At 42.2% G+C, this 144,179-nt stretch overlaps 2 protein-coding genes and 1 pseudogene across 2 annotated transcripts; 2 read left to right on the forward strand and 1 right to left on the reverse strand.

The window, feature by feature from the left end:
* Positions 1 to 25,374: 25,374 nt before the first annotated feature.
* Positions 25,375 to 54,001, reverse strand: LOC145405892 (OTU domain-containing protein 5-B-like). Its single transcript, XM_080277150.1, has 8 exons — positions 53,808 to 54,001; positions 41,887 to 42,000; positions 40,345 to 40,500; positions 39,675 to 39,831; positions 38,351 to 38,562; positions 33,601 to 33,726; positions 32,805 to 33,213; positions 25,375 to 27,103 (listed from the first exon to the last, which is right to left on the reverse strand). The coding sequence occupies exons 1-8, from the start codon at positions 53,925 to 53,927 to the stop codon at positions 26,973 to 26,975; spliced, it is 1,425 nt and encodes a 474-aa protein (XP_080133276.1). The 5' UTR covers positions 53,928 to 54,001; the 3' UTR covers positions 25,375 to 26,972.
* Positions 47,188 to 47,304, forward strand: LOC145409119 (5S ribosomal RNA; annotated as a pseudogene).
* A 10,008-nt stretch (positions 54,002 to 64,009) lies between the features above and the next one.
* Positions 64,010 to 114,808, forward strand: LOC145405903 (mitochondrial ribosome-associated GTPase 2). Its single transcript, XM_080277154.1, has 10 exons — positions 64,010 to 64,145; positions 77,288 to 77,641; positions 86,712 to 86,858; positions 88,912 to 89,028; positions 94,525 to 94,652; positions 98,468 to 98,558; positions 99,969 to 100,107; positions 101,547 to 101,694; positions 105,304 to 105,388; positions 114,609 to 114,808. The coding sequence occupies exons 2-10, from the start codon at positions 77,312 to 77,314 to the stop codon at positions 114,777 to 114,779; spliced, it is 1,356 nt and encodes a 451-aa protein (XP_080133280.1). The 5' UTR covers positions 64,010 to 64,145; positions 77,288 to 77,311; the 3' UTR covers positions 114,780 to 114,808.
* The last annotated feature ends 29,371 nt before the right edge of the window (positions 114,809 to 144,179 follow it).

Genomic DNA, 144,179 nt, shown 5'->3' on the forward strand with positions numbered 1-144,179 from the left:
AGAGCATGTAGCATAGTGTGAAACTCATCAAATGATTGAAGTTAATATAGTTTCTAATTAGTCGTATTGGAAACCTTGATGACCGATGAAACAATTGAATTTCACAAGGTACCTGTACTCAGTTACATAGGTACCGTACTGTACTAGTAGTAACTAAACATAAGGGTACCAAATAAGCGGTTGCTAGGGTGGAAAAGAATCTACTAATTAATTCCATATTTTGTTAAGGACAGGATGCTACCCTCAGCTACTTTGATCCCATGACACCCTTTTTATATTTTATTGTTGCTGTCATCAGGTGATTTTATTCAGCTTCGGACACACCACTAGGAGTGAAGGAGTTAATAAGGGCTGTATTTAACTCTACCAGTTTGACAAGTCTCTCTGAAGCTGAATAAAATCATATGGTGGTAACAGTAAATGAATACAAAGTATGTTATTGGGGTGAAGAGGTTGTAGTGCCCCAATCATTCTTTAGGAGCTACAGGCAGGGTGCTTCCCCAGTGTCCCAGAGTTGTGTTAAAAATTCTGTCCTCCCCAGGAATCCTTTTTAAAGCAGGAGAGAGGATTTAATTTTTCTGGTAAAAATCCAGACATTCATCTACACCATAGCCAAAGAATAAATTCCTCCCTCATGCTTGCAGTTCCCAGGGGAAAAAATATGGGATTTATAGAGGACAGAACATTTGTAAGGACTGTACAGTACTGTCCTGTACAGTATAGCCTCTTTAACATCAGTCTCTGGTTCACCCTGTATTGATGGTTAAGGTAAGTTAAGCAGAGCATAATTGCACCAGAAGTTTCTGATTTCAAGCATTTCAATTGTCATTTTGAACTGAAGTACAGTTTTTTGTCTTGTTTAAGTACAGTAATGTGTATTCTCATAGGACTAGGCTGCCAGTGGCATTAGAATTGGTGAATTTAATTATTGTCAGGATGTGTGTATTTTCACTATAGTTAATTGTGTATTAAGTGTGAAATCATATTTGTTGCATATGTTTTTGTGTGCATCTTGTGTACAGAAGTTTTTGCTTGTATCAGGCATTATTAGATTTAAGATTTCAATAGTTACCTTAGCACATTTGATATAACCTTTTAAGTGTTAGTTAAAAGAAAAAAAATTGAAAACAGAATGTGCATAAAGCTGTATCAGCACCATTACCAGAAAATAAGAAAAAATTCAATGTACTGTACATGTTTAGGAAACCAGCAGTTTGCATTTTCGTATTTAAGTTAAGCACCTGCTAGAAAAGCATTTCATTCACATGATTGTATCTTCTTGGGTAATAAAATAGTGTTAAATTTGATAATGTATGGTATTGTATAGACAAGTTAAATACTCATGCTGGAGAGATTACCTGTCATTTACATTGAACTTTAGGTATTGAAACAATCTTTGTGCTCCCCTTAGTCAATACACTGAACTTAAGGTATTGAAACAATCTTTGTGCTCCTTTTAGTTATAACACCAGATCTTTCTGGGTCATGGAAATATTTAGTTAATGTTTTCAGTCATGAGTCAGCCATATCTTCTGGATTCGCATAGGGACACAGTTTCCACAACAGATTCAACTGTCGAAGTGAAGGGATTTAAATCCTACACTCATGGCACTCACATCATGTTAAGAAAATGTTGAACCTACATTACAAAATAACTCAAAATTCAGAGCTACAGGCACTCAGATTTTACTCTGTGCAGGTGAAGCATGCACACATAAACATGTTTATGTCATGAAGCTGACAACTGAATTTTCAAGTCTGATCCAAAATTGAGCATAATGGTTGTTATGTATCTTGTTAGTTCAGGTTGCCACCCGGAATATTGGAGACATCCCAGCCCCACACCTTTAGCATTCCTCCATCCACATCACCAAAAATATACCAGTATTAATCATTGTATGTTTTTTTTTTTTTTTTTTTTTCTTCCCCCCCACCATGATGTGTACGTGGAAGGAGGTAGTGCTAGTATGGATGATACATGGATACCGGTGATATTGATAGTCATTTCTGTAGCATTTTGTTTTGTATGGATATAGCATATGTAGATGGAAGTGTGTTTACAGTCATCCTCACCCACACCCTTCTGCTCACAGGGTACCTGGATTGATAATTTAAGCTTCCTGAGACTAAGGATACAAATTTTAGTTACATCAGTACCTATATTGTATTTAGTTTGTCCAAAGCGTTCCAGTTTTTGCCAAGGATAATCATCAATTTAGAAATTTGTCAGTATGCTTAATAGCTAGTCTTGCATTTGGCTTGTTCACTGCATATCCTCATAGGCTGTTCATAATCACTACTTAGATTGTTCATTGTTATCCTGTGTTCGTATGTCATAGTGTCAGTCAGATGATCAGCATTTGTCACCATCCAGCATAAATGCTCCTGTTATTTGTTGTCTTGCGATATGAACTTCACAGTAGTAAATTTGCAAACTTAAACTTTGTTTTTTTCCTCTTTCTCATTGAACTCAAGGTTTGAACATCCTTTGTGCACTGTATGCAGTTTTATGCCATACACTCCACTCATTGACTGGCAGAGGCATTGCTCCATCTTGAGGAATTTTGCTGAAATGTGTATTACTTTGCAACTGGATTCCATTCCTGATGTTAACCAATGGCAAGTTGGTGGGAATGAATGCTTAATTCCTTGGATGATGGCATGAGCTCAGACCCACTATACCATGCAGTTACAATACCATACCAAAACATTAGGCTCCTAAGGAACTTATCATATGACTTCTTGTTTCCCAAACTGAATCTTTGTTTCATTATGTTTATAAAGGCTCCAATATGCTTGCTTGCATTAGCCTTGGTCACCTAAGGGTGGCTCTCCATGCTGCTTAATCTGTGGCAGCCTCCCTATTCAGTTCCTTATCCCTGAGGCCACACTCCATGACTGTGTCTCAGATCTTTTTCAGTCTGCCTCTTGCAGCTCTATCCCTAATGTTCATACTTCACACTTTGTGCACCTAATTGCCATCCCCCATCCTCTCCACATGCTTAGACCATTCCAATGTATCCCTTCTCATCACAAGGCACTCCAGTCCCATCCTTCCTCACAACTCTTCCATTGTAAATTTAGCCCCCCCAAGGCCTTGCATTCCAGGACACCTTACACATCCACCTAATCATTATCATTTTTGTATGTTTGAGCTTATGAACATCCTATCCCTTTACTGCCCAGGTCTCACTACCTTACAGCATTACACTTGTAACATATGCCTCATGGAGATGCCTTAGTATGGAGGGAGAGCCCTCCCAGTGTCAGAAGAGGCAACAGCTCCTTGACATCTTCCAACCATTCCTCACTCTAGCCACAGAGCTAGCTCCAGCCCCACCTACAGCACATAACGTGTCTCCCATATAACAAAACTATTCCACACACTCAAGAGACTCGCCAGGAAGATCAGTCCTATCACGCCTACCAGTCTTCACATGCTGTCCCCAACACACTACACACGTGAAGGCAGCATTGTCTCGCAGTCTACCGCTAATACCATTACATGTCTTATGCACCCACTTACCACAAACACTGCACATGCACAATATGGCTTTACTTCCTACAACCTTGTGGCAAACCCCACCTGGCCAGTACCTCCACCAACCCAAGATACCCTCACCTTTGTTGTATGTGCATTTACTCTGAAGCCTTTGTGACCCATACCATCTCTTCACTTCCTAAATCTTTCCTCCACTTCTCTTTCATTCCCCACAATCAGCACCAAATTATTGGCATACAACATCCCCCACAGGAGTCCATTTCTGAAGTCAAGTGAGACGGCTTTGATGCACACCAGCATTCATGGAAAATACATCACTCAAATCTCCATCCACTCACCTGGGTGCGAACATCCACATACATAGCCATAACCACTCTTAACTGACCACTCCTCGATCCCAAACTTTCTTGTTGTCCACTTCATCATCTCCCTAGGGACCCTGTCAAAATCCTTCTCCAAATCAACAACAAAGTATAGATCCTAGTCTTTCATATATATATTTTTCCTGAAGTTGTCAAACAATGAATCTGGCATCAGTGGTCCCTTTGCCTGGCTTAAGCCCAAACTGCATCTCATCAATATTCACTGTTTCTCTAATCATATCTTCTAGAACTCTCTTCATTCCCATCATTATCTGGTCCAGAAGTTTTATGCCCATAATTTCCTCTTTCCAGCACATCACCTTTCACCATGAACACATTTACAATCACACTCTCTAGCCAGCCATCTGGGACAGTACACACATAAAAGTGTATTGATCAGATCGGTAATTAACCCCACTCCTATATCTTGATGCATTCAGCATTTCAGCTGTCAGCCCAGACTCACCTGCTGCCTTCCCCAACTGCATCTTGCCTATTGCCCAGCTCACAGTAGAAACTTCAGTCAAAGGCCGAGGGCCAAACTCTGGATCGGCTGACTTCAAACCTTCTCTGTTCCAATCAAACTCATTCAGCAACTGGTTGTAATGCTCTCTCCAGGTGTCTTTAATACCCTCGCCGTTCACCACTACCTGACTTTCATCATTGTTCACACACTGCTCATCTTTGATTTCCCTGTTTTCCCTCTACATCTGATTTGCCACCTCAAATATCATACTCTTCCATTCAAAACTACGGTATTTAGGTTATCCAGTAAAAGTCTTTGACACCCGGATTTCCCCCTGTACACCCCTTTTTCTAGCCCTACACTTGGCTTTGTTACCAGCTCTTTTACATTCTGGGAAATGCCTTCTTTTCGCTTTAACTGCAGCTGCTACACCCTCATCCATACCCTGTGTCTTGGAAGGGCCCCTCGTCCTTCCGCTCGCTGAATCAGTAACTCTGAGATTGTTCTTGAGAGCTCTGTATTTTTCATTAACACTTCTGTCAACAGCTCTCTATTCAGCCACCATTCTATTCATCTTGCTATAGAAGGCATCCCTTACTGCTTGGTTTTTCAACTTAAATATTATTATTCTTGGTGCATAGGTCCTCTCCACCACCTATTGCTTAAGCACCAATGTCACACAGTAATTGTGTTGCTGCACACACTCTTCACTCCTTATAACTTTAGCATCCTTCACCAACCTCTTATCAGCCCACCTGACCAAGAAATGGTCTATCTGACTACTATTTTCCACAGACTCGTATGTAATCAGCCAATTCTCTCTTTTCCTAAAATGTATGTTGCATACAATCAAGTTCATTGCCTCCCGAAAGTCAAGTATCCTTTCCCTTTCCACATTCCACGTATCATATGTGCATCCCCCATGTCCCTGAGCTGCTTCACCCACATGACCATTTAAGTCCTCTCCCAAAACTACAATGTCCCCCGTACCATGTACTGCATATATCAGTTCGTCCCAGAATTAATCTTCTTCTACATCATTCAAGCCAGCCTGTGGAGCTTATGCCAATAGAAATTAAAATGGGAGCCTACCAAACAAAATTTTCGCTACTATAATCCTTTCATTCACTCTCATTATATTCATGACATATTCCACCCATTTTTCCCTAACCATCACACCCACATAACCTTATCCAACCATATTTCCCTGCCAAAATAGCTTATACTGTACGTACAATCCCTCCCACGAATCATTCTGGCTGATTCTCCCTTGTACCTAACCTCAAAAACACAGCCAACATCCACCGATCTTCTACTCATGGCCTGAACAGACTACAGGCCCCACCCACTTCCACAGTCCCAAGTCCAGGCATGGTGGCTGTGGCAGTGGCCTCAGGGCATCCTGCCAAGACAGCTACAGGGACACCCTCCAAGTGTATCTTGGCACTGAAACTGTCTCGCCATTATGCATCCACTGATAGGGCAGTCTCCTGGGGTGCCACTCCCGGGTTTGGGCCCCTCTCTATTGGGCGAAATCGGCAGCTTGGGAACTACAATGCCCTGTAACCTATAGCACAGATCCGAGTCCCATCCCACCATGGTCCTACAAACTATGCTGGCAGAACTCGCGTCACACCTCCCCTCAATACATCTGCCACCAGGTAGTGCGGGCAAAGTTTTTTGACCGGGTGCCCTTGCCGGCGTTAACCCTTGTGACGTAGTGAGGTATGTTGTATGATATGTAAAGTGCATGTAGAGCAGTGCATCGGATGAGAAAAGTGGTTGGGAAAGTATGCTGGCCTACTGTCTCCATGTTAGTGTCACACTGAGAAGGTCAGCGAAAGGAAATGGTTAGGATATTCTGATGGCTAATGAAACGGGAGCTCCAGCTCTCCCTATCACCAAGCATTCCCATCCCCCCTTGGGAGTACCAACCTCATAGGGTATTGCTACAGCCTACTCCTAATTATTTTTACATAACTGAACATCCAGTCTGAAATGACAAGTGACCTGAAGAACATCAAGAAAGAAGTACATTGATGCTTCCATTAGTGACAATAGCTTTAGAACAACCGTGTGGATTAGGGAGTATAGTAGCTCACTTTGAAGAGGATAAATGAAGTATGTGTTTAAGGTTCACGTTGGAGTTTGTGTGCAGGGGAACTTTTCCCTCCATGTTGAGTTACCGCGCGCGCCATCAACCTGCGCCTGGGGTTTGGGCCTGGCGGACAGTCTGACTCAGGCCGCGCTAGTGGTAGGATGTGCACATGCCTAGATAAATAAATATCAAACTGGCCTCGCTGTTTCTATCTCCTTGGTCCTCACCCCAACATGGGACAGTGGAGTTCTATGGGTGACCCAGGGGCGGTGCCGCCAGTGCCCAAGCAGGCGGACCCAGAGTCAAAAGACTGGTTCCGCCACATGGCGCCGGAAGACCAACATGTACAATGTGCCACTACCCCAGCTACGAGCTCCAGGGATGGGGACAGCCTACCAGCTGGTGTACCCAACCCTGCACCCAGAGGCACTGGTCCAGTGGCTAGTGCCGGCACCGACTGTAACTCCCGGTAAGGCTACTATGGGAATGTTGCCATCCCAGTTTGAGGCGTGGGCCTGCAGCGTCGGGCGCTACAGCAGTGGTTGCAAGTGGGTCCCACCCTTGGCCGTGGGTTACGTGAGATTGCTGTGTGATCCTGAAATGCAGCAATGTGTGGACGCACGGGTGGCCAAGCATAGATTCCAGGCCACGTGCACGGAGGAGGCCGTCGGCGTGGTGAGGAGTGTTGTTGTGGGCCCCAGGTGCACTGCGGGAGTATGGTTGGACTTCTTCACATACATGCAGGAGTCCAGTGATAATGTGTGTTCATTTATGGTAAAATGTAGGGCCAGGGCGGTAGTGTGTGATTTTCAGTGCCCCCAGTGTGCTAAAAATCTTGATTTCATGCTATTGAAAAAGCTTGTGACGGGGCTGCGCAACCTCAGTGTAAAAACAGAAGTGCTGTGGCGACTTCCAGTGTTGCGATCTGTGGAAGAAATCGTAAACGCCTGTGAAGTGTTTGAATGGGCGGAGAAAAAAGGCAGGAACGCGCGGCCATAATGGTGTTGCAGGTGCTTCAGTGACGTAGAGGAAATGGAAGCGGCTGGTGCCCCCACCAGCAAAGGGCTGCCGGAGGTGCGGCGGCAGCAGGTGCAGCGGGGAGCTCCGGTGCCCTGCCGTCAAGGCCACCTGCCGCAGATGTGGGAGGGTCGGCCACTTCCAGCGAGTATGTAGGTCGGTGAAACAGCCCAGCCCCACCAAGACCACCGGCAGCGTCACGATAGCCAGTGCCGAGGCACCAGCGTGCCTCAGGGTGAAAATGAAGTGTGACAACCCACACGCATCATGCAAGGTGACGGCGGTAGCCAATACAGGCGCACAGGTATGCATAGCGGGACACCACCTCATGCAGGGCCTTAGGCTGACTCTGCGAAGTCTACAGAGACCTACTGTGAGTATTAATCACCTCACAGGCGGGAGCATACTCATTGTGGGATGCAAGGAATGCCGCTTCAGTGTGGGCGGAAGGTCTGCTATGGCGAGCCTGTACTTTGCTGACAGGGTGCTGCGACTGTATCTGTCATTGATGGCGTGCAAAGTTCTGGGCGTGGTGCTACATGACTTCCCCAGTGTGCTGGCAACTGCAGAGGTCGTTGAACAGGTGGAAGAGCCCCCAATCCCCAACCAATCTGCAATCCCCCCATACGCCCTGATGGAAGAAAATGTGAACCTGCTAGAAAAGTGGTTCCAGGAGCATTTCGGGCGCATGACATTCACAGTGACCCATGCCCCTCTGCCGGAGATGAAAGGGCAGCCCACCATATCCACCTGTGCCACTGTTCCAAACCCTATGTGGTGCACACGCCAGGGTCTGTCCCCCACCATTATTACGACGAAGTTCATCAACATTTGGAAGAGGACATAAGGAAGGGTATTATCGAGCCTGTTCCAGTTGGAGGACCCACTGGGTGATGTTCCCGTATGGTGGTGGTCCCGAAGAAGGATGGGTGGCTGCGCAGAACTGTGGACCATCAACGACTCAATCAAGCAAGCCAGCGGAAGACTCACCACACCTACCCCCCATTCGATGCAATCACCAGTGTGCCAAAGCACATACGTTCAAAATAGAGTGGAAGCTTATTCGGGGTATCATCAGATCACCCTGGACGAGGAGAGCCCTCCAGAGAATTATTGAAAAAACTGTCAGGGAAAGTGGTGTACTAGGACGGCCAACTCCAGTTCATCTTCAAGACAAAGCTTGCAACGGAGGGCCTTCAGTATTACAACGCTGCACGGCTCACAGCAGTGTTCATCGACTTCAGTAGGCTTGGCATCGGTTTCGTGGTCTTGCAACAGTACTGCCGGTGTGTCTCAAGAGGCCCCCCTGTTCTGCAAGGACGGCTGGAAACTGGCCCTGTGCGGCAGCTGCCATCTAACGTCAGCCGAGAAGAACTACTCAGCGTTGAAGGGGGAAGCCCTTGCCATTGCATGGTGCCTGAAGAAGGCACGCCTGTTCCTGCTGGGGTGTCTGAACCTCACCTTCATCACAGACCGCCGTGTGCTCACCAAGATCTTCAAAGACAACGAGCTGAAAGACATCAGCAACCCCCGCATACTCAACCAGAAGATGAAGACATTGATGTACTCATTTCACATAAAGTACCTGAAGGGGGACGTGAACCACACAGCAGATGCCTTCTCAAGATACTTCCTGCAATGAGGCGGACTGGATGAGACCGACCTGGCCGGAGATGAGGCTACATGTCCCGTGGTCACGGCAGCCATGGCTTGGGCTCTAGAAGACGAAAAAGGTGCCATCATGGACCTCCGCCAAGTGGAGGAGGAAGCACATCAGTCGAGGACTACAGGCTCCTCCATGAGCGCTGAGGACTGGGCCAACCGGAAGGACAAGGAGCCAATAGCACTCCGCCCATACTACAGGATGAAGAGGCACCTGTCCTGCGAGGGGCACATTGTCATGTACGCCAGCGACGAGGAGCACATGCGACTCGTAATTCCCACAGCCTTTCGACACAAGGCCGTCTTGATTTGAACAGGCCCGAGTCTCCCGCCAATATCTGACTGTGACGTCACAATCGGTGGCCAATGTATTTTTCCGCCAGTCACCCGCCACGTTATAAACAGTGAGGCACGCTTACAATTCATCCACTTATTCAAAATTTTCCTCTCTCCCATCTGAATTTCGTTCACGGTAAGCCATACACTTATTATTAAATATGTATAGCCATACTAGAATGGATGAAAAGCATCATTGCTATTACTGAAAGCATTTTAAATGAGAAATTAGAGGTATCAGACTGTCAACAGTGGATATCTTCTAGGTTAGAGTAGTTTTCGTAAATACGTTAGGCAACGAAATTACAACACAGCCTAAGTTTCTCGGTGTTCTTTATTAACTGTGCATAATATATTTTGGTGGATCACAGTCATATTGAGATATTAATTTGGTTACTGATGCCTTCATTCCATGCAAAATAACCTAGGCTACAATGGTGGCTTGATTTATTCTTTTAATTCTATGTATTCAGTGAAATATCTAGGTAACAAGGATATCAGTCGACAAGTATAGGCCTAGCCAAGGAAAAACATTTATGGGCCTTGTCTAGGCAGGAAGAAACATAGGCCTAGCCTGTGCCAAGAAAAATGTGTATAGGCCAAGCACAGGCCAGGAAAAATGTGCATACTGTAGGCCTTGCCTAGGCCAAGAAGAAATGTGTATGGGTCTGCCCAAAGCCAAATGTAATGCCTTTGCCTAAATCTTATGCCTAAATGAAGACAAGAATTGATAGCTAAATATGAATTTCAGCCAGGCCGGGGTCTATTTTATTGATACTCATGTTTCCTATAGTTTGAAGAGAGGGACTTAAAAAGAGATTTGCGCCGGTTAGAGCATAAATAGAAATGAAAATATACAAGAAACCTATTATTTAAATGACAGATATGAGTTTGGTAAAATTGCTGTAGGGCAAGTCTTTAACTAATACCCATTCTTTTGTATAAAATTAATTTTGTCCCCATTACATTTAGGTAAAGTTGTTGCACTGTTTTATGGTAGAAACTATTAGATGGATAATAAACTAATCTGACCATACCTAACAAGGAGAGGAGAAAAAAAAAAAAAATACCGATGATTGGAATATAGTTATATAGCAATATTCTTATACAATTATATAGCTATCTTCACCTATACTTAACCTAAGAAAAAAAGGCACATTATATATGCGATGCAATGCAATGGTAGTCAGAAGCTTAACCTATACAATATTGGTTCCGTACATACATATAGTGCCTATATTTTCTTCCGTTGGTGTACTGTTTCTACTTTCTTCAGCAATTCATTTTTTTACCTGTGTACTGTAGGTTACTTATACCTTATTTTTCAAATTCCCCGGGAATTCATGCAGATTTTAATTGTTATGCGAGGCGTTTTTAGCTCGACTTCTTGCGCCGAAAACGCTCGCGACTGAGCGGGGTCCTCTTTCCGGACCGGAAATAAAACACAAAGGAACAGGGCATAAAAACTAGGCAGTACACCTTAACACATCTATTAGCTTATTTCAATACACTGTGAAAATACAAACAAAGAGTTACAAGATATGATAGGGACAGGGTTACAGAGTTAACTTCACAATAACATATAGCACACGCTGCACACGCAGCGGGTAGAGTTCTGTAATTATATCTCGCTGGTGGATCGTAAGTTCAGTATACCCGTATTGTGTCTATAGGCAAAATGTGTATTTAATAATCTCGACCTGATGCACTATGGGTGGAGTGGGCCAATGTTCGAGAGAGTACTACTATAATGGATTATAGCACGAGCCGCGACACTCGAGGAAGTTACTTAGTCGCGGGGACACTTCACTGTCTTTTGGCTTTTCTCTGTGCTCAGGTTCTATGTCGGAGTTCACTGGTCTTTCTTGTTCTGCCTGGGTATTTTTATTCACTGTGTTACTAATATTATTCTGGCCTTACTCTCACTGTCCCCGGCACGTACAGTGGCCGATACCGCGGTTCTGCCTGCCCCACGGAAAGTAACAGAAGGTACAGTGGCCGATCCTTCCCCCACACGTACAGTGGCCGATGTGGCGGTGTTACTCCCGTAGTAGGAAGAGGTAGTGGATGAGGGGCGTACAGTGGCCGAACCCTCCCCAACACGTACAGTGGCCGATATCGCGGTTCCACTCCTCTTCTCCCTGCTAGTTGGAGTGCGCTCAATAGCTGTCACTCCGTGGTCTTTGCCAATCGGAGTGCGCACAATAGCTGACACTCCGAGGCCCTTGCCAATCGGAGTACGCTCAATAGCTGACACTCTGAGGCTCTCTCTGCTAGTCGGAGTACGCTCAAAAGCTGACACTCCGCTGCTCTTTCTGCCAGTCGGAGTGCGCTCAATAGCTGACACTCCGAGGCCTTCTCCAGAGGTGGCTGTAGCTGAAGGGTGTGCAGTGTCTGAACCTTCCCCCACACGTACAGTGGCCGATGTGGCGGCGCTACAAGGGTAAAACAACTGAGGGGCGTACAGTGGCCGAACCCTCCCCGGTACGCACTGAGGCAATACCGCGGTGATGCATGGGCTTGACTCTAGATCAGTCCCACCCCTTACCTGGTGAGTGCTGTCCCGCCCGCAGGGTCGTGTCTTCCGCCGGCGTAGTTTCCGTCGAGGCGGTTGAGGGTTAGAGAGACTCAGGACAGGGGGGCATTGATGTCCTTCTTGCCCCGGGTTGACCTCCCGGTGACCCGGCCCTCCGTGGTGTCCTCCTGGGGTGGTGATGAGGCGGCGGTTTGGTGGGGGGTGGTGGGGCGGCCGGTCTGGCGGCGGCAGGTATTTCATTAATGTTAATAGATGCATTAAAAACATTAAAGTGGGTTATTCAAGTGGGTTTTATTCAAAATCCAGCCAGGTGGACGTTGTTGCCAACCCGGATTTGAGTATTATTTTACCGTGCAAGTAAAACAGTTATTTTCAGTTTGTACAGTGATAAATAACCCTTACACAGACAGGTATCCTAATATTTTACAAAATTTGCATCTGAACACATCTGTTCATTACAATGTTTTAAGCCATAAATTCGGGAACAGTGTAATTTTAAATGTTTATCATAATAATAAATAATAATAACTAATATTAGTATTAACACTAATAATCATCAATAAATAATAATGGCCATACATAAGTAAGCAAATATTAAATGTGTATGCATGAGAGGCTGTGACGTCATCAGTCTCCTCCTCTCCTGTATATCAAGATGGCCTTGTCCTAGCCAACCACCACGCAGGTCACCAAGGCAGGGATTCCAGGCTCAGGCGTGCCAGGCAATGTATGTACTGGTCTGGCATAGATGCTGAGGTGGAGCAGAAGAGGAGGCACTGTCAAGTATGCGAAATCAACGCCCCATCACAACCTCCAGAAAACTTGCTGCCCACACCCGCACTTGAGTACCCCTTCCAGCAAGCAGTGGCTGATCAGTTCCAACTGCAGGAGTAGTACATCGCTTATGCAAATAGGTTAATTGGCTGGCTGGAGGTGGAGTATCTGCCCAGGGGCATTGTAAGCTCCTGTCTCATAACGGCCTTTTGTATGTGGTTCAGAATCTTCGGTATCCTGGAGGTCCTGTCTTGTGACGGTATGAACCTCATGAGTGGGGAAATGAGGATATTGCTATCCGCGTGGCGTGTTCAGATGAGATTGTTGTCGGCCCATTACCCGCAGTCCAGTGGCCGAGCAGAGGCCGCAGTCAAGGCTGCCAAGAGGCTGCTGAGGAACACCACCAGCCCGGGAGGCTCCCTGGACTCAGACGCAGCCACCAGGGCCATATTTCAGTACTTTAACACCCTGCTTCACGACACCAACGTGTCCCCAGCCCAGCTGCTGATGGGGCACCAGCTGAGAGACTCCATATCCACTGCCAAAGAACACTACAGGATCAGCAGGTGGTGGGTCGGGATGCTGAGAAGCATGGAACAGGCCATGGCCCGCACTGGGGATGCAGCGGCCACGTGCGAGATTCAGCCAGACAGCACACAACCCCGCCCCTCTCAACCCAGGACAGCGGGTGTGCCTACAGAACCAGGAGACGAGGCGGTTGGACCGTGTGAGGGTTATTGTTGACGCACCAGCCCCAAGGCAATACCTGGTGCGGCTGGACGGCAGTGGGCGAGCCTCCCTCAGGAATTGTCGCCACCTCCACCCCTGTGAGGAGACAGGGCAACAGACACCCACCACTCACGTTGACGGTGGTCCCCGGTGGGAGGACGACTGCTTAGGGGAGGACCCCTCAGCCTCTCCTTCCCCTGGAGAGGCCCTAGGCGTGCCCCACGACACCTAGAAAACTATGTACCGTGACATTGCAGTGTTTTGTACCCCTAGGCATGTTGTTTTGTAATGTGTATAACCTTGTTGGGCTTATACTAAAGCAGTGGCTGTTCCAGCGCATGTAATTGATTCCTTATTGTTGTAGCAATTATCCCATTCTTAAATCAGCAAATACGTAAAGTAAATTTTGCCAGCCTAGTCTTGAGTGTTAGTATCTGCCCATTTTGTTATTGCAGTGACTTCCTTCCCCCTCAACCAGTGTGCTTTGTATTAATACTGCAGGAAGTGGGAAATTCACTGCAATGGAGAGGGGGTGTTGGAGTTTGTTTTTGCGCGGGAACTTTTCCCGTCAAACGGAGTTCCCGCGCGCGCCAGGGGCTGGGCGAGCAGTCACGCTAGTGATGATAGGACATGCCCATGCCTCGTTGTTTCATCTCCCCCGTGGTCCTCACCCCAACAGTTCAGTAAACTGAATTTTCCCAACCATTATCAGAACCGTTTTTGATCACATTCCATGTATGGGTATATATCGTAGTACCAGCTTGCACATGCATGAGTTGAGCAGGCAATTCTGGCTTACATGTTCAATGGTTGTTTTACTTGTCAAGAAGGGCAGCTGATCCATATGGCTGAAGAACACCGCTTTGTCACTAAACAAGTGACTTATTCCACCAAAGGATTCAAGCATAGTTGTACAGTAGATGTGGAAGGCTTTTGAACTGTACGCTGAGAAGTGCATTTGAAAAATTGTCGTGTTCGAGTGGCTGTGTTTGTGAATGAATGTAGCCCACTGTATACAACATGTCATCGAGGGAACAGTGAGAGGGTATAATTGTGTGAAAACACAGGAAAGGACACACTATGCTGTATGTACCGTCCCCCTATGATATATCTGCACCCGGATGGGACAGATTAGATCATGAGGATTGGTAGATGTATACATTACCAGTCGTGGTTCCAGAAGACCCGTGACCACAGGAGGAATGAATCTTGCCAAAATGTAAGGGATGAAAAATGCCAGCAAATAAAAAATTGGCCGATGCAAAGCCTGTTTTGAAAAACTGGTGAATGACAAAGATGAGATCAGAGCAGTATATAACATACTGTAGCCTAATGGTTTTGGAGCTGCATACAAAGAATATGGTGCTAAAGAATGTGAAGGCAGTTCTGAAAGCGAATAAACTGCAAGACAACATTATTGTTGAAAGATACAGTATGCTGTCAGAATGGGGAGAGTGTGATGCCCTGTTATTTAGGTAGTAACAAGAGGATCGGTATTTCCACACTATGTCCTCTTTCACAACACATGGAGTCAAGCCCATTCCATTGATATTAAGCATGCCACCACTTCCATTCCATACCGACTTCAGGAAAAAAAAACGAATGATGCCATGCTATCCCATAAGGAACTATCATGTTGAGGTTGGTCGTGATAGGCCACAGCTGATGTTATTTGTGGACTTTAAGCTAACTTGCTGGAAACTGTTGGAAAAAAAGAAATAATGGCGGTGTAATTCAGGTATGATTTGTAAAAATGTCGTAGCTTGGATTTTAACTCTGTAAACTGTTCTAGTAGTTGAGTTTTCTGCCAAAGAGTGATTGTGTGGCGAGTTGCTTTTTAATCTTTGTTATGCAGCGTGTTCTGAGTCCCGACTTCTCTGAGTTCTTTGTTCCCGACCGGGTCAGTACTAGCAAGGAAGGAAAACAAACACCACTGGTCAAAAGGCACACTTATATATTATCAAAAGACAAACACACATCGTTCTGTGAGCAGAACTGAGGAATTTACAATGACTTAACAATCACTTTCCACCTACTTCAGCAAGTCTGACCTGTACACGGAGTTACACCTTCCTGAGGTAGGGTTATGTCCACACAGTGTCACAGACAGCATTTCACAGATATGTCAGGTATATCATATTCAACACACACAGACACAGACGGTATACCCAATATGCCAGGCGCGTGATATGGACGACAAGATACTGTATATTCAAGCCCTGAAACCTAGGTATTCGCGTGACATGACGAGGTCCTAGCTAATACTGTAGTGCTAGGTGTTTTAGGGTCGGCTTCCCGTCCCTCTAACGCCTAGTGTGTAGCTGGGTTCTCTTTCTAGACCGGAACTTAGACAAATAAGAGGCAGGACACAAAAGCTCAAGGCAACAACCTTACATATGCATTACTAAATTCTAGAGTGGAACGGGCAGATGTCACAAATACAGGTTTACTGGACAATTATGATTCTTAGGCTTAGACATGGGGTGTTAGTATCGCGCAGGATACAACTCGGGACAAGATCAGGTAAGGTGAATAGCACTTAAGGCAGAGAGGTTATGCACTATTATTGCAGGAAGTCTATGTTCTGTATATTAGTGGAGTTGGTGGCACTATTTCGCCGCTGGTAATTATTACTTTAACACTGGGGCCTACGTATGATCTTAGTGTGAGGCGGCGCCACTATCTGGTAGCGTGTTCACTGAGAAGATCCGCATTTCACTGCTATGTCGTGCTCACTTTCACTGTTACCGGTACCTTGCTTACTCCATCAGTCTTTTATATAGGTACTGATGCTTTTCTCACTGACTTCCTTTATTCTGTTAACTCACTGATCTGCCCTTACTTCACTATGTCACGGACACTGCTTCACTGTCACTCACTTTCGGGTCTGGGCGTCGTGGCGGTCAGGTACAAGGGCGGCGGAAGTGACTCAGCCTCACTACTGACGGGGCTGAGTTCCGCCAGGGGCCTCTGTATTCAGGGGCCACGTGATCACGCGCAGGGGCGTCCTCTCTCGTCCGGGGCTGCTGGTGGCAAAGGGTCCCGCACTTTCAGGGCTTGGGGCGGGAGTTTGGCCCTCAGGGCTTGGGCCAAACAGCTGCCTGAACCTCTCGCTCAGGCGCCTGATTGAGGACGAAGGTCTCCGGTGTCGGGGTGTAGGGAGGTCCTGCCTGGGAGTCCTGGGGGCGGTCTGGAGGTCCCAAAGGCTGCAGTTCCCAGCGGTCAGGGACGCCGTCAGGAGGGGCCTACGTTGGAGTCCATCAGGCGAGTCCTCTCAGGAACTGACTGCAGGGAGAAGAGCCCGGTGGTAGTCGCAGGGCCTCTCCAGTACTCCTCCAGGCTGGGAGCTCCCTCTGGGTCGTAGGTTGATGGGCAGGAGTCAGCACCTGATGGAGGAGCAGCTACCAGCCTTCTCCTACTGTAGGGCCCGGCTACTGGCCTTGGCCTGGGGAAGGGAGCAGCTACAGGCTGACTCAGGGGCACCTTCAGAGCGGCTACCAGTCATCTCCTGACGAAGGCGGGCACAGCTACCAGCCATCTCCTGGTTACCTCCAGAGCGGCTGCAGGCCGTCTCCTGCAGGAGGGTCAAGTGGCTACAGGCCATCTCTTGAGGGGCACCTTCAGAGTGGCTACCGGCCGTCTCCTGATGAAGGCAGGAGCGGCTACCGGCCGTCTCCTGGTTACCTCCGGAGCAGCTGCTGGCCGTCTTCTGTAGGAGGGTCAAGCGGCTACAGGCCGTCTCTCGGGGGGCACCTTCAGAGCGGTTACCGGCCGTCTCCTAGTTATCTCTGGAGCGGCTGCAGGCCATCTCCTGTAGGAGGGTCGAACGGCTACTGTCCATCTCGTTAAGGGCACCTTCAGAACGGCTTCTGGCCATCTCCTGATGAAGGCAGGAGTGGCTACCAGCCGTCTCTTTGTTACCTCCAGAGCGGCTGCAGGCCGTCTCCTGTAGGAGGGTTGAGCAGCTACCGGCCATCTCAGGGGTGCTGACTGGAGCTGGAGTAACAGCTCCACCCCATGGTTGGTGGTGGTCGGCTCGCCCGGAAGGTAGTCTCGCTTTCCTGCTATGGTGGCGGCGGGCGAGCTTCAGGTCATAGGGGCGCTCGGCCCGGGCGGACTTATGTCCCTGTCGCCCAGAGTCAAGTCGCATTGTATTTGCCCCTCTGTAGGCTCCTTCTGGGATTGTTGGGCTGCCCTCTGTGAGACTGCACTGCATTTTAAGTACAATACATCCACGTGACATGGACAGTGCCCTAGCTAATCTAAGGCTATGTATGCATCACATTGGACGAGAGTATATAATGTTTCACACTTGATTGAGGGGGGGGGGAAGGAGGGGTATTAGTGAGTCTATGGTGGGTTTATTCACGTGGGGATGGGAACTGGGGCCTGGGGAGGAGAGGGAGAGCGCACTAGGGGAAGGTCACACTGACGTACGGTATGTTGTCCTGTGGGGGCAACAGTGGGGGAGGGTTGTTGCTGTCAGGGAACTGACCTGTGGGTGGGGGTTGAACACTCCGCACACGAGATCACAGGTAGTAGAGTTCACTATGGCACACTGGGGGGGGGGGATCACACCGTGGCTGCCGGGAGGGGAAGAGAGGGGGGGATAGAGCACTGGGGAGGGTCGGGCAACACTGGGGAGATGCACCGCAGACACGGGGGAGGAGTCACAGGGGTTGGTTCACTGTGGATTGGGTCCAGCAGCACTGGGGAAATTTACAATCATAGGATTCTATATCATGATTCAGGCGGAGTGGAGAACATGGCCCATGGGGTGGGAGGGCCTACACCGGGAGCTTCCCACGGGGAACAGGAGGGCACAAGGAGTCGGGGGAGGCTCCTCTAGGCACTACAGACCCTGGTGGCGGGGAGAAGGTTCCTGATGGATATGCCTGGCTATTGCCACAGCTCCGACGGAGGCTGCTCTGTGGCCGTAGGGTCTGGGACTCCTGTCCCGGAGTCAGCACTGGGGGACGGTGATGTTTCGTCTCGTGTGGTACCTCTGTTAGAGAGTACCCTAGTGCCCGCCTTCCTCTTTGGGGGCTGCCGACGAGGGTCGTCTGGTGGACGTGCCGACATGGCGGCTCCCGAAGGGGGTTGGCAGAGGGTGGCAAACCGACGGTCCTTCCACCTGCAGTATCCCTGGCGGGCAATACTGTGCCGCTGCTCCTGTGGGGGAATAGCAGCCTTTGAGGTTCCTCCTGAGTCCTTTATCAAAAAGAAGGCCGATCCAGGGGACTCGTCGTCCGAGAGTCTGCTTGGGATCTTGTCACTACAAGTCCCACCCCGATTCTGGCGAGCGTTCCCTCCGCCGGAGTGTAGCGAACTTTTCCTGTACACTGCCGGGTGGTCTGGCTGCGGAGAAGAGGCGTTGGGTCGCGAGGGAGATAAGACGCTCTTGCCTGGAAGGTATGACAAGTGAGCCAGCCTCCCTGTCATCTCCTGGTGGGGTGGGTATCGCCCCCCCCCCGAACCCCTCTTGGATTGTGGTGTCCGGCTTACCTCTCCGCGCGGGTATTTCATTACTGTTTTGTAGTCACACTTCAGTCTTATGGTAAGACCTAGGGTCGATGATAGCGAGCTGTCTTCTACCTTACATACATATTTAACTCATCCACATCTCTGTCGTTATTTCTTTGCCTCTTTATCTTTCATATGTTTCTCATATAAAGCTGTCTTCAGAGTCTTACATTTCTTCTCCACCCCACCCCACTCTCACACTTAACATATATGCTTTTCAAACTAGTGTGGCAGGTGGGGGCGCTCATCATTTACTCAATGCAGTGCTGCTTTGGGTGTCTGCCCTTTTTCCTCTTCCTTCTTCCGCCTTTCCTTCTTCCGCCTTTCCTTCATTCTTTCTTCTTTCTGCCTTTTGCCTACGGGTGACTTTACATTCCCTCTTCTGTCTCTTTTTTTCCTTCATTTTTTCCTCTTCCCTCTGCCTATGGGTGCCTCTACTCTTTGACAACCCAAATGGTTTCCTGTACACCAGGAAACCGTTTACTCTGCTGGGTGGTAACCATATAACCAAATTATGACGCCTGGTGGTTGAGTGGATAATTAAGGCACTCCAATCGGATGGAACTGGTGGGGGTTTATATCCAAGGGGTGGTAGGGGTTTATTGCTCACGTAATGCCACTCAGGGATGAGTGAGGCTGGCCACTCTCATCTTACATATCAATGATATCAGGACCAACTTGCCTGGCCCCGGGCTCCTACGCTCCTCATGGGGAGACGTAGGATTGGATGATGGGTGGATGGATATCCATTGTCTGTATGATTATGCCATTCAAGCACACTGTTCTCCTCTTTGGTCGTCTTCGATACTCCACATCTGCCATCAGTCTATATTTACAGTATCCTACCAACACCACCCATGTATATGAAGCAAGTCCCATTATGACTGTCTCATTTGTTACCTTTATAACTACAGTACAATAAGATCCATACCCATCTGTTATGCAACTTTGTATCTTGATAATCATAGCACTGATCGCTGTATTCTTTTAGCTGCTCTGCTCTTTTTTTTTTTTTTTGCCGTCATTACTTTGTGTTTGCATTACTACTTCATGTTCGAAATCTTCCATAAGTTTGAGTCTGTTTCTATTCATCAAAACATCATACTGCCTCACCCCCTTACTCTGTGGAAGGTGGTGGTCAGGTGGCTTGAGCAGTGATTTGTTGTCTGAAAGGGCAGATCAATCCTAGACAGACAGATTCATTAAGTGTTCATTGAACTTCAGCAAGATGCAAACATACTGTTTACGCTAGTGCTTGCATACATTTGATGTGGAAGGAATGGGGACACAGTGTTTCAAAATGGTGATGTGAAGGTGTGTGGCATATAAGCGAACAGCTGGGCCTCAGGGAGCAGATTGCCCAGAGGGAAGGGGGATACCTTTATTTATATCCACAAAAGCCTTCAGAATTCTGTGATTTCACTATTAGCAAGCACAAGTGAGTGTGTGGGGTACCCACTATCCCCTCGCACAACGTGATGCTACCTTTGGATAACTGTGTGTGTGTGACTCTGGGCATAGGCTTCGCAGCCCATTCCCTAAAGTCCAATAGTCCTGTGTGCTTCACCTCCACGTCACCACTTCAGCACTAATACCCACCATCTATACTGAATATATGCTAGGTGTATTGGTATTAGCGGAGGTGTTTTTACAGCATGTTGGCGGGTCACATGGTAGATCAATAAACTCTGCTTTATCTAAATTCAAACCCTTAAACTGTCCCATGTTCCAGCCAGGATTCGAATCTGAGTCCATTGGGACTTTCAGGTCGCATCTCTGCCAACTCAACCACCACTTTCCCCACTGAGTGACAAGCTAAATGGTTTCCTTTAAATCTGGATGCTATAAACTACACTGGGTGGTAACCATATAACCATTAGAGGATGCATGGATAGTCAGGTTAAGCCACTTCAATTGGATAAGGCCCATTAAGGTTTGTATCCATGGGGTAGTTAAGGTTCACTTCACATAATGTTTCTTAGTTGATAAACTGGGCATCCTTGCCATAAATGATGGGACTGAGTAGTCTATCCCCAGGTCTGTACTGAGGAGGCAAGGAAGGGTTGAATGATAGGCAGAAAGAACACTATCAGCATGCATCACTTTGTTGTGATCCATCCCTCTCCATTATTTGCTTGCATCACTCCTGCTTCCATAATCCTTTTGACCTCTCATAAATCCATTCATATGAGTACACTGAATAACTGAACAACCAGTGGATCATCATATGCCCATTCTGACACTGATCTACTCACACAGTCATTCACTCAATATGCTTCATGCAATCATCCAACAACTCTAAATGAGTTTCACATTGTCTCTGAGCTTAAGTCAGAATATTGTTGAAGTGCTATCCTCATGAACTGTGTTATTCTTTATATTGTAAATTTTAGGTGATTATATATAAAGCATTTGTGGTGGGTGGGGGGTGCCCATCATCCTCTTGCTTTATGTAGTGCTGCCTCTCTATTCTCAGGTGACTCTACGATGAGTGACAAGCTCAGTGGTTTCATGTAACCCAGGAAACCATATATTATGCAGGGTGGTAACCATAAAACCAAACTGAACTGAAATTAATAATGGATTCCTAGTGCCAGGTATCTGACCATATGGCACCATATAACCAACTGATGCCTAGTGATCTTCTGAGTTTAAGGCACTCCAACTGGATGAAGCCTGTACGGGTATTCATCTCAGAGATGGCTGGAATTTCTTGCTCACATAATGCCAATCAAGGACAAATGCAGCTGATCAACCTTGCTTAATGTTGGGACTGGGTGGCCTGGCCTCAGGCCCCTACACTTCTGTTTATATGGGGCAAACAGGGATTAGATGAATGAATGAATAAATTAGGCACTAAAATGAAGAAATTTTCTGGCACTCTGTTTTCATATTTATTATCCAAATATTTGGAATCATGTAGAGTACTTGATATGATTTTGCCTGCATAATACATAGGCTTTAGTCTACAGACAATTTTGGACTGTTAAAAGGTGTAGTATGTAATGGCATATACTATGACAAGTTTTTAAATTTTATATGAACAAAATATTAGTGGTAATGCCAATAAAAACAATCTCCTACTATTAGGTAAGTCGAGCAATTACCCAAAGCTCTCATGGTTTGGTTAATATTCACTGGTGTCAGCAGTAATCCAAATTAAAGAGGTGAATCATAGGTAGACCACACAGTTTAATGATGAACTCATATTCCACATAGCAAGCTAGACATTCTCTTAGCAAAGTACCTCAAAAGTCAACAGAACCAACAGAGTAAACTACAGTATAAATATGCTTCTGAAGAAATATTAACCCAAATTTGGGCAGGTATAGATGAGATGCAGTACTGCATTCATATTAAAGACTGGTTGATCTTGGCTGCTTTGGAAGCACTAGTATAGGATAACTCTTGCTTGTCTTTTTCTGGCTGGGACGACTGCTTCACAAGTTCATTCCTAGATCTGTTCTTGTCATTCACCTTTTCCTCATAGTTCTTGAATACTACCCATGTCGCACTTGGGTACTTTCTTCTTAATGGGATATTTCTCTAACGCTTGCAGCAAAATCAAGGATGGGATGTTATGCTTTGTCCTGTGTAGTGCATTATCCACCTATCTACTACTTCCACTCTTGTTTATCAGTTATTTCTTCCCAGTTCTTAAATAAAGCTTAAGTTCTGTTCTCTCTTACTGATTCTTTCTTCACATTTTTAAATACAGTACAACCTACCTCTAATCAGTTACCATTATTCACTAATATCAGAGGTCAAATACACAGAATATACTGTACACATTTAGAGGCCAGTTAACCCCATCACTACAATGATGTCTTTTATAGTAAATTCGTCATACTTCCAAACAATTAAATTCAGACTATGGGAGGCTTTTAAGGGCTGGAAGGGTTAGATGTAGACTTCAATAACCCCTTCACTGCAGTAAGTCTCCTCTAACCTGCAAGAAATTGTATGTAAGTGGTAATAATTAATGGAAAAATATGTCCATAAATTGAAGGGGTTAGAGCTGTTTGGTCTACTATAGTTCTTTCACCTTAACTTGACCCAGATTTTCCTTCTTTTGCAAATTATTTCACATCACTCAGTGGCACAGAGAATGCTATGAATCTACATCTTTTCCATAGAACTTCTTCATGCCTAGCATCATATTCTGCTGATCTGTCGTTACAAATGATCGTTCAAAATAGAGATAAGCAGATCTATCGTTACAAATGATCGTTCAAAATAGAGATATCAGTTTTAGGACAAGTTAAGTGGAAAGAGTCCAGTACAGTATAGTCTTGGAGGAATGTCATCCTACATTGGTTTTTCTTCAAGCTGATGTACAGTGTAGAGGCAATAAAAGAGCTGCGCTACTTTTCATAGGAAGATTCTGCATGAGACACTTCAAGCACCAGTAGATTTCCACTAAATTGGCTATACTGTCATTTTTTTTTTTTTTTTTTACAGAATACTGAACACACTACACATGTACACTAGAATCTTGTGTCCTGATTCACACATATCCACACAGTCGGAAAATAAAACAATAGGGTACTTGCAATGTTTTTAGATAATGAATGAATGAATAATAATTTATCATGCATTACCAGATTCAACAAGCCTGAAAGTGACCAAAAGTAGCTATTTTTGTCATATTACCATGTAATCTTTACTCTGTGATATCTACTCCTTAGATCTCATATGCCTTTTCTGCTTAATCATTGACTTCAATCAAAAGTTTATATTATGTTTCATAGTTAATTTGAACTAAGGGAAAAAAACTTTTAAAGGGTATGTCATACTGTGGGGCATTCTAAAACTTGCATGTACCCAGTTAAATTTAAACAGCAGAGGATTACCAAGCACACAGTACAGGGTTTTTGTTTCATAAATTTGGTAACCGGAATACACAATAACAGGAGAAACATCTACAAACCCACCTTTTAAATCCCAAGCCTATCTTGAAAACATTCAAATATAATTATTAATACGGTAGCTATACAGTAAAACCTTGATATAATGGACTTCAATAGACCGGAATTTGCTTTTATCAGAATCGAGGAAAACGTCCGATAAAGCCAGAAGCTGTCTGGACTGCCTGACCACTTAAACTGTGTTCACCAGAATAAGGTAAATATGAGACATGTTTAACAGTGTACAGTACAGTATTATTATGTATATTATACCATTTGATTACTGTAGTGAATGTATAATAGTGTACAGTACTGCAATGGTAGTTATAACAGTTTAAAAACTGTTGGTACGATCCAGACTAATGTCTGATATATCAGAAAAAGTCTGGGTTAGCAGGGGAAAGCCCGGATGTTGCTTTTATCGGAATTTCACCTTTTTCGGAATGGCATGAGCCCCAGTTAGTCTGTTATAGTGAGGTTTTACTGTATGCTTAATTTAGCCATAACACAAAGATGCAGGGAAAAAAATATGATGGAATGCTTCCTCTAGTTCCAAACTTAAACAAAAATCCTGTTCATCAAACCATTTATTAATACAACCAATATCTATTCTTAAACTTAACGGTGACTTCCTAAATTAAACGTATGGAATTTGTTTCAACATATAAGTTCGCTGTTATTACAAAACTTGCTGGTAAGACACCATTTGACTTATCACAAGGAGATGCCACTGGCCAACCCAAAGCTCGAGCTGGATCAGTGAGTTTTGCATAATCGTATTTCATTCTTCAAATTACTATTCAGTAGATGCTAACTCTAAACTAGAAAGAGACTAAAGACAAAGCTTTCTTACTAATTACTGAAATTATGAAATAGTTAAGCTAAGGGACACATGCCAATTCAAGGTGACTGAGACATTCTCTATTAAACAAGTTGAAGAGACTGATCTGTACTTTAATTCACATAAGAAGCTTCATAGCACCTCTTGCTGTTTATTTTGCAGATTACACTCTAAAACTCCATCCATCCATCCAATCCTGTGTTGCCTCTTGAGAAGTGTAGGAGCCCAGGATTAGGCAAGTTGGTGCTGACATTTACGATGGGAGTGACCAGCCTCACTCATCCCTAGGTGGCATTATGTGAGCAGTAACTTCCAACCACACCTTGGATATAAACCTACACCGGTTCAATCTGATTGGAGAGCCTTAATTACCCACTACACCACCAGGCACCATAATTTGGTCATATGGTTACCACCCAGTGTTGTAAATGATTTCCTGGTGTACAGGAAACCATTTGGCATGTCACTCAGTGTAGTCACCCATAGGCAGAAGGAAGAGGAATGAAAGACAGAAGAGGAAGGAAGGAAGAGAGGAATGGGCAGACACCCAAAGTAGCACTACATTGAGTGAGCGGATGGCGAGCGCCCACTCTCATGCATATTATTTATCTTCTGTTAATATCAACATTGCTTTAATTAAAAACATACAGGATACTGAGGTGTAGTGTGCAGAATAAATTGCTATGGAAGAGGTGTTATGAAATCCGAAAGTGACTTGGAATACAACCCTAAGATAAAGATGAGCAGCCTTAAGTTATGATGATGAGATGATTTATGTACATATTGCTGAGATTACTGACATCTGGCCCTTTGAACACAAGGGATGTCTTTCATTATTTTCTTGCCATACGACAATTATATTCAACTAAAAATAAACAATTCACACTGGCGATGTTAAAGTACTGATATACCCTTTCAATACGTGAGGCCTTTCGTAAGTCGAATAAAATTGCCTGGTAGCAGCAAGAATAAACTAAACAGGACACCAACTGAATTCAGGGGGTCAAGTGAGGAGTTCTGAGAAGCAACCTCATTATACAGTAGCACTGATAAATGAACACATCATACAAGCTCTACTCCAAGTACTGTTGCAAACAACAATACCATGGATTGATGGAAATGCCCAAAACACAATTTTTTTTAAATAACTAAAGACATTTGGCTTACAGACACAATCTTCACAGTACCAGTAATGAAACTTGTAACTAAAGGATTCTCTAAAAAGAAGTATTACCCAATTTAAAAATAACTACTGACATATGATTTACTCAACCATATTCATAATGCCAGTAATGAAACTGAAAAATAAAGGCTTTAACCAGTTTAAAAATAATGACATCTGGTTTACTCAGACCATATTCAAAGTACCAGCAATGACACACAATAGTAAAGGATTGTGAAAATAGTAAAATAAATAAATAAATAGATTTGGCAATAGCAAATGAGAAATTTCAATGCCATACACACATGGCTTTGCAAGACTTGCTGTATGCTAAAGAAATTAGCCTAAGAAGAACACTGGACACTGAATATAGAAATTTGGTTATGTTTGTGATAGTATGCCACATTCTGTATAGTTACCTTAACAGCAGTTTAATAATAATGAATATATGTATATCATATAATGTACTGCATATGCATATGATATTGCCATATCATGTGAGAGGTAAGCTTGTTCCAGTTATGCACTTGCCAGAAGCTGACATACTGCTTAGCACAAGAACACAAGCATTCAGGAAGAATTTGTGATAGAGCAGCGAGCTGGGTACACAGGAGTGGGCACTGAGTTGGGGAGTGGCAGTAGGATCAGATGCTTGTAGTTGTAAATGATGGCCAAAGAAGTGTTGAAGAGATGTTGTGTAGCTGAGATACAGTGCAAGACAGGGATAAGTGATTGTACGTAAGGATAGTAAATGGTAAAAAGACATGTCAGCAGCTTAAGTGTGCAGCCAAGTGTGACTGAAGTTGGTGACTAAATGCCAAAGAAGTACTGAAGAGACGCAGAGCAGCTGAGATAGCATACAGTACAAGAGGAAGAAAGTTATCGTCCGCAAGGGTACAAGAGAGAGAGAAAAGAGAAATGTCAGTGGCTGAAGGGTGTAAGTGCCAAAGAAGTGTCAAAGAGATGTTGGATAGTTGAGATACAGTGCTAGGAGGAGGTAGGTGATGGTAAGAAGTGCATAAAAGGGGAGGTAATGTTGGCATTGGCTTGAGGGGTGTTATGAGGAAGAGGATGCATCTGAGTTGTCATCCTTGGTTCTGGTCTTAAGGGACTCGAGGTACTCTTGCTGACTAGCTGCGAGCACCTGGGCCAGGATGTCTGCCTCTGCACTCGAGTACTCACTCAGACCTGCAGAAGGAAAAGTATGTTCCTTAGACTTTAAAACATACTACTGTAATACTTACCCTATGGAATGCAACTCACAACTCGGACTATGTTAAACTCATACTTCAAACCTATATGCTTGGAAGGCTCCTTGAGGGGTTAACTGTATTCCACAGGGTAACTCCTTTACAACAATGTGCTTTTCATTTTATTCTTGCTGTCAAAGTCCATTTATTTAACTTGGGAAAACTTTAAACAGGAGTTAGATGTACCCATCAACAATCTTTTCAGTATTATAGGTCCACCAATGATGAATAAAATCAACTGACAGCAGCCTGATTAACTGAGAAATATGTCAGCAGACTCAAGGTTAAAGTACATTAATGTACAGTATCATTACGAAAGCTTCGCAGTCCTATCGAGCCATTCAGAACTTGCTCAAGTGAGAACCAATTCTGGACCGAGTTTTGCTGTGCTTGAAACCACTACAGCAAACACTTACCCACTTGCTCCTGTGAAGATGCAAGAAAATCTATGAAAACTTCCCAAAGTATTTTGCATTATGTAAAACCAAAGGGAACAATTAGGGGCCAAAACACTATCTATCTATCTATATACCTAGGCTGCTTCCCCCAAGGAAAGGGAGGTAACCGAGACAGGACGACACACTCCCCATTTAGAAATCCATTCAAACACATTCATTCGCATCTTAGCCCCAAAGGGGAGAACGGACAGATCCTCACCGCACCACACCGCACAAGAGTCAACTGCGCAATGCAATCAGTGACATCCGCAGCAGGGCCCGACAGCAGAACTGGTTTACCCCTGCCACATCATAACAGACCCATCCCCTTACCCGCACCTGACCTGACTAGCTGATCAGACCAAATGTGGGAGAATATCCCCTCAGGGCTGCGTCATTCACAATTTCTCTCCATTTCTTTCTGTCACGCACAGCCACTCTTCCTTGCTCAACAGACATCCCTCTCACATCCAGTGCTCTCTTCACACTGTTCATCCATCCTATTCATGGTCTTCCTCTCAGCCTTACACCTCTCACATCAGATCTAGTTATCTTTTTCACCAATCCCTCATTATCCATTCTCTCCATATGCCCAAACCATCACAACACCCTCCGCTCAACTCTACCAGCCATCTTCCGAACAACTCCAGTTCTCCTGCGCACTTCATCATTTCGCACTCAATCCGTACGCGTCACTCCACACATACTCCTCAGACACCTCATCTCCATTACATTCAAACTTTTCCTCTCTGCTACACCCATATTCCATGTTTCAGCCCCGTATAACACAGTTGGTACCACAACACCCTCATACAGCCTTCTCTTTACATCCATTCTAAGCGAACGACATCTAAACACTTTTTCATTCCTCTCAGCACCTTTCCTACTTCATTTATTCTAAACTTCACTTCTGCATCTATTCTTCCATCCACAGCAACATGTGACCCTAGATATTTAAAACACTCTACCTCCTCAAGCAACTCGCCATTCAAAACTATACTCATCCCCCTACCATCTACCAACCTCGTACACTTCATCACTTTACTCTTATTCTCATTTACTTTCAATTTCCTCCTTTCACACACCCTTCCAAACTCCTCTACCAACTGTCTCAATCTCTCCTCTGAATCAGCCACCAGTGCAGTATCATCTGCAAACAGCAGCTGCTTCAGATTCCACTCTCCACCATCAACATTCACCAGACTTAGACCTCCACCTAAAACTCTTGCATTCACCTCCCTTACAACACCATCCATGTAAATATTAAACAACCAAGGCGACATCACACATCCCTGTCGCAGCCCCGCTCTCACAGGAAACCAATCACTCACAGCATTTCCCACTCTTACACACGCTCTACTATTTACATAAAAACTTTTCAGCCCTTTTAGTAACCTACCATCAAGACCATACAATCTTAAAACAGTCCACAAAGCCTCCCTATCAATTCTATCATACGCTTTCTCTAAATCCATAAATGCCCAAAACACATCCTTGCCTTTCGCTAAATACTTTTCACACACTTGTCTCACAGCAAACACCTGATCCACGCATCCCCTCCCTCTCCTAAAGCCACACTGCTCATCACCAATCACTCCCTCTGTACCCTCTCTAACTCTCATAATTAACACTCTACCATAAACCTTACCTACAACACTCAACAGACTTATACCCCTGAAGCTAGTACATTCATACTTATCACCCTTGCCTTTATACAACGGGACCACACAAGCACTTGCCCAGTCAATTGGCACCATACCTTTCACAAAGCACACATTCAACAATCTTACTAACCAGTCAACAATAGTCACTCCACCACCCTTCAGGCATTCCACAGCACACCCATCCATACGTGCAGCTTTCCCTGTTTTCATCTCCTTTACTGCCTTCTCCACCTCCTCCTTTGTGATCAAAGAATCATTCAACTCTCCCAACACATTTATTCCTTGCACCCTTCCATCTGCCACAATCTCAGCCACCCTTTCCTCCTCTACATTTAACAATCTTTCAAAATACTCTGCCCATCTCTTCCTTACTGCATCCAACTCAATTAACATCCTTCCATCCTCTGCTTTTACTTGTTCTTCCTTCCCAGACTCTCCCTTTCGCACCCTTTTCACCTCCTTCCAAAACATTTTCTTATTCTGTTGAAAATTCTGTCAGCTGCCTACCCCACCTCTCATCTGCTGCCACTTTAGCATCACACACAGCCCTTCTCGCCCTATTCCTCTTTTCCTTATACCTTTCATGTGACATCTCATCCTTCCTCTGCAGCCACACTTCATATGCACGTCTCTTCTCAGCCACAGCCATACTTACTTCCTCGCACCACCATTCACTTCCTTTTCTCACACCACACACCTCTTCTGCATGCCCCACCACAGCACTCTTAAAAAACTGCCATTCCTCCTCCACACTGTCATTTTCCCGATCTTTCACTGCGTTCCACTCATCTTTCAATTTCTCCTGATACTCTATCTTTTTCTCTCTTTTATCCAACTCACTCACTTTCAAAACCTCCCTGCCACACCTAACCCTCCTAGCTCTCACCCATCTCTTACCTACTCTTAATTTTTCCTCCACCAAGAAGTGGTCAGACATACCTCCACCCTCCCCTCTCAGAACTCTCACATCCAACAATCTTCCTATTACATTCCTAGACACAACCACATAGTCCATCAAAGCTCTATCAACAACCCTTCCACCCTCCTGTCTCACCCATGTATACTTACAAATATCTTTCTTCTCAAACAGCGTATTTCCAATCACCATCTCTCGCTCAACACACATCGCTATCATTTGTTCCCAATTTTCAATTCTTCCAGCCACACCATGCATACCAACCACACCTTCAACTGCTACATTTCCCACTCTAGCATTCAGATCTACCATCATTACCACATTCACATTCGCTCCAAAACTCTGCAGACACTCATCAACATCATTCCAGAAAGACTCCCTCTTTTCTTCATCCCTTTCACTACCAGGCCCATATGTACACACAAACACCAACAACTCACGTTCAAATTTCGCTTTCAACCACATCAGTCTCAATGACACCTCTTTCCATTCAATCACACACTGCTGTACTTCCGGACTCACTAACAAGGCAACACCTTCTCTTGCCCTTCCTCTATCAACACCTGACAATCTTCCATTCACACCTCCAAACACTGACTCACCCTTCCCTTTCATCTTCATTTCACTCAAAGCTAACACATTCAACTTTCTTCTCACAAACATTCTCCCAATCTCCTCCCTTTTAGCCTCAAACGTACTACATCCACGCACATTCATAGACCCAATCTTCAGGATAAGGGGATAACTCAGTCCCCCATCCCTTTTTCTGGCCTGTCTCTTTTTAGGAACTAAAAAACAGAGGAGGGGGTCCCTAGTCCCCTCACCCCGCCCCTTTTAGTCGCCTTTTACGACATGCAGGGAATACGGTGGCAGTATTCTTCCTAACACAACCTGGCCGCAGAGTAGTAGTACCACCCCATAGTGCAGCCAGATTGTGTCCCCTACACCACAGGGGAGGGACACCCGTTTTGAAAATTTTACAAAACATGAAGCTGAAACAGGCCCACTTGTGACCCAGTTGTGACCATCCTAACAAGTATAATCAAAATCCTTTTTCCAGTTTTGGCTGCACTACATGCATGCACACAGAATTGCATTAGATATGACAACTGGTGTACTGCAGAATAATCACACCAATCTACCTATCTGTAGTCTAATGCTGCATTCTGTGAGGGGTAACTTCAACAAACTGACCTCAAATGCTACTGTTAGCTACTCCATCGCACACCCCCAGTCCATGACACACCATCCTTCTCCAAATACAGACTGTCCTTGTTATACATAGACTTACTTTCATTCCCTTTTTCTAGTATGTCCTTAGTAAATTTTGAAAAATTCCCTTCTTTAGTCCCACTGTCATTTATGGGATGAAGTACCAGTTTCCCCCAAATTACAGAAACAAATGCATGTAAAAAGTTGTAATATATATTACATTCATCCATCATCCAATCCTCTGTTGCCCCATGAGGAGCCTAGAAGCCCGGGGCGAGGCAATTTGGTCCTGACATTTAAGATGAGAGTGACCAGCCTCACTCATCCCTGAGTGGCATTACCTGAGTAATAACCCCAACCACCCCTTGGATATAAACCTTCACCGGCTCAATCCGATTGGAGCAATGTAGTTACTCACTAAACCACCAGGCGCCATAATTTGGTTATATGGTTACCACCCAGCGTACTAGTTTCCTGGTGTACAGGAAACCATTAGGCTTGTCAATCAGTGTAGAATCACCCATAGGCAGAAGGAAGAGGAAAGTATGAATGAACGCAAGACAAAAGAGGGAGTGTAAAGTCACCAACAGGCAGAAGGACAAGGAAAGAATGAAGTAAAGAAAGACAGAAAAGGAAGGAAGGAATATAGGGAGGAGAGGAAAGGGCAGACACCCGAAAGCAGCATTTCATCGAGTGAGTGGATGGTGAGCGCCCCCATTGCCTGCACTGTATTCTCATCCATCTCCATCGTTTCTTGGTATTCCTCTTATCTGCCAACCATCCCACTTTCATGAACTACTCTAGCCTCATGGTTTCAACCTCTGCACCAATTTCTTAAATAAATCCAGAAAAAATAAATAAATAAAAGGCTTACTGTAACTCAAAGACCCCTCATCACCACCACCATCATCATCATCAAAGTTAAGTACCGGTATCATCCTCCTCCTGCCTTCCCCCCCCCACCACCACCACCAGCAGGTGGAGTGAGGTAGTGTGCAAGAAGCCAGGAAAAGCTTGACTAATGAAATGGACCACAAATGCATTCATCCACCATACAAGTCCCTGGAATCCTGGCTCCACCAAGGTACACCTGTCCACATGTAACTATCAGATAAGAGTCTATTCTACAACTGCAAAGTTAAGGGGTGCCTAACCCATGTCATAGACTCCTCTGTAAAAAACCTATCATGCCAGCCCGATCCCATCTGTTCTCGAGCCTCAACAGCTTCCATACCTTCTTTCTCATACACACAATATTTATACAGCTTGGTCTACCATGCCTCCTCCCGCTGCCAAACTTGCTCTGATTTACTCTTTTCACCACTCTATTCACATCCATTCTCTTCACAGGACCATAATATCTAAGCAAGTCTATTTAGCCATTATCTGATAAAGAGTTTATATTCTTACCAAATATGTGAGGTGGGAGATGGTTCAAGAAAGAAGCTCTCTCATTGACAGTAAACTCCCCCATGGAAACAGAGTGCCCTGAGGATGAAGGCACTGGGTCTTTTGATGAGCCAGGGACAGCAGGGTCATGGTCGGGTTTGGAGGTGGTGTTGGTGGGTGAGGGGGATGAGGTGGAGGTGTCCTTAGAGCTGGAGGGTGCACGAGGGGAGGCAGACCCGCGGGGGGATGTGGAACCTCTGGGGGATGGTGCAGCTGCACGAGGGGACAGTCGGGCCAGGTCGGTGGATGCACGGGGTGAGCTACGAGCAGCCTCTGATGTGCCTTCTGCTCCAGCACCAACGAGAGGTGACGTGCGGCCTCGCTGGCACCGTTCACTGGGCCCAGAGCTTGAGGGTGATGATGGTGATCGCTGAACAATAAAAGAAATGAAGAATACACTTATGCTTTTTACAAATGGGAAACAATCACAACAGGTACCAGTAATACACTGATCAACACTCCAGTTCATTCACTTTCGCCTAGATTTTTGTCCTATTCCAGCTTATTTCACACTGCTAATTGACAGAAAAAGACAGTACTGAGGCTCTGTATCCTCTCCATAGCACTCTTTTGTGGCTTGTATTATATCCTATTGATTATTCTCCAGTTACAGCTTAAAAAAAAAATAATAATAAAAACAATACTACAGCTCTGGATCCTTTCCACAGCAAGAAACATTGTCTTACTCTATTGTTACAGCTAAACAACAACTCAGATGGCAATTTTTGGCCACGTTATAGTGACAAATGTTACTCACCTGGCCTTTAGAGCGCTGATCATTGTCTCGTAGCCACTGGAGGTAACTTTCATGAGCCACTTGTTCTTCAATAGCTTCTGATGTTGCTTCAAAGTCTGTGGCTCTGATCTTATCTTCCAGCATGGCCTATAATATTGCATGTTGTCAGTTATCATCATCATCAAAACTGTGACCTTTTCCTCATTTAAGTACACTCAACCCTCCATTTCCCAGACCAAAGGGGGGGGGGGGGAACAAGTCTGGGAATGCCAAAAGTCCAGCCCTACCCACCATTTCCCGGACTTTTAGCATACTTTGTCCAAATTCTCCAATATTGTCCAGCAAATATTCCGATATTCTAGAGCATTCTGGAATGCAGGGTACCTATAGCAACATAACTAACATACACAGGACATAAAACAATAACAGTGACACAATAACATAAATATAAATGCAGTACATATTCAAATAACAAAAATATAAATATATATACAGTATAAATGGAAAGTATTAATGGGTAATTATTATGTTCCAGTCGGAAAGCCTGTGAAGGTTTATATCCAAGGGGTGGTTGGGGTTTATTGCTCACATAAGGCCACTCAGGGATGAGTGAGGCTGCTCACTCTCATCTTAAATGTCAGGACCAACTGCCTAGCCCTGGGCTCCTACACTCCTCATGGGGCAACGTAGGATTGGATGATGGATAGATGGATGGATAAATACTGTACTTGCTAAAATGTCGTAGGTGAAACTATGTATGCCATGATGATATAGTGGGACCCCAGAATAACTTGTTATTCGGAGTCGGAGTCAGTAGTGACCTCTGTGGGGGGCTGGGTGACACCACTGGAGTCAGGTTGACATGACTCAGGTACAGGATTGGGGTGAGCAGCATCTGGGTGAGGCAACCGTGGCCTGCCGACCCGCGGTGCAAAGAAGCTCGAGATCTCTGTCTGGCAGCCCACCTGGTGTTATTCTTTTATTATTACACTACGTAGTAGCCGAATCTGGTCGTAGTGTGCTTGAACTTCAGGGTTTTCATGAGTTCCTACATACTGATGAATCTTGTCTATGGCATCCCTGATCACAGACAACTTGGGCTTTGCTGCCATCTCCATGTCTGAGTCCTCACTGCTATTGCTACTCTGGTGGCCGGGCCAAACCAGGGAAATATGAATGCCGGACTTTTGTGAGAATCCTGGACTTGTACGGGAATATGTCGGGCATTTGATAATATTGCCCGGCCTCAGCCCGTGTCCGTGAAATCCGAAATCCGGGAATTCGGGGTACGGGATATGGAGGGTCAAGTGTATAGGGTGATAGGATGATGGGGGAGGCAGTGACTCAATCGGTAGAGAGGTTGCCTGCAGTCCTACTGGACCCAGGTTCAAATCCCAGCTGGGGCAGGGAACAGTTTAAGGATTTGAATTTCATAAAATCAGACTATATTGATTTACCATCCCACCCACATCGTAAAAATACCCCTGCTAATACCAAAAAACCAGCCCTATATGAAACAGCTCTAGCATGCATTCAATATGGACGGTGGGTGTTAAAGCCGAAGGGGTGACATGTAGAGGTGTATAGTATGTAGGAGGACTACTGGGCCTTGGGAGCAAGCTGTAAAGCCTATGCCCAGAGTTGTGGGGGGGGGGGGAGCAAACACAACAAAGGGAGCTAATCAACACACAATACTCAATGAAATGGGCCATACACTCATCACTCACCAATGAAGTTCATATGTCTGTTAAATCCATTTTTCTTAATTAGCTGTATCAAACACAGAATATCTATAACCATGAGGGAAATCTACTGTGTAAGCAAATACTGTACTGAGCTGATCAAGTAGTAAACAAACATGATGTCAGAAAAATAGTGGGAACTATTACTTTAATTATATTGCAAGAAATTATGTACAAAAGTTACTAAGTCTCATAGCCTATTTAACATTTTAAAGAGTCCTGTTAAACTGGAAGGATTGAATACAATCTCTGTTAACTTCTTTATGATGATGATGTGGTGACACCTTCACATGGTGGAACAAACATGACCAAGTGGCTTGTATCTGGATATACAAATGCCCTTCAGCTACTTCCCTATACTTCAAGAAAGAGGACGGTGGACTGCAGAAGGGCAATGTCCACCAGGTTCAGATTTCAGATGAACATGGGGCCAGAACAACAAAAACAATCTGGGAACTCTAAATGCAAGCTTTTATTCGTCATGCTTCTCCAGTTACTGTGCAAAATGTGGATTCGCCTGGACCCGTAAATACATTAGCAGCCTGTTCACTGTACAGATACAACTGCAGACATACATATATGGAGAGAGATGCTTCATTACAATACTAAGGCAGTGAATGATGGACTTTTGAAACACTGTGATGCAATCTTTGAAGCCCAGCACACTTCTTAGAACAATGTGTAAGAGTTTCTTAACTGTCTGACTAAAAAGTGGACCAATATTACTGTCCTAAACTCTACATTACAATTTGGCAGTATAAACATAAAATGATGTTAGAGCGGGATGCTAGTATAAGATAAAAGCTCTGCTGCCTGGTTATGTAAACATCCCTCAACTCCCTCCTGATCCTCCCCAAAGAGAATGGTGGACTGCCCGCTGTTCACTGCGTTTACAACTTCACTATCATCATCATCATCATCATCCGGACCTCCTTTCCCACCCTGAGGTGGGGCGAGGAGTAGCAATGTCCAGACAGCCCAAGTCTGCCCGATCCAATGGTCCATGCTTCCATTCAGTCATCACTCAAGCTCCCAGAATCCTAACTCTATCTGATATGCCAAAAAACTTTCACCACATTCTGTAGCTTCACATAAATGTATCTGATAAGAGTCAATCTGAACACTGTCACATTAAAAAGGGGTGCCAAATCCCTGATCATGCACTTCTTCTCACAACATTCATCCAACCAGCTTGATCTCTTGTCAGTTCCCTAGCCTCACCGACTTCCATACCTCTCTTCCTCTCACACTCAGCCACCATATCCCTCCACCTTCATTCAAATTTGCTCATATATACCTTTTTCACCACTATTGTTATCCATTCTCTCCACATGACCATACCATCTTAGTAAACTATCTTCAATTCTGGTGTCCACAGACTTCCTCACTCCACACCTTCCATGAATCACATTATTTCATATCCTATCCACTCTCTGTACTCCACATACGTTCCTCAGCAGTGCCATCTCCACTACTCTCACTCTTGACTTTTCATTTTCGTGCCACATCATAGTCCCAAACCCATATGCTAAAGCTGACACTAACACTCCTTCATGTAAGCCTCGTGCAGCTGCAACAAGCAAGCCTCTGCTTCTTACCAAAGCCTTCATAGCACCAGCTACTTTCCTTCCTTGTGTCACTCTACTTTCCATTTCTTTTGCTCATTTTCCTCTCTTTTCTATCACTGTACCCGGGTATAAGAAATCTCTAACCAATTCCAGTCTCTCTCCATTCACTGTAACATCACACTGGGAGTCACCTTCTCTCTCAATTACCATCACATTACTCTTTCTACCTATACTCTCAAGGCGATGCTCACAGACATCAGCAAAACTCTGCACTAGTCTACCAAGTTCTTGTTCGGTATTTGCAAGTAACACTGCATCATCAGCATACAACATTCATTCATTCATTCATTCATTGCCTGACGCCGTGTATCCCAAACGGGGTGGCCAAGGGGTTAGAGTTAATTGTTTTACAGGGAGGGGCACTAATCCTCCACCAACCCCACTTGACACGTAGGGAGAACATTATGCCAACAGCATCTGGTGTTCCCAGGCGGTCACCCATCCAAGTACTAACCAGACCCAACAAAATTGAGATATTCAATCCATCACCATTCATTACCAGTGCCATCCCTTTCTGCATTACAAGTGTTTTTACTTGTCTCATCACCTCACCCATATATATATATTGAACAACCATGGAGACATCACACAACCTTGTCACACACCTACACTGATCGTGAACCATTCGCTTAGATGCCCATTTACCTGTACGCATGCCTCACTACCATCATAAAAACTCTTGATGGCACCTAGCAGCTTACCATCTACACCATACATGTGCAAAACCCTCCACATTCATTCTCTGTCTACTCTGTCGTATGTTTTCTCCAGATCCATAAATGCCATAAACACCTTATACTCCTTCTCACAAGCCTTCTCTGCTATCTGTCTTACTGCAAATATTTGATCCACACATCCTCTGCCACTCCTAAAGCCATCATGTTCATCACTCACTAGGACTTCTGATATCTCTCTTACTTTCTCTTATAACAATTCTTCCATGTACCTTCCCTACAACACTCAGTAAAATTGTGCCACAATAATTCTTGCACTCACTTCGCTCACCTTTATTTTTGTACAGGGGTACAATCACAGCCTTTTTTCCGCTCTGCTGGCACAGTTTCATTCATCCAAGCCTTCTTACATATCTCCAACATGCACTTCATGCCGCTCTCTCCACTACACTTAATCATCTCTGCATACACCTCATCAACCCCTGCTGCCTTCCCATTTTTCAGCTGTTTCACAGCATTCTGCACCTAGGCAAGTGTTACATTTCCTGGCATTGCATTCCTTCTCTGCACACACCCCAAATCAATCATGTTTACAGCAGCTCTGCTCTCTCTATTCCCAATCGTCCGGCTTTCAAAATATTCTTTCCATCTGGTCCTTACTTCATCCTCATGGGTTAAGAATCTACCACTTACAAATTCACAATAATAATAACACAAGATAACTGACCTGTTCAAGATGGACATTTTCACTCTGCCTGGTGGCTTCTTTCATAAGATTTTTGTCTGCCAGACCAGGCTGGAAACCTGGCAAGCCAAGACCCACACCAATAGTGGCCTTGTAGGGGTCAACTAAGCTATTATAGTGTGTCCCCATGTGATAGCTCAGTCGAATAGGCTCATTGTCTGTCTGGAGGCTACCTTGGAAGCTGTTGATGGGCTCTGCAAAGGTGGTGAAGAGAGTGAGGGGGACAAATAAAAATGAGATATATGACCACAGAATTTATGAACACACTGATTCCAAAGTGCAAAACAGATATTGGATACCTGTACTTGTTGTCTGTGGTTATGCACAGGATTCTAATATTAAAGCATTTCATCTCAGGTATATTAAAAAAAATGCAACACACTACAGAAAGAAATCTAATGAAATTACGAAGTGCTGTGGCGTTAATGTGGATGTGCTAGAAAGTGTTATGAAAAGTAGCCTACTCTGAGATGGTTTGGCCATGGGGAGAAAATGGAGAATAAAAGATTAACCAGGAGAGTGTATGTGAGTGGGATGGAGGGGGAAAGGAGGAGACCAAAGATAAGGTGGAGGGATGGGGTGGTATATGATTGAAGGTGATAAAAATTGTAGGTGGGGGTATATGAATGAGGGTGATGAAAGCTGGAGGGATGGCAGGGTATATCAATAAAGATAATGAAAGCTGGAAAGATGGTGTGGTATATGAATAAGGGTAATGAAAGCTGGAAAGATGGTGTGGTATATGAACAAGGGTAATGAAAGCTGGAGAGATGGTGTGGTATATGAACAAGGGTAATGAAACCTGGAATGATGGTGTGGTATATGAAGATGGGTAAGGGATTAATCCCCGAGCTAGACCCCATCAGATCATATAGCCCTGCTAGGGTTACAGGAGAGCGCTACCCCTCCCAGCACAGCAGCCACCAGGCGGGGCGCAAACTCGCAACCTCACGATTACAAGCCCGACACCCTACCACAGAGCTACCGCGCTCCCCATGAAGAAGGGTAATGAAAGCTAGAATGATTGTGTGGTATATGAAGAAGGGTAATGAAAGCTGGAAAGATGGTGTGGTATATGAAGAAGGGTAATGAAAGCTGGAGGGATGACATGGTACATGAATGAAAGTTGGAGGGATGACATGGTATATGAGTAAGGGTAATGAAGGCTGGAGGGAGGGCAACCTGATGGAGGGGGGTCAGGGTGATACTGTGACAATATTTTTTGTGCCCACCCCTTCCAGGATTAAGGCTCATACCCATAAAGGTACTACAGATAGATACGATGACCTATTAATTCTGTACTCACCAACACTGTAGCAGTAGACTTCAATAATACGGTTGTACATTTCTGACATAGCTGCTAGTTCGATGTGGTTGCCAAAACAGTCATCCCGCCTTTTTCTTTGGACGTAAGTCTGGAAATTCTCAGATACAAACGGTGCAAATGCATCTTCGTTGAGAGCCTTAAAAAAAAAAAATTTATATTATATATATATATATATATAGTAATATTCTAGCATAAATGGTATACTTTAAGCTGCAAGTGACAACCATACCAAAGTATTATGGTCCCTCTATCTGCACAATGCAGTACAGTATATAAATAGACAAAGAATAGATGGGGGAGTAGAATATAATAAAGACTTATTACAGTAGTCAGTTTTGAGTACTGCTCTGTTACTGGGGTAAGGTGTATGAGACTGGAGGTTCCAGCTTCCTTTTGCACCTGTAGGGCTAGTGGATTAAGATGCTCCAACTAGATGTGACCCATATGGGTTTTCATCTGAAGCATGACGGGGTTTGTTGCTTAAGTTATGTCACTACGAGGCATATGAATGGTTACCTTTATCTTTGACATCAACACTATGAAAGCCTGGCCATAGCCCCTTGTGCTCCTTGTAGGACAATAAAGGATAAGATAAGATAGGTGGACTGACTGAACGATAAGACAGACTGACTTATATAACATAGCTCACAATATAGTCCATGCAGTGCTTGCGGACACAGCTGTGCATGTCCTGGTCCCCATACACCTGGTCAGCTATGGCACGGAAAAGACAGGCCCCATCCTCGCGCATTTTCTTGATCATCAGCCCTTTCTTTTTCATCTTTTTCTCAAATCTTCTCTCCTTCTGTTGATAAATATACAGTGCAAGAATCAGTACCTCTAATGTACTGTATATACTGGAATAATACTGTTCAAGTTTAAATCACATCCTGTAAGGTCTTGTATTTCCGTATGACGTTTGGTTATTTGGTGATTTTCACAGATTTTTACTGTACTGCTGACTAGACAAATGTCAGCTGTGTTTTAGGGGATCAGGTGTGATCTTTTGAGTCATAGTGATATTCATACACTGGACACCCTGAATACTCAACCCATGTCAGGCCATCTTCTAATAGTCCCTACAGTTGGTTTGCTCATGCCTGATAGAAAGCTGCTGCCCTCCATATCAACTTATGTACTACTATAGGATGTGGGGCGCAAAATATGCTTCTAACTATGGAAAATTTTTATGGAAATGATTTACATTTGTATTACAGTATTATCTACATACAGTACTGCCATTATGCAATCTGTTGGGTTCAATTTTCACACTGACTGCAGACAACCACTTCTGCTAAAAAGGGTACAGCTATATTCCTGAATCCCTACAACATAACCTGGTGACTCCACCGCTTGGTTGTACAACTGTCCCTGAACTCAATCTCCATCCTCCAAAACAACGATGGTGGATTGCAGGGGAAGAGAAACTTCAGCTTGCAGTCCACTGGGTTCATATCCAAATAAGCCTGGTGCCATGACAAAAAATACCCACTGCAACCACTCAGGCAGCCACCAACTATGTTGAGAGGTGTATCCCCAAGTCGTGGCACCCCAATTACTGTCCCAACCAGTGCATGCACTACATGAAGTCTTTGCTACATGTTGTTACTCTACATTCTTTTGCTCTTAGCTTCATGGAAAATTAAGCAAAAATTACCAATAAAAGTTCCATCTGTATCAATAACACTGATTTGCCAGTCTCTCACAATACATAACATACAGTACTAGACAAGCTGCATAATAATTTACATTTATGAAACTCTGGAACCAATCCCTATCTTATAAGTAGTACATGGATGGCTAAAATGGATCCTGGTAGGTCCAGTTACAGTTATCCCTCAATTTTTCTTGGTGTTAGGGAAGAAACAATCATGAATGACGAAAATCTGAAAATATTGTAAACCCATGTAAAAGCGTCCCCACATCTATAATTCAACAACAGTATGTTACTGCCTGAAAACCCTTTGTGGTTTGCCAAAGTATCCAATGACAATAGAATGTAGAAGCTGTTTCAAGTGTACTTTCAGACACTTTTACATATTTTAAATCATTCCAAAACACAGCAAAAACTAGTATTTTGTGTTAACTTACCTGCAAATAACCAACACTGGCAAAGTCAAAATTGAAAACCATAGGATACAGTACAATATGTATGAATCCCCATTCTACAATGAGGAATGACTGCACTTACCTCCTCCCACTGTTCAGCGGTCAAATTCCACCCAAACGGCTCGTATTCATCTCCACTGTTGTATCCACTGTGATCATTCTCTTCCTCTTCCTCCTGATGCTGAGAGGGACCCGCCTGTACATACATGGTACATATAATTAGTCTTTGCCACTATATTCTGGTCACATTAAAAATTTGGCTGAGCTGTAACAACAGATTAATACTAGAATATGAAGCTGGTAAAAGAAGTATTATGGAAAGAACATAGTACCACAGCATTACCTTCTTCTGCCACATAGCTACATGACAGAAACTGCAAAGGACAAAAAACTGTGTCAAGTAACAGACAGGCAATTTTATTCAAGCTAGGTGAAGATGTTAATTAAGGTTCTATCTAACCCCTCTAGCTGGTAGTGTCTCCCACAAGCCAGGTAAAATTGTCTACACTCTGTTTGTTTTCACCTGACAGACTAGGCCATTCCAGCAACTTGTCTATTGTCATGGGTGTATGGAATTCAGTGCACCTTAGTTATGAAGCAGGAATGTGTCTCCTAGGCTGTTAGTCAAATCAATCCTCCAATCTGACTACATTTGACTATCAAATGCCCTGAAAAGGGTTAAAGATCTTCATCTGGTTAAAACAAGCACACTAAAATGGGGAAATAAAAAATGTATTCAAGGTATTAACTTTCTACATGGCACTTTCCCCACTCAGTTCCATGATCAGAATGAGTTACTCCCTAATACTGAAACTTAAACTGTGTACTTTCAGCTTACTCAATATGCTGTATAACAAGTGTGGATGTTTATGTCTATGAGTTGGAGTTTGGATTCTACAGGTCTGAAAGATAACAGTGTGTGACCCATTTAAATGGGCAGACATCAGATAGTTCTTTTTTTTTTTCTTTTCTTTGCTCAAGACCCCTACCTCATTCTATCCTTAGGAGGGAAAAGAGGTTGGGATGATGATGATGAATATGAAGTGAAAAGTAGGTGAAAGAAAAGAATTGTTGGGTATCACTGACTCACCATGAATGGAGTTTTTATCCACCTAATGTACCTAATCATGCCATGTACTCTAAGTCTCACCTATTTCATAATACAATATAAACAACACATACAGTGCTTGCACAAGTTTTAAGGTAATGTAATATTAAGTATACAGATATCTGAATGATAGTAACACACTAAGCCAGTTGGCTCTACTTGGTTTTCTTAGTGAGAGAGAGAGAGAGAGAGAGAGAGAGGACATTGGATGTAACTACAGTAGTACCTGTACTAAAGTCTGGAAGCTCCACAATACAACAGATAATCTTACTTCTGTATCAAGACCAGTACTAGTATCAATAACTACTCCTCCTTATATAAAGTAAGTGTGCAAACAAAAGCAATGATCAGTATCTTCCCAGCATACAGACATGAGCCAGTCTGTCATCTTCCAATGACTTCTCAATCACCAAAATGTAATCTCACAAGCATCTGGATCTTGTTTCACCTTAAAATGAATGAACCATTCACTAGCTCATGATTTGGTCTGCTGAGAGGGATATGAGTCTTGCTTTTGAGTGTATAGTACACTATATATATATATATATATATATATATATATATATATATATATATATATATATATATATATATATATATATATATATATATAAACTGTATGGTTATTAACCCACTTTCAGTGTCAAAGCAATGTGATAATCATCACCACTGTACCAGTGTGGGTTTGCTCACCTGAGGAGAGAGAGCAGCTGGGAGGGCAGGGGTGATTGAACTGGCAATGGGTAGTGAATGGGAATGCTGGTGTGTGTGTGGCAAGGGATGGGAGTGTGTGTGTTGGGAATGCTGGTGTGTATGAGGTAGTGAATGCTGGTGTGTGTGTGGCAAGGGGTGGTTTGGCAGGGGATGGGATACAGGCGCCACACCCCATCCACTGCTCGTGCTTGGGTAGGGAGGAGAAGCGTTGCCCCGGTGCTCCCTGTGGTCCCGGTGCTTGGGACGCACACTTCTGCAAGGATTTTGTGTTCCCATCAGACTCCACATGTCTACTATAAATACAGGCTGTCCCAGGAATTTTGAAAAACTTCAGAAGGGCTAATTTTGACTGAAAATACTACATCAACATGGGCTCAATTCTCAACCATTTCAGAACTACAACTACTGATTACCTTGTGGGTTAATTATGAAGATCATTTTTGTCCCGGAGGTCATCAAGAATTGTAGCTCCACAACAGGTAACATTTTGGCCCATGCTGATACAACATTTTTTTTACTCAAATTAGTCTTAGAACACCCACCTAAAGTTTCTCAAAAATCTTCCAAGACACACTGTATATCTACTTGCACGAATTTAAGGATTTTGTGTTTCCATCAGACTCTCCAATTATCTATTACAAATGTATCAACCAAAATGAATTCTACTGCAGGCTACTTAGTTAAACTGCAATCAGAATGACTTTCCACATCAAAAGGTATGTGAGCCATTCTAAGTACATGTGCTATGTGCCTCTGAATTGCAACCAAGCTTATTCAGTGAGGTAACTCCAAGCACAAGTTACACTATGTGGTGTATGTACTGCAGCTTCTGGTGTTACTTCAACAAATAAGCTGAGCTTCAATTCAGACATGTAAGATAGTGTGGCTTATGTAGCTTCTGATGTGGGGATGGCCTTAAGGAGGTATGATACATACTATCAAATTTAGAGGACAAATTTGGACACTGTATTTTCACAGTAAAGCATCACTAATTTACTAATAATTGCTATGCCAATGTACCTTGGTGGACTAGCCCAAAATGGAAATTCACAGCAATGCATTACAAATAAGTCAATTCACCTATAATGGACTAGCCCAGTAACAGATAACATCAGATTTTCACAGCAAAGCATCACTAATTTGCCAATGTACTTCAGTGAACTAGCCCTATGCCAATGTACCTTAATGGACTAGCCCGATAGCGACGCTTGCTGTGGGAGGGGCCGCTCTCATGTGTGTCTTCAAAATGCGATGGTGGTGTGTGGGAAGGACGCTTCTCCTCGCGGGGTGTGGCGGAAGGGGGAGGAGGGGGCCAGCAGGGGGGAGGGGACTGGGAGGACAGGTACAGAGTGCCTCGGCTCGTGCCTTCCCCTGTCTGTACCACCACCATATTATTATTATTATAATTATTATTATTATTATTATTATCATCATCACTATTAAGGGCCATACTCTAAGTAGCATGGGAGGCTTTGTACCATCTCTTCAATATCAACTTGGTTTGCATAATACACTTAGTCCCCTGTTGTTCTTGAGTATTTTCCACTCTATGGGACATAGAGTGCCATTTTTAGAAACCTAAGGTTAAGGCCTTCCAACTGGATATGGTCCATTAGGGTCTAATTTCACAGGCAGCTGGGGTTTACTGCATTATTTATACCTCTAAAGAGCAAAGCTATCCCAGATTCCTTTGGCATCTTATGGGTTAGATGATGGATATTCCATCTAAACATTATATATTATTTATTTATTTAAACAGTCTGTATTATAACATACAAGAGAAAAATAAATTGTAATGAGCAAAATACACTACTAAGTAAGAGACATTGCCAAATCTCCAGTGCCAATTAAAATATGCCCCTAAGACTAGCTATTATTACTGTACAGACACCAGCACATACAGTACTGTTATGTGGAGTACATGTTGTTTTATCAGCATTAGCCCTTTAAACTGGGTGATGTCATTTTCAGTTTGTTTACTACTGCCAGATGACTTTATTCATCTCAGGAAGTATTAAAGGGGTTTAATAATGCTACATATAACCCCTCCAGTTCTAAAATCTATCTAAAGATAAATAAAATCATCATGCGATGGCAAGAACAAAAATGAATAAGACATCCCCACACTCAGTGGGTTGAGTGAAAGCTTAAGTAAAAGCTAACATTATTAATCAATAAAGGTACAGTAATAAAACAGGATTGTTTTACTTTTTAATACAGCAAGACACTAATTATTAATGTTAAGTCTAAACCAATAAAAACTAATTAAGGATTGTGGTACCAGTACTTAGTGCTGTATGTGGTATGAAATAACATGCTGTTTATTAAGGCCAGAGTTGTTAAACCAGAAACAGTGAGATTCTTTTTAATGGTATGTTATGTAGTGTACCAATTATGATATGGTATACAGTAAACTCTCAATTATCTGATGTAATTTAGCCAAGCCCAATGCCAGTTAAAGCAAAAACCCAGATACTGCATAGTACCCCCAATCGGCTCAATATTCGGTGTTAAGCCAGATACAGTGAGTCCTTGAAATATGAAAACTCTAAGTATGAATTTCCGATGGTACGAAAGCGATAAATGTAGGAAAAATTCCACAATACGAAAGTATCTGTCTCGATGGTACGAAAAACGATGAGAAGAAATACGAAAAATTCAAAATGGGCGCACTGCACAGCGCCGCGCTCGCTTGCGGCGAGAAAACGAACTAACCCCTCTCTGGTAAATACATTTTCGCGTGCTTCCCAGTTGAGTTACATCCGTCCTCTCCTCTCAGCTCCGCTGTACGTTACGCTGTTTTTCGCTGTTCTTCACCTTTTCGTATTTTCACCATGCCTCCCCAGCGCCCTGCATCATCTCCAGCATCCGGGGAACCAGGTGCAAAGAAGAAACAGCATTGTACTCTCACTCTTGAGAGGAAATTGAAAATACAGTAGTTAGATTGATTTATTTACTGGTAAATGTACAATGAAAGACAACTATCTTCCCAGTTCAGTATGAAGAAAATTTACACCAGGCAAAATACAATGAAAACCCTGTTTCTACTAGTGCATGTTTCAAATGGTTCGATTTTTCCACGCTATATTCGTCAGACTTTGGGAAGATACTTGTGTCTTTCACTGTACACTTGAAGCAACAGAAAGACCTTAGCAATTCAATGCATAATCCTCCAGCTTGTTTCTGTAATTTTCTGACAACTTTCAGTTTGGCAAATTACTTTTTCTTGCTGAAAAATTTCCTTCCCGTTATTATTGTCACTTTCCCCTACGCTCGTTTTCAGCGCAGTGGAAGAAACTCAACGTGCTCAAAGGCGGATATTGTTTCCCAATTTTCCAACTGGAGGTTAGGTTAGGTTAAAATTATTAGGTACAGATAAGCTCGGTTAGGCCAGGTTTAGTTAAACACTTAGGGAAGGACAGTCCTTGCCGCAATTATGTTAACGAAATAAACAAGAGTTGTCACACCAGAACAGCTAAAAATGATGGGGAAACAGGTTTAATAAGAAACGTTTACTGTATTTACCAACCCAGAACTAATCTGAAAAATATAACAGACTATGCCAATGGCCATACCATGTTGAGTACACCGCTTCCCGTCCGATCAGCGGTTACGCAACGTTGGGTCTGGTTAGTACTTGGATAGGTGACCGCCTGGGAACACCAGATGCTGTTGGCATCCCTACGTGTCAAGTGGGGTTGGTGGAGGATTAGTGCCCCTCCCTGTAAAACAATTAACTCTAAGCCCTTGGCCACCCCATTTGGGATACATGGCATCTGGCAATGAATGAATCAGGAAGAACTGATTCGGTAAGGTGCTTTTACTGCTTAAAGTAAAATGTATGTGTAGCACCCTCAATGGCTGTGGGTTCAGATATTTGCGTGCTCCCGTGGTCGGCCTTGGGACCATTTTTTCAAAGTTCTAAAATCAATTTCTTTTTTTTTACATATGTGAAAAGACTCGTCTGGCACACCTGGCTTTTTTTTTTTTTTTCTTTTTTTTTTTTCTTTTTTCCCCCTCCCCTAAACCCATCCTGTGATTTGCTATGATTCGTGTAAGAATTAATTAAATTAGGATGCATGTTACATCAGCATGTATACATCGGCCGAAAACATCTGGGACGAAGTGAACTGTTAACGCCAGACTGCTTAAGGTGGTAGAGTAGTGTCGTGTAAACACACCAGTGACCCTCATTCCCTTCCCATAATTGCGTTTTTTTTTTTTAGCTCACCCTAACTCACCGTCACTGACACCAGTACAGTAAGGCGTTGTTCAGGGCCAGCAGCTATGAAAGCGATAATGCAATACATTATTGTTTGTATCAGTCCTCTCTCTTTCACTCATACACATAAGAACAAACAAAAGAATGAGCAGTAAATGTACACTAACTCTAAGGAGCAGAAATAACTGTGCTCAGTTGGTCCGAAATACTGTATATTGGGAAGAGTGATACCAAATGAAGAATGTGGAACTGAATGCTAACCTATGAGAACATGTGGGACAAAAGAGTAATTTTTTTCTGATTATCAAATATTTTTGTTCCATATCGTCTCTTAAAATTGTAAAACCCATAATCTTTCGTGTAAGCATACAGCCTGAAGACCTTACCAATTCAGTCCATATTCCTCTCGTTTGTCTTCTATATTTTTCTGACTATTTTTAGGGTGATAAATTATATTCTCTTGCTGAAAGAAACTTACTCAAAATTAGGTCGCATGTAACATAAGCATGTGAACATCGGCGTGGAGTGAAGAGAACTCCTGACTGATGGAATGGTATAGTGGGGTCATGTACACACACCAGTGACCTTCGTTCCCTTCCCGTAATTGTTCGCAGTTTTTATAATGCCCTAACTCAACGTCATTCACACCGAAACAGTGTTGTTCAAGGCCGGCAACTATGAAGGAATTAATGGAATGCTGTATGAAATGTCCCTCCTCTCCTCACAGCCTCGCTGTATGTGAGGATATTTTTGCAGCCCTTCACCTTTTCGTATAGTTTCGCCTTGCCTTCCAAGCACCCTGCATCATCTCCAGCTTTGGGGGAGCCTGCTGCAAAGAAGCAGCAGCAACGTACTCTAATTCTGAAAAGGAAATTGGACATTATAAGACCCCATGAGGAGGGGCAGGGAGTCTCAGAGATTGGGTGTGCTTTAGGCCTTGCTGTTTCCACCACTGGAACTGTGACGAAGAAAAAGGAGATGTACAAGAATATGGCCACCTCCTTCTCTACAATTGTATACAGGTATTGCTTACTTCTTAATAGGGGGAGTGAAGTTTAGATGGGGGTCCTGGGCCGCATCCCTCCATTTATATGTGTATTTCAATTGGGAAAATCGTTCCGATATACGAAATTTCGAATTATGGAAGTTTTTTTGGTCCCTATCCCTTTCGTATATCAAGGACTCACTGTACTGCCTTACTATCCATCGTGAACCACTATCCTAACAACTTTCCCACATGAAAAATGTTAAAATTAGGATAAACTACAATAATGATACAGTACAGTAATACAGTAATAATGTGCCAGTTGTATACGATTTACAAGCCAGCTGATACACCTCAATGCGAAAATTATGATAAAATACAATGATACAGTACAGTAATACAGTATTAATCCGCCAGCTGGATACCATTTACAAGCCAGCTGAAACACCTCAATGCCGGATATTGCACACAACCGCCCTTTACGTCCCGTTTCAGTGCCGAATATTGCTCTACTTCAGCCAAGCCAACAGCGCCGGATATTGCAACAATGGATAACTGACTTTACTGTATATCATTTTTCAGAGAAAAACTGGATATTATCTAATTCTGAAACTACGGTACATAAAATTAAATATGTACAGTACAACACAGCTGTTTACATTACTGTATCAGTAATCAAAATGTGTACATTTGTATTTCAAGCTCAGTTCTTTATACAAATTTGCATGGATCTTTATTTAAAAAAAAAAAAAAAAAAAAAAAAAAAAAGTTACCTATGACAATTTACTGTCTTACTGAACATTTTATCACCTTTCTCCTGTTGCACTTCAGAACTTCCCCCTGTTGCACGAGAACCTTCCCCCGTGTGTGGCAGTTCTCCAATGCATGCAGGGTTTTCACAGGTGGGCCTTTGTGTTTTGTACTGATATTGTGCATTAGCCTTGTTCTCACGCAATTTTTAGATACCTAGGCTAGTGGTGTACTGAGCTAGGGCACACCAACCAGATATGGACTATATATAATAATACACATGACATGATGTCACCAACCAATAACAAAACCAGAGGGGCACTCAATGGAGCATATCTCTCCGACAAGGGCAACATAATTTCAAAACCACTCTTCATAATGGGTTAGGTTTTCTCACTGCTTTGGGTTTCACAAAAAGTGTTTTCCAGATCCAGAATCTGCAATACGATTTTGATCAGTCCCTAAAGTTACGGTATATAATCGATTGTTTCCTGGGACATGGGCTATCTACCCACCAAATTTGGTCCAAATCTCATTTAGCTTTTGAGTAATCCTGCTAACAAACAAACAAACAAGGGTGAAAAAATACTCTCCCTTTTGGAGAGAACTAGTAAGTTAAGGAAGCCATGGGAATGTTTTATTTCACAGATTTTCATCTGAAAATAAGAAAGACAAATCAGAGAAGTTTCTGATTATGAAGAGAGAGAAAGAGAGAGACAGAGACAGAGACAGAGACAGACAGACAGAGAGAAATGTACTAGTGGCAAGATATGGCAACTCAGGCTAATAAAATGGGCAACCCATGCTGGCTGTATCTTGTTTTCTGAAGTCTGTTACCACTTATTTCATGAATAAATATATGTGAATATATACAGTATATACAGATACATACACGGCTGCAAAGGGCAGACCGAAAAAGACCTGGGAAGAGGTTATAGAGTGTGACCTCAGGAATAAAGGACTGAACAGGGAGGCTGCCAGAGACTGAGCAGCAAGGACTGTGACCATTAGGTGACCAAGACCAACAGATGCAAGCATGTTGGAACATTTATAAAGACTATGACAGAACCTATATGGGTAAATTATTAAAGACAGTGATTATAGTAATAACCGCCAAACTTCATCATTTAATGAAAATATATCACCTAGAACACAGGCAGTGTGAAATCTCTCAGCAACCATTTATTGTAGATGCAACATAAAGTGGCATCATCCGCTACAAGACCGTGCTAAACAATGTCTATAGTAAAACTTCATTTATTTTCTAGCAATGAGCTTTTGCAGCCTGAATTTCAAGTTGCCTTAACAGTAACTGATCCATTATAAATGATACTGTGTAGCAGGTTAGGAAATTCTAAGCAAATGTGAGTTACTTTAGACTGATGTTTTTGCCTTGGGATCTCCCTTTATTCCATGGCCTATTTGTTTGTTTCTTTGCTTGTTTTTCCGTAAGCTGTGTTACTGTTATGGATTTTGTTGACAATGCATTGCAATTAGCTATAATCTGAATCTTCTGCCGTCACTTTAGTGAATATCCATTTAAAACCCCTGAATTCTAAGTGTTAATTTATGCTTTGAGTGTAGCTACTTTATCTATGTGGAAGTTGGGTAAGCACACAACCAGTATGAGATAGGGCTTGTAGGAGGCAGAATTTGGTGATGTCAACACATCCAGTCTATAAGTCAACTTCCATGAAGTGGTTGGGCTTTACTGTACACATAATACCACTATGCAACTATGCAACTAATCACTCTTGCCTTCAATGTCTGGACTAAGTGGCCTAGCCTTGGCTTCCCACCCTCCTGACGATGCAATACTAGACTGGATAATGGAAGGATCTACTCCTTACTACTAATTCAGATAACTAATAAGTGCAGTATACCCAGTAGGGCTTGCTGTTACTGTATTTATAAACTATTTTAAACTCTGTGAAGTTACTTATCATCAAAATATAGAACAAGAGATTCCTTAAGTTTACACACTTCCAAAGCCAGGTTCCATACACATGTTCACAGTGATCTCCTTTCTTATCCCCTAAAGAAGGATGGTGGTCTGCAGAAAAAGGGCAACTTCTGCCTGCAGTCAACCAGGTTCACATTCAGACAAGCCCTGGGCCACAACTAGAACAGCTACAACTATGACCTATCCAAAACCTTCAAATCAATCTTCAATGCACTTCATATTAACAGACCTCTATCCTTCCAGACATCCTGGCTCCTCTCCTTGTGATATTTCATGTACTGTACTCAGAACTGACTCCTTCACAATTATATCTTACACTCTGGCTATACAGTATCAGATACAGTAAATGGTTACAGTACTGTGCTGCTTCCATCTGTGCTCTAATGTTGCAATGTTTGACATGTACTGGAGAGGGACACCTTCACATGATGGCACAATATACACAGGTAGCTTGCTTTCTCAGTTTATACAAATGTTCCTCAGTTTCTTCCCTATCCCTTGAAAGGATAGAGAACTGCAGGAAAACTTCAGCCTTCAGTCCACTGGGTTCAAGGGCAGATGAGGCTGGAACCACACCAACAACAACACAACTGGCAATTTCACATAAATACAGTACTGTCTATATTTATTAAAGAATACTGTACCTCACAAAGCAAGCAAGTAATACCAATTTCAGTGTTCAGTAATTATCATTTTCTCCAAATTATAAACAGCATAACTGCTCCACAACTGTTTGGTATATTTTCTGCTACTCTGAGTTTTTCCTTCTTGCACAGACAATATCCCATGTACAGTAAAAGTTCTATTATGGTATTCAGCATCTATGAGAGCGGGCTGATGCCGAGAAATTGGATTTGCCGAACAATCGAAATACCTACCCACTCGGTACCTTATATGTATTGGTGAACACTCATCACCACTTATGGTATTACAAATGTGTTTGGAGAGAGTACTATATACTGTACAATACTGTAATCAATACAGTACTATACCTGAATCTGAAATATATACAAATTAGTGAACATATACAAATGTAATGACACAGTAGGTCTACAACTCACAGATAGCGCTTCCTGGATGGCCGAAATGATACGGAATATTATCTACCAGCTCAATACCCAATTTGTATTGGGGAACACTGTCATCACTACTTACATTATTACAAATATGTTTAGAGTGAGTACTGTATACAGTACTCTCTCCAAACACAAAATAAAATAGTCGGAAAAGTACATGAACTGGAGGAATATGAATTGGTAAGGTCTTTCTGATGCAAGTTAAATATACATTTAGCACTCATTCTTATGTTCGTTTTTGTGTTAATATGTGAAAGAGAGAGTACTGACGCAAACAGTAATGTATTCCATTAACCCCTTAATAACCCCCTGCATTGAACAACATTTTACAGTACCGGTGTCAGTGACATGGAGTTAGTGTGAGCTATAAAAAAACGTGAACAATTATGGGAAGGGAACGAAGGTCACTGGTATGGTTACATGACTCTACGTTACGATTCCAAGCAGTCAGGCAGTCGCTTAATCTCAGATGTTTTCGCCCATTTGGTAAATGCGCCGTAACATTATCAATTCTTCCGTGAATCAGAGCCAATCATAGCATAGGTTTAGGAAGCTAAATAACACACTGCTAGGTGCATCAGACCATTCTCTTCATATCTTGAAGAAAATTAAATGGAAGAAATTTAATCCATCTTTGAGTACGAAAAGTTTCTTCCAATCATCTGAAATCAATTTAACTTTCTTCACGATGTGAAGAGAATCATCTGGCACACTTAGCAATGTGTTATTTAGCTTCCTAAACCCATGCTATGATTCACGGAAGAGTTGGTAAATGGGCTAAAACATTGGAGATTAAGCGACTGCCTGACTGGTTGGAATCGTAGTGTAGTCATGTAAACATACCAGTGACCTTCATTCCCTTACCATAATTGTTCACAGTTTTTTATAGCTCACACTAACCCGACGTCACTGACACCGGTACTGTAAAGGGTTGTTCAATGCCAGGGATTATTAAGGGGTTAATGGAATAAATTATTGTTTGCATCAATGCCCTCTCTTTCACATACAAACACAAAACCCAACAAAAGAATGAAACTACATGTACGTTTAACTTTCATCAGAAAGACCTTTCAGCACAAACTGACTTTCCATTGCACCAGAAATGAGAATTAATTTTACTTTTTTTATGCTTACAATCAGTTTACTTCAAAATATTAAAACTGTGATGGTTACGACAAGGTTCACCTGTATGTGGTTAGTGAGGGGCAGCTGGTGCTGGTGGGTGGCGTTGGAAGATGTCTCGCCAGCTTCATTTTCCGTCCCTCCCGACGCCTGCTGAGGCTTCTTTTTTGGCAATATGGTCATTTTTTCACGTTAATTGTGCTTCTTCCTCCCTCCAGCGAGGCCAATCCACCGAAATTTGATTGTAATTCTCAGGCTTTGTCCAGAAAATGGCGAAAGTGTAGAGTATAAGTGACTGAACCTTGTTTTCCGACTGTGGATTGGGATCAAGGGAATCTGAATCTATATAGGTGGCGTAGGAATAACACTTTAATATCGTTTTAAGACTATATTGGATTTGAATTTATATAATGTGGTGTAACACGGGATTGTAGACACATAATAGATGGGATGACTTTTTCATTGGTTTGTTGTCATATGTGCAGGAAACTGGTCACGTGATCAATCAACAGCTGATAACAGACAACACGAGGGGATGATCTGTGTGAGTAGTGATGGGCGATACTCGATTTTTTCTGTAATCGATTATTTCGATTACTTCTGTGGTCAGTAATCGATTACTTTTCGATTACTTTTACCTTAAAATTGATATTATATGGGTATATTGGTAAAGTCTGTATAAGGTAAAATGTTATGGCTTCATTGTAGTCTCTCTCTCTCTCTCTCTCCAAGCATTATGTTAAAGGAAAAGATCCGGAAAAAGTAAAAACAGTACTAATACCTGAAAATTTAATTAACCAGTAATCAGATCTGCTGAGCCTCCCGCCGCACAATCACACAACTCAGTTCTCACACAGCCACACTGCTGCCAGCTGTGCAGTGCACACTCGCCACAGTCTACACAGTACACAGAAACTGCACGTACGAGTTTGCTGTATTCGATTTGTCTACTCCAATATCTGAGGTCCCAGCTTTTTATTCTGCTTGTACATACAGCTATTAATTATCAGCTACCTCTTTTTTACATATATCTTTATGAATTAAAGTGTTTATTATAAAAGAGATTAATATTTATTGGGTAATATCCATTGAAATGCACCTGTCTATAATACATATTTAATATATAATATATGCAGGGAGTAATCGTATGGTAATTGATTACTGGGAACTGTAATCGATTAGTGAATAATTTTACCTTGTAATCAATGTAATCGATTACAAATAATCGATTATGCCCACCACTATGTGTGAGTCGTAGTTAACCAGTATCTTTCTCGCTCTCTCTCTCTCTCTCTCCTTGGCCAGACATAGAGCAAGTCTTGTTAATTTCCTAAGGGCACATATTACTGATAAAGGATCCAGACTAACATCTCGTAGGTAAGGGCAAGGGATACTTTATTATAGCCAGACGCAATGATCCTTGACGGGATGACCACGAAAACCTCGTCTGTCTCGCTGTTGCAGGCCGTCAGGCTGCCCTTTTCCTCCAACACGCATCAGCCTCGTTCATGTGCCTTTCCCCTTCCCTCCATTATCCGCGGCCTACCACTCTCAGCCACGCATACGCACTCTTCCAGCCAGTCCATTATTTTCAGTTCTATCCATGTGGCAGGGCTCTTACCACACTGTAGCACATTCCACATCAACTTGACAGTGCTCCGAGACTTCCTCTTTGTCTCCCTTATAACATCACAAAGCTCATGAGGTTACTCATTTCCACTCCTTTCCCACGTAACTGATGTCTTTTTAACAAATATATTCCCCTGGGGAAGGGGGTGGGGGAAGATTACTGTACTTCCCTGCTTGTTATAAGAACCGTCAAAAAGGGGATATTTTGTCTTCCATCTTTCACTCCTTGCTGTCCTCCTGCCCTACGTCTCATCTTGATATTTCCATGTTTCTTCGGACCTTTATACTCTCTCTGCTTTTATCAGGTTGGACAATTAATTTCATGACATGAATAGTTTAAGGACTTCCCATTGATGATAACTTCTGCCTTATACTACTTTCATGCAAAGACCACTTCACTGCCAGCCTAAGTGCCATATACTCATATTATGGCATGGTACCGTACTAGTTCTTCATTATTCCTTCCTTCCTTCCTTCCAGCAAAGATTATGGTATCACTTTTATCATTAATATGACTTGATTTCCTGTAAACCAGGAAAACATTTACAATGCTGGGTAGTAACCTTATAACCAACCAACACGTGTTCCCAATGTGACACAAGTGGGTTGGCGGAGGGGTAGTGCCCCTACCCGGAAAACAAATAACTAAAAGTACGAACAAGAAGCCTCGGACCAGGACTGACCAAAAGTTGACTAGAAAGGACACAGTATGGATGGCAACTTGGAATGTAAGGGGTGCAAATGATAAGGTGAAGGCAAGAGAGAGTGTTCAGGTGCTTGAGGGTGCTAAAGTGAATGTATGTGGGTTAACGGAAACTAAATGGAGAGGTAAGAGTTTGAGAGCATGGGAGTTTGGAAGGGGTATATACACACGAGTAAGTGAGAATGAGAAGGCAAAAGAAGGAGTGTATGTTGTTGTAACAGATGGAAGGAGAATATAAGAGAGTATGGATCAGTTGGCTCAAGGATTGTGTGGGTAAGACTGAAAGTTGGACTACAAATATGGGCGACTGTGTGTGTGTATGCGCCAACGCAAGATTGTGCAAGCAGAGTGAGAGAAGAGTTCTGGACAAATGTGGAAGCGTGCATAGAAAAATTTGAAAGGAATGAGAGGGTGTTTTTGATTGGAGATATGAATGGAAAGGTAGGGAATAGGAAAGTGGATGGAGTAGTTGATGAGTTGGGTATGCCTGCAGAGATGGATGAGAATGGCAGTGCTTTAGTGGATGCTTGTGCCAGGAGGGGGTTGGTGATAGCTAATACCCTCATCAGGCACGAAATGATCCACAGGTATACATGGCAAGTCATAAGGGTGGGTGGTGAACTGAATGAACGGAAGGCAGTGTTTGATTATGTGTGTGTGGATGAAAGGACGCAAAGGTGTATAATGGATGCAAGAGTATATAGAGGTTGGGGGAGTGGACTTTCGGACCACCACTTGGTGGTGGTCAGAATTAAAGTCCAAATAAAATGGAGAAATAGAAGAAGGGAAGGACAGGAGGAAGTAGTTTTTTTTTTTTATGCGAGGAAGAAGGAACCAAAGGCCATGAGCCGGCAATAACAGTTCCCTCCAAGAGAAAAACAATATACAAGAGAGAGCCAAATTCAAGATCCGATCATTTCGAGATGCCTGGACACAATGAGTTTGAATGACTGGATATCATGGGCAGCAGGAAATACAGACAGAGGGGGAGAGTTCCAGAGTTGACCTGTTGCATAAATGAAGGACTGGGAGTAACGGTTAACTCTTGCATTAGAGAGTTGGACAGAAAAGGGATAAGAGTTTGCTGCTAGACGGGTGCTATGTGCCCGTTATAGAGGTGGAGGAATGCATGCAAACAGTTCAGAGGAGCAGTGACCATTAAAGTAGTGATAGAAAAGAGATAAAGATGCAGCAGTGCGGCGAAGAGACAGAGGTTGAAGGGAGTCAGTAAGAGGAGGAGAGTTAATGAGACGAAAAGCCTTTGACTCCACCCTATTGAGAAGAGCTGTATGTGAGGAGCCTCCCCACACATGAGAGTTGTACTCCACACAGGGGCAGATAAAACCCCTGTATAGAGTCAACAACCGTGCAGGGGTAAAGAAAGAATGGAGTCGGCTCAGCACACCCAATCTCTTGGAAGCAGGTTTTATAAGAGATGTAATATGATCTTTCCAAGATAATACCTGAGTAAATGAAACCCCAAGCATGTTCAAGGATGATGCAGGATTAAGCTGAATATTATTAAACATTAGTGGGTATACCTGTGGAAGATTTTGTCGGGTTGATAGGTGTAAGAAATGAGTCTTAGATGCATTAAAAACAACCAGATTATTTTTACCCCGGTCAGAGATACGAGCCAAGTCAGACATTAGGTGTGCCATAGCCTCATCCCTTGTTTGTTGAAGTAACTGATGAGATGGGCGTTGCGGGAACCAAATGGAAAGGTGAAGGGTGGAGTCATCAGCGTATGAGTGGATAGGGTTAGATGTACAGCTTAGAAGGTCATTGATGAATAAAAGGAAGAGAGTTGGTGATAGGACAGAGCCCTGAGGAACACCACTGTTGATAGATTTAGGAGAAGAACGAAGACTGTCTACAACAGCAGCTCTAGAACGACCAGAAAGGAAGCTAGCAATGAAGACACAGATAGAAGGATAGAAACCGTAAGAGGGCAGTTAAAGATTTATGCCAGACATATAAGGAGAGTGGAAAAGTTATAAGAGGATGCAAAAAAGGCAGAATATGAGAGGGAAGTGGAAGAGCAGTTGGGTAAATATAGATTGGAGCAGATGGAGGACATAGAAGGTGTGTGCAGCATGTGAGGTGGTGTGTGGGGTGAAGAGAAGATGAAAAGGGGTGCAGGGAACAGCATGGTGGAATGAAAAGGTGAGAGAGGCTATGGCACAAAAGAAGAAGGTATATAGTGAGTGGATGAGAAACAGAGGCATGGAAGAAGTTGAGAGACAGAAGAGAGAGTTATATATAGAGAGGAAGAGAGAGGTGAAAAGATTAGTAAGAGAGAGTAAGAAGAGAGTGGATGAGGAATTTGGAAGGAACTTGAGTGTAAAGTGGAGGGAATGTAAGAAAATGTTCTGGAAAGAGGTAAAGAAAGTTAGACATGGTGCCAAAGAAGTTAGCTGGGGAGTGAAAGATAAAACTGGTAGATTACTAGTGGAGAAGGGAGAAAAAGTGAGCAGATGGAGGGAACACTTTAATGAATTGTTGAACACAGAGAATGAAAGTAATGCAAGCATGAGTGGCTGGGGAATGACTGGGAGAAAAGAGGGATGTGAGAAGAGAGGAAGAAAACAGTGTGATGGACATTGTGGAAGCAATGAAGAAAGTTAAAATGGGGAAGGCCCCAGGAATTGATGGAGTGTGTGGTGAAATGCTGAAGCATGGAGGAGATATAGCAGTAGAATGGATGTGGAAGATGTGCAGATTGGCCTGGGAGGAAAGTAGAATCCCAGAGTATTGGAAGTCAGGTATAATTATTCCCCTGTACAAAGGGAAAGGGGAAAAAGAAGTGTGTGTTAATCACAGGGGCATTTAGTCTTCTTATTGTAATTGGAAAAGTGTATGGTAGGATACATACTGACAGAGTTAGGGAAACAACAGAGGAGTTGGTTGGAGAAGAACTGGGAGGTTTTAGGAAGGGAAGAGATTGTGTAGATCAGATATTTATTCTTAGATCTTTAGTTGAAAAGTTTCTAGAGAAGGGAAAGAAGTTGTATGTGGCCTTCATGGATTTGGAGAAAGCATATGACAGGGTGGATAGATAAGGATTGTGGAAAGTATTAAGAATATATGGGGTAGATGGGAAGCTGTTGAAGGTCGTGAAGAGTATGTATGAAGGTGCTAAGGCTGCAGTGTGTGTGGATAGTGAACTGAGTGAATTTTTCTATTTGAAGATTGGAGTGAAACAAGGATGTGTCATGTCTCCATGGTTGTTCAATCTTTATATGGATGGGGTTATAAAAGAGATGCAAGGTTGGGCAGTGGATGTTGGAGCAGCCCTAGTGAGAGAGGGCAGTGTTTGGAAACTCCCTGTACTGTTGTTTGCAGGTGATACTGTGTTGTTAAGTAGAGACGAAGGGGAGCCGCAAGGCTTGGTGAATGAGTTTGGGAGTGTGTGTAAGAAACGGAATCTAACAAGAAAGTGTAAAGTTATGGTCTTGAAGAGGAATGAAGTCAACGAATGTACAGTGAGGTTGGATGAGGAGGAAATAGAAAATGTGTGTTTAAGTAGGCCACTTGGGTAGTGTGATGAGTAAGGATGGAAGTTTAGAGGGGGAAGTGCTTGAAAGGGTGCAACAGGGAAGAAAGGTTGCTGGTTCCTTGAAAGCAGTGATAAGAAACAGGGAAGTGAGCATGAAAGTGAAAAACCTACTACATGACAGTATTGTAATACCAACTGTAACGTATGGAAGTGTAGCTTGGACCTTGTTGGAGGGACAGAAGTCAAGAGTGAGAGCAGTGGAAATGAATTATTTGAGAGGAGTATGTGGAGTCACATGGAGAGACAGACTGACAAATGAGGAAGTGAAGGAGCATTGTGGTGTGGATGTGGATGTGATAGGAAACATTAGGAGAAACACACTGAGGTGATTTGGACTTGGTGATTGGAGAGCGAGAGACTGACGAGGAGAGTGTATGTGAGTGAGGTGGAGGGGAGAGAGGGAGGGAGAGGCCAAGGATGAGATAGAGGGATGGAGTGGAGAGGTATATGAGAGCGGAGGGTGTGAGCTGGGAGCAGGGCAGTGAAATGGCGGGGGACAGGGCGACATGGAGGCGATTTGTTTGTGGCCACCTCTAAAGGGATTAAGGCATCTGGCAGTAGATAGATAGATAGATAGATGACTTGATTAATGGGAAATTCACTCTCATCTTAAATGTCAGGATCAACGCATGCAAGCATGTTGGAGCCTTTAAAAACGAAAAAAACTTGCCTAGCCCCGGACTCCTATGCTCCTCATCGGGCAATGTAGGATTGGATGATGGATGGAGTAATGGGAAATTATTGATAGTTTGCTTGCACTGATGATTTCATTAAATTCTTTCCTTTATTGTTGATGAGATGATCATTTTAGAAGTACAGTACTGTAGTTTCACTTTGTACAGATAGCCTATTGTTTTATGGCAAAAATTATGCTGAAATTATTTCTCTGCAGAATGAGCTTAATACTGGATGGCAGTCATTCACAGGTTGATTAAGATAGATTAGGTTAGAAGCCCAATAGGTTTTGGAGGCTTGCTAGGTTAGGTTTAATCGCAGTCCTTGGTAGTTGAAGCTATGGTGGGTGTAACTTGAGTTAGGTTAAGATGCACTTATACATCCAGTTGACAAGAGCATATGTAAGCATGCTTTGCAGGCAGCACAAGGCAGACATATTATTTATAATAGCTAGTTATATGCTCTATAAAAAACAGGATATGGAATTGAAGCATATCCCCAGCTTGAGGGGTGCGACAAAATACTGAATCAGAGGTCATTTAGCTAATCGGCACATTGAACAGGAAAATATAATAAATTTGATCACCATACCGGTGTAGGTTCAGCCACACCTAACTAGTCTATGAGAAATCTGTTCAAAATTTTGTATTTGATTTAACTGGTGATAAAAAAATCAGGATTCAGAGTGAAAACTAGCCAAAGTTAGCAAAAGTGTTTTGCCTTTAGTCCAACAACTCACCTTGACAGACTTATAGTTTGTATAAATATTGATATGACATGCAGATACATTTATTTGCATTGTAAATTAATATTTATGCAAAATAAGGTCTGTCAAGGCATTTTAGCGATTTAAAGGGGAAATGTCTGCTAACTTTAGCACGTTTTTACCCTGAATCCTGATTTTATACTAATATTTAAAGTATGCACAATTTTTTTTACCAGATTTGTGATAATTAGTTGTGTATTAACATGTAAGGTTGAAAAATTATAATATTTTCCTGTTAAAAGTGCCAGTTTGGTAAAGGACTTCCAGGTCAGTATTTCGTTGCACTGCAGCTTGAGGAAGATGGATGCCCTAGTCCTGCATAGTTTCGAGTCTCCAGTGGGTAGAATATAGCACCCATACATTAGCCCACCAAAAAAAGTAGTAGCTACAGTTGACGAGTGGTTACCATTGCCCTTGGGAGTACGGTACTAATGTGAGACTGGAGAGAGGCCAGAGCCCAGTAACTGGCCTCGCGCAACACTCCTCGGTAGGAAATTCAATGACATTTATCAACTATAAGTAATCAGAATCTGAGCTGAGACAACTACTCATACAGTAAAGCCCTCAGTTTCATCCCTAATTGGTTCTGTGAAAAGTGCCATGAACCATGAAACCGCTAAATTTAGGGCATTGATCCTATGGGAAAGAAGCTAATTGGTTCCAGGTCCCATGCCAACTTCCCCTAAAACTCATTAATGCATTGCAAAATTTACTGATCCTGCCTGAAGAGACGAGCTCCCTGCGTGGGTTGGTGGAGGGTTAGTGCCCCTCCCTGTAAAACAAGTAACTCAGAATCAAACGGCCACCCCTTACGGGATTATGGCGTCTGGCAATAGATAGAATAGAAATAGATAGCATACTGTGATAGGCAAAGAAACTCACTTGGAAGGCTGGAGTGAGGTGCTTAATCCTTTAACCGCGGGTGTCATCCCAGAATGACATTGCAAAAACTGGACCAAACCGCGGTTGTCATTCTCGAATGTTTGTGAATATTTTGAATACCGCGCGTTATTTCTGTGCGCCAATTGTTTCAAGGGAGAGTAGCTATTAAGTTCTTTCACTCCAGCCGACCCCCACCTCCCTCCTCCCACCCCCCAGGCCCCCACCTCCCACCCCCCGGACCCCCCACCCCACCCCTGACCAAACACGCATCAGTATCTGTCCAGCTGTGTGAGTGACAACACTGCTGATGTGGCAGTGAAGTGCGGGCAATTACAGTGCCTTTTACCTGCTTCAGTGAACACAGACTGGGTGTTTATCGTATGTGCAGTGTTCATATATGTTTTTAGTATTATTATCAGAATGAGGTTGGCATTTGGTAATGGTGTGTGAGCGAAAAATAGTGATTTTAGATCGCTCACTTCTAATGGCACTGCCCATCCAGTGATAGTCAACGAAATCATGAAACCTACATCATTGCAAAGCCGAAGGTTAGTACTTTCTAATGGTACCTTATTTTTCGCTCTAGATTTATTCTGTGCAGAGTTATAAAGGTTTAAAGTTTGTTTACATTTTGGCTGGAACCCCCGCGGGAGAGGCCAGTCGGGGCAAAACAATGCCCGCGGTTAAAGGGTTAATGGGAGGGATGGGGGTGTAATTTCCGAGACAGGTGATGAGGCTACAGTGGTCCGCCACCTCTGGCACCTCCACCCTCCTCTGCCTCCGCCTCTCCACACAACACATTCATCCTACGCTGCATCTCTTCTACGGAAATGGTAACAAGCATGTGACGATAGCTTTCCACGCATGCAGTGTGTTTACATTTTCTCAACGTGAACAGAAGAGTTTTCTCATAAAACCTGGTGTTTGGGAATATTTGCAGGCTACCGCTAACCATGAAACCACAAACAAAGATGTTGCTAAACTTTGGGCTTCTCTTTACACGTTTCCTGTACACAGCTCATCCTGTTGGAGGCTATGCCTCCTGGTTTTTACTTGCACCACATCATGTGGAAGGACCCCTAGCAAGGCACTGTCTGATACAGGAATGCAACTGCTTGCTTGTGGTCAGTGGACCTGCCTAGCCCGACAGGCCAGGGTAGATCAACAGCAACAAATAACTGTCAACAAGATTGTCTTATTATAGTAGTCGCTGCAGTTAGTACAAATTTTGAAAGCTAACATGTCAACACTTCGGTGCTAACTCCCACCATCCACACTGAATACATGCTAGGGCTGTCTACACAAGACTGGTGTACTGGTATTAGTGGAGGTATTTTTATGACATGTCGGCAGGTCTTATGGTAGATCAGTAAAGTCTGCTTTTATGAAATTCAAATCCTTATACTGTTCCCTGCCCCAGCTGGGATTTGATCCTGGGTCCATTAGGATTGCAGGCTGCCTCTCTACCAGTTCAGCCACTGCCTCCTTCATCTCCCATCCTGTCCCCCTAAAGGAGGATGGTAAATTGCTGGAAAAAGACAGCTGAAGCTTGCAGTCCTCTGAGTTCATGTTCATCTCAGCCTGGAGCCACAATGTCAGCTAAAAATTAGGTGGGAAAAAAATTCCCCCACTGTATTGTACGTTTACAGTACAGTACCTCAGCTTTTACAAGCTAGCAGCAGTTTGCTTCAGAAACTCACTGAAACGAAAAAGTTTTACCATGGTTATCGTGTTTGTACAGATTTTGATTCAGTCAGAATGCTCCACTTGGATATGGCCTTTGATTCCCAAGAGGGGATGAGATTTTTCAGTCATGTATTGTAATGCCTTCACAGAAAGTAGGCTATTTATCTGCCCTTATATGTCCTGTAATTGTAGCCTATGGTAGGCTAGCCTTGGGCCTCTACACCTTGAGGGGGGTAATATGGGATTGTATTTATTATTTATTTATTTATTATTATTATTTAGCTTGGTAATTAATCTCTACATATATTTACAGGGTTGAAAATATGTTCTTTCCTGAGGGGTCAAGTGTGTTGTTTGTGGGCGAAGGTGATTTCTCATTTGTAACATCACTAACCAAGAAGGTGGAGGAGAGTTGTTCCAAGGTGAAGTTTGTGGCATCGTGCTTGCAGGAGGAGCTGTCAGAGAGAGCACAGAAAAATTGTGCTGTACTGCACAAGAAAGGTATGTATTGTGCAATTGTCCTAAGTTCATGAAGAGTCCTAACCCCTTTCAGCTCAGTTGATGGCCAGTTGTAATTATATTGGAGAGTAAATTTGAGTAGTAACCTCATAGACTTATTTGTAACTTAAAACTGAGACTCATTAAATTGCGTGCAGCCATGACTTAGTGTAGTCTTTGAGCTATGGGATTGGTCTGCCTCCATCTGATTAAAACAGATTGACTACAGTAAGTAGGAAATACACTTCTAAGCTCCTAGCTAACACTCGTTGCATTTCATGCTGCCACAAGTTCATACTTTATTCAAGTTTTTAGTTACCCAGTTCCATCAGGTAAAGGCACAGATAGTTTATTCATAGACTTGCAGAATGCACACTTGTTTTGCAGCATTTAGTACTTTTTATGCCATACAGTATATTAATAGTACCAGTAGTTGTTTCAGAGCAATAAGTAACCTATACTGTCTCCCGCTTAGGTTATTTTCTCAAATATTTTTCCTGTGTGTCTATACTCTATAGCCAGGCTCCCTGATTCCAGGAAGGGTGGTCGCAAATAGATTGCCTCCATGTCACCGTTTCTTCCACTATCAGGGTACCATTTCTCTAGTTCACATCACCCTCACTCATACCTCTCCACCTCATCCTTGGACTTCTCCTGCACATCACCCACATAGGCCTACACCTTGCTAGTCAGTCTCTCATTTTTCAATCACTCCACATTACCAGATTGTTTCAGGGTAACTCACCTAAAACTTGTCACATCCACATCAGTGCTGCGTAACATCCTCATTACCCTATTTGTCATTCCGCAGTACCTCACATGTCTCTCTCTCTCAGATAACTCATTTCCACCCATGTCACTCTTGACCTGTGTCCTCCCAGTAGAACCCAAACTTCATTTTCATTTATTACATTGGAGATTACAGTACTCTTGTGTGGTTACTTCTTATTTTATTTTATTGTAATTGTAATTTATGGAAATGAGGTAGGGAAGAAGATGAGAGAGAGAAGAGAGAGGTATATGTGAGCTGGAGAAGGGAGAAGAGATTGGTGATGGAGAGTAAGAAGAAAGTGGATGAAGAGTTTGGTAGGAATCTGAGTGTGAAATGGAGGGAGAGTAAGAAATTGTTTTGGAAGGAGGTAAAGAAAGTAAGGCAGTGTGTAAGTGGTAATAGTAGAGGAGTGAAAGACAGGAATAATAGATTGTTGGTGGAGAAGAGAGAGAAACTGAGGAAATGGAAGGAGCACTTTGAGGATTTGTTGAATGTAGAGAGTGAGAGCAGTGCGAATATAAGTGGTTGGGGAATGGCTGGAAGAAGGAGAGATGAGAGGAGGGAGGAAGAGATCAGTAGGGCAGAAATAGTGGAAGCAATGAAGAAGATCAAGATGGGAAAGGCCCCAGGAATTGATGGAGTGTGTGGTGAAATGCTGAGGTATGGAGGTGAGATTGTAGTGGGGTGGATATGGAAGTTATGTAGATTGGCTTGGGAAGAGGGAAGGGTACTGGAGGACTGGAAATCAGGTATAATTGTTCCTTTATACGAAGGAAAAGGGGAGAGAGAGGTATGTGGTAACCATAGGGGTATTTGCCTTTTTAGTGTGACTGGAAATATATATGGTAGAATACTCATTGATAGGGTTAGGCATATAACAGAGGACCTAGTTGGAGAAGAACAAGGAGGATTTAGGAAGGGAAAAGGGTGTGTAGATCAGATATTTGTTCTAAGATGTTTAGTGGAGAAGTATCTAGAGAAGGGAAAGAAAGTGTATGCTGCCCTCATGGACTTGGAGAAAGCTTATGACAATAGATAGACAAGGTATGTGGAAGGTATTGAGAATATATGGAGTGGAGGGGAATTTGTTGAGTGCTGTGAAGAGTATGTACAAAGGAGCTAGGGCTACGATGCGAGTGGCTGGTGAGCTGAGTGAGTTCTTTGATCTCAATGTGGGACTGAAACGGGGTTGTGTGATGTCTCCATGGCTGTTTAATATATACATGGATGGGGTTGTAAAGGAGCTGCAAGATGGGGCAGTGGATGTGGGGCTGGCTCTAATGAATGAGGGTGAGATTTGGAATATTCTGGTGTTGTTGTTTGCTGATGATATGGTATTGTTGAGTGAAGATGAATGGGAGTTTCAAGGTTTGGTGAATGAATTTGGGACAGTGTGTAGGAAGAGGAATCTGAAAGTTAATGTAAACAAGAGTAAAGTTATGGTGTTTGAGAGGAATGAAGTCACAGAATGCACGGTGAGGTTGAATGGGGAGGATACGGAGAATGTGAGTGTATTCAAGTACTTGGGTAGTGTGATGAGTAAGGATGGAACTTTGGGGGATGAAGTGCATGAAAGGGTACAACAAGGAAGGAAGGTTGTTGGTTCACTGAAAGCAGTGATGAGAAATAGGGAGCTGAGTATGGAAGTTAAGAAGTCACTGCATAATAGTATTGTGATCCCTACCCTAACGTATGGAAGCGAGGCATGGACCTTGCAAGAGGGGAACAAGTCAAGAGTGAGAGCAGTGGAAATGAGCTACTTGAGCATGTGGAGTGACATGGAGGAACAGGTTGACGAATGAAGAAGTGAAAGAACGTTGTGGGGTGAATGTGGATGTGGTTGAGAAGATTAGGAGATTACACTGAGGTGGTTTGGACATGTGGAGAGAATGGAGAATGAAAGACTAACTAAGAGGGTGTATGTAGGTGAGGTGGAGGGAGGGAGAAGGAGGGGAAAACTGAGGATGAGGTGGAGGGATGGAGTTGAGAGGTATATGAGAGAGGGGGGAGTGAGCTGGGGGGAGGGTAGTCAAATGGTGAGTGACAGAGTGACTTGGAGGCATTTTGTCTGCGGCCACCCTTTACGGGATTAGGGTGTCGGGCTATAGATAGATAGTTATTTGAGAGGAACATGTGGAGTTATATGGAGAGACAGACTGACACTTGAGGAGGTGAAGGAACATTGTGGTGTGAATGTGGATATGATAGGAAACATTAGGAGAAATTCATTTAGGTTGTTTGGCCATGTGGAGAGGATGGAGAGCGAGAGACTAAGTAGGAGAGTGTATGTGAGTGAGGTGGAGGGGGATAGAGGGACAGAGAAACCAAGAATGAGATGGAGGGATGGAGTGGAGAGGTATATGAGAGAAGGGGGTGTGAGCTGGGAGCAGGGCAGTGAAATGGTGGGGGGCTGGGCAACATAAAGGCGATTTGTTTGTGACCACCCCTTTCGAGATTAAGGCGTCTGGCAATAGATAGATTTTTAATTTCCATTCTCACATCACTGTTTCTGATCACTGCCCTCAGCTGCTGCAACCCTCCTTTTCTTCTGTATCCTTTCTAGCATTTCATCATTTAAAATTCCATCCTCCGTATTTCATTTATTGACAGTTCAGCCTTGTTATTCACTTCATGACTTCATTCCCTTTTAAGACCATAAATGTAACATTTGCTGTTGTGCATTCAGTTTCAATTTTTTTTTTTTTCCATACATGCTTCCAAACTCATATGCCAAGCAAACTCATATGCTGCAACTCTCACTCATCTTTGCCGACCACCACTATAAGCAAACAGCAGTACAGGCTGTCCCTAAACAAAACTGGTTCATTCAAATGTGAGGAATGCTACATTTGGAGACAAGTTATTGAACTACTCTCAGTTATATCTGCAAAAGTATGCATTATAAACAAATGGTTTTTGCAAGCTATATAACTAGCACTTCACTCTACATCATACCACAGTTAAATTGTTTATATGTTTTAATTTGGATGTTGTACAGATTATCAAAAGTTGCATGAGGAACGTTACCACGATGCTACCCCCTCTTGAACTTGGCATAAGCAGTTTCAATAAGTCTTTGATTTGACTGGTTCAGTCAAGGAGTGCTTTGTCTGTCTATCTATCTATTGCCAGATGCCTCAGTCCCGTAAGGGATGGCCACAAACAAATCGCCTCCCTGTCGCCTTGTCCAATGCCATTTCACTGCCCTGCCCCCAGTTCACACCCCCCTCTTTCGTATACCTCACCACTCCATCCCTCCATCTCATCCTCAGCCTCACCCTCCCTCTCCCCTCCTCCACCTCAGTTGCATACACTCTCCTCATTAGTCTCTCACTCTCCATCCTCTCCACATGGCCAAACCACCTCTGTGTATTTCTTCTAATGCTTTCTGTCACATCCATATCCACACCACAACACTCCTTCACTTCTACATTTGTCAGTCTGTCTCTCTATTTAACTCCACATGCTTCTCTCAAATAACTCATTTCCACTGCCCTCACTCTTGCCTTGTGTCCATCCAACTAGGTCCAAACTTTATGTCCGTACGTTAGGGTTGGTATCGCAGTACAGTACTGTGATATAGCAGCTTTTTTACTTCCATACTCACTTGCCAGTTCCTTGTCAGTGCCTTCAACGAACCAGCAGCCTTTCTTCCCTGTTGTTCCTTATCCATTACTTCATTCTCTAAACTTCCATCCTTACCCATCACAGTACCCAAGTATTTAAATGCACTCACATTTTTCATTTCCTCCTCATCCAGCCTCACTGTACATTCAGTGGCTTCATTTCTCTCGAAGGCCATAACTTACTCTTCTCTGCATTCACCTTTAGATTCTGTTTCTTACACACTCCCCCAGACTAATTCACCAAGCCTTGCAGTTCCCCTTTGTCTTCAATTAACAATACAGTATCATCTGCAAACAACAGTACAGGTACCTTCCAGACACTGCCTTCTCTCGTTAAGTTTGCTCCAACATCCACTGCCCTACCTTGTACCTCTATTATAACCCCATCCATATACAGATTGAACAACCGTGGGGACATGATACATCCCTGTTTCAATCTAACATTCAAATAGAAAAATTCACTCAGTTCACTATCCACACGCACTGCAGCCTTAGCCCCCTCATACATACTCTTCACGGCATTCAGCAACTTCCTATTTACTCCATTTATATTCTTAATATTTTCCACATTCCGTGTCTATCCACCTTGTCATATGCTTTCCCCAAATCCATTAAGGTCACATACAACTTCTTTCCCCTCTCTAGAAACTTTTCCACTAAAGACCTAGGAATGAATATATGATATACGTAACCTCTTCCCTTCCTAAAACCTCCCTGTTCTTCACCAACTAATTCCCGTTATTTCCCCAACTCTGTCAGTAAGTATCCAACCATATACTTTTCCCATTACACCAAGAAGACAGATGCCCCTATGTTTACCACACACTTCTTTTTCCCCTTTTCCTTTGTCATCATCATTATCATCATCATCATCCAGTCCTACTTTGCCCCATGAGGAGTGAAGGAGCCCAGGGCTAGGCAAGTTGGTCCTGACATTTAAGATGAGAGTGACCAGCCTCATTCATCCCTAAGTGGCAGTATATGAGCAATAAACCCCAACCATCCCTTGGATATAAACCTTCACTGGCTCAATCCAATTTAACCACGAGGTGCCAAAATTTGGTTATATGGTTACCACCCAGCGTAGTAAATGGTTTCCTGATGTACAGGAAACCCTTTGGCTTGTCACTTAGTTTAGAGTCACCCATAGGCAGATGGAAGAGGAAAGAATGAAGGAAAGAAAGACAGAAGAGGGAGTGTCAAGTCACGCGTAGGAAGAAGGACGAGGAAAGAATGAAGGAAAGAAAGACAGAAGAGGATGGAAGGAAAGAAGGATGGAGGAAAGGAAAGGGCAGACACCTGAGGGCAGCACTACATCGAGTGAGTGGATGGTGAGCGCCCCCTATAGGGGAATAATTATACCCGACTTACAATCCTCCAGAACTCGACTTTCCTCCCAGGCCAGTCTGCACATCTTCCATATCCATTCTACTACTGTGTCTCTCCCATGCTTCACAATTTCACTACACACTTCATCAGTTCCTGGGGCTTTCCACATTTTGACTTTCTTCATTACTTCTACTACTTCCAACCTATTGATTTCTTCCTTGCTTCTCAGCTCCTCCCTTCTCCCAGCGATTCCCCAGCCACTTATACTCACATCACTTTCATTTTCTATGTTCAACAGTTCCTTGAAGTGTTCTCTTTATCTGCTCACTTTTTCTCCCTTCTCCACTAGCAATCTACCATTTTTAATTTTCACTCCCTACTTCTTTAACACCCTGTCTAACTCTCGATACCTCTTTCCTGAACATTTTCTTACATTCCCTCCCCTTTACACTCAAATTCCTTTCAAATTTGTCATCCACTCTCCTCTTACTGTCTCTTACTAATCTTTTCACCTCTCTCTTCCATTCTGCATATAACACTCTCTTGAGTCTCTCAACTTCCACCACGCCCTTGTTTCTCATCCACTCACTTTATGCTTTCTTCCTTGGCACCTTGCGCCACAGCCTGTCTCACTCCTTCATTGCACCATGCTGTTCCATGCATCCGTTTTTCTTCTTTCATCATCCCTCACACCACCTCACATGCTGTGCAGATTAGTTCTTTGAATATCTTGCACGCACTTTCAATGTCCCCCATCTGTTCCAAATCATCTTTAACCAGTCACTCCTCCATTTCTCTCTTATATTCTGCCTTCTTTCCATCCTCTTGCAACCTTTCTATCCTCTTTGTGTGGACTGCTTCCTCCTGTCCTTCCTTTCTCCTATTCCTCTGTTTCATTTCAACCTTGACTTTCACCACCACTGTGTGGTGATCAGAAAGTCCACTCCCCCAGCCTCTGTATGCACTTACATCCATTACACACCTTCTCATTCTATCATCCACACACAGATAATCAGTCATCGCCCTCCGTTCATTCAGGTCACCACTCACCCTTCTCATCACTGGCCACATATACATGCGGATCATTTTGTGTCTAAAGAGGGTATTGGCTATCACCAACCCCCTCCCTGCACAAATGTCCACTACAGCACTGCCATTCTCATCCACTTCTGCAGGCATACCCTACTCTCTAAGTACCATATGCAATCCACCTTCACATTCTCAACTTTTCCATTCATATCTCTAATCAGAAATGCGCTCTCATTCCTTTCAGACTTTTCCATGCATGCTTCCACATTTGTTCAGAAGTCTTCTTTCACTCTACTTGCATGATCTTGCATTGGTGCATACACACACACAATCGCCCACATTTGTAGTCCAACTTTCAGTCTTACCTACACAGTCCTAGAGCTGACTGATCCATACTCTCTTATATTGTCCTTCCATCTTTTGCACGCAACAATACAAACTCTTTCTTTGTCTTCTCATTCTCACCTACGTCCACATATATACCCCATCCCTACTCCCAGTCTCTCACAGTCTCACCTTTTCATTTTGTCTGTTATTCCACATCTTTCTTTTGTCTTCTCATTCTCACCTACGTCTGCACATAGGCTATACCCCATCCATACTCCCGTTCTCTCACAGTCTCACCTCTCCATTTTGTCTGTTATTCCACATACGAGTACATCCACTTTTGCATCCTCAAACACCTGGACAGTTTCTCTCCCATTCACCTAATCATTCACTCCCCTTACATTCCATGTCGCAATCCATACCATGTCCTTTGTTCGGTCCTTAGTCGTCACCTGTTGGCCAGTTGTGGCCTGAGGCTTCTTGTTTGTATTTTTAGTTACTGGTAGTTGTTTTCCAGGGAGGGTTACTAACCCTCTGCCAACCCACTTGTTGTCATGTAGGGAACACATGTTTGATTACAAGTTTATCATATCAATAATGTGTCATTAGATATGGAACATAACCATGCCCAGCAAAATTGATTATTCTGAATAACTGATGTGCTATTAAGGAAAATGTGACCATCAGACACATTACCAGGAAAGTGAGAAATGTTACTTATGCGATTTTTATTGAAATATGATTATACAGTCAACTTCTGTTACTGTTACAGTAATTGTAAGTATCACAAACATAAACAAAATGTCTACCTGTGTGAAAGGGAATAGACAAAATCCACTCAACTACCGACCAGTATCACTAACCAGTGTTGTAAGCAAGGTATTAGAAAAGCTTATAAGAAAAGCTTGGGTAAATCATCTAGAAGAACACAATATGATAACGGAAAGACAGTTTGGTTTCAGAAAAGGAAGATCATGTGTTACCAATCTGTTGAGTTACTATGACAGCGTAACAGACACATTACAGGAAAGAGAAGGATGGGTGGACAGTATCTATTTAGATTTCAAGAAAGCATTTGACACAGTACCACACCAAAGACTTTTATGGAAACAGTACCATCAAGGAGGAATTCGAGGCAAACTGTATTGTTGGATGCAAGATTTTTTCATAAGAAGAGAAATGAGAACAGTACTAAGGGGAAATTACTCATTATGGAAAGAAGTGACTAGTAGAGTACCACAGGGCTCAGTGCTGGCACCAATCATGTTTTTAGTGTATATAAATGATATAGACAATAACACTGGAAATGAAAACTATTTAAATATGTTTGCAGATGATGCAAAAATACAAAGGAGAATTACTAACACAGATTCTTGTAAAGAGCTACAAGAAGAATTAAATAAACTTCATGAATGGAGTAATACATGGCAAATGGAATTCAGTGTAGACAAGTGTCATGTAATCAAGTTTGGTAAAAGTGGAAGACCTGATTGGGATTATACATAAGGAGATAAAACCCTACACACATCAGAAAGAGAGAAGGACCTAGGCGTGATTATCAATAATAGACTATCTCCGGCAGACCACATCAGTGAGAAGGTATGGAACATGTATACACTGCTTGCAAATATGATAATAGCATTCACATACATAAATGAAGACATGCTAAGAAAGATAATAACATCATTCATCAGACCAACCCTGGTGTATGCATCAGTAGTCTGGAGTCTTCATCTCAAAAAACACATAGACAAGATTGAAAAAGTTCAAAGGGCCGCTACAAGATGGGTACCAAGCTTAAGGGATCTGAGCTGTGAAGAAAGACTAAATAAATTGAATCTACCAACACTACAGGAGAGAAGGACAAGAGTTGACATCTATCTATCTATCTATTGCCAGACGCCTCAATCCCGTTTGGGGTGGCCACAAACAAATCGCCTCCAAGTCGCCCTGTCCCCCGCCATTTCACTGCCCTGCTCCCAACTCACACCCCCCTCTCTCATATACCTCTCCACCCCATCCCTCCATCTCATCCTCGGTCTCCCCCTCCCTCTTCCACCCTCCACCTCACTCACATACACTCTCTTCGTCAATCTTTCACCCTCCATCCTCTCCACATGGCCAAACTGTATTGTTGGATGCAAGATTTTTTCATAAGAAGAGAAATGAGAACAGTACTAAGGGGAAATTACTCATTATGGAAAGAAGTGACTAGTAGAGTACCACAGGGCTCAGTGCTGGCACCAATCATGTTTTTAGTGTATATAAATGATATAGACAATAACACTGGAAATGAAAACTATTATGCTATATAAATGCATATCAGGGAAGGAGAAAATAGACATAAATGATTACTTAACCTATGGGGAAGCATCAGCAAGAGGACACTGCAAAAAACTGCATAAGAAGAGAGGTGATAAAGATGTAAGGAAATTTAGTTTCCCAAATAGAGAAATTGATCAGTGGAATGCACTACCGAATGAAATAGTGTGTGCCAAAACAATTCACAATTTTAAGGATATGTACGATAAATATGGTTTAAGACACGGGACAGTACGAGCTTGACTCATTCCTGTTAAGATACAATTAGGTAAGAACACACACACACACACACACACACACACACACACACACACACACACACACACACACACACACACACACACACACACACACACACACACACACACACACACACACATTACTGCCCTTGTGATATCAGTTGGTAGCTATTCAGCATTTTCTTTCCTCCATGTGCATACTCAGCATCATCCACTTTCCTTTATCAAGATCCATGAAGGCAGTGTACAGCTTCCGTCTCTTCTCTGATACTTTTCTATTATTCTGTACATCACAAGAAGGAGTATCTGATCTGTACATTCCCAGTCCTTCCTATTTCCCCTTCCCCTCCCCTTTTCCTCGCCAACTAATTCCTCAGTTTTTCCCTAACTCTGTCAGCAGGTATTCTTTTATCTTTCCCACTAAATTGGGACAACAATAACCCCTGTGATAGTAATTGCCACACACGAATTTGTCCCATTTTCTTTTATAATAGGGAACCCCACCTTGGGGTGGGAAAGAAAGTCTAAATGATGCTGATGATGTCATACATGACTTCCAGTCCTTTGGCTCTCTTTCCTCTTCCAAGGTTGATCTGCACATTTTCCAGATCTGTTTTAGCACTGTCTGTCCCCTACATATATCACTATTTTGCTACATATGTCATAAAAGGTAAAAGAAGCCACTCTCATAACCATGGGAAATAAGGTTTTGATCATGATGATTTACGTACATACCAGTATGTTCATTTTAATTACTACAATTTGCAAATATTTGTGTATATGCTTTCAGGTGTGCAGGTTGTCTTAGGAGTGGATGGCACACAGCTTCACAAGCATCCAATTATCAAACACTGCTCTTTCACCCACATTGTATTTAATTTTCCTCATGTTGGTGGTAAAATGAGAATTGATATGAACCGCCATTTGCTGCGAGATTTCTTTGAAAGTGCAGTGGGTGTCCTGAGGGAGGGAGGGCAGGTGATAGTGACACTGTGTGCAGGACAAGGGGGATTACCTGTAGATCCGGTCACTCGAAGATGGGATGACACATGGAAAGTGGTTTTGATGGCATCTTATGCTGACTTAGTCCTTAGGAAGATCCATGCTTTTCATCCTGAGACATATCAAGGATATTCAGCTGTTGGGTACCGATCACTTGAGAAGGGGTTCTGTCAGCAGGGTGCATTGACATATGTGTTTGAGGTAGATCAACTGTCACTGGATTTGTCTTGCATTGACCCTCAAGCCACTGAGATACTTAACAGTTTCCAGTCTAAAGTCCCATTCTGTTTGTATCATCAGCTAAAAAGAAATCCATTACTGGATAAGACTACCATGCTAGGATGCTTATTTAGGTCATTAGTAAATTACTTGAGCACTGTTCTTCCAGTTCATGTTGGAGAGACATATATTTGTGAAAATTATGAGCAGCTGATTTCATTAATGAAAGATGGTGTTTCGTCATTTTCAGAGTTAGCTGTTAATAGCATACAGTTTAATCCAACATACAAAATTAATATGGAAAGTTGTTTTCAAGTTGATCCAGTGTTAGCCGTTGTATCTGGATCATGTGAAAGTAGGGATAACATGAACAGAAGATTTAAAGATTTTACTGTGCAGGTAATGAATTCTGGGAAAGATTTAGATTTAGAGATTAAATATGTAGCAGTTGATAATTTTATTGAAGAAAAGTTACAGATTGAACAAAGAATTTTAGATGGTAGTGAGGCGATAAATAAGACTTTGATAATTCACGTGGTTAGTTTTGGTGATTTAACAAGGAGTGTCTTTGAGGCTGAAAAGGAAGAATTGTGGGCAGCAGGCCATTCAGTTGAGATATTAGAAAACACCATCAAATACACACCAAGGAGTCTTTTTCCCCTTGAATACAGTTATGACCTCAGCTTTTGGGAACCACAGAATGATCCCAAAACTAGTTTATTAGATCAAGAGTTAGTGCGAATCATAATTGTAAATGGTGCAGGAGATATTTTGAAAAGCTGTGTACACTTGAGCACTTACTGTCACCCACTAAAAATGCGCTGGAGTCATACCTATAGGATAAAGTATAGAAGCTTTGTTGGAGCGCTGTCTGATAAAAAAGCAAAGGAGATTCATGCAACTGTGGGGAGGAAACTGGAACGTTGTTTAGGTGTTATAGTACGTTAGCATTTTATAATAATCATTATCATTATTTCATTCACTCATTCATTCTTTCATTCAGCTGTGGATTGGAAGTTGGAATAGTGTCTTGTGGTACATTAACTTTGCGTCCCATGTCATCATCATTATCGACATCTTCGTTGTCATCATCATCATTATCATCACCACCACTATCATCACTGCTAAAGTGGCCAGGTCATTAGTATTGCTTGATGTGATCCTGCTGGCCTGATAGCACCATGGTTCAAATCCTGGTGCCACTCAGCTCAGGTGTCCATGTACTCTTTGTGTGCGGTAAGGTAAATTGAATGCCATGGTAATCATCCAGGGTAACACTAAGGATGATATATTGACCTTGTATCTCAGAATAGAGGGTGAATAACCTGCCACAGGCTCAAAGACCTAAGTTCCAGTGATAAACACCATGACCAAGTGCCTCATGGTGTTGGCTCCCACCTTTACCTTTAACTTCACAAGAAGTTGTGATCATAGTGAAGGGGTTTATAAGATTTTGCACACTAATAATTTTTAATATTACTGTGTATATTGTTCAATTTTCAGAATACCCAACTCATCAGTAAAGAACTAACCTAGTAAACCTCCACCGCCATCACCATTATTATCATTGTCAAATCTGAAGGATAAAAATACCTTCCCATCTGAAGCTGTACAGTCAGCCAAGAAAGAAAAGAAAAAAAAAATTGTGGTGTGTAGAGGTATTTGGCAGAGATGTACATAACCTTATTATACTGCAGCTAAGTATATGTATGAGTGTAATTTATATTTTGATATTTATTATAACATGTATATTCATTTATGGATTTTGTATTTTGATGTACAGTATTAAAGGATTTATATTCTTTTGGTGTTTCTAACAACCTTACTGATACAGTAACTAGAAGCATGAAAGGAGACTATGTACCGAAGAACGTTTATTAACTGATTGGTTTCTGATAATCGTATGTCTGAAAGTGTGACTGAACTTAATGTTGATACGAGCAACCTTTAGTGCCATGAAAGAAGTTAATTGAACAATACTGCATATTGGTGAGAGAGAAGGAAGAAGAGCGGTGTCTGAGGGAGTGGAAGAAGTGTGTGAGGACCAAGCATTATGGAAGCAGTTCTGCCATAACCATCCCCTGTTGGGGGGTTTCCAGGAGGAAGCAAGGCACTGGAGATGGTGATGATTGTGATTATGATGATGAAGATGACAAGGATTTTGTACAGTATGGCTGACCATAAAAGTACATGGGTGTTGCAGTTTAGGTTTAAGGACTTAATTATCACATCAAGGTATTATTTTTGAAAGATCGTTTATATGTCGTTTTTTTGTTCCAGATAACCTTACTGCTATCTAGAAGCATGACAGGAGGACATATATGCCTAACTATGCAGCGACCACTGACATGGGTGGTGCAGAATAGATTTAGGGACTTGCTGCGACAGTCACAATGTTGTACTTCTTTCAGTACCTCTGTCAGCTACTGTGACTCTAACTCCCTTCAAGTTACAAGTTTGACAAATACCAACTCTGAAATAAGGAATGCACTCAGAGTTCCACCTCCAACATCCTTTGAATGGAGTAAAAAAGCAAAACAATTCTTAAAGATGCTTAAGGAGTGTCCTGTTGAGAAACTGGAGGATAAGTTTATACCACTGAAGAAAAGCAAGAGTAAATCCATTAAAACAAATGTAAGTGTAACATAGTTTTCTATTGTAGTTCCCCATATGCCTTAATTGATGTATATTGGCACTAGAGTGATCACCATTATTCTTTTTTTCTAATGTGAATAATATATATATATATATATATATATATATATATATATATATATATATAGTGCTGCCTAGTTCTTCCTTAGCCTTTATCATTCTTTTTCTGTGCCTGCCCTCCTCTCTTCCTATTTCTCCTATCTTTTCTGTCCCTACCTATTGCTTTTCTTTCCGCTACAGGTGGCTTTACATTGAGTGACAAGCCAGATGGTTTCCTGTTAGCCAAGAAACCAGTTACAACGCTGGGTGGTAACCATATAACCAAACCATATGTGCTCCCTACGTGTCAGGTGGGTTGGTGGAGGGTTAGTGCCCCTCCCTGTAAAACAAATAACTCAGAGTCAAATGGCCACCCTGTACAGGATTTTGACGTCTGGCAATATATATATATATATATATTCTGTATATATATATATATATATATATATATATAGTAATCACTCCAATATCCGACGTAATAGAGCCATAGGTAGGTCCGGATATTGGTTCTGTCCGGATATTGGGCCCCAGCTTATGGACTTGTACTTATGGACCCTAACTCAGAGAAACATCTATACAACTCCCTCTGGACATGCATAGCACCTATTTAAGACCCAAATCACACCAATAAGGCACATAAATGACTGAAATAAATGCAAAAAAAACATAAAATGAGGGTTTAGAAGTAGGTTCATACAATAATAAACATTCTGGTGACTGGCTCCTGGACTGGTACTTATGGACTCTAACCTAGCCTAACTCAGAAAAACACCTTCCTACTGCACATGCATAGCTCCTAACACCCTATTCACACCAATAAAGGACATTAAAGAGTGAAATGAGGTAAGTATAGTATGGAAAAAAGTACAGTATGAAACATTCTTATGTCCGGATAGTGGGGATGTTCGGATATTGGGTGTCCGGATATTAGAGTGATTACTGTATATATATATATATATACAGTATGCCTTCCACATTCGCAGGGGTTAAGGGACACAGACCCCCACAAATGTGAAATTTCCATGAATGTTTGGTGCACCCTTCCGTAAGTGCCTCTACAGCCACAAATCACCCCATGTGAGCAAGTGTGCACATACTGTACCTAATAAACCATATCTGGGACCTGAAGGCAGCATAAAATATCACAATTAGCTGCTGACTTGCCCATATGTGTGTGGGCAAGTCATCAGCTACATATATACACCAACTTCTTGCAATCATACCCATTATATTCAGTCTTGGCTCCACAGAGGGGCAATCCACGAATATTCGAAGCCTGCGAAAGTTGATTCCTCGAATGTACAGGGCCTACTGTATATCTGTCTATATATCTATCTATCTATCCATCCATCTATCTATCTATCTATCTATCTGTCTATTGCCAGACGCCATAATCCCGTAAGGGGTGGCCATTTGACTTTGAGTTATTTGTTTTATGGGGAGGGGCACTAACCCTCCACCAACCCACTTGTTGACACGTAGGGAGCACATATGGTTTGGTTATATGGTTACCACCCAGCGCTGTAAATGGTTTCATGGCTTACAGGAAACCATTTGGCTTATCACTCAATGTAAAGCCACCTGTAAAGGAAAGAAAAACAACGAGAAGTGACAGGAAAGATGGGAGAAGTAGAAAGAGAGGAGGACAGGCAGAGAAAAAGAATGATAAAGGCTGAGGAAGAATTAGGCAGCAGTACATCATGTGAGTGGATGATGGTCACCACCATGTACGACTATATATATATATATATATATATATATACTGTACTGTATATATAGTATATACATTATATATATATATATATATATATATATATATATATATATATATATATATGTATGTATGTGTACAGTCTGTCCACGTCTAACACAGTTAATTGCTTCTGAACCCCTACCGTGTTAGAGAAATTTCATGTTACAGAGACTCATGAAACCCCTTACAGTATTTTCTTCTGCACCCCTGCCCAAAGTCCACTTCTTCCCCCCTTGTGGTGCTAAATTTTTTTATACTCCCCAATTTTAACTTCATAGAAAGCATTAATATGGTTCAAAAAATTATAAATAGAGTTTTACAGTACTACAGTTAAAAGCCACATTTTATTTACCTTATGGGAGGATAAGAGGAGCAGGCAAAGTGGGGAGGCAGGTGGGAGCAGGGAGTGTCCTGATTGGCTGGGTAGTTCAAAAGCAAGAATGCGGAAGTGTGATTGGTTGGGAGTTAGATGACGGCTGTTGGCAAGGCAGCGCTCCTATGATTCATGTCATCACCACCTGCCCAGTTAAAAAAACTGTACTAGCATCATCAATAGCCTTGTTAGAAGTGATATTGCTTCTGGAAAATTGTACCTTGCTAGACCATTTTCATGTTAGGGAAAACTGTGTTAGACATTGGTAGACTATATATATAAACATATACTGGAACATATATATATACTGTATATATGTATATATATACAGTATATATAGTGGAAGGAGAATATAAGAGAGTATGGAACAGTGGGTGCAAGGATTGTATGGGTGAGGATGAAAGTAGGTATACAAGCGTGGGCGATTGTATGTGTGTATGCCCCGACAGAGGATCGAGTGGCAAGAGTGAAAGAAGAGTTTTGGGCGAGTGTAGAAGCGTGTATGGACAAGTTTGAGAGGAGCGAGAGAGTGCTGTTGATTGGAGACATGAATGGCAAAGTTGGGAATGTACGAGTGGATGGAGTGGTTGGTCAGTGGGGTGTGCCAACCGACGTAGATGGGAATGGAAGTGCTTTGGTGGACATCTGTGCTTGTAAGGGGTTGGCAATAGCCAACACCTACTTAAACAAGATGATCCACCGGTATACATGGAGAGTAATGAGGAGGATGGATGGTGAACTTGTTGAACAAAAGGCCATGATAGACTACGTGTGTGTGGATGAGCGAATGAGAAGACAAGTGTTGGATGCAAGAGTGTGGAGAGGGTGGGGGAATGGAGTCTCAGACCATCACTTAGTGATGCCCAAGGTAGAGCTGCAAAGAAAGTGGTTGAGGAGACGAAGGGGAAGACAGGAGGAAGCAACTCCTGTGAGAAGAGTGGAGAAATTGCAAGATAGTGAGAAAATGACAGAGTATAAGAGCATAGTGGAAGAAAGACTGGGAAGGTATGAGCTAGAGCAGGAAGGGGTGGAAGACGTATGTAAGATATTCACGGAAGAGATAGGTGCAGTGTGTGAGGCGGTTTGTGGAGTGAGGAGGAGATGCAAGGGTGTGCAAGGGACAGCATGGTGGAATGATGAGGTGAAACGAGCTGTGGAACAAAAGAAGAAGGCATATAGTGAATGGTTAGCGAGTAGAGGTAGGGGAGAAGATGAGAGAGAGAAGAGAGAGGTATATGTGAGCAGGAGAAGGGAGGTTAAGAGACTGGTGAAGGAGAGTAAAAAGAAAGTGATGAGGAGTTTGGGAGGAATCTGAGTGTGAAATGGAGGGAGAGTAAGAAATTGTTTTGGAAGGAGGTAAAGAAAGTAAGGCAGTGTGAAAGGGGAAATAGTAGGGGAGTGAAAGATAGGAATAATAGATTGTTGGTGGAGAAGAGAGAGAAACTGAGGAGATGGAATGAGCACTTTGAGGATTTGTTGAATGTGGAGAGTGAGAGCAGTGCGAGTATAAGTGGTTGGGGAATGGCTGGGAGAAGAAGAGATGAGAGAAGGGAGGAAGAGATCAGTAGGGCGGAAGTAGGGGAAGCGATGAGGAATATTAAGTTGGGAAAGGCCCCTGGAATTGATGGAGTGTGTGGTGAAATGCTTAGGTATGGGGGTGAGATTGTTATGGAGTGGATATGGAAGTTGTGTAGATTGGTTTGGGAAGAGGGAAGGGTTCCAGAGGACTGGAAATCAGGTATAATTGTTCCTCTATACAAAGGAAAAGGAGAGAGAGAAGTATGTGGTAACCATAGGGGTATTTGCCTACTTAGTGTGACTGGTAAAATATATGGTAGAATACTCATTGATAGGGTTAGGCATATGACAGAGGAGCTAGTTGGAGAAGAACAAGGGGGATTTAGGAAGGGAAAAGGGTGTGTAGATCAGATATTTGTTCTAAGATGTTTAGTGGAGAAGTATCTAGAGAAGGGAAGGAAAGTGTATGCTGCCTTCATGGACTTGGAGAAAACTTATGACAGAATAGATAGGCAAGGTATGTGGAAGGTATTAAGAATATATGGAGTGGAGGGAAAACTGTTGAGTGCTGTGAAGAGTATGTACGAGGGAGCTAGGGTTACGGTGCGAGTGGATGGTGAGCTGAGTGAGTTCTTTGATCTCAATGTGGGACTGAAACAGGGTTGTGTGATGTCTCCATGGCTGTTTAATATATACATGGATGGGGTTGTAAAGGAGGTGCAGGGTAGGGCAGTGGATGTGGGGGTGGCTCTAATGAATGAGGGTGAGTTTTGGAAGCTTCTGGTGTTGCTGTTTGCTGATGATACAGTACTGTTGAGTGAAGATGAGTGGGAGTTGCAGGGTTTGGTGAATGAATCTGGGACAGTGTGTAGGAGGAGGAATCTGAAAGTTAATGTAAACAAAAGTAAAGTTATGGTGTTTGAGAGGAATGAAGTCACAGAGTGTGCAGTGAGGTTGGATGGCGAGGATATGGAGAATGTGAGTGCATTCAAGTACTTGGGTAGTGTGATGAGTAAGGATGGAACTTTGGGGGATGAAGTGCGTGAAAGGGTACAGCAGGGAAGGAAGGTTGTTGGTACACTGAAAGCAGTGATGAGAAATAGGGAGGTGAGTATGGAAGTTAAGAAGTCACTGCATGATAGTATTGTGATCCCTACCCTAACGTATGGAAGCGAGGCATGGACCTTGCAAGAGGGGAACAAGTCAAGAGAGAGCAGTGGAAATGAGCTACTTGAGAGGAGCATGTGGAGTGACGTGGAGGGACAGGTTGACGAATGAAGAAGTGAAAGAACGCTGTGGGGTGGATGTGGATGTGGTTGAGAAGATTAGGAGAAATACATTGAGGTGGTTTGGACATGTGAAGAGAATGGAGAATGAAAGACTGACTAAGAGGGTGTATGTAGGTGAGGTGGAGGGAGGGGGAGGGAGAGGGAGAGGTAGACCGAGGATGAGGTGGAGGGATGGAGTTGAGCGGTTTATGAGGGAGGGGGGGGTGAGTGGGGGGGAGGGTAGTCAAATGGTGGGTGACAGAGCGACTTGGAGGCATTTTGTCTGCGGCCACCCTTTGCGGGATTAGGGCGTCGGGTTATAGATAGATATATACATATATACACTGTGTATATATATATATATATATATATATATATATATATATATAGTATATTTGAAGGAGGGAGGAGGCAAGATAGGCCAAGGAGAAGATGGAGAGATATGGTGGATGAGTGTGTGAGGAAAGAGGTTTGGAAGTTGGTGAGGCTAGGGGACTGACAAGAAATCGAGCTGGCTGGATGAATATTGTGAGGAGATGCGCATGATCACGGATTTGGCACCCCTTTTTAACGTGACATCGTCCAGATTGACTCTATTGGATACGTTTATGTGAAGCTACAGAACATGGGAAATGTTTCTGATGTATCAGATAGAGCCAGGATTCTGGAGGCTTGAAGGGTGAATTGACTGGAAACATGGCCCATTGGATTGGGCTGTCTGGACATTGCTACTTCTCATCCTGCCCTAGGGTGGGAAAGGAGATCTGGGTGATGATGATGATGATAATATACAGTATATATATATATATATATATATATATATACACAGTCAAAGTCCTTTAATCCAGACTGCAGCAGCCCGCAGACTGTCTGGATTATCAGATTTTCCAGACTATCAGACAGATACCAGAAAATGTTCATTCATTCAATCTTCAGTTTCCTTACAGAATTGTTTGGCCTTTTCAGAAATCATTAACCCATTGATAGACTTGCCCTCACATCGTTTGCCACACAACCATTTATAAAGAACTGTGTCTAACTGTGCCAATGCTGGTTTCTTAAGAGTTTTCCTTTTCTCACATCCCTTCATAGACTGTCTGCTTGCGGCATATTCCCTCATTTCCTTGGATTTATTTTTGCAATCATAAATGGTTGACCGGCCTGCATTAAACTCACATTAAGTCCTTCACCAGTGCACCTTTTTCCAGCTGTTGTATTATTTCTAATTTCTTACCAATGGTAATTGTAACATGCTTCCTCTTCTCACCAGTAGTAGGTGGTGTAGTAGGAGCCATTCTAGTGAAATACTGAAAATAAGAACAAGCAAATTCGGTAGACAATGCATAGAATGTACAACACCCACAGTCAGTTGGGTAAACATACAGTTGGGAGGATTCGGAACCTCCACAATGTTGGCGCGGGTTGTTGACTAAGCTTTGGGTGCAGAATTGGATAGTTCGGTGCACCGCTTTCGGCTATTTTTCGATAGTTCTCTATTTTTTCGTATTTTATCTCAATTTCGTACCCATAAAAGCTAAAAATGACCCTGGGTTGAAAAGTCCGAACAATTGGGATATCAGGACCATCGGATGTCGAATTAAAGGACTTTTACTGTATATGTATGTATATATATATATATATATATATATATATATAGATAGATACCGGTATATATATATATAATTGTATACATATCTATATATATATCTATCTATCTCTCTCTCTATCTCTCTCTCTCTATATATATATATATATATATATATATATAGATAGATAGATACCGGTATATATATATATATATCCAAGGGGTGGTTGGGGTTGACTGCTCATGTAATGCCACTCAGGGATGAGTGAGGCTGGTCACTCATTTTAAATGTCAAGACCAACTGCCTAGCCTCGGGCTCCTACGCTCCTCTTAGGGCAATGTAGGATTGGATGATGGATGGATGGATGTATATACAGTCAATCCTCATAAATCGCGGCAATTTGGGTCTGGACCATTGCTGTGATTTATGAATAATATCTCTTATGTGAAAAATTAATTTGGGTCTGGACTTTGGCCAACTTGCCCCCACAGCACCCTACCTGCACCTATCTAGGCACCATCAAACACAATCATACAAATTTTGGAATATTCAGTGCATTTATTAAGGGATCTCACCTTAATCCTATGACGAAATTGCGTAAGTGAATGGAGTGGGGTGGTGTTGGGAAGAACTTAGAACCTCTCAGGACATGTTCTTCCCAAACTCTTTCACCAGCTTTGAAAACTTCTCTCCCCTCTCAACACGACAAATGAACTCCAAACGTTGACTGTACGAGAACTGCAGCAGCTTCTTGACGCCATACTGCTTAGAGCGCTTCATTGGGGGGTCGGGTGGGGCCATGGCAGGTAGGAGGCGGGGGGAAGTTGCACAAAAAAGGCAGGTAACTCTCATACTCCACAGCGACGGTCTGTAGTGTGCGGACTGGCGGGACAAGAACAACAACAACATGGCGGCATTAGTATGCACACTTGCCACCAGGGATGCATGGTGATTGGTTGTTGGGTCACGATTTTCTGTTTGAATGCCGTGGTTTATGATTCTTCTCGGAAAAGGCCCACTTGGGTGCCTAGGTCTGCGATTTTCGTGACTTAACATTGATTTAAGGGTGCCGACAGTCTGACAGCCACTTAGCCGTGATTTATGAACACGCGATTTACGAGGATAGACTGTGTATATACATATATATACAGTATATATATACACATACAGTAATCCCCATACTATCCGCACGCCCACTTTCCGGACACCCCACTTACCGGACATTCTGGGCTCGCGTACTAGGAATTCGCGTACTGTGAATACATAAACTTATGGGAAAAATTACATATGGGTGACACCCCCCCTTCATGGGCAACCCTTGAGACACTTTTCAGACCTAAGTATTGTACTATACAGGGAAACTGTCTAAGACATATTACCTAAGATAAAATAAACCTACAAGATCATGGCTTTACTAGTTAAATCATTGGTGGTAGGTGGTGGCGACCATCATCCACTCACTTGATGTAGTGCTGCCTACTTCTTCCTTAGGCTTTATTATTATTTTTCTGTGCCTGCCCTCCTCTTTTTCTATATCTCCCATCTCTCCTGTCACTTCTTATTGCTCTTCTTTCCTTTACAGGTGGCTTTACATTGAGTGACAAGCCAAATGGTTTCCTGTAAGCCAAGAAACCATTTACAACACTGGGTGGTAACCATATAACCAACCCATACGTGCTTCCTACGTGTCAACAAGTGGGTTGGTGGAGGGTTAATGCCCCTCCTCATAAAACCAATAACTCAAAGTCAAATGGCCACCCCTTATGGGATTATGGCATCTAGCAATAGATAGATAGACCTTTACCTATTATCGCTTCTTGGGGGGGCAATGTCGTGTACTTGGGGTAACCCCGGATTTGGGCCACTCCTTGCTGCCCGTCTCGCTTACAAGGAGTTCAATTCGCGTACTAATAAAAAATACATTAAAATAAAAAAAAAATAGGTCCTTGCATACAAGGGGGATCGCGTACTCGGAACTCGCGTACTGTAGGGATGTACTGTATATATATACAGTATACACAATATAATAGTGAATGAATGTGTGTGTAACCTGTTTTTATTGGGTCACAGTGGAAGATGATGAAATGATAGTAGGAAATGAATATAAACTGAGGAAGAGTAGGTGTATATCTTGGAAAGGGAGGTTATGTGAGAAAAAGAATATCCATATACAGTATTTGAAAGTAGATATGGAAACAAGACTACATGAATCTTGTTCATATCCTGCATACTATAAGTAACTAGGTACCCAGTAAATACTGTACACTCAGATGGGGGAAGTAGAAGAGGGAGGGAGGAAGGAAAGAAGTAGAGGGGGGAGAGATGAAATTAAAGGGGAAAATAGCGAACAAGGGAGGAAACAGTGGAAGTGTGAGAGTGCCAGGAGAAGGGAGGGAGAAAGAAGGCTGAAAGGATTTTCTAGGGTAGAGAAGGAGAATAAAGGAGAGAGATAAAGAATTAATGGATAAAACCCACATATGTAACCTTTTACAACACTTTTGTTATGTACCAGGCACGTCACTTTGTGGACTATCGGCGTGTTCGGGTGGTGGGTGGTGATGGAGGGGACGGCTGCATATCCTTCCTCAGTGTCTTCATGAAGGAGTTTGCTGGACCTGATGGTGCTGATGGTGGCAATGGTGGACATGTCATCTTTAAGGTATACGGTAGACAGAATTGCTTGGCGAGCAAGGTTTTCCGCCCGCCATGCAAAGAGAGCGAAAGAATGACGTGGATCGGTCAGCACGCTCCCGTGTTTGTATACAAAGAATATGGCAATCACCATCAACTGTGTACTACATGTGCTCCAACTGTGGACTTTTTTCTCTCTTATGAGGAGGCTGAACTTCACCAAATTCATTGTGTTAAGTAATGAAACATTGAAGATCCTTTGGGTGTAGTGACTAGTTTATAGGTTTGTTCGTAAAACCGTTATGAATGTGTTAGTGACAAAGCACCTATCTTTAAGCTAAGGCGAAGTATAAGGCCTCCCATCATCATCATTACGTGGTCACTAATTGACATACTTAACATTCATTAACACCAGTTTTTTCACTTGTTTTAAAGCTATTTAAACATTTATGACTTGATAACTCACATAACATTATCCTGACTTGTATAGGGCTTAGAGCCTTAGACGTTGCTAACAAGTGACACAGGAAACTTAGTACTAAGTATATGATGGAGGGGGAGCCCAGTTGAGACAAACAGACTGACATCCAAATAAGAGCGCATAACTTTTTAAACTTCCTTTTACTGCCATTCATGGAAGTAAGCAAGGGGGCAAGTGGTTAGTTTCAAGTAGTCATCCCCTCCCCTTTTTTTTTAACTGGCTGCAAAAGCACCGATATGATGTAAGTAAACTGAGGTGCCCATGTCTCCTTCTGAACATGCCGGGCTGCACTAACTCAGCAGTATGTACCTAGTTGTCTGATGGGTTAAGGCTTTCCTATTGGGTGTGGCTGGCACATAAGGGTTTAGTTGAGGGAGGGTTGATGTCCACATAATACTGTTAAGGGAAAGTAACTAGTTCCCATGTATTAAATGCCTAGTTATTGGAGTTGTTGTTAGGGGTTACATCATAGTAACATACTGCACTTATGAGCCACTCAAGACATAATTTTTTAGATGATGATGTTCGGCACTCCTCTTGTAACTTGATGGTCATCAGATTAACGTCATCATCATCAGGACCTCTTTTCCCAGCCTAGGGCAGGGTGAGGAGTAGCAACATCCAGACAGCCCAAACTTGTTCAGTTCAATGGGCCACACTTCCATTCACTCACCATTCAAGCCCTCAGAATCCTGGCTCTATCTGATAATCCAAAAACATTCACCATGTTCTGTAGCTTCACATAAACGTATCTGATAGAGTCAGTCCAGACGCTGTCACATTAAAAAGGGATGCCAAATCCATGATCATGCGCTTCTCCTCACAATATTCATCCAACCAGCTTGATCTCTTGTCGGTCCTCCAACATTACCAACTTCCAAACTTCTCTTCCTCACACACTCATCCACCATATCCCTCCACCTTCTCCTTGGCCTACCTTGCCTCCTCCCTCTTTCAGATTTGCTCATTTATACCTTTTTCAACACTTTATTGTTATCCATTCTCCCCACGTGTCCACACCATCTCAGTACACTTCTTCGATTTTGGTGTCCACAGATTTCCTCACTCCACATTTTTCACGAATCACATTATTTCGTATCATATCCACTCTCTGTACTCTACATACATTCCTCAGCAGTCCCCTCTCCACTGCTCTTACTCTTGACTTTTCATTTTCATGCCACACCATAGTCACACATTCATATGTTAAAGTTGGCCCTAACATGTAAGCCTCGTGCAGCTCCAACACTCAAGTCTCTGTTTCTTATCAAGGCCATTATTGCACCAGCTAGTTTCCTTCCTTGTATCACTCTACTTTCTACCTTTTTTTTGCACGTTTTCCTCTCTTTCCTATCACTGTACTCTATCAGTGTTTTAGGAATTATGGGGCATATATGTATTGGTGGTTATGCTGGGGAGGAAGTGTCAGGATTCTGGGAACTTGAGTTGTGTGTGAATTAGTGTGTGTCCCATATTATTTGGCAGTGTTGATTAGTTCTTCCTCTACCGTGCTTATATTTTTTCTTGTTTTCTAGACACCGACTAATTCCACAAGTGGATGGGGAAAACAAGAGGCATGATGGTGATGATGATTTTTCAGGGTGTGAAGGGGAAGAGGAGCCTGGACCATATACAGTCATATCTACAGGCCCAGCATGGGGAACCAGGCCACAACAAGAATTGCACTGGCAAGAGTGCACCAAGTATGATTGTTGAGGTCTGTCATTTCTCCTACCAAACTGTTCATTTTGTCCATTCCCTACCAGTATAGATTTGTGAGCCCAGCTAAATATATGGTCAGTACCACTATGTAATCTGGTGATAAAGTTGCCTTTATGGTTCCCCTTTCCCATATCTGGGTTATGCCCACCTCATTTTTTTTCATGTGAGATATAGATTATAATTTTGATCAGTGTATGGTGATGAATAATTTTGCTCTTGTCTCACTTGGGTAATTTCCCCTTCATGGAACAGTTCACTCATGCACACAGTGACATCAAGGATGAGTGTTTGTTTTGTGTACCTTTACTGATTTAGGTAGAGCTGCCATACATCTGTATTTTCCCTGACATTTTCTCCTTTATGGTCCTTTTAATTCCATCAGGAGGAATTTCTAAATATTTAAAATTTTCAGGGATGTTGCCAGTTTAAATTTTCCAGAGCTTTCTCCATGAAGCTGATGGTACTCTAGTATAAATGAACAAATAAGATATATACTGTACTAATTTGACCATGAGAGGACTGAGGTGCATGGTAGATTAGACCTGGACTATTACAGCTCCCTGAGAGGTTCAGTTGTGTCATGGACCGGTATCATAACCACATCCCTGGACTTCACTAGAGGAAAATTTTAATAATTAAACCAACAATTAAGCTTTTAACTCCTTCTTCAGATACTATGCAAGAACTTCATGTTATACACATTATACTTAATGTATAATACAATTAAAATAAGTTAGTATTTCTTGACACAAGTCAAGAGTAAGAGCAGTGGAAATGAGTTATTTAAGAGGAGCCTGTGGAGTCATGTGGAGAGACAGGCTGACGAATGAGGATATAAAGGAGCGTTGTGGTGTGGATGTGGATGTGATAGGAAGCGTTATGAGGAACACACTGAGGTGGTTTGGCCATGTGGAGAGGATGGAGGGTGAAAGACTGATGAAGAGAGTGTATGTGAGTGAGGTGGAGGGAGGGAAGAGGGAGGGGGAGGCCAAGGATGAGATGGAGGGATGGGGTGGAGAGGTATATGAGAGAGGGGGGGGTGAGTTGGGAGCAGGGCAGTGAAATGGCGGGGGACAGGGCAACTTGGAGGCGATTTGTTTGTGGCCACCCCAAACGGGATTGAGGCGTCTGGCAATAGATAGATAGAGATAGTATTTCTTGCTTCAATCCTCCTTTGCCCCCACTTCTTTGTGAAGTATCCCTTTTTAGGGTGTGCAGATATTGTAACCCTAGATTTAGTGCATTAGTCACACTACCGTTTTAGATGCCTGGTGGTTAGTGAATTATGGTGCTCTAGTTGGTTGTGGCACTTAACCCCTAAAGACTGCAATTGTTTCAGGCAGGGTACCTCCCACAACCACAATTTGGGGGTGTTTTGGCGACTTTCACCAAGGGCAAATTGATTGTGTTCTGGCTAAAGAGGAAGAATTTACACACCTGACAATGCAGTCTGTACCCTGTAAGCCTAATGGTTACCACACAGTCACACGTCAAAGTTAAAAAAAAGTTTATGATAGTTACCCCTCGAAAACAATCAAAAACATGAAAATTTTGATAACTACATATTTTTCTTTTGAAACAGGTCATTTCAAATTGTTTTGTCACACCAACCATGAAAACAGGTGTATGTAGGTGTGGGGAGATGACTAGGCTTTGAGGAGATAAAGTAGGCTGTGGAGAGTAGGCCTGTAGGTACGGGGGTTGGAAATAGCCAGCTTTTCACATGAAAAGAAAGCACTTCAGTATGTTCTGTATGAAAACAGGTGTGTATGTAGGTGTGGGGAGATAACTAATGTGGGGAGTAGGCCTGCAAAGCCTTGGCGGTACCTGGGGAGAAAAATTTCAACAACGAATTTCTCTTGTGGAAACCCTCCATTTCAATGGGATTTGCCATACCAGCCATAAAAACAAGTGTGTATGTAGGTGTGGGGAGACAAAACAGGTGTGGGGAGTAGCCCTACAAGGCCTCATAATCATTCCAGAACTAACACAGATGCATATAAAAGTTTATAACCATCAAGGACATCAGAATAAAGTAGAATAATGCTATAGGTGAATGCATAAGAAAGAAAAAAAAGCAATAATTTGTTTCCGATTTCTCTTTTTTCTGTCCTAACTTATCATTACACGATTTTCACACGTACCATTACAATTATCACATTATCATTACACTTCATCACAGTCATCATTACAGTTTCAGCAACAGCCAGATTTGCTTGGGGAAACTCTCCATTTCAATGGAATTTATCACGCCAGCCATGAAAACAGGTGTGTTTGTAGGTGTGGGGCAATGAAACAGGTGCGAGGAGTAGCCTTACAAGGCCTCATAGTCTTTCGAAAACTAACACAGACATATATAAATGTTTATAACCATCAAGGACATCAAAATAAAGTTGAATAATGCTGTACATGCCTACATATGAAAGCAAAAGAAAAAAAAGCAATAATTTGTTTCCTGTATCTCCTTTTACTGTTGTAACTTATCATTGCAATTATTTATCACACTTATCATTACACATTTATCACACTTATCATTACACTTACCACATTATCAGAGACGGAGACTAATCAGAGGTACTAATCTGGGCAGGTAGGGAGAATGAAAAAAAAAAAAAAGAAGATGTGTTGTATGTACATAGTACAACATATAGCATTCTTCAACTACGTACCTACGAACTCTGGTAGGTAAGATGTGAGAAGTGAACAGAGTGAGGTGCAGTTATATGTAAATTTGGGAAGAAGTAGAAATAACATGAAACAGGTACGTACATCAAGCCTGATAACTCTCGGGGGTCTGTAGGGGGTTGGAAGGGTAGTGAGGGACGAGGAGGGAGGGATGGGGTGGGGTTGGGGGGGGACGAGGCTAGCAGGGAGGGAGGAGGGGCAAGAGAGGGTGGGAAGGGATGCAGGTGAAAGTGGGAGGAGAGATGCAGGTGTGTGGAGGGTTGGGAGAGTGATGAGGAACAAGGAGGGAGTGAGGATGTGGAGTAGAGGGTGACATGGAGGTGGCCGAGAGGGGGGGTGCCCTCCCACCGCCTAGGTTGGTCTGATCCCCCCTCACGCCACATCAGGGGCGAGTTCTCATTGGACTGAAGCCATGTACGCATAATCGGGGTGGAGCAAGCACTCCACAGTTTTTTACAGGCTCCGCTCAGTTGACGCGGTTAGGCATTTTGGCATAAAACTCAAATTGCATTTGTGATTAGGACTTTTGGGGTTAAGAGTCTAATTGGAGTGGGTGGTTGAGGCTGATTGCACACATACTGCAACTCAAGGACAAGCAACTAAGCACTCTTACCTTGGAGTAAGTAGCCCCACCATGGGTTCCAGTGTTGTGATGGAGTAAGTATCTCCACTGTGGGTTCCAGTGTTGTAATGGGCAATACTGGATTTGATTATGGATGAATGAATGGATCTTCATGCTGCTGCCAGAAACTTATATTCAGCATAAAAAAGGCCCTTTGTAGATTAGGAGTCAAATATTTAAGGTTATGTCTAACCCCTCTCCAGCTCAGAAATTACCTACTAAAAGGCATAAAATTGTCTCTAGAAAGCAAGAATAAAAACTTTGCATCTGCCTGCAATAGGTTATAAAATAGGAGTCATTCTGGAGCACTGTGATCTTTATTTTCATGAAGCCAGAGTTTTATGAAATGTAATGGTAGTAATGCTTCATACAGGTTTGATCCCCAAGAGATGACTGAAGGTTTATTAGTTGTAATGCCATGAAGGGACAGAGGCTGGCTATCTACACTAAATTTGCTGGACTGTAGTAGCCTAGCTTTGAATCCCTGCACCTTCAGATGTGTAATGGGGTTTAGCTGGTACCATTACACTTTACTGCAGGTTCCAGGGCTTATTAAGTCTACATATCACCCCATTAGTTCAAAAAATCTATCTGAGGCTGAACTAGAGTGTCTGAGGGTAACGAGAATATACTGCACTAAAGAAAACATCACTGGATTCGAGAGATGGATTCAGGATTCCAGGGATTTGAATGGTGAGTGAATGAGAGTGTGGGCATCCTGTCAAATAGTTCTCTGTCTATCATTTTTTTCCTCTTGCTTTTTGGACCTTACCTCACCCCTTCCTTGGGTGATGATGATGATACATACCGGTAGTATACATTGGCTTTAGGAAGTTGAGCATCAATGTGAATTTCATAATTTTTTGTGTTAATCTGTTCAGTCTGATGATGTATTTTATTGGTTTATTCCTGCTAGCTAATGGTGATGTTAGCCAGTTTAGGAGACTTTTTTATCTTGAAGGGATAAATGTGTCCAGTACCTAATCACTTCAATTCAGATGTTCTCCTAAAACTGAATAATACACAGTACTCACATCCCCAGAATAGTTCCCCCCAAACTTCAACCTACAGCAGTTCAAGTCCAACTGTTACAGATTTTTTTATAATAGGAGGACACTTGTAATCTGGTGTATGGATTATTTTATTTTATTTGTTTTTCTTTCCTCTGTTCATCTTCTGTAAAAAAAAAAAAAAAAAGATCATCACCATCATCACCGTCTCTACCTCTCATTCCACCATGGATGGGATAAGGTTATGCCCGGAGAGAGAGAGAGAGAGAGAAAAACATAGCTAGAGAAAATACCAGTAGGGAAAATTTATGCAGCTAAATAAGTCACACTATGATTCAGTTGGGCCGACTTTGATTAGTTTGTCATGCTATTACTATTATTATTTTCATTGGGGGGGCTATCTGGACCCTGTTTCACTCCACCCAAGGATGACAAAATAGGTATGGATCATGATGATAACAACAACCACAACAATGATGGCAACTACAACGATGATGGTAATGATGATATTTTTGCTGTGTCCAGATGATATTACCAGTATTCATCATGTTCAAGGGGCTGTTACAGTGAGCCTGGAGATGTTTTTCAAATTTTATTTTTTGCCACCTGATGTAGTATGGCCTACTTCTTCCTTCATCTTTAATATTCTTTTTCTGTGTTTGTCTTCCTTTCTTCCAGTTTCTCCCATCTTCCCATAACTTTTTATTTCACTTTATTAATCTTTCCTTTTCAGGTGGCTTTACTTTGTGTGACAAGCCTAGTGGTTTCCTGTAAGCCAGGAAACCATTTAAAATGCTGGGTGGTAACCATATAACCAATCCATATGTGTTCCCTATGTGTCAGCAAGTGGGTTGGAAGAGGGTTAGTGCTTCCCCCTGTAAAACACTTGACTCAAAAACAAATGACCATCCCTTACAGGATTATGGCATGTGGCTATTGATAGACAGATGGATAGATTTTTGCCATCTCCTGATGATTGTATTCAGGTTAGGTTAGAGTGTTTGAGCTTGAGGGAGTCAATATATCAACCTGTCCATTATGAGAGGCCTTATCTTCGGAAGGTATCTGTCTATCTGTATATACCTAGGCTGCTTCCCCCAAGGAAAGGGAGGTAGCAAGAATTAAATCCCCTACATTGCTGGATTCAAAGAATTAATATGTGTGATGTTTGCAGGTGCCATTGGGGACAATGTTCAAGCTGGGAGGTGAAGTGATTGGGAGTTTGGAGGAGGAAGGGAGCCTCTTTGTAGCCACCAGGGGAGGAGCAGGTGGCAAGGGCAATGCATTCTTTGTTACTGATGTGTAAGACTATTGTGCAGTCATCTTAACTTGGTCTAAATTTCTCTCCTTTTGTAGCTGACTTCACTAGAATTCATTCACCCAAACATGGTCCAGATTTGTATCCTTTTGCATCTTACATCATGTTGCTCAGTGATAGAGACAGTACTTTAGCTCTACATCATTGCCATAGAACTTTTTCATGACTAGCATTTTCTCCTACTGATGTGTAAACCTATAATTCTTTCACCTGAACTTTGCCTAGATTATCATCCTTTGCAGCATATTTCATGTAGCCCATGTAAAGATTATAATTCGGTCAGTTTAACTTGGCCTAGATTTTTGTCCTATTGTGGCTTATATTGCATAGATCTTGATGTGTAAGGCTATAGTTTATCACCATAATTGGGCCCACATTTTTGCCTCTCTGGATCTTACATCATGTAGATGATTGGCAGAAGAGAGTACTGTACTACAGCTCTACATCCTTTCTATAGCACTTTGTGACTAGCATTGTATTTTTTTAATCTCTTGATAAAATTGAGCATTCAGGCTGGACAGGTGGAAAGTTTATGCCAAGTTAAAGTGAGAAGAGCTTAGTAGGTTGTCATCTAGGTGGCATGGGAAGTTGCAGAGCACATATACCTTATTTGTTTATTTTGCATTGAGTATTGCACCTCGTTATCCTTTTGTACATTGTTGAGGCAGACCATGTCAGTATTAGAAATATATATAAATGACATAAAAGAGGATAGTAATGTGTAAAATGGCCATAGTCATTCATCATAATCATGTATGTGAAGATGTCGAAGGGTGCTCTTTAGTTCATGATATATTGCAGTTGTTAGAAGCTTTCCCTGTTGTGCTGAAATGATATTTACTTTATGTGACATTTTTCTGATGCACACAGTTTGATAAAGGGTGGACCTTCATGCAATGCACCAATGTACTGTAGTACATTAGCCCTATTGTCCTTATGTAATTTTTAGATGCCAAATGATGTACAGAGTTAGGGCACTTGAACTGGTTGTGGCCCATTAGCATCTCAGTCTAAGGGTAAGTAGGGGTTTATTGCTTATGTAATGGCACCGCAAGGATGAGCAACTGATCCCACTGATCTTAAATGCCAGGACTTATAGTAACCTTGCCTTGGTCCCCTGTACACCTGATGGGGAGTACTTGATGGATGGATGTTAGAAGCTACAGTATTACCATCATTACATCTGCACTTGCAAAGTGAGAGCGTGTTACGGTTTGCTCAACATAGGTGTTTCAGTCTTTGTGTGCTTGTGTGTGTGAACAAAACTCAAACAGTTTTTATCTGATTTTAACCAGACTTGGTGGAGGGATAGAGGGACAGCCATGGGGTAGAGCTTTTGTTATTGAGAACAATAGGTTAAAAATCATTGTCACAGGGCTAGATCATAGTTTGACCTAGCAAGGTCAGCTTGAACAGTTTTTATTCAGTTCAGACCAAACTTTATGGAAGGGTTGAGGTTAAGAGAGGAGCAAAGGTATATGATTTTTAGAAGAATCATTTGAAAGACAGGGTCACAGGGCAAGGTCAGACACTGACCTGTGTGGCTGTGTATGAACAAAATAATTAAAACAGTCTTTTCTGATTTGGATCAAACTTGGTGGAAGGGTTGGGGATTAGCCATAACATTGACCTACTTATTTTGCTGACAGTACAGATATACCCCTGTTTAACAACGCAATTGGATTGGTAAAAACCCATCGTTAGGCGGGGTATTGTGTATCGGGGTAGATTTAACATGTAAAGTAATGGGATACATTTCTCAGCCTTGGATTTCCCCCCTGCCAAGTCCAAAACCAACCCAGATGAGCCCAAAAACAAGTTTAAACCCAGTCTAAATGACCTAACAGCTGTCATAGAAGCTAACCTCAGTCTAACACATCTAAATAACTCACTAAAACCAAGAAATAAAATCTGAAAATCGTCAAATATAAGTCTGGAAAAAAATCAAGCTTAGTACAGTAAACTGTACCCCAAACTGACAGTGTTCGCCCCACCAATGGCTAATACACATAAGTCTACAAACAGTTTATAAATTAACCTAAATGCACAATTTTAGTCTAAAATATCATCAAAATCTGTAAAAAAAATCAAAACCCTTCATTAAACTGGGGTTTGGCCATCGTTAGTTGGGGTATGGTGGTACAGTATTTCTACCCTCATCATTAAGCTGGGATGTCGCATGTAGGGGTATCGTATATCAAGGTATACCTGGGTTGTTTCACTAAGTCAGGTTCAACAGTTTTTATCCAGTCTTCACTAACCCTTATGGAAGGGTTTAGCTAAAGCAAAGGTAAAGGAATTCAGTTTTAAGAATAATCAGGGGCAAGGTGGCGCTTGACTTGAGATCGCAAGGTAGAGAGTTTGTGCCCCACCTAAGTAGCTTCTCTGCTGGGAGAGGCAGCACTCTTCCATCACCTAGGAGGGCTATATGATCTATCATGGTCTAGCCTGGGGAATTAATTCTCTTTTGAGAACAATCAGTCAGTAATCAAGGTCACTGGACAAGGTCAATAGTCAGGGTCACCAGACAAGGTCAGCTCAGCCAATTTTGAGCTTCTTGAACCAGACATGGTGGAAGAGTGAAGGGCCTGGCTAAAGTGAAGTGATTGGGTTTTGAGAGCAGTCAGCTGAAGGTCAAGTTGCAGGGCAAAGTCAAATGTTTGGTCCTGGCTTAGATCAATTGGTGGGAGCAGGTGTTGTGTTCTCTGGTTGCACCTTCTCATTAATTTTGTTTATTTGTGTGATAGTGAAATGATTCAGATTTATCTATTTAGCTTAGAAAGAAACCAGGGATACAGTACTCTAGATCTGAAATTTGCCTTCTTTAATATTCTTTTCTGTAACTTTACATTCTCTCTTTTGTCTTTCTTTCCTTCATTCTTTCGTATTCCTTCTGCCTGAGTGACAAGCCAAATGGTTTCCTATACACCAGGAAATCATTTACTATGCTGGGTGGTAACCATATAACCAAATTATGATGCCTGGTAGTTTAGTGGGTAATTGCGGCTCTCCAATCGGATTGAGCCAGTGAAGGTTTATATCCAAGGGGTAGTTGGGGTTATTGCCCATGTAATGCCATTCAGGGATGTGTGAGGGTGGTCACTTTCATCTTAAATGTAATGACCAACTTGCCTAGCCCTGGGCCCCTACTCTCCTCATGGGGCAACGTAGGATTGGATGATGGATGGATGGATGGAATATTCTTTTTGGTGACTCATACTGTTATGTGAAGCTACAGAATGTGGTGAAAGTTTTTGGCATATCAGATAGAGCCAGGATTCCGGGGGCTTGAATGATGAGTGAATGGAAGTGTGGCCCATTGAATTGGGCGAATTTGGGCTGTCTGGACATTGCTACTCCTCACCCTGCCTTAGGGTGAGAAAGGAGGTCTGGATGATGATGATGACTCGTATTGTTACAAATCATGTTGCATATCAGAGATTTCATTTTTCCTAACAGTTTGGTTGTTTCCAGCAGTTGCTGGAAAATAATGAGCTAGTTTTATCATTCATTTAGGCATCCACTGTACAACTGTAGTACTGTACTGTTTGGGGATTCCTTAACCACTTAAATCCAAGTGAGGTCTTCATTAGTTAATTGTTGCTGCCACCTGACACTTTTGTTCAACTTGAGAAATGCCTTTCTTACCTAAGGGATTTATTAAGTCTATGTCCAACCTTTCTAGCTAAAGCAGTCTCTCCTAAGGTGATTAAAGTTGTTACAAGAACAAAAAAATCCCCATGCTCAAAGTGATTTAATTTGATTTTTTGTTGTTCAGGATGACATTCTAAAATTTCAGAGATCAGGCTCCCAGAGTTGCTGAATTTGGTGGAAAAGGAGAGTGCTTGGAGTATGAAGTTGAACTACGAACGATGGCCGATGTTGGGTTGGTGAGTTTCATCAGTGTTTATTGGAATTTATGCAGGTAAATGTAGGCATGGCAGAAGATGGATGCGATAAATGAGTGTTTGAGTAAGTGAGATATGAAAGATGACGTAGAAGACACGTTAAAAAAAATGTGAACTTTATTGGATGAAGTCTGTAAAGAGAAATACATGAAAGAATTTGACACCTTTTAAAATTAGTAGTCAGTGGAGGGACTCAGGTGTATGTGAAGTGTATGTAGAAAAAAATATATGCAGATGATTATGCTTGTGTGGTGGAGCCAGGATTCTGAGGCTTTAGTGGTATGTGAATGATTTTATGACCTATTTTCATTGGGCATACTGTTGACAGTTCTTCCACTTTTGTATTTTCTTGTTCCTTGTTTCTGGATCCTACCTTACACTGTCTTTAGCTTGGAAAGGGGGGTTAGGATGATGATGATTACTGGCTTGTTAAGTTTTCTATGTTACACCCAGATCCCTTGTCTTGAGTATTTTTCCTTTTATAGAACAGTTCTCTGATGCACACAGGGAGATCACGGGTGGACATTTGTGTTGTGTGCTGATATAGTGCTTGCTTTGTTACCCTCATACAGTTTTTTAGATGCTTAGTGGTCAAGTGAATTAAGGTGCTTCAACTAGATGTGGCCCATAAAGGTTTAATTTGAAGGAATGGTTGAGGTTTAATGTTCACATAATGCCATTCAGGGCCCAACGGTTGGTCACTGTTGCCTTCATTGCCTGGAATGAGTTGCACAGCTATGGGCCCGGGTTTGTGTGGTCCAGATAGATGCTGTATCATATAATGGATGAATAGAGGGATGAATAATGTTGATGGTCATTTTCACTTTGTAGAATTCATGCCAAGTTTCACAACTCTGCATATATTACAGTGGCATGAAGAGGTTCTCCTCACATGAGATTTATTTCATTTATCGTCCTGTGTAAATTTTTTTTTTTGTTCTATCTATTTGTCCATAGCCATACACCGTAATTCTGTAAGGAGTGACCATAAACTAAATGCCTCCACTATCCACTGACATTAGGCTGCTGTCTGTCCAGCTCACACCCCCTTCTCTCATGTTTTTCTCTACCCCTCTCTCCATATTATCCTCGGCCTCCCCCTTCCCCTCCACCTGACTCACATATACTCTTCTTGTCAGTCTCTCATTCTCCATCCTCTCCACATGGCCAAACCATCTCAGAGTACTCCTCATGGTTTCAGTCACATCCACGTCAACACCATACTCTTTCACTCCTCGTTTGTGTGTCTGTCTCTGCGTGGAATTCCACATGCTACTCTCAGATACAATAATTCATCTCAAATAACCCATGTTTAGTTTTGCTTTACAGGAGTTTTGCCATCTGCATCATCTAGGATATATTACAGTACTTTTTTTTTTTTTTTTTTTCCAGATAGGATTTCCAAATGCTGGGAAGTCAACCCTGCTGAGAGCAATATCACGAGCAAGACCCAAAGTGGCAGCGTATCCCTTCACCACACTTAATCCTTATGTTGGCATGATACATTATGCAGATCTGCAGCAGCTAGCAGGTAGGAAGGAGGCATGTTTACTGTAAGATCTCATTATATGTCACCTTTTCGATGTTTTGGAAGAAATAGCAAAATTGCTATAACTGAAGGTGGATAAAAGTGTAAAGGTGTGAAAAATTAGAATAGAAAAACACTGATCAATGGAAGTGAAATAAGGATAAAAAGGAAACAATTTTTTGAAAAGTTAATTAATGGTAATGATGAGAGAAAACTGATAGCAAACTAGATTGGCTTTGGTGTAGTGCAGAGAAGGAATGCAGTGCCAGGAAATTTGACCAAAATATGGCTACAAGCTTGGCAGCTAACTACAGATTCATCGCACTTAGATAGGAAGCGTTAAACCACAAGTACATAGAGTCAGAGTCCAAGACGAGACCCTTATTGTTAATAAAATTAACATAGATTTTTTTTTTTTTTTTTTTTTTAATCAACAGTTTCCTACATCAGTTAGGATGTAATTAGTTGGTTTTAGCACATGATTTGACTTAAGTCCAGAAAACATTAAATGTACCTCAGCCATCCCCATTATAGGGTTGTATGTCCCTCCATCTTTCTTCCTTCCTCTTCTGTTTTTCTTTACTTCATTCTTTCCTCGTCCTTCTGCCTGTGGGTGACTTTACGCTCACTCTTTTGTCTGTCTTTCCTTCATTCTTTCCTCTTCCTTCTGCCTGTGAGTGACTCTGTACTGAGTGACAAGCCAAATGGTTTCCTGTACACCAGGAAACCATTCACTATGCTGGGTGGTAACCATATAACCAAATTATGGCACCTGGTGGTTTAGTGAGTAATTGCAGCACTCCAGTCGGATTGAGCCGGTGAAAGTTTATATCCAAGAGGTGGTTGGAGTTATTGCTCACATAATGCCACTCAGGGATGAGTGAGGCTGGTCACTCTCATCTTAAATGTCAGGACCAACTTGCCTAGCCCCGGGCTCCTACGCTTCTCATGGGGCAACACAGGATTGGATGATAATGATGATGATGATCAGTGGAGATGCCTGGTTACATCAGTGGCATCGTGTGAAGACGTCCCTCTCAAATTGAAGGACTTAAGTGATTGATACAGGTTATTCTTCATGAGATAAAGCTAGCATTTGTTAATATGAATTACTGTAATTTGTAGCTTGTTTCACTGTTGGTGGCTTCAGCATCATTTTTTATTTATTTTCTTTTTTTCCTTGATTTTTACCACCTTATTCTTGTGTTGGAGGAGGACGTCTTCGTGTGGTAGCACTGATATAACTGGGTGGCTTCAGTGCCTTCAACTTCCACTCTGCATCCCAAATGGAGGATGGTGGATTGCATGAGAAGGGAAACCTCAGCTTGCAGATGGGCCTGGGATCACAATAGCATAAATCTTTTCCTATTCTTATAAGGAAATTAGGATATGATGATTGTGATGATGATGATGGTTTTTCCATTTCACTCTTTTTTCCACAGTTGCAGACATCCCTGGTATAATTGAGGGAGCTCATCGTAATCATGGTTTAGGACTGGCATTTCTGAAACACATAGAACGATGTGACTGCCTCCTTTATGTGATTGATACAGCACAGCCCGAACCTTGGCGCCAGTTGGATATTCTCAGGTACAGTATAATGTTGGTAGAGGCAGACCATATGTAGTATAGATAAGAGTAGAACAGTATATTGGTGAGAGAGAAGGAAGAGGAAGAAAATTGTTTGAGAGAGTGAGAGGGGTGTGTGAGGACAGAATAGCCTTGAAGTGGTTCTATCATGGCCATCCCTCGTTAGGGGGTTCCCAGGAGGGACCAAAGCATTTGATATTATGGTGATGATGATGATACTGGCTGATAGGTTTATGTGAAAAGTGTAAGCATGGGTAGTTGTCTTGTCTCTAAGGCAAAGTCAGGGTTCCAGGGGCTAGAATGGTGAGTGAATGAGAATGTGACCCATTTTTGGCATACTTTTGATAGTTTTCCTCCTATCAGGCTCTTTCTTGCCCAGTGGATCCCATCTTGCCCCATCCTTGGTTGGTAAAAGAGGAAAGGATAATGATGATGATGAATACTGGTGAAGCCATGTGGCATCATTGTTTTTAAGCCTGTCAAACTGATAATGTAGTTTATATTGTATTACAATGTTGTTTTTGCATGATTTTATTCAACTTTAAGGGAGTTTAGGTACAACTTTCATTAACCTTTTCACTATTAGAGATGTGTCCCAGGTTGAATAATATCATAAGGTGGTACAGTACCAAGAATAAAATGGGAAAGACATGAGTGGGCTGACGGGAGTAAATAATAAATCTTTCAAGAGTCAGTCCTTCTGATTGACTACACTTCCAAATAATGACATACAAGTTCTGTTGAATATGCTCATTATTTATTCATTCATCATCTAATCCAGTGTTGCCCCATGAGGTGCATAGGAACCTGGGGCTAGGCAAGTTGGTTCTGAGATTTCAAATGAGAGTGACCAGCCTCAGTCATCCCTGTGTGGCCATACGTGAGCAGTAAACCCCAACCACGCCTTGGATGTAAACTTGCACTGGCTCAATCCGACTGGAGCATCATAGTTGCCCACTAAACCACCAGGTACCATAATTTTGTTATATGGTTACCATCCAGCAGAGTAAATGGTTTCCTGGTGTACAGGAATCCATTTGGCTTGTCACTCAGTGTACAGTCACCTGTAGACAGAAGGAAGAGGAAAGAATGAAGGAAGGAAAGAAGGATGGTAAGAAGGAAGAAAGAGAGGAAAGGGCAGGCACCCGAGAGCAACACTACAACAGGTGAGTGGTTGGTGAGTGTCCCCGCCAACCACTTGCTGTTCTGAAATATGCTTTGGTTGGTGAGCAGAACTTTGGAATGCATTATGGGACTGTAGGGGTTTAAATCTTAGGTGGCTGGTGTTTATTGCTTCAGTAATACTAGTCGTAGGGACAGACCAGTGTAACTTTCCATTTATTTCCGGATGTCTTAATCATGTAACGGATGGCCACAAACAAATCACCTCCACATCGCCCTGTTCTTTGTCACTTGGCTGACCTCCCTCCAACTCACATCTCCCTCTCTCATACATCTTTCCACTCCATCCCTCAATCATATCCTTGATCTCCCTTTCCATCTCACACTCTGCTATGGTGATACCAATCTTAAGTGGCGGTTTAGGTGGGGCACGAACCTCTGTACACTGTTGCCACGTGTTCCATACCCGCTATGTGAACGGCTCTGATATATGTAATAGGCTCACAATAAGATAAACACATAAGAGTATAATGGTAACGTGTGTATTATAATATATGAAAGAACAGTAAACTTATTATGCGTAAAATATTTATACGGCAATACAGAAACGTGGCATAAATATTTTACAGTGCTGCTTAAAAAAAAGTAGTCACTTTTATTGGCTGTTACCGTATTTCTGGGGTTGGCAATAATGTCACAATTATGATTGTAAGATAATGTGCAGGAATATAAGTAAAAATATGTCAATTTCATGGTTAAAAAAAAAATGATACATTAAACCCTTGTGAGAGGCAACACTCACACACACCCAGTCCCACCTGGCCAGAGCTTCGTCTATCCTAGGCCTGTTTGGAGACACTTAAAAAAAGACGCGCCAAGACTTTTACCTCCTGGGTGGTGTGGAAATAAAGTCAAATTTACAATATGTACATTATAACATAAAAGAAAATAACCAAAATGTATCCTAAAATACCACAGACGAGAGAGAGAGGAGGGGGGGAGGGGAAGGCAGACCAGGGGCAGTGTTGAGTGCAGCTGAGTGAGATATGGAGTAAGGGAGGGAACGAAGGAGGGAGAGAGTGATTGAATGAAAACAAATCATGGCGCCACAATAGTGAGGTCATCTGGTGCCATATTTAAAACAATAATATTTTTAAATATAATTAGATATAATAAAAACAAAATAAAGAAATGAAAGCACAAGTTTATGTCACTCATAAAAGAAACAAAATTCCCAAGGGTGATGCACATCCCCTCCCAGGAGAGAGAGAGAGAGAGAGGCATCACGGTATGGAAAACGTGGCAACACTGTACAGAGGTTGGTGCCCCACCCATACCGCCAGTTAAGAATGGTACCGCCATAATCAGTCTCTAATTCTCTGTCATCTCCATACAGCCAAACTGATCTGTTCAAATTGCTCAGACTGAATATCCTAGCCTTGGACTCCTATGCCCTTGATGGGGAAATAAAGAATTAGACAATGAATGATTGGATGGATTATGCAGATAACCAAAGAAGTTTTAATTAGAAATTATTAGATGATGTTGATGATGTAATGTTGGTGTGTTTTTATCTGAGAAAACTGGCCACTCCCACAGCCTGAATACTAAGTTGTGATTGAGTGAATTTATCATCATTATCATCCAATCCTGTGTTGCCCCATGAGAAGCGTAGGAGCCTGGGGCTAGGCAAGTTGGTCCTGACATTTAAGATGAGATTGACCAGCCTCACTCATCCCTGAGTGGCATTACATGAACAATAACTCCAACCACCCCTTTGATGTAAACGTTCACCGGCTCAATCTGATTGGAATGCTGCAATTACCCACTAAACCACCAAGCACCATAATTTGGTTATATGGTTACCACCCAGCATTGTAAATGGTTTCTTGGTGTACAGGAAACCATTTGGCATGTCACTCAGTGTAGAGTCACCCATAGGCAGAAGGAAGAGGAAAGAATGAAGGAAAGACAAACAAAAGAGGGAGTGTAAAGTCACCCGTAAGCGGAAGGATGAGGAAAGAATGAAGTAAAGAAAGACAGAAGAAGAAGGAAAGAAAGAAGGAAGGAGACGAAAAGGCAGACACCTGAGAGCAGCACTATATCGAGTGAGTGGATGGTGAGTGTCCCCACCTGCCACATGAATAATTTAATGAGTCTTAATTATGATGTAGAAATAAGTCTCCTTGGTTACTCATCATATTGACCATCCAGTCTGACCCCACTTGGCATCAGTTGTGTTGCATGGGGTTAAGGATCATTGTCAGGTTAGAGAAAAGTATGTTATGGTGTGTACCATTTGGGGGATTGAATGGTGAATGTATGAGAGATTGGCCTATTTTATTTTACATATTGTTGATTAATTTTCCCCCTGTCTGGTTTTTACCTTGCTCTCTGGACCCTGCCTCACCCAGTCCATGGTTGGGAAAAAGAACATTGCAGTGATGATGATGGTGTGTATCAAATTTCCAGTATTAACTGTTACAGGTCTGAGCTAGAACATTACCAAGAGGGACTGTCTACTCGGCCTCATGCAGTCATTGCTAACAAGATAGATCTCCAGGAGGCTCAGGTAACTGCTGTAAATTGAGGTCATTTGTCTCAAACGCTGATCTGTAGCACTTTCACCGTAACCCCTTCATTCTGGATGCATATTGTATATTTTATTCTTCCCTGTTACCAAACTGTTTTTTTTATCACTTGGGAAGTGTTCCTTGTAGGAGGTAAGTTTTCACCTGATGTAACTGGGTCACTTTAAGTGGATACATGAAATTCAGTAAGCCTTAGTTGTGAGGGAGGATTGAGTCTTCTTAGTTACGAGTTAAATCAGCTCTCCAGTCTGGCTACATTTGCTCATTAACTAAATTGAAATAGGTTTGGGAGTTTTGTACCATTAACAAACAGTGCTATATTAGTGTAGAAATTATATAAGGCTGTGTGTAACCCCAGCAGTTCACAAAGTCTTTTGAGCTGAATAAACTTATCGGAATATCACAAGAATAAAACAGAAGATATGTCATTGTATTGAAGGGGTTAAACTGCCCCAGATTTTCACAACTTTATGGATTATTTTACAGCTTAGTGGCAGAATAAGATAGTGCTGCAGTTTTACATCCTTGCCATAATACTGTTTCATTACTAGCATCATATTCTAGTGGTAATCCATTACAACTGAGCATTCAGAATGGAAAGACAGCAATGGTAGGCTATGTTAAAGGGCAAAAAGAATGTACAGTAGTAGTACGAGTATTATGTATCTTTTGATCATTGTTATTGGTTGATTGCACTCCACACTTAATACAAGCAGTACTTATTATACTCTCTCTCTCTCTCTTTCTGGTTGGTTGCACTACATACAAGCAGCACTCTCTCTCTCTCTCTCTCTCTCTCTTCCCCCTACATGAAGTTCCCAGTCATCACAGACTAGCTTCCTGTGAAAAATTCAATACTTTTAACATAACCTTGCCCAGACTTTCATCCTTTTGCAGCTTATTTTCAGCAGGTCAGTGGAGGAAAAAGACAATACTTTGGCTCTGCATCCTTTCCGTAGCATTCATTCATGATCGGTATCAAATTCCATTGTTAAATCATTGCTACAACTGACCACAGAAGATGGAGAGAAGGTAATTTTAGGCCAAGTTAAAGCAGTAGACTATACTTATATTAGCTGATTTGCTATTTTCTCCCAGACTATGGTACCTGATGTTGGGAAGAAGTAATATTATGCAGAACATTTCTAGCATATAAAAAAGACATCCTATACTTCAAGGATCTTAGGAGCCATGTGTGAGAGTAACTGTGGAACTTAGTGTTCAGTTTACCTATCATATAATGGCCAACCTCGCTGTACAATTAACTTATCCGGTACACAATCATTTGCTTATACAGTAGAGTCGTGATTTAAGACAGAGGGAAGCAACAGTCTTCCAAAAACAAAAGCATTTAATTTCTTTCATTATTTTTAATAATATAATAATATCACTTAGTTGCATGGAAGAAACAAAGTGGGTGCTTTAAAGTAGCCAGTTTCGAGATGGTTGTGTTTATTTACAGCTTGTGCGTTGTGCTTTTGACACTCACTGCTAGGGTTCCATGACTGAAGCCCACCCATGTGACACACGTCCTGTACCTGCCTTCCTCAGCTTTCTTGTTAACTGTTGTTGTGTCTAGAAGCATTTTTTTTTTTTTTTTTTTTTTTTCAACCCGCATCTCATCCCAGAACTCTGACCACATTGTTCTAAACCAGCTCATTTAAAATGCGTAAGCACCCAGCAAGTGCTCTTCCTTGCAGTGAATTTTTTCAACCCGCATCTCATCCCAGAACTCTGACCACATTGTTCTAAACCAGCTCATTTAAAATGCGTAAGCACCCAGCAAGTGCTCTTCCTTGCAGTGAATGTGCTAAGAACACAAGCAAAGCATTTATTCCTGAAGAAAAAGTAAAAATATTCGCAGAGTCCCTAGAGAGGTGGTGAAGTGGGCAATGAGAAAGCTTGGCTTGGAGGAGTGGCTGGTTTGGGTGGTTATGGCTATGTATGTGGGTGCTCGCACCCAGGTAAGAGTGAATGGAGATTTGAGTGATGAGTTTTCTGTGAATGTTGGTGTGCATCAGGGGTCAGTCTTGAGTCCCATGTTGTTTATCATGGTACTTGAAGCCCTTTCATGTGACTTTAGAAACGGGCTCCCGTGGGAGTTGTTGTATGCTGATGATTTGGTGTTGATTGCAGAGAACGAAAGGGAGGCGGAGGAAAGGTTTAGGAAGTGGAGAGATGGTATGGGGCACAAAGGTTTAAGGGTAAATGCAGATAAAACAAAAGTGATGATATCTAGGGTTGGTGGCGGTACTGTCAAAGACGAGGGAGCATGGCCATGTGCAGTTCGCCACAAGGGCGTGGGAAGTAATTCCATCTTGTGCGGTGTGTGTGATAAATGGGTGCATAAGAGATGTAGTGGTATCAGAGGTAGACTGCGAGATAATGCTGATTTTATGTGTACGGTGTGTCGGGGTGAGCAGGTGGAGATTGTCAGACATGAAAGGGTTGAACTTGCTGGTGAATCTCTTGAGTGTGTGGAAGAGTTTTGTTACTTGGGAGACATGTTGTGTGCTGGAGGTGGGGCTGGAGCTAGCTCTGTGGCTAGAGTGAGAAGTGGTTGGAAGAAGTTCAGGGAGCTCTTGCCTCTCCTGATGTTGAGAGGACTCTCCCTACGTGCCAAGGGGTCTTTGTATGCAGCATGTGTTAGGAGTGTAATGCTGTATGATAGTGAGACCTGGGCAGTGAAGGAGGAAGATATTCGCCGGCTCAGACGTACAGAAATGACAATGATTAGGTGGATGTGCGGTGCGTCCCTGCGTCCAAGGTATGGAGGGGCTGGGTTTACGATGGAAGAGTTGAGAGGTAGGATGGGACTGGAGTGTATTGGTGTTGTGATGAGGAGAGGTAGATTGAGATGGTTTGGACATGTGGAGAGGATGGGGGATGATAACTGGGTGAGGAAGGTGAGAAGTGTTAATATTGGGGGTGGGGTTATGAGGGGTAGACCGAGAAAGACATGGGACGAGGTCACTAAGTGTGACCTCAGGGTTAAGGGACTGAACAGGGAGGCTGCAGTGGATCGTGCAGCGTGGAGAGCCGCCATTAGGTGACCAAGGCCAACACATGTGAGCATGTTGGAGCCTTTAAAAATGAAAACGAAAACTGTGAAGTAGGACATGGTGCAGAAGTTTAATGCTAACGAGAGGAGTTACATTTGTACACACAGGAAAAATGAGTTGGGTGTGCTTAAGATGTGGATAGGCTCTTTGTTGGAGGTGATTACAAACTCAAAAAAGGATTCTGGTAATGGAGGAATAAGATTGATGAGTTTTTGCATTTGTGCTATGAGAACATGGTTTTGTGATTGACTTTAGTTGTGAGCTGACAGACTCAGTCAGAAAATTCAGCACTTACAGTGTGTGACAAGTTTTTGTGTTACGTAAGAAGTTAGGTAAGATAATTATGTGAGTTAATTTCATGGGAATTATGTTTTCACACAAAAATATGATGCCTCACTGGCTTCTTTATTACTCTAAAGGATTACAAGGTACTGCACTGACCTTTACCCTAGTTGTGGGCAGTTACTCCATGCTGATACTTTCATTGTATTTTTGCCATTATTGTTGCTGATTAATGATCTTTCTAAAAAAATTTTCTCTTTCTGTAATTAATTTTTTAGGACTAATAGTGTTGAAAGTAATTCTCAGCAAGATACATGTGGTGCAGGGCGGGAGTCTTTCACAGGTTGATTAGGATGGCATAGGTTAAAATTTTTGCCTGATAGGTATTGGGGGCTTTCAAGGTTTGATAGGTATTGGGGGCTTTCAAGGTTAGGCTTTGTGGCAGTACTAGCTCATTAAAATTTGGGGGGTCCAAGGGGCAAAGCCTCTCACGTCAGTTAAGTTAGGATACACTGACATGTCCATCCAGTGATATCGCATGTAAGTGTGCTGCTGTGGGTGTCCAAGGTAGATGTATTGATAATAACCAGCCTTTTTATATATATTTTTATGAAAAATGTGGGGTTCCCAGAACCAAACTTTCTGTTTACTTGTAAACAGAAAGTTTCTGTCTTTCTATCTGTGCCTTTATCTCTAGCCTCCTTTCTGGTCGTTCTATAGCTGCTGTTGTAGACGGCCACCGTTCTTGTCTTAGATCTATCAGTAGTGGTGTTCCTCAGGGCTTCATCCTATCACCAGCTCTCTTCTTTTTATTCATCAATGACCTAAGCAGAACATCTAATCCTATCCATGCATTCTCTGATGATTCCACCCTTCACCTTTCCATTCGCTTCCTGCAGTGTCCATCTCAGCAGTTACTTCAACAAACAAGGGATGAGGCAATGGTACACCTGATGTCTGACTTGGCTCATGTCTCTGACCGGGGTAGAAGTAATCTTGTTTTAAATGCATCAAAACTCAGTTCTTACACCTATCAACCGGACAAATCTTCCACAGGAGTACACATTAATATTTATAAATATCCACCTCAATCCCGTACCATCTTTAAACATACTTGGGGTTTCATTCTCTCAGGATTTATCTTAGAAAGATCGTATTACATCTCTTGTAAAATCTGTTTCCAAGAGTTTAGGTGTGCTAAGCCGACTCCATGCCGTCTTTACCTCTACACAGTCTTTGACTTTATACATGGGTTTTATTCGCCCCTATGTGTCACTGCTTCAGTGGTCACTGCATCTCTGAGCTTTCTGCTTGCATCCCTCCACCACCACAATGGGGATGTAGCACCCATCTGGCAACAAACTCTTATCCCTTTTCTGTCCAACTCTTTAATGCAAGAGTTAACCCTTACTCCCAGTCCCTCATTTATGCAACAGGTCAACTCTGAAACTGTCTCCCTCTGGTAGTATTTCCTTCAACCATCCATCATCCATTCCTATGTTGCCCCATGAGGAGCATAGGAGCCTGGGGCTAGGCAAGTTGGTCCTGACATTTAAGATGAGAGTGATGAGCCTCACTCATCTCTGAGTGGCATTGTGTGAACAGTAAACCCCAACCTCCCCTTGGATATACATTTGCACCAGCCCAATCTGACTGGAGCGCCTTCATAACTTCATAACCAGGTGCCATAATTTGGTTATATGGTTACCACCCAGCATAGTAAATAGTTTCCTGGTGTACAGGAAACCATTTGGCTTGTCACTCAGTGTAGAGTCACCCATAAGCAGAAGGAAGAGGAAAGAATGAAGGAAAGAAAGGCAGACGAGGGAGTGTACTGTAAAGTCACTCGTAGGCAGAAGGAAGTGGAAAGAATGAAGGAAAGAAAGACAGAAGAGGAAGGAAGGAAGAGAGGAAAGAGCAGGCACCCAAAGCAGCACTAAATTGAGTGAGTGGATGGTGAGCACTCCACCTACCACATACTTCCTGTTATCACCAGTCTTTCAAACACAGTGTGTCCAGGGATCTCAAAATGAATGGATCATGAATTTCGCTCTCTTGTATTGTTTTTGTTTTTTCTTGGAGGGAACGGTTTGTGGGCTTCTGGCCTTTGGTTCATTCTTCCTTGCATTAGAAAAAAAAAAGTCATGTTTTAGCTCAAACTTAGCTCAAACTTAATTTAGTACAAGGTTTCACACAACTTATATAGATACCCTGCTGTGCAGTCTGAACATTTTGGCACCCATTTCTCAATATATGGTCACTCTTTTGTTTATATGATCACCTCTGTAAAGCATCGTTTTTTATATATGATCAACGATTTCATTTGTACCACACAATAATCCCCCATTTATTTGTCACAATTCAGCCAAAGACCTGTCATATACAGTATGACTGCGAGCAGCGTGGTTGCAGTTTGCACAAACTCTGATTTGCACAGCAACATAAACCATACCCTGTATCAGTCAATGCAGACTATCCTCCTGTTAGCGCAGTAAAATTCTGTGGCTGCCTTGCTTGCACTCTGAGCCTTCATCTCCTTGGTCCTGCCTCATACCCTCCCTCCATTGTTCAGGCTGCCTGGCTTTGACCTTCCCCTGTCTTCTTGCATAAAAAAATGCACATTTTTCAAGTGCCATGGTGTGCTGTTTTCCCTGCGTCCAAGTGCTTCTAGTGCCAAAGAAAATGCACACTGGAAAAGTCCATCTTACGAGAAAAGAGGATATTACTACGCACGCTTGATGGTGTTGAGCGTGTGGTGGAGGTGACTAACTTCATTGTTACTGAGTCAACTGTGCATACAGTGAGAAAAAAATAAATAAATAAATAAATAAACGAGAGAAAATAGAGCGTGCAATTCACTTAGCTGATATTGATGTTGTTTTATATGCGGGCTTATGTGCATAGTGACATGTTACAAAAAATGAAGAAGGTGCTGTACAAATATGTGCATGCCGAGCATGGAGCCAATATGACAGTGGATAGCAATGTGATTCATATATTGGCACTGGAAATCCCTGCCGCTCAGCCTTGGATACTCCCCTCTCCCCCCCATAACTTTAACAACACTTCCTCACCCATCATGGTGAGTACCTTGTACAGCAGTTTGTACGCTCTGAATAACCCTCTCTTTTGCCTAGTGATGTTTGTAGAGGCTGTATGTGTACTACAATTGGGGAGAAAAAATATATATATTCTCAAGGTCAGTGGGGGGGACACTGGGAAAATGTTGAAACATTTCCAGGCCCATTTGACCTTATAACATGAGTCTTCAGGGTACCCAACAACTCAGTTTCCATTTGCTGAACGAAATGCTCAGACCCATTAACCCGAGGCATCCCATCGACGTATGGGTACGTCACAACATTTTTTCACAGCTAGACCCGTCAACGTACCGGTACGTCGTGCAATTGCAAGGTTCATAATTTGCACAATTTTCAATTTTCATGCGTGATTTTTGGTAAGTATACACGGGACACCTTCCTCTATCCCTCTACAAGATGCCAGGACAATGCCTTACCCCGCATGACTTCCCCCCTCCCAGTTGCACGCCATTGTCTCGGCAATTCACCTGTTACCAGTGACCTGGCCAATAAAGACATTCAGGGCCAGAGTGATTCCCCAATCATGACAATGTGGAGGACAAAGTTTACGCAGCATTAGAGGAAGAAACGGTCAGAAATGATGATCAGGTAAAGTTGCCAAAAAAGGTCAGGTATATTGATGTGTTAGTGAGTGAAACAATGCTTATATTGCCTATATCACTGTTTGAAAACCAATATACTCTCGTACTGCATATAAATTCGTAACAAATAAATAAATAAATACTATTTATGAGTGGTGTGGAATAGTTACCCTCCCATAGAACTCGTTTTCTTTCGAGCCAGCCTGATGGAAAACCCAGTAAGGTAAGGAGTACTGCTATCTGTATCGAGTATTTTAAACCTCAGGTGAGCGATTTCTCTATGAATTTTTGATGTTTCTCACCAAAAGCGGAGGTTTGAGCCAAAAAATTTTTTTTCCAAAATTGGTCGGGACTGAGGGGAGTCAGTGGTGGAAAATCGGTTGGGACGTGATGGGTTTACTACTGTACTTTGGGGAAGGGGCACTAATACAGTTTGATGGATAATACCTTACTACCCCCTAAGTTGCAACCTATGTCAGCTGAAAGGTATTTCACTTCACAGCACTGCACTGACTGCTTACCCCCAAAAATAAGTGTAAAAATTAGTTTCTAAGTCATTAAATCTGGTAGTTATTTCACTTCACTGCACTTCAGTTGATACTGGAACTCCAACACCACACTGACACTAACACGCCTGATAGTGATCAAGTTCAGAAGCCATTTTGGAACAAACAAATGACTAGGCATCTTGCATGTTGGTGATTTTATAAGAGAAAATAACAATCATTTGTCAACCAGTGAGGCTTCATACAGGATCATTATGGTTGTATAAGCAAAAAATGCTATCCTATGTTGAAAAGAAATCCTAACTTTTTCATCATTATAAAAGCCTTTCATTTCATACTGGTTCATTGTATAATAAGGGTCTGATGTATATTATACAGTATTATTGTACAGGTACTGTACATATAGTAATTCATGCCAAAGAATAGACATGAAGTAAATAAATGGCATGCAGTACATTAAAGTATTTTACAATAAAATGTACAGATATTGTCTACCACCATGCAGTAATAGATTTTTTCATGATTCTTGTATGGTTAGTGGCATAGATCCTGTGTTGTGAGTGGTGTAGAGATGATTTTACATCTCTGCTATGTGTTTGACTAGGGGTATAGGGGTGGATGTTGGTGATGAGGCTAGCAACATAAGTCCCTGTAAAAGCTCTGGTATGGCAACAATGGCCACAAGCTTTATGATGAACTGTCCACCAACACTAGACAGCTTACTCTCTATGACTGAGGTGGAGCAGGCTGCCGCCTTTGTTTTGTTGAGTATCATAACTGACACATGGGTGGCAGAGGTGTTGCATGGAGTGGCAGGCACTTTGAAATATTCGGTTTCCATGCACACTGCCGGCTATTGGAGTAAAAAAATGTATATTGCTTTAATTCAGCGAGATGTTTTGCTTTGATGGATAGTGACATATGTCAGGCAATGCACCTTCAGATAAATTGGGTATTGATAGCTACAGTCCTTAAGTTCGTTATATGATTGATCGGTATCTGATCCATTTTCCATGAATATAACCCTAAAATTGTATAGCAAGGTTGACCTAATGAAATACACCAAATTAGAGTTGTGGTTGTGTGTAAAATTTTTTAAATTTTGACACATCCCTGACGTGCAGAGTTTCCCAGGAAAGTTTTGAGAAACCTCAGGAGGCTATTCTATCACTAATTTTAAGGAAATACAGCAATGCTACAACAACAGATTCTCAGCCACTACATATGTTTTATTACTGATGATTTTATAGGAACATCCACAACATCCACAGTATAAGATACCCATGGGACAATCATAGGGGCAGTTGCTTACCTGTGGTTGATGGGTCTGCTTGCCCAGATAAAAAAGGGTTAAATAGCATCGACAACAAATGTATTAGCCATGAACAAAAATTTGCCAACAGTATTCTACCAGTTGAAGGAATGGATATTCTACCAGTTGAAGGAATGGACGATGTAACATGAACAGCTTTTATGTGAAATCAGTTTGAAGCATAACAAAAGAGTATGAGAAGGAAGGACATTTTCTGTCATTTTGTGAGGAATAAAAAATAGGGAAGGCAGGACTTGAAGCTGGCAGTGGACTCTTAGGAAAATCTTGCTTATGGTTGTACAACTGAAACACATCAAAGTACAGTACAGTAGTTGATTGGTTCATCACTATTCACAGGAAAATCTAGAAGAGTTGGCTGCATACACAGACTTGCCTCTGGTGCCAGTTAGTGCCAAGATGGGTGACCAGCTGCTGCCACTGATGTCTCTGCTTAGGTTGTTGGTTGATCACAATAGAAGCAGCCTCAGTCATCAAGGAGTAAAGGTAAATCAGGGGTCATATTCATAGAGGACTGAATCATTTCTTACAATAAACAAGTCTCCATAAAAGTTGCCCTATCATGGATGGTTTCATTTTTCCTGTTTTTTACTATAATATTTATGCTGATATGGTTCTGAAGTGTTCAGCAGGTTTATGAATGCAGGCATATATATATATAATATATATATATATATATATATATATATATATATATATATGTATGTGTGTGTGTGTGTGTACAGTAAAAACTTCAACAATTCGTCATCCTTCAAATCGGAAACCTCTACAACTCGGGAAGGCTCCAAAATATTAATTTAAAAAATCAAAATTCAAAAATTCCCAAAAATGCGCACGTGAGAGGAAGAGAGTCGACAAAAATCTCCCAAACTCGGCAAGATGCCAAGTTGTACCGACATTCAGCAAGAGTAACCCGGCATCACGTGTGCATGGGGATGTAAACAAAGCCTATTGCGTGCCACATGTGGGCCAGTTTGCTTTCGTCCGCCGCCCGTGTTGCATTCTCTCCTCACTCGTTCTGCTTGTGACTAAGTTTTACGCATTCTTAAATGGACTGTACCTGCAGAAGCTAACCATGGCATCTCCCAGTGCAACCCCAATGTTTAGTGAATATGTTCTGTACAGTAATGTTTAGTGTTTAGTTCCCCAGTATAGTACAAGTGATAAATACATTGCAGTAATGGCCTTTAGTGTTAATTGTGCTCTACATAGTGTACAGTGTCAAGTACAGTACAGTAAAGGTGTGCCCAAAAGTGATCTTCAGCCCCCCCCCTAACACCTCCAAAAACTACCAAAAGTCCTCCTCCGTGCCTGGAATACACCCTACAACTGCATGGAATCATGGTAAGGCAGCTTTTACTGTTTATTGTAAAAGCTTTGTGTGTGTGTGTGTGTGTGTGTGCTGGGGGGGGGGGTACTTAAAGTTCTTCCCTACAACTCGGCAAATAGGCTAACTCGGCAAGACTTGCACATGTATTATGCTGAGTTGTAGAGGTTTTACTGTATAAAAGAGTGACTACGATCTTTCTATTGAGTAAAACGGTGCAAGTGGAATTGTAAATAATGTGTAAACAGCAAGTGAAAGTAATGAATGTAAATATACGTGAACAGTGGAAAATAGTTTTATAAGTTACTTCAAGTGACAGTGCATAACACAGTGTAAATAAAATAGAAATGTAAATAACGTAAATAAAATAGAGAACGTAAATAGAAATGTAAATGAGTAGTATTATAAGAATACGAGTATATACCCAAGGAGTAATGAAAGTGAAAGTTTCACTCTAGCATGTCTGAATACTATGAGTTATGAGAGTGAAGGTGAAAGTGACATTCACACTCAATGCTAGTATACAGGACGAGAAAGTGAATGCTACGTATTTTACTGAAAGAAATTGAATCCTTACAGTGACAATAAACTAATACTACTGAAGGAAACTTATGGATAAAGACTGTAGATATATATAAGTGTTATATAGTAATAGAAATATAAAGTGTGAGGGGTTTTATGAATAATCAATGACAGAGTACCAAGAGCGAACTAGCGCAAGTGCGACGGTCAGACGCGCTCGTAATTTTCATTGCTTTCACACTTTTTTTTTTTTTTTTTTTTTTTTTTTTTTTGAGTATGGATCCCAAACTACTTGAAAATCATAGAGTAGTTTTTATAGTGTTAATATCTGGCTGTGGTAATCATATTACGGGTTGTCGGGAAGTGTAAAGTGGAGACTTCGTTACCCAACGTCAGAGGTCTCCACAAGTCCTACGGTAACTGACGAAGGCTCAATAAACATTCCAGGAGAAAGCTGAAGGTATGTGCCATAAGCATATGTAATTTTAATATTCTAGGCCTAATAACTGATTTTTGGCAAATATTTTTTGAGAGTCTGTCGGAGCCCGAATAACCCCGCGGCACATGCAAAACATTGGTGAACATGCCCGCGGTGTAGGGGTTAAGTGTGACCTCAGGGTTAAGGGACTGAACAGGGAGGCTGCAATAGATCGTGCAGCACGGAGAGCCGCCATTAGGTGACCAAGGCCGACTCATGCAAGCATGTTGGAGCCTTTAAAAATGAAACGATTATTATTATTATTATTGTTGTTATTACTATTATTATTATTTATTATTATTATTATTATTACTACAGACTTCGCAAATTCTCACTGCCATGTAATTAAACCTTACTGTTCCCAGGTTATAATGTTCTTGCTGCTAACCAGATACTTTTGTTAATCAAGGTTTGGAAGGAAAGAACTAATGTGTACTATTTTTTCAGGTGTGTTAATATACCCAGCTGTGGAAACTGCCAACAGAGATGGAGAAAGGGGAGAAGAAAACCACAACCAGCTGCCAAATTAATACCAACCAGCTGCCCAATCACAGTAATACCATCCATCTGCCTCCACTCTCAGGTAAGCGTCCTATTGTGACTTTTTTAAATTTTGCCAAAAGGACCTGTAGTATGGGGCCTTCTGCTTTTGTCATCATATACTTGCTACCACCAGACTGTTTCATTTATATTAGGAGACGGCCATCATTGTGAAGGAATCTATCTACTACCCAGTATCCCACTATCTGTCTGTTTAAACTGCCATCTGTCCTTATTCAGTGCTGTGTTGTAACAAAAGATTAACACAGGAATAAAGCCAGTCATGAAGAGTTCGGTAAATAATGCAGAGCCATAGGATTGTCTTGTTCTGCTGGGAATAAGGAAGTACTTGAGGGACTATAACCAAGGAATTGAGCCAGACAGATGATGTAAAATGGATTTGTTCATCTTAGGTCTTGTGTACTAGTAGTAGTTCAACCCCAGGCACAGCAGAACATTATCCCAGTGGACTACAGGCTGAGTTACCCTTCTGTAGTCCATCATTCTCCTCTTGCGGGATAGGTGTGGTATTGAGAAGTGTAAATGTAGTCAGGCAGCCCTCCCCCCCATCCAGCACCAATACACTAGGGGTTAATTAAGATCCATATTGAACTCCTCCACAGACAAAAGGATTAAGTTTAAACACACTTGAGATTATCTCCTAAAACCTTGCCTTATTTTCAGGGTCCGTCTGTGTTACTCAGGCTTCTGTTCCTGTGATTGCTGAGTTGGTGCTGTCGTGCTGGCGTTGATCCTGGTGGTGCTGCCGTGCTGGCATTGATCCTGGTGGTGCTGCCTGCTGGAGTTGATTCTCGTGGTGCTGCCTGCTGGAGCCGGCGGTGCTGGCTCAATTTTTCTCATCATGCAATGTCTATACCCAAGGGTGGTTGGGGTTTATCGTTAACATAATGGCACTCGGGGATGAGTGTGGCTGGTCACTCTCATCTTGAATGTTGGGACCAACTTGCCCAGCCCTGGGCTCCTTCGCTGCTCATAGGGTGATACAAGATTGTGTGGTGAATGTTGAAAAATACTCAGTGGCCTCAAAACTCGGGAAATACCTCTGATAGATATAGAGGTTCCCAGCGCCGTTGATCCTGAAAACCTTTCTACATCTCAGTTCCTTCTACTACAACTACAGCTACAACCACCCGTCTGAAATGTGAGTTAGAAAATTTTTGGTTGGTCCACCTTGACTTGGCGGAGAGTTTTGTCCTTGGCAGCCTAATTTCATCAGCCAGAAGCAGAGTAAGACAAGGCTAGCAATACTGTGGCTCTGCATCCTTTCCAGATCACTTTTAAGCCAAGTTGAGATGGACAGAGTATAACAGTTGCTCCCCTACTTACGATATTTTAATAGAGAACTCCTGACCCCATTGTTGGGTGGGAAGAGGAGTCAGGAATGATGATGATAATGCCTAATGATGATTTTAATTATGATCAGTGGTAGTGCTGGACTGCATAATTAGATCATTCCACCACTAGGGTATACAAGACCAGTTAACTTAGTCTAGGTACTGATTTTACTTGCCTATTGATGACGACAACGATGATAGAATAGTTAGTGCTAGGCTCCATAACTAGATCATTCCACCACTAGGATATAGAAGGCCAGTTAACTTAGTCTAGGTGCTGATTTTACTGGCCAATCAACGACGACGATGATTGATGGTAAGCTAGGATGATGCAGTGCCAGGAGTCAATCCCTGGCACTATCAGGCTGGCAACCACACAGCCGAATGAAATCTCAAGCCAATAAATGTTTAATCTCAACAGCAATTCTTCTTAGCTCTTGTTCGTAAGTGGGAGAGCAACTGTCTTTATTCCAACTAACACCAGATGGTTTTATTCAACTGAGAGTGATGCATTGGGGGTCTAAGGATAATAATGAGCTTTATTTTTAACTTATTTTCATCTTAAATGTCAGGAGCAACTTGCCTAGCCCTGGGTTCCTACGCTCCTCTGTGGGGCGACGTGGGATTGGATGATGGCTGATTGTATGGATTTTTAACTTATTTATATTCGTCTATGCTCAGTTATCATACTTCTTGCACCGTAACGTGGCCTGGGATTTGTCCATTCACCTGCTTTTTTCATATATCTCTGTGGTAGAATAACACAGTACTTCATGTCTACATCCATCCCACTGCACTTCTTCGTGACTAGCATTCTGCTTGATAAACTATTGCTAAGATGCTTATTTTATGCCTGGGTAGAGTAAGAAGAGTACAGTAAGTAAATTCCCCAGGTTTACCAGTAGCAGATAGTTTTGAAACCTTTCCCCTGCACTTCGTGATTAGCATGTCTCCTTGCTAAGGTGTTGCCTCAGCTCAGCAATATTTCAAGCTGATAGATAAAGTACACAGATAGGTAAACATTACACAGATACACATAGATAGTAGATATATTGCAGTAAGTGTTAGCTAGGTAGATACCCGGTATACTGCAAGAATTTTGTGATGGAAAGGTTCCTCATGTTATTTTTGATGCCTTTGCTAGTAGTGTTTCTCTCAGTTGAACAGTGTCTGGCGTTAGTTTAGTCAAAGTGGCTTGTCTTCTTTGTGGCTGGGGTGATTTCCTAACGTGATTTCTTAGCAAGCCTCCTGAGCCACCTAGAAGACACCCAAGTGAATTATGCATATGATTATTGCTTGATTATTATGTTGATGTTTGTATTGTAATTGATGCACAGTGGACAGATTTTTTTATGGCCAGTTGTTTGATACTTGTGTATATTGTCGCTATGTTGTCTGTTTAAATCACCCACACCAATCGACCCTGCAGTTCTGGCGTTACTCATTGTTTACGAACCTCGGCCCGTCGATTCCCCTGTGTGGAAGTTGGAACGCTAAGTACCGGTATGCTTTTTAAAAAAATTAGCGCCAAGTCAGACTGAGGAGATTAAAGTTTTGCGCCGGCAGTAAATGAACAAAAAGTCTCCATCGTAAAGATAAACTTTAAAAATTTTGTGCCGAATTAGTTGCCATAATACTGTCGTGTAGCGTGGGCCCAGGTCCCTTTGCTACTAGTGGGGTTGTGGGGGATTGGGGATGCCTGGGGGGTTGGGTCAATACTTTTACAGCACACACAACCCACCATTGTGTGCCATGATATATATCCGTTTTGACGTGGGTAATGGGGGCTGTCGGACAGTGAGAAGGAGTCCATCATTGCATATGTTGGAAGGATAAGTGGCACACAGGTGGATGATTATATAGGTAACCATGCACTCAGGCCTTGCTTGCAATAACCACGTTGTGGCCGTACAGTAAGGGGGCGGAATGCTCTATGAGGGGGTTGTGTTTGATGGCCAGTTTTTTTGTTTATTTTTTACGGCCTAGGCAATGCCTCAAGGATTGGGCATACGTTCTTAAGTGGATATTGCAAGCCAGACGTTGCACACTTTGTTCACATCTATCAGATGCTGGACCTCACATTCACAGCCACCCAGTCATTCACCAATTTTTCGTTTCCCCATTTTGTGAAGAGACCTGGGACTAGCTACTGACTAATTTAGTACCGGATATTGCCACATCCAGCTGGAGCGCCGTAACTCTTTACACCACCACGTGACTGTCTAGTTGTATATTACCACCAAGTGTAGTAACTTATATCCTGGGTAGCCAGAAGCCACTTGGCTTGTCACTCATGATAGTCACGAGATGTCCACTTTGATTAGTAATCGTATCAAACAACCAGTTTCTTTACCTGCTGCCGTCAGCTCTGAAAGAAGACATCATTGCCAGATTCGAGTAAAGCGACTAAGGTTATAGACAACTGGCCAGCCGTACACAACCATTGGCTATGAAATGTTTTGCATAAATCCTGTCCTGAGCATGAGCAAAGTATGTAGACACTTCTCTGCCAGCTGTAGGAATGGAAGGTGTTGTTTGAAATATTTTATGTGGTAAGGACTGCACATCAACGTTACTATTCTTTCCTAGTCCACCATTCTCCTGTATGGGGATAGTAAAGGAACTGAAGGCTGTTATTTTAATCTGACATTCAATATCTGATCATTGCCATATGAAGGTGTCTGTTCCAGGCATCAGAAAAACAGGCAACAGAAGGAATGTTACCCTCTAGTCATTTGGGGAAGAGTGGTAAATATGAAATACAAGTTAGTGCTGGCAGAGTATTGTTGGCATACTTTTGCACATGCCTGTACATCACAAACAGATGCAGTTAAGTCCTGGTTATGTGCCACAGATGCTAAAAAATACAGGGTGGTTCATATATAACATGTCTGATCCCATGTGTTTTGTTGTTGCATTTTGAACCATATCTTACCCCATCCTTAGGTGGGAAGAAGAGGCCGGGATGATGATGATGACGATTGCAGTGATGATTTTAATAATAATGAATGATTATTATTATATTGATTTTGATTATTTGATGATTGATATGGTGGAGGCTCAGTCGGCTTTACCATCACTACCCTGCATCATTTTTTGTTTCCCATAACCCTTCCTTACTTGATAGTGATTGCTTGTTTGCATCCATTGGTTGCCTTTTTTTTATCAAGTAATTTAATATCTCCTCTTGCATTTTCTTCAGTAATTGCTTAAAGTTCACTCATTTTGGTAAGAGGAGATTTTTACCCTCCACTGACTTTTATCTATTGCCAGACATCTCAGTCGCATAAGGGGAGGCCACAAACAAATTAACTCCATGTCATTCTGTTATCTGCTATTTGACTGCCCTCTCTCCAACTCACACCTCCCTCCCTTGTATCTCTCCACTCCAGTCTTCCGTCTCTGCCATGGTCTCTCCTCCTCTTCACATCATACACATACCTTCTAGTCATTCTCTCATTCCCCATCCTCTACATGGCCAAACTATCTCAAAGTATTTCTCCTAATAGCACCACAGCACTTTTCCACTTCCTCATTTGTATATCTGTCTGTCCATAAAACTCCACACATTCCTCAGGTCATTTCCACTGCTCTCACTCTTGTGCCCTTCCAACAGGATCTAAGCCTCATTTCTCAACGTCTTATCACAGCTTTCAGTGATCCAGCAACCTTTCTACCCTGCTGTACCCATTCAAGCACATCCTTCCATCCTCACTCATCACTCTAAAGTACTTGGATGCACCTTCATTATCTATTTCCTCATCATCCAGTCTCACTCTGTATGCTGTGATATCCCTCAAGACCATAACTTTACCCATACGTATATTCTCTTTAGGATTCTGTTTCTTACATCCTCAGACTCATGCACCAAGCCTTGCAGTTCACATTCATCACAATACAGTATCATCAGCAAGCAACAGCTCAGGAAGTTTCCACATCTCACCCTCCCTCACTAGATACCAATATATTCACATTCCTTCCTATTACCTCTCTTATAGCTTCATCCATATACAAATTGAACAGCCACTGAGACATGATATGCAGAAACACGACACACACAGACATGACACACAAAAGCATGGCACAAGGTATGACACAAACATGACCCAAAGAGACAAGATTTTTGTCCTTATGCAGATTTTTTTCCCTCACGTCACTGGCAGAATAAGATAGCACTGGGGCCCAACATCCTTTCCATAGCACTTCTTCATGACTAGCACCATATTAGTCATGTTTCAACTAGCATTTACAAAGGAATGATGGTAATTTAATACCCAGTTAAACGGAGCATAATTAAGTTGTCAAAATACGTGCTTCCCCCATACCCGCAGACTGAGCCGACAACACCAGATATATATGGGCAGCCCTGTATTTTGGTTTAGTAAATTGTGGGCTGCTGTTGCTGTGGTCCTGTATTCCTGGCTAAGTAGGACAGTGGCAGGTGTTTGGATATGCCTGTGTAGTAGTGCTGTAATCAAACCACTTCTCTGAACCAACATAGCATCAATTTTAGCATTTTTGCCAGTACAGTATTTGCTGGCTAAGTAAAACAGTGTCAGTTGGTTGTAGCTTATCTGTGTGTGCTGATCATCTACCTTCTTGAATGAGATGTGGCTAAATGAGCTATGAAACTTTGCTAAGGATATATGCATGTCATTTACCAGAGTAAACTCCTGAAAGATGCACACACACGTCTGAAGAATATTAGAGGATAATCTTGGTTGTAAGAATTTTGGAGCTCCTATTGCCTCTTTTCTTTGATCGAATTCCAGTATTTAGGTTCTCCAGCATTGACTCAGATTCTTAGTAATTAAAATGAGCCAGGGACCACCACAACAGCAGGTATTATCAGCCCAAAAGATCGTAAATAACTGTGGCAAATAAAAGGACTCTGCAAAAAAGCCATAGTGCTTGTTTACCCAACAATAAAAATGGGTGTTTTGTATATATTATCCCTCCTGAACTGTTGATGTTGGCTATTGTATTTGTACGCCAATTGTTATGCCCATTTTCTTGTTATATTTGCATTATTATTATTACCATGTCATTGCGATGTACTGCACAGTCAGCCACAGGAAAAAATATGCTGAAAAAAAATATGTACTCTTGTCCTTCTTTGGTTGATTGTAATTGGCAACAGGTCAACTTGAATTTATTTTTCTCAATCTCTATTTCCCTCTGCCTGTGACCTCCTGTCTTGTAAATGCAATGTGTGCAGGAATTTCAGATGTAAGATATCTTGCATTTGGCTCTCTTTTGTGTATTATTTCTTGCACTCTTCAGTTTCTGCTTCTCTGCATTAAAAAGAAAAATGTATTGTCCTAAATAGCACTGAGATTTTAAAACTAACAAGCATCCTTAGTTAACGACCATTTATGTTAAAGGTTGATGAGCAACTTGAGTCATTTCCCTTCATTTATATCCAAGAATAACAATCATTCTGAGTTTTTTCCCCTCATTAAACATAGCAGTTGATTCCCTTCATTTAGGTGAGAGATTAACGAGATTTTTCCCTGCATATATACGAACATTTATCATTAATACGGTTTATGTTTTTATATTTTTTTTCCTGTGGCTGACTATGTTTTATACATTGATGTGGGATTGTTTTTTTGGTGTCTTTATTTCTGTTGATTTATTCTATAGTCAGTTTGCTTCACCTGACAGAGATTCATAACCTTTAGCTTTATGGCCAAGTGTAGTCAGACTGGAGAGTTAATTTGACTAGTAACCAAGGAGACTCATCCGTACCCCATCACTAAGGCATACTGAATTTTATACATTAATGATTTATGGTCCTTTCGCAGCAAGAAGTCCGTTCAGGGTGTGGCAGAAGTTGGACTTTCCCCGAGTGCGACGTTGCGAATGTGACCACCAATTATCGGATTATCACTCTGTCTCCCTACCTACCCCCATCCCACCTGTTTCTCTCTACATTTATTTTTAAGAGGTTTCCCCTGTAGGCCTAATCCTCTCTCTGACCTTGGGTCCCTCGCCGACCTCGGCGTGGCAACATGGGAAAAAAGCTCTGCCACGTGTCACAGAATTCATTCAAATCGTTGTTATAATTCTAAAAAAGTGATACTCAGTGTACTATACAGCTTCCTTTAGTATATACAGAATATAAAAAACAATTTCAAATAGCACATAGATGGGAAATAAGAGAGAGAGAGGCATGTACTACAGTTGATTTGGCAGCATCGCTAGAGGTGATTCACCAGGTGGGCCCCACCCTGAACAGACTTCTTGCGGTGAAAGGACTATAGTACTGAAGTGATAAAAGTTGCCTTGTTTTGTCAGATGGAAATAAACTGACTATAGTTATATGTTGAATTGGAATATGTTATACTCTTCTCCGTACGTGGGAAAATGTGCCACGTGTTTGAAATTTTATAACTATATGGATTTGGGTGTCAGGCTATAGATAGATTGATAGGTAGGGAGAGATCCTAGGGTGCCCATAGACTAAACTATTTTGATATATCTCTTCCTATCACACAGTCATTTGCCATATTTTCCTAAGCATGAGCAAGAACCAATTTGCCTGTCAGGTCTCTATCGTCTCTCAACCCAGGGCATCTCAGAAATCAGCAGTAGTATGTGTTGAGCAGATAATTTTGTGCAGTATGCCTAGCCCTGGCTTCCTATGCTCTTTATGGGGTGACATAGGATTGGATGATGGCAGACGATGTTTTATAAAGTTGCAAGGTCTCCAACATCACAGCCAATGGTTGATACGTTTTTAGAGTTACTATCGTTATGCTGATTGTTAGGCTCTCCTGTTGATATTTCTCCTTCCTTGTTGCGTTTTCTTGGTCTGTGTATCGTTTGGGTGTTTGTGATGGTGTTGATGTCTGTTGGGTTGGGTTGTCGTGGTTTATGATTAGAGAGAGCAAGGATGTGTGATGTCCCCATGGTTTTGTGTGTGTGTGTGTGTGTGTGTAAGATACTAGGATTTGAATGGTAAGTGAATGAGTGTATGAGCCATTTCATTGGGCTTGCAGTTAGTTTCACTCTCTCTTGGGTTTCCTCTTTGCTTTATGGGCCCTATGCATTTTATCCATGTGTAAAAAAAATAAACAAACAGGTTAGGAGTGACTGCTTGAAAAAGAAAAAAAAATGGTTACGATGATTGAAAAATAATTGGTTACGAAGATGATGATGATGATGATGATTAGTCCACTTCACTAGGCATGGTACTGATAGTTGGCCCCCTTAATGCTTGTTTATTCTTTGTTCTTTGCTCCCACCTCAAATATTTCTGTCATGAGAGATAGAGAGACCCTGTTGTTGTAGTGCTAAAATCATTACATGCCTCTGACCCTCTTATCACCTGTATTGGCCGTCATAACCTTCCCTTCCAGCAAATTAATTCTCATGATAAATTGAATTCCTTTGTCAGTGGATGATAAACCTATTATATCAAAATTATGCTGTTTTGAAGAATATTTGCTATTTATTAGTAAATCTTGGCTTGTAATCCCACTTGACTGACTACAGAAACCCTGGCAGCCCCAAAGGTATATGTTGAAGGATTGTCTGTTGTGGTAGTGTGGTGTGGTGTGTGGGAGGAGGCCTACACTGTGGTACATGTGGTGAGTGTTTGTAGTAGTGTGTTGTGGTGAGGGGGGAGAGGCCTTACACTGTGGTAAATGTGAGTGTGGTGTGGTGTGGCAGGAAGCATTACACTGTGGGCATAGTGCATTGTGTGTGAGTTGTGTATTGTGTTGGCATTGAAGTAGAGAAAGATGATGATTGTGTTGAAGTCTGGGTATACTCATTTCACTCTAACTTGGCACAATTTTTTTTTTTTTTTTTTTTTTTTTTTTTTTTTTTTTTAAACGTGTCCCACTGGCAGAAACAAAACATTAGACCTGCATTCACTCCATAGGTTTTCATTGTGACAGGCATCATATTTTAATGCCTGTTTACTGTATTCTTACAACCCAGCATTCATGAGAGAGCATAAGCCATTTTTAGACCAAGTTAGAGTTGTGTTTCTCTGGGTATGGTTGAGTCTGAAGGGTGGGTGTCTGGTGATGGTTTTTGAAGGTTTCTGTTGTATATCTAGGTAGTAGCTATGTACCGTCTGAAATAGTAGAAATAAAGTTTAAAAAGTAAGAAAAAAAAAAGTGGATGACGGCCACAGCCACTTGGCGGACTGCACTTGTGCTACTGGACTGCACTTAGGCCACCGGTATTGCAGATGGTCGAAGCCAGTGACCTGTACTGTGAAATTCCATATGCTTTTCACAGCACAGTTCCTTTGGAATGGGGGCCGTTTTAAGGGGGTAGGAAAAAATATGTATCCTTCTGAAAAATAGTGTTGGGTATAGGATGAGAATAGGTTGTAAGTACTCTTTGTAATGTAAGTTCTTATTACATGCTTTCCATAGCTGTTCTTCAAAACCAGCATTATATTTTAGTGCTTATATACTGTATTCTTACAATACAGCATCCATGAGAGAGAGCACAGGCATTTTTAGACCAAGTTAGAGTAAAAAGAGAGAGTATAGGTTGTTTTTTTTCTGGATGTGGTTGTGTCTGAAGGGTGGGTGTCTCATGATGGTTTTTGAAGGCTTCTGTTTGGCTGTTGTGGCCATGTATATCTAGGTAGTTGCTATGTACCGTCTGAAGTAGTAGAAATAAATTAAGAAAAGAGTAAAAAAAAAGTGGATGACGGCCACAGCCACTGGTGGATCTGCACTTTGGCTACAGGTATTGCAGGTGGACGGAGCCGGTGACCTGTACTGTGAAATTCCATAAATTTTTCACAGTATGGTTCTGTTGGAATGGGGGCCGTTTTAAGGGGGTAGGAAAGAAAATATGTATCCTTGTGAATTTTAATGTTGGGTATAGGATGAGAATATCTATCTATCTGTCTGCCTACTGCCAGCTGCCATAATCCCATAAGGGGGGACCATTTGACTTTTATTTATGGGAAGGGGCACAAGCCCTTCACCAACCCACTTGTTGACACATAGGGAGCACATATGGTTTGATTATATGTTTACCACCCAGCATTGTAAACAGTTTCTTGGCTTACAGATTTTTTTAAAGTACTTTTTGTAATGCAAGTTTTTATTACATGCCTTCCATAGCTCTTATTCATAACCAGCATCGTATTTTAGTGTTTATATACTATGCTTACAACCCAGCATCCATGAGAGAGGCGATACGTTTGTGGCCATCGCGTATGGGATTAAGGTGTCTGGCAATAAATAGATAGATCCATGAGAGAGAGCACAAGGCATTTTTAGACAGAGTAAAGAGAGGGTGAGAGAGAGTAGGTGTATTCGTGTTTCTCTGGGTAGGGTTGTTTGTGAAGGGTGGGTGTCTGGTGATGGTTTTTGAAGGGTCCTGTTTGGCTGCAGGTTTGTGGATGTCTGTAGTGGCCTTGTGTGTATAGGTAGCCAGGTACAGTGTGAAATACTAAAAATAAAATACTGTATATATATATATTTATTTATAAAAAAAGCTGTGTCCACTCTGAAATAATAAAGTACTGGAATTAAAAAAAAAAAAAAAATAAGAGGTTGACGGCCACAGCCATCGGCGGACTGCAACAAGTGCAGGTGGTCGGAGCCGATGACCTGTACTGTGAAATTCCATGTATTTTCACAGCACAGTTCCTTCTGAATGGGGGCCGTTGTAGGGGCGAGAAAAAAAATATTGACTATATCTTGTGAAATTTAGTGCTGGCGTGCAGTGTTAAAGGCTTTGAATGGCTGTAGTGGCTAGGTAGGCAGTATGTACAGGAAAAATTATTAACAGAAAAAAAAAGGAAATAAGAAAAAAAGGAGGAAAAATAAAAATGGTTGCACATTTTATTTGGATTTAGGTAACTTTCTAATTTGGGGCAGTGGTCAAGTAATAGGTCTAGTACAACTTCCTTGGTGGTTTGAATGGCCGTAATGCTTTTATGTTCCTCTGACGAAGTGGGGCCAGACTGGAGGGTCAGTTGAACTAGTAATCAAGAAGACTCATTACTAAAAATTTCACTGTTTCATGGGATTAGTTATTATGAAGAGGTACATAGTGAGGTTGGGGGGAGGAGGCAGCCTTATAACTTTGTGTGGAGGTCTTGTTGGGTTGTGGTGGTGGTTTATGTGTTCGTGTTTTTCTGCATTGAGAGTCCCCTTGTTGTCCTGTGTCTGTGTGTTTAGCCACGAGGGATTTTTGGCACTGAGAACACCAGCTGGTATTGTAGTGGTGTTGGTCTGGAATAGGACCTGGAGTTGATAATTTTGAAGCACTTATGTAGGGAGAAATATGTGAGGTAGTCAGGATTCCAGGGGCTTAAATGGTCAGTGAGTGAGCATCTGGCCCTTTTCACAGGACATGGCCTGGTTATATCAGTGCCACCACCTGAAGGTGTCTGCCCTGCACCGCAATTTTATAACAACTGGGTGCGTAAGGTGAGAAGTGTGAATTTTGTGGGTAGGGTTGTGAGGCAGACTGGAAAAAAATACGAGACAAGGTCATAGGGTGGCTGCCAGAGATTGAGCAGCATAGACAGCCACCATTAGGTGACTATGGCCAATGAATGCATGTTGGAGCGTTCAAGAATGGTACGATACAAATGATATAAAAATACTGAACTGTTTCTACAGGCCCATCATGTACACCTCATTATATATATGCATAGCTTTGAAATACTGTATATATAAACACATCATCTGAGATCTAGTGGCACATTTTCCACACAGTTAAAAACAGAATATGTGTAAATTGTGAGTTTTGTTTGTGTATAATGCCAGCAGTAAGTAATTCCTCATTTAATAATTGATATATATTACCGTAAATTGCTGATTGCGTGAAGTTAGGGTCGGGTCCCAGCAAGAGGGACTTTTTCTCCAGCATTTAAGGATCATATGCAAGACAGAACTAACTAGCAAGATTTATTTGTGTTAAATTTAAAAAATATATATTTTTAGATGAATTAACATTGATCTTTCACAGCACACCTTTGAGATTAATTAAGAAGTTTGTGAAAAGTGTATTTTTGAGTGACATTAAGAGAGAGACTGTGCTTAGTGAAAGTATCTTAAATGAGGAATAACTGATAGGGGTTTGCCAGTAAATTATTATTATTATTATTTGACCCACAAGCAGTTTTTGAAGCATAAACTAATGATACCCCTTGCTGGCATTAATATTACCAAGGAAAACAAAGTTGAGTGTTTATTGTGTGTGTGTTTTAGTACTTCATATAGTTAAGTATTGTATTAGGCTTCCTCTTCTCCTCCTCGTTGTTCTTCTCTTCCTCCCCGTATTGTATTAGGCTTCCTCTTCTCCTCCTTGTTGTTCTTTTCCTCTTCCCCTCCTCATTCTTCTTCTTCCTTCGTCCTCCTCCTCCTCATTCTTTTCTTCCTTCCTCCTCCTCCTCCTCCTCCCCGTTTTGTATTAGGCTTCCTCTCCACCTCTTCCCTTTCTTATTATATTAGGCCTCCTCTTCTTCTTTCCTCTTCCTCCCCTCTTTCTTCCTCTTCCTAACCTTACCACCCTGCAACCCACCCTACCACCCCCACCCTTGCTATGCCCTACCAGGTGTCCCTTGCTATTCCTGTCATCCTTGTCCTGTCGTTCCATCCCTGTTCTGTCAATCATGTCCTGTCCTTCCATCCCTGTTCTGTCAACCATGTCCTGTCCTTCCACCGCTGTCCTGCCATCACTTACCTGCCCTGCACCCTTGCACTTTCCTTCCCTCCCCTACACCCATGCAATACACTGTACAGCCATGGCCCTTCCCTCCCCTACACCCATGCAATACACTGTACAGCCATGGCCTCCCCTACACCCATGCAATATGCAGCCATGCCCTCCCCTCCACCCTTGCAATATGCAGCCATGCCCTCCCCTGCCCTGCCACCCCTGTCCTGTCCTGCCCTGCCACCCTTGTCCTGTCCTGCCTTGCCCTGCCACCCCTGCACTGTCATCTGCACTCTTGCTGTGCCCTGCCATCCTTGGCCTGTCCTCCCCTCCTTGCTATTCTTACCCTGTGTCCTGTTGTTCTTGCCTAGGGTGTCCTGTCCTTCCATATCTGCTATTTTTTCCTTTGTGTGTCCTGCCTTTCCATCTCTTGCTGTATCCTGCTTGTCTTGCCTTGCTATGACCTGCCCTGTTGTGCCTTTCCATCATCTGTGCTATGTCCTGCTTTGTGCCCTGCCACCCCTGTCCTGCCCTACACCCATGCACTGTCATCTGCACTCTTGCTGTGCCCTGCCATCCTTGGCCTGTCCTCCCCTCCTTGCTACTCTTACCCTGTGTCCTGTTGTTCTTGCCTAGGGTGTCCTGCCCTTCCATCTCTTGCTGTATCCTGCTCTGTTGTGTCCTTCCATCATCTATGCTCTGTCCTGCTTTGCCCTGCCCAGCTATCTGTGCCGTGTCCTTCCCTGTCATGTGCTATGTCCTGCTGTTTTTGCCCTGTCATCTGTGCTGTGTCCTTCCCTGTCATGTGTTATGTCCTGCTGTGTCGTTCCTTGTCTTTCGTTCCTTGTCTTCTGTGCTATGTCCTGCTGTTCTTGCCCTGTCATCTCTGCTATGTCCTGCTGTCCTTCCTCTGTCCTGCTCCATGTCTTGTTTTGTTTGTTTTTAATATATGTTTCTTTTATTCTTTAATGTCTTTGTATATTGTCCTTTTAAGTTCATAATTTTTTCTAAGTGCTAAATTTTGAATATGTTATAAGTTACTTATATATGTACAGTACTTATGTATAGTACTTATATATGTATAGTACTTTGAAAAATATCAGAAAAAGAATACCAATAGACATGAATAGTACGAAGTGATGTCTCCTTCATACTATTCATGTCTATTGGTATTCTCTTTCTGATATTTTTCAAAGTACTGTACATATATAAGTACTATACATATATAAGTAATATACCAAAAAGGTATATGTTATAATAAAGACATGGTAATAATACATTGGGTTTATTTCCTCTAAGATACATTTAAGTGAAGAAGGTGAAAAAAAAAAAAACAATCTCGATAAATCGGCCAGAGAAATAAGGACAGGCAACCCCAAGGGAGGGTTGCCAGTCCGTATTTTCGTGGCCGATTTATCGAGATAGGTTCTGCGCCCTACCCCAAGATGCTTCCAAGAGCGTGCCCTTCAAATCACTGTGTAGATGCCATGTCTTGTATTGCTCTGCCCAGCTAATGCCAGGCAGAGCTATACAAGAACACATGGCATACAACAGAGTGATCAAAAGGGCTACTTAACATGCATTGCTAAACACTGTGTGCACCACGCAACGTGTGTTTGCTAAGGCATGTTAAACAGGAAGCAATGCACCATTAGTCAACATGGCATACAGTATACCAAAGAAATGAGCCAATTAACCCCTTCAGTATGAGGACATTTTATTCCTGCTGATGCCACACGATTTTATTCAGCTTGGAGTGCGATCTCATACTGGAGGGGACATAGCCTCCCTTCAGTATGAGACCCCGTTCCTAAGCTGAGTAAAATCGTCTGGCAGCAGCAAGAATAAAATCATCTGGGACACAGCAACAACAATGAGAAAAGATGTAACAGTACTGAAGAGGTTCAAAAATACCAACATGGACTGGTTGTGATGTTAAATCACATTCCACTGAACAATATTTACTCTTCACCAACTTGGCCCAATTTTTAAGTCTTTTCCAGCTGTGTCACATAAGAGTAACTCGAGGCACAGAAAGGCAATGCTATTACTCATAATCCTTTTCACACTGTGCCTACTATCCTTTTTTAAGAAAGTTACAACTCATAATTCAGGCTGGAAAGATTTAAAATTTTAGGCCAAGCTAAAGTTCAGAGTATAATCTCAAGCAAACAAATAAAACTGTAAAAATATATAATGGCCATATTACTATAACAATGTGAAAGTGTGGACATGCTGTATCTACCTACAGCCAGACACCTTGATCCTGTGAGGGTACATATCTCCTCCCTGTCCACTGCCATCTACCTGCCCTCCCCCCAGATTACACCCCCTGCCTCTCCTCCCACCTCACTCACATACACCCTCCTGATGAAGTTTCCTACTCTCCATTCCACCAACTTACACCCCCTCCCCTATCCCTCCATTTTGTTCACATACACTCGGCTAGTTAGTCTTTCACACCCCAACTTACACTCTCCTCTCACACACCTCTCCATCTCTATCTCATCCTCAGTCTCCACCTCACTCACATACACTCTCAGAATTAATCTTCCTACACCCCCCAACTTACACCCTCCTCTCCTATATACCTCCACTCATCCCCAGTCTCCCCCTCCCTCTTGCCCCACATCCACCTTACTCACATACACTCCTAGTTAGTTTCCCTCTCCATCCCATTTCAATTTACAACATCCTCTACTCAATCCCTCAGTTTCCCTCTCCCCCCCCTCCACCTCACACATTAGGGCCGATTCACACTACACGGTTCGTCTCCGTACGGCTTTCGTACGTTAATTATTTTATCGAAATCAATGGGGCTGTTCACACTATATTTTCCGTTTATTGTTCATCTTTCGTGCGGCTTTCACTCGTACGGATCGCCTACGTTTGGAAGAAATCTCTAACGAACGAAATGTATACGTATGGAAACACTCCGTACCTCCACCGATCAGTGTGAACATCGATACGTATCAGTCACGGTGTGTTTACAGACGACAGAGGACAACTTTAGCCTGTCACTGCTTTTGGCCGTGAACAGTACTATAAGCAGTCATGAGTGACGAGAAGTTATTAGAACTGGTCAGAGGCTACAAGGAACTATATGACATGGGCAACAGAAAATACGATAACCATGTGAAAGAAAAAATAATTGAAATTAATAGGAGAGGGATTGGAAAAATTGGGTAAGATATTTAAATATTTCACTATTTTATTATAACTGTGACGAATAGCATTTTATCCTTCATCCTATTCATTACCATTCATAGAGTAACTCTTAACACCCTATCCATTACCATTCACAGGTTCTCCCAACATCCTGTTCATAACCATTGGTAGGTTCTCTCTCAACCCTCTATACGCCCATGGAAGAGAACCAGTGGGACTTCAAGAGTCTTTTAAATTTCTTTTACAAGGAATGCACCTTGTGGAGCATTTCCTCCCTGTCTAGTCATGTCTACTAAAGAGCTTGCATTGTTCGTGACATTCATGGTTGTAACATCAGTGGCATTGTCACCTAAGTAGTTGTGCAAAAATGAATGTTGCAGCAAGCTGCTTTAAACTAATTTCTGAGGCTTCTTGTCGGAGCCACAGCTGCACGCAGACTGACGAGATCATGGACATATAGCGTGAACAGTGACATAGCAAATGAACTGTAACCCTACGAAGACGAACCGTATAGTGTGAATTGGCCCTTAGTCTCTCACTCCAGCCCTCCATCCCATCCTTGGTCTCCCCTCCTACCTCACTCACATACACTCCTAGTTAATTCTCTCCCACTCCACTCCATCCCTCAGTCTCCCAATTCTAATTTATGGAGCATAGACAACCAAATGACATATGATTTCTTACTAAACACGTGGAATGTTGCCATAACCTATCTACTAATAACAGATCTTTGGGGGGGGGGGGAATTTATGGCCACTTTATATTTTTAAATGTAATGAAGTAATATTTCTCGCCTTTTAAGGCTTCGTTCCCTTAAAAAACCTTGGAATAGCACTTCTAAAAAATTACAAGGTTACTTATGAACTGGCTGCTACAATTTATATAACCCTTGTTAATTTCTTGGTCATAAACAGACACACATCTTAACCAAGACTGGCTGAAGTTTAAATCTATTGCTCATGGTCTGGTGCAAGTAGGCAACTAATAAAGTACTGTATGTATAAAATCAGTAATGCTGTTCCTGGCCTACCAAGCCATTCATACCCAGGCAACAGGTCTTTTAGTCCAACATGACAGATGAACAATACAGCAGGTAATTTTTAGGCAATGTGGTTCCCACAACAATTTAAATCATTATTTTATGCAAGGAAGAAGGAACCAAATGCTAGAAAATCTGAACGACTGTTCCCTCCAACAAAAAACTAAGTTAAGTGCCAAATTCAAGATCGTTCATCTTGAGATGCCTGGACACAGCATTAAAAAGACTGGAGGGTCATAGGCAGTAGGAAGAGTGAAAAGCAGTTCCAGAGTTGACCTATTGCATACATGAAGGTTAACTCCTGCATTTGATAGCTGGACAGAAAAGGGATGAGAGTTTACTGCTAGACAGGTGCTACGCACCCGCCAGGTGGTGGAGGGATGCAAGCAGACGTTTCGGAGGGGCAGTGACCATTGACACAACAGTACAAATGAGATAAACATGCAACAGTTGTAGTCAGATGGAATAAAAATTGGCAAGCTGCATCACTATGTGCCACTGATGCAATATGTCGAGATATTTCAAATAATTTTTGGCCTGCACCAGGAGCATGCATTTATTTTTTTTTTTAGCTGCAGTTCTTTGGTTGTGTGTTTAGTATTTGGATTAAAAGTTGCAGCAATATTTCACTCATTGGCACAGCAACTGACGTTATATTTAAAAAGCACAATTAATTTTACTGCCTCTCAAATATCGGATTATATAAGACTGCCTTGTCAAAATCAAGCTGTTTTTCATTAGTCTTAAAAGGCGATAAACTCTACTCCACTAGACAAAATATTGAAACATTTATAACAAAGAAGCATTTACATTAAAGATGCATTTATTGGAATAAAGAAAATATGGTCAGCACATATAAATATATAAGTAATGGATGTGGGATCATGAAGGGCCGCAATATATGAAAATCTACACGAGTGAAGTTCTGCTGAAAAATCATATGGTCTGACTGACTGGCCAAGAGATGCTCCCACATCCACAAATACTGTGCAGTGCATATACAGAAGTCCTCGTTTTGCCACAGGTATGGCCTAAACTAACAGTACCGTATTCCCACCATACAACTGGTAATGGCAAATTCTGCACCCTGACTAAGCTTTATATAAACACTTATCAACTGACATAATTGGAGGGAAAAAAAAAAAAAAAAAAAAAAAAAAAAAATGGGGAAGGAGAGGGGTTGCATTAAAAAAAAAAAAAGGGGGGGGGGAGGTTACACACACACACACACAAAAAAAAAATAATAATAGGGGTTGCATTGTTTGAAACAATTAAATAAATAGATAGAGGGGTTGCACTGATTGAAAAACAAAAAAAAAGGGAGAGGGGCGGGAGAGGGGTTGCACTGTTTGATGGTCCTTAACTATGAGGTATGACCGTCTCCTTGGTTACTTCGTTTATTTTCCTATCGTTTACAAAGGCTTCAACATGCTTGCATAAGTTAGCCTTGGTCACCTACTGGCATCTCTCCATACTACTTGATCTCTGGCAGTCACCCTGTCCAGTCCCGTATCCCTGAGGTCTCACTCTGACTTCATCCCAGGTCTTTTTTTTAGTCTGCCTCTCACAACTCGACCCTAAACAATCACAGCTCTCACCCTCCATCCTCTCCACATGTCCAAACCATCTCAACCCACCCCTCCTCATCACTACATCAATACATTCAAGTCCCATTCTTCTCAACTTTTCAACTGCAGTCCTAACACCCTTCCCAAGGCCTGTCATTCAAGGATGCACTATAAACAAATCTAACTGTTGTCATGACTATGTTTAACCCTATGAACATCCTCATCCTTCACTGCCCAGGTCTCACCACATACAGCATTACACTCCTAACACGTGCCACATACAAAGATCTCTTAGCACTGAGGGAGAGCCCTCTCAATGTCAGGAGGCAACAGCTCTCTGAACTTCCTCCAGACACTCCTTACCCTAGCCACACAGCTAACACAAGCTCCACCTCCAGCACATAGCATGTCCTCAAAATAAAAATTAAAAAAATCCTCCACACACTCAACAGCAAGACTAATCCTTTCATGCCTGAAATCTCCATATGCCCCCCCCCCCCACACACACTGCACACACCACGTCAGCATTTTTTACAGTCTACCTCTAACACCACATACACTGCCTCTCACCAAACAGTGAACAAGTTGCAATTCCGTCCCACACCCTAGTGGTAATCCACACATGGCCACACTCCCTCAGCTTTAACAGTACCACCACCAGCCCTAGATACCATCACCCTTGGTTACTAGTTGTATCGACCTTCCAGTCACAGTACACACTGCCATCAACTGAGACAAAAGGGAACACGGATCTATCAGGTTTGATAACATGCTATAACAAATTTAACAGACAATGGAGAACATTGCCTTCATGAGGTGGCAGTCTCCTTGGTTATGGCTACTATTCATATCAATGTGCTATAGCAAAACACTTTACAGGTACAGGAGGTTTGCTTTCATGAGTCTCCTTGGTTACTAGTCCTGCAGGTGGTAGGTGACTGTGATCATCCACTTGATATACAGTGCAACCTCTTAAATTCGAAGTTCTTGTGTCCTTTTGGAAGTTTTGAAAAATTTGAACTTTTAATAAAGCATTTCTGTGGCTGTCTTAATTCTCATGGTTTAGACATGCTTTTGACAAGCATTGTAGTCTGGCCTAACTAGCTGCCTTCAGGCATCCTATTTTCCATTAACACTACCATTTCTCATCTCAACTCAAGGATCAGTACAATAATCGCTACAAACCATGAAGTGTTTCTTTCACATTTCCTTTCTTCATCTTGTGTATGTCCCCTTGTTCTAAAACACTTTGCAGTTGTATTCATATTTAACATCACTCAGTAAGTTGCAAGGGACAGTAATTATGCATTCATTTATTTATGTAAAAACTACAGTTCTGAACATGAATATTTACATCTTTCAGCAACCACCATCCACTCCTTGATGTAGCACTGCCCACTATCTCCATTATTTTTGTTTCTGTCCTCCTCTCCCTATTTCTCACATCTTTCCTGTCAATTTTTAATACTCCTTCCTTTTCAGGTGGCTTTACATTGAATAAATGCCTAATGGTTTCCTGTAAGCCAGAAAACCATTTACAATGCTGGATGGTAACCATATAACCAACCCATACGTGATGCTACACTTCACATATTGTGCACTGATTACACAGTTTATTTTACGACATTTTATGATATGTACAATTAATGCCAGTCTGCATTACTATAAACTTGCAGAAATATTGCAATCTCTGTGATGATATACTTAAGTACATGTGCGTGTGTGAACAAAAATGGATGATGGTGGTGGTTTATATCTGCTCAAAAATAGATTGCATAGTAGTTTAACAGTGATGCAAATGATCTATTAGAATTACAATAAGACTGCTGCCTACCAACAATCATGCTTCAGTAAAAATTGATTAAAATCAGTTGACGTCTGACAAGTGGTGTTGCATGGTGTTGTGTGATAAAGGAATATTTACCATAATTCCACTCAAAAACTTAAAAACCTTATCACACTGCTTTGTAATGTCATACACTGTCAGGTTTAACACCACTGCTATCTTTGATAACACCTGCAATGAGTTATTTACTCTGGTTTCAGTTGGTACAGCACTGAGAACTGTCAAATTTGTCATGGTAGTTTCCATCACCAATCATTTCACAACACACACACTAAGTACTTGCGGCTGCATTCTTATACTGCATCATTTTTGTTCCCAGCACTGCACTAACTGGTAAAGCCAGGACACCTGTTTGAAGCCACAATTATGGTCAAATTTGGATATGATAAAACTGACTCAAATAAGAAAGAGCTTACCCAAGAGGAGGAAAGGAAATTATTATTATTATGGGTGACCACACACTTTATGGTGAGGTCATCAGTACCAGATGGGTGTAGCTGGGTATTTTTTTTTTTTACTAGTCTCTGGTTATTTCTGAGCTAGTTTTGGTAAATAATAATGACATTTTTCATAAATTATGGCAAATTGAACTTTAGAGGTTTGCAAACTTTTCAGGTTGCACTGTAGTACTACCTATTCTTCCTTCAACTTTATCATTCTGTTTGTCCTCACTCCCTACTTCTCCCTTTCCTTCCTGTCATTTTTTCTCTCCTTTCCACTTCATGTGGTTTTACACCAGGTGACAGGCCTAATGGTTTCCTGCAGCCCAGGAAACCATTTACAATGTTGGGTGGTAACCATATCACCAAATAATGGGGTGATGTGGGGCCTGCTATGGTGCTCATGTTAACTGGATTATGCAAATGCAGCATCCATCCAGGAACCAAACCTCCACACTATTCAACGCACCTTGCCATTGCAGGGCACTGTCTGCCACAAGGGAACACTGGTTCACTAAATGAGGTGGCAAGGCTGTTGCTTGCCTGTGGTTGATGGGTCTGCTTGGCCAGGCAGACTGGGGTTGATCAACAATGTACTTCAATTCACAATGCCATCAAACAAAACATGCCCCAATTCCCCCCCTTATCCTCCAAGGATGGTGGAGTACACGAGTCTCCTTGGTTACTAGTCTAATACCTCCCTATCATCCCATAAAGGAAAATGGTGGACTACAGGATAAGGGCCAATTCAGCCAGCAGACCAACATGTTCCTGTTCAGATAAGCCTGGCCACAAAATACATCACTTCAGCACTACCATATAAACCAGCCAGGGAACACAATGACAATTACTTGGATTTAACGTACATGAAAGCAGCACTTCTTCATGACTAGCATAAACGAGGACTTTCTGTACACACAACTACAGTTCTTTCACTTAAACTTGGCCAAGATATATCCTTTGACAGCTGACTTAACTTAGTTCAGTAGCAAAGACACAATCACTGGCTCTACAACCTTTCCACCGCACTGCATGACTAAGATCACTAATTTTGATCTAATACAGTATAGCTAAACACGATTCAAAGATGGTAATTTTAGGTCGTTGAAACCTTTCCACAGCACTTCTTCGTGACTAGCAAGGTATTTTAAGGCCAAGTTAAAGCAAAATGATTGAGATGCACTTTTAACACATTACCAATCTTCTTCAAACATACAGCATATTCCTCTACCCAGCTGGCTTATTTACCCAGCTGGCTTCATCTTGCCATCTTGATATCTTCATAGATCTTGTTGGACGCCATCTGTTTCCTGTAAATACAACAACACATTAGCTGTGTTTTTATCTACACCCACACCCACTGACCTAACCTACAACACCCACTAACCTACTCTACACCTACACCCACTGACCTAATCACACACACACACACACACACACACACACACACACACATTTGAGAGAAGAACAAGTACCAATAGAGCTTAGAAATCTGCATATAAGACAAGGCTTAACCATCACAACACTGATTTCCCTAGATAAATAGCTAAGGAAGAGGTATTAAGGAGCTTCCTTTTGAATGCAGGGGTCTCCAACTGGCTTAAGTTTAACCCCTAAAATAAATCATTACAGAAGAGATGTCAGGGAACTTCCTGTTGTGTGTTGATTCACTCCTGCCACAGCCAATGGTTTTATCCAGCTCTGGGGATATTTTATTTACTGATGGGGTAATAATGGCTATCTGTCTTCTGTTGCAAGTCTCTAAAGACTAAAACTATATGGAAAAGTTAAGAATGAAACCTAAGGCACAAGGGGTGGCAGTGATCATTTCCTGGGATATGGTTGTTAGCACTGCCAATTTAACTGCAGCACACTTACTGCAAATAATTCCACTTAGCAAAATTGAGTTTTTAATGTTCTGCATGATTCTTGCAACTTTAGCTTCCTCAGCTATTTAAGCACAAGTTGCAGTGCATTTTGACTAACACCTACTGAGGCCAGTTCTGCAACCAACTGGCAATTAACAAAAGCAGCACCACAGCAAGATTTATAGAAAACTATACGTTATGTATGAAACACTCCACTGGCCCATCAATGGTTATTTCAACAGACTGGCACCTAAGTGAGTATGTATAACATTTTTAAATGTACTCATCTTGTAGTATCCAGCCAAGTTGCTCCCCTTCATCACTGGTGGTGGATGTCTACCACCAGACACCCACCACAGCAGGGGTGGCCTCCTCTGCCAATCAAGCTGCCCTCGTCATACTGCCCTAAAGTACAAACATGCTTTATGACTCCACCCTTGAACTACAATGCCAGTGCTACCTCAGCCATCAACACTAGTTAAATCTTAGGCTGAAGGACATACTGAAGGCTGTATCAAACCAGCCATTTCAAGGAGTCTACCAGTTAATATTCTTGCCATACACATATGTACCTATCTCTCAGGAGGAGGATGGTGGACTGCAGAAGGGGAATTTTAGCATGAAGTCTCCTAGATTCATATCCAGATAAGCATGAACCCACAACTGAGTTAAGGGCTCTAGTAAGTAAGTTTCTCAGTGAAATATGTTAACACCCAAATATGCCTAGTAACCAATGCATTTATTCCTATACAGTATAATGCTACTTCCCTATTCAAGTTAGGCAAATGCAAACAGCAAACTAGCTAGGAACAATCTTCATTTTCCTTCATCCTGATCTTTTCCACCTAATGCTGGAGTGAGGAAGGGTGCAGAAAGGAAGGACGGGGAAAGAAATAATAGAGGAAGCACTTACATTTATACCTCAACATCTTTACCCGCCTAATGGAGCGGGAAAAGGGAACTTATTTCCTTCATTCACTCATTTCTGAAAACTCCAAGATGCTTCCATATATCAGCCTTGATCACCTAATGGCAGTTCTCCATGCTGCTTGATCTCTAGCAGCTTCTCTGTCCAGCCCTTTATCCCTGAGGACACCGACTTCATCCCAGGTCTTTCAGTCTGCCTCTCAACTTTACCCTCCATGTTCACACCTCTCACCCTCCGCACCCAAATGTCATCCCCCATCCACTCCACATGCCCAAACCATCTCACTCTACCCCTCCTAATCACAACACCACTACACTCCAGTCCCATCCTTCCTCCCAAACTATCTCAGTCTACCCCCTTCTCATCACACCAATACACTCCAGCCCCATCCTTCCTCCCAAAACCATCTCAATCTACCCCTTAACTCTACCCTCAACACACACACCTCTCCCCCGCTGCATCCACTTGTCATCCTTCGTTCTCTCCACATGCCCAATGCAATGGACAGTAAATTTCTATGACAGCACCTCTTTAGATATATACTTTACCAATGCCTTCACTCACACTGGATAAAACTTAGGTCATAACGTACCAACTGTTCCCTAATCTTTCTTGCATAGTCTACTGTATAGTCTGTTAACTGCTCTAACACCTGTATCTAAATGACTTGTTAATTATGCTAAAGAAGGGCTATGGCAGAGGTCGGCAACCTGCGGCTCAGAAGCCGCACGCGGCTCTTAGGACACTTTTGTGGCTTCAGGAGCTTCATAAATAACCATTTATTCTTTCAGAACAAAGGCACCATATTACACATGCAAGGCAACATTAGATTTTCCATTCAGCTTTGATAAGATCTATACTATAAGCATATCAAACAATATCACCGTAACGTTTTGTTTAGATTTAGAATACTGCAGATTTCGGTTAATGAGAATTTTCTGTATTGCAGCTCCAAGAGTACTACATTTTTATGAAACAAAAGATCTACACTACAAGTAGATCACACAGTATCACCGTAATGTTTTGTTTAGAATACTGCAGATTTCAGGTGAAGAATTTTTTGTATTGCGGCTCCAACAGTACTACATTTTTATGAAACTTTAAAACAAATGGCTCTTGTAGCTTTAAGGGTTGCTGACCTCTGGGCTATGGGAAAGGTGTTCAGGCAAGGTAATGTCAATCTGGCATTAAGCTGTATCCCTCCACAAAAGGACAAAAAGCTATACCAATATATGGCCTAAAATCGGTGCTTCCATCTCAGTTAGATTTCTTAACCAAGGTAAAAATAATCTTGCTACTTAGCTATACTGTAGTCTGTCCTTCACCTGATGGAACTGGCCCATTTTCACAAATTTAGAACTTGATTCCAGTTTCATTAATTTTATAGTTATGGATGTACGAATGAGTCTCCTTGGTTACTATATGTTTTCACTGGACATAACTACCACTCCCAGATCAATACAGTGTGCTTGCTGGAAGTTGTTATATATCTATCCAATCTATCTATTGCCTGACATCTTAATCCTGTAAGGTGTGGCCACAAATTTCCTCCACACTGTCCTGTCCTCTGCCATTTCATTGCCCTCCCTCCAACTCACACCCCCCCTCTCATCCCCATCCCTCCAACTCACACCCCCCTCCACCATCTACCCACACTCCTCCCTCATACACATATTCTCTCCCATATCTACTTGTACCTGCTCTCCATTCATCCAACTTACAACCCCTCCCATCTCTCCACTCCATCCCTCCATCTCATCCTTGGCTATAATGTAAAAATGAGTGTCCTTGCTCAATTCAACCCTCCATAGTTACCTGCCTACACTAACAGACAAACAGGAGTGACAGGAGAGACAGACAAGAGAAAGACAGAAAAGAGACAGACAAGAGGGACACGAGAGAGTCTGACATGAGAGAGAGACATGAGAGAGAGACAAGAGAGACAAAGACAAGAGAGACAAAGACAAGAGGGACAGACAAGAGGGACAGACAAGAGGGACAAAGACAAGAGACATGAAAAACAGATGGGAGAGACAGGAGACAGTAATATACCCATCACAACAGATTTCAACCTCTCCAAGCAGTCATGGCCCCTCTGCTACTCTGAGTTCTCCAGGCAGTCTCCCTTCACTCCTCTTGAACCACCATCATGCTGCCATCTCTCTGGAACCCTGCTTTCTTGTACGTCACTTACACCTACACAAACCCAAGGCCGCCACAGGAACACCACTGCAATGATTGTAAGAACATAATACAAATTATTCAGAGTAGACAGTTATACAGTAAATAGCACTACTTCTACCTTCTACTTGGCCTATATTTTGCATTACGCAGTCCATCTCACACAGTTCAGTGGCAGAACAAGGTACAGTAATGCTATAGACTACCCTTTCTACAGCACTTCATGACTAACAACATTCTACTCATCTACAGTTACAATTCAAAATTCATGATGCTATGATATTTTAAACCAAAAAAGAAAGGCATAGCATCATATTCTAATAACATTTTGTTACAGCCAAGTATTCAAAGTGGAAAGTTGTTTTTATACCTATAGCCACTTCTGAATCAGTCACTCCTGCAAAAAAATACCAAGATGTGTTTGCATTTGACGAGCTGTAATTAGGAGTTAGGAATGAGTCTCCTTGGTTACTATTCCAATTTACAACTACTAAAATCTGACTGGTCACTCCCACAAAAAATACGAAGATGTGGTTGCATCTGACGAGCAGTGGTTTTGAGTTACGAATGATTCTCCTTGGTTACTATTCCAATTTACAACAAATTTGATGCTAGTCATGAACAAATGCTTTGAGTCTCCTTGGTTACTAGCTTGCTTTTAATCTACCTTGGCCTAAAATTGCCATCTCTCCATCCTGAATGCTGAATTGTAATCAGATAAACACTAGAACATGATGCTAGTCACAAAGAAGTGCTATGAGATGAATGTACAGCCATATCATTGCTTTTTTCTGCCAATGTGCTATGTGAAATAATTTACAAAGAAATGAACACCAGGGCAAAGCTATTGTGACAGTCTCCTTGGTTATTAGTCAAAACTGCCCTCCCAATCTGACTACACCTGGCCATCAATTAACTGACAAGGGGCTAGGGATCTTTACAAAGCCTTGGTCATGAGTAAAGAATGAGTCTCCTTGGTTACTAGTCAAAATTACCCC

The sequence above is a fragment of the Coenobita brevimanus genome, chromosome 8 (genome assembly GCF_032717465.1).
Source record: "Coenobita brevimanus isolate Jiangsu-jjx chromosome 8, ASM3271746v2, whole genome shotgun sequence".
NCBI classification, from domain to species: domain Eukaryota; kingdom Metazoa; phylum Arthropoda; class Malacostraca; order Decapoda; family Coenobitidae; genus Coenobita; species Coenobita brevimanus.

Coding starts and splice junctions, on each gene's coding strand:
- LOC145405892 (XM_080277150.1), bottom strand. CDS start 53,927: ATGACCATATTGCCAAAAAAGAAGCCTCAGCAGGCGTCGGGAGGGACG. Junction 38,563..39,674: donor AGTCTACTGCTACAGTGTTG/GTGAGTACAGAA, acceptor CCACCTTTGCAG/AGCCCATCAACAGCTTCCAA. Junction 27,104..32,804: donor TCTCCCACCTCACATATTTG/GTAAGAATATAA, acceptor TTCCTTCTGCAG/GTCTGAGTGAGTACTCGAGT.
- LOC145405903 (XM_080277154.1), top strand. CDS start 77,312: ATGACAGGAGGACATATATGCCTAACTATGCAGCGACCACTGACATGG. Junction 94,653..98,467: donor GCATTCTTTGTTACTGATGT/GTAAGACTATTG, acceptor CTAAAATTTCAG/AGATCAGGCTCCCAGAGTTG. Junction 101,695..105,303: donor CGCCAGTTGGATATTCTCAG/GTACAGTATAAT, acceptor TAACTGTTACAG/GTCTGAGCTAGAACATTACC.